At 33.9% G+C, this 139496-nt stretch overlaps 19 protein-coding genes, 1 long non-coding RNA gene and 3 other non-coding genes across 33 annotated transcripts in view; 12 read left to right on the top strand and 11 right to left on the bottom strand.

Annotated features, from left to right (window-relative positions):
- The window catches only part of LOC111498335 (E3 ubiquitin ligase PQT3-like), a 7826-nt gene extending 4800 nt beyond the window's left edge, over nt 1–3026 (top strand). Inside the window, exons 13-15 of one of the 2 annotated variants that reach the window (XM_023149522.1) lie at nt 169–288; nt 911–992; nt 2014–3026. In XM_023149522.1, coding sequence (XP_023005290.1) covers nt 169–288; nt 911–992; nt 2014–2676 — 865 coding nt within the window. In that variant the 3' untranslated portion in view covers nt 2677–3026. Of the gene's footprint in view, nt 1–168; nt 289–910; nt 993–2010 lie in introns of both variants that reach the window. The other variant, XM_023149521.1, reaches the window with a different exon arrangement.
- A 1655-nt stretch (nt 3027–4681) lies between these two features.
- On the top strand, nt 4682–9424 carry LOC111498446 (formyltetrahydrofolate deformylase 2, mitochondrial-like). Its single transcript, XM_023149700.1, has 9 exons — nt 4682–4823; nt 4921–5122; nt 5335–5447; nt 6938–7088; nt 7157–7230; nt 7304–7463; nt 7681–7779; nt 8386–8472; nt 8911–9424. The coding sequence occupies exons 2-9, from the start codon at nt 4973–4975 to the stop codon at nt 9055–9057; spliced, it is 981 nt and encodes a 326-aa protein (XP_023005468.1). The 5' UTR covers nt 4682–4823; nt 4921–4972; the 3' UTR covers nt 9058–9424.
- Nucleotides 9425–13285: 3861 nt separating this feature from the next.
- LOC111498502 (ethylene-responsive transcription factor ERF038-like) lies at nt 13286–14042 on the bottom strand. Its single transcript, XM_023149780.1, has one exon. The coding sequence runs from the start codon at nt 13974–13976 to the stop codon at nt 13350–13352; it is 627 nt and encodes a 208-aa protein (XP_023005548.1). The 5' UTR covers nt 13977–14042; the 3' UTR covers nt 13286–13349.
- A 5654-nt stretch (nt 14043–19696) lies between these two features.
- Nucleotides 19697–23286, bottom strand: LOC111498444 (transcription factor MYBS3-like). Its single transcript, XM_023149696.1, has 3 exons — nt 22839–23286; nt 21119–21327; nt 19697–20543 (listed from the first exon to the last, which is right to left on the bottom strand). The coding sequence occupies exons 1-3, from the start codon at nt 23125–23127 to the stop codon at nt 20037–20039; spliced, it is 1005 nt and encodes a 334-aa protein (XP_023005464.1). The 5' UTR covers nt 23128–23286; the 3' UTR covers nt 19697–20036.
- A 9567-nt stretch (nt 23287–32853) lies between these two features.
- Nucleotides 32854–34288, top strand: LOC111498472 (homeobox-leucine zipper protein HAT4-like). The gene is made up of 4 exons (XM_023149740.1): nt 32854–33035; nt 33122–33381; nt 33491–33570; nt 33738–34288. The coding sequence occupies exons 1-4, from the start codon at nt 32927–32929 to the stop codon at nt 34084–34086; spliced, it is 798 nt and encodes a 265-aa protein (XP_023005508.1). The 5' UTR covers nt 32854–32926; the 3' UTR covers nt 34087–34288.
- Nucleotides 34289–36726: 2438 nt separating this feature from the next.
- Nucleotides 36727–38892, bottom strand: LOC111498378 (uncharacterized protein DDB_G0284459-like). Of its 2 annotated transcripts, none has more exons than XR_002720772.1 (2): nt 37017–38892; nt 36727–36937 (listed from the first exon to the last, which is right to left on the bottom strand). XR_002720772.1 is itself a non-coding variant. In XM_023149595.1 (2 exons), the coding sequence occupies exon 1, from the start codon at nt 38737–38739 to the stop codon at nt 37084–37086; it is 1656 nt and encodes a 551-aa protein (XP_023005363.1). In that variant the 5' UTR covers nt 38740–38892; the 3' UTR covers nt 36727–36937; nt 37067–37083. The 2 variants fall into 2 exon arrangements, 1 of the variants encoding a protein (XP_023005363.1); XM_023149595.1 differs by having other exon boundaries at nt 37067–38892.
- A 3451-nt stretch (nt 38893–42343) lies between these two features.
- On the top strand, nt 42344–46930 carry LOC111498445 (putative dual specificity protein phosphatase DSP8). Its single transcript, XM_023149697.1, has 6 exons — nt 42344–43108; nt 43199–43321; nt 45337–45430; nt 45607–45689; nt 45781–45870; nt 46349–46930. Exons 1-6 carry the CDS (start codon nt 42887–42889, stop codon nt 46736–46738), a joined length of 1002 nt encoding a protein of 333 aa, XP_023005465.1. The 5' UTR covers nt 42344–42886; the 3' UTR covers nt 46739–46930.
- Nucleotides 46931–46962: 32 nt separating this feature from the next.
- Nucleotides 46963–50605, bottom strand: LOC111498430 (palmitoyl-protein thioesterase 1-like). The gene is made up of 12 exons (XM_023149679.1): nt 50165–50605; nt 48988–49072; nt 48742–48793; nt 48617–48637; nt 48491–48544; nt 48363–48413; nt 48223–48285; nt 48049–48114; nt 47918–47956; nt 47664–47786; nt 47463–47555; nt 46963–47265 (listed from the first exon to the last, which is right to left on the bottom strand). The coding sequence occupies exons 1-12, from the start codon at nt 50487–50489 to the stop codon at nt 47122–47124; spliced, it is 1116 nt and encodes a 371-aa protein (XP_023005447.1). The 5' UTR covers nt 50490–50605; the 3' UTR covers nt 46963–47121.
- Nucleotides 50606–51428: 823 nt separating this feature from the next.
- LOC111498479 lies at nt 51429–53544 on the bottom strand. 2 transcript variants are annotated; one of them, XM_023149747.1, is made up of 2 exons: nt 52789–53544; nt 51429–51668 (listed from the first exon to the last, which is right to left on the bottom strand). In XM_023149747.1, the coding sequence occupies exons 1-2, from the start codon at nt 53378–53380 to the stop codon at nt 51508–51510; spliced, it is 753 nt and encodes a 250-aa protein (XP_023005515.1). In that variant the 5' UTR covers nt 53381–53544; the 3' UTR covers nt 51429–51507. The 2 variants fall into 2 exon arrangements, with proteins under 2 accessions (XP_023005515.1, XP_023005514.1); XM_023149746.1 differs by having other exon boundaries at nt 51429–51674; nt 52789–53541.
- Nucleotides 53545–58502: 4958 nt separating this feature from the next.
- On the bottom strand, nt 58503–59720 carry LOC111498436 (ethylene-responsive transcription factor 5-like). Its single transcript, XM_023149686.1, has one exon. It carries the CDS (start codon nt 59617–59619, stop codon nt 58555–58557), a length of 1065 nt encoding a protein of 354 aa, XP_023005454.1. The 5' UTR covers nt 59620–59720; the 3' UTR covers nt 58503–58554.
- Nucleotides 59721–66652: 6932 nt separating this feature from the next.
- On the top strand, nt 66653–67690 carry LOC111498465 (ethylene-responsive transcription factor 2-like). Its single transcript, XM_023149731.1, has one exon. The coding sequence runs from the start codon at nt 66730–66732 to the stop codon at nt 67591–67593; it is 864 nt and encodes a 287-aa protein (XP_023005499.1). The 5' UTR covers nt 66653–66729; the 3' UTR covers nt 67594–67690.
- Nucleotides 67691–72747: 5057 nt separating this feature from the next.
- LOC111498484 (ubiquitin carboxyl-terminal hydrolase 3-like) lies at nt 72748–77012 on the bottom strand. Its single transcript, XM_023149753.1, has 9 exons — nt 76809–77012; nt 75823–75954; nt 75671–75712; nt 74847–74952; nt 74283–74341; nt 73992–74066; nt 73470–73518; nt 73262–73338; nt 72748–73073 (listed from the first exon to the last, which is right to left on the bottom strand). Exons 1-9 carry the CDS (start codon nt 76881–76883, stop codon nt 72975–72977), a joined length of 714 nt encoding a protein of 237 aa, XP_023005521.1. The 5' UTR covers nt 76884–77012; the 3' UTR covers nt 72748–72974.
- Nucleotides 77013–77789: 777 nt separating this feature from the next.
- On the bottom strand, nt 77790–82517 carry LOC111498438 (probable enoyl-CoA hydratase 2, mitochondrial). 2 transcript variants are annotated; one of them, XM_023149689.1, is made up of 8 exons: nt 82202–82517; nt 81032–81201; nt 80835–80909; nt 79668–79758; nt 79509–79560; nt 78957–79102; nt 78799–78875; nt 77790–78133 (listed from the first exon to the last, which is right to left on the bottom strand). In XM_023149689.1, exons 1-8 carry the CDS (start codon nt 82431–82433, stop codon nt 77957–77959), a joined length of 1020 nt encoding a protein of 339 aa, XP_023005457.1. In that variant the 5' UTR covers nt 82434–82517; the 3' UTR covers nt 77790–77956. The 2 variants fall into 2 exon arrangements, with proteins under 2 accessions (XP_023005457.1, XP_023005458.1); XM_023149690.1 differs by having other exon boundaries at nt 78957–79060; nt 82202–82516.
- A 1338-nt stretch (nt 82518–83855) lies between these two features.
- Nucleotides 83856–102993, bottom strand: LOC111498408 (polycomb group protein EMBRYONIC FLOWER 2-like). 4 transcript variants are annotated; one of them, XM_023149641.1, is made up of 15 exons: nt 102776–102993; nt 97475–97655; nt 97089–97144; nt 96137–96201; nt 94237–94289; nt 91460–91513; nt 91322–91381; nt 91035–91081; nt 90802–90950; nt 89823–90090; nt 88421–88469; nt 87498–87581; nt 86967–87046; nt 86711–86800; nt 83856–84168 (listed from the first exon to the last, which is right to left on the bottom strand). In XM_023149641.1, the coding sequence occupies exons 2-15, from the start codon at nt 97595–97597 to the stop codon at nt 84027–84029; spliced, it is 1320 nt and encodes a 439-aa protein (XP_023005409.1). In that variant the 5' UTR covers nt 97598–97655; nt 102776–102993; the 3' UTR covers nt 83856–84026. The 4 variants fall into 4 exon arrangements, with proteins under 4 accessions (XP_023005409.1, XP_023005413.1, XP_023005412.1 ...); XM_023149645.1 differs by having other exon boundaries at nt 90823–90950; nt 102776–102990; XM_023149644.1 differs by lacking the exon at nt 102776–102993 and adding an exon at nt 102626–102754.
- Nucleotides 102994–105627: 2634 nt separating this feature from the next.
- TRNAE-CUC lies at nt 105628–105700 on the top strand. Its single transcript has one exon. It is a non-coding gene; the product is annotated as a tRNA-Glu (tRNA).
- A 61-nt stretch (nt 105701–105761) lies between these two features.
- On the top strand, nt 105762–105834 carry TRNAE-CUC. Its single transcript has one exon. It is a non-coding gene; the product is annotated as a tRNA-Glu (tRNA).
- A 60-nt stretch (nt 105835–105894) lies between these two features.
- TRNAE-CUC lies at nt 105895–105967 on the top strand. The gene has a single exon. It is a non-coding gene; the product is annotated as a tRNA-Glu (tRNA).
- A 1949-nt stretch (nt 105968–107916) lies between these two features.
- LOC111498358 (pentatricopeptide repeat-containing protein At4g16835, mitochondrial) lies at nt 107917–110739 on the top strand. Of its 2 annotated transcripts, none has more exons than XM_023149557.1 (2): nt 107917–110096; nt 110311–110739. In XM_023149557.1, the coding sequence occupies exon 1, from the start codon at nt 108094–108096 to the stop codon at nt 110092–110094; it is 2001 nt and encodes a 666-aa protein (XP_023005325.1). In that variant the 5' UTR covers nt 107917–108093; the 3' UTR covers nt 110095–110096; nt 110311–110739. The 2 variants fall into 2 exon arrangements, with proteins under 2 accessions (XP_023005325.1, XP_023005327.1); XM_023149559.1 differs by lacking the exon at nt 110311–110739 and having other exon boundaries at nt 107917–108700; nt 108779–110276.
- Nucleotides 110715–115248, bottom strand: LOC111498506 (GTP-binding protein YPTM2). The gene is made up of 8 exons (XM_023149786.1): nt 115031–115248; nt 114058–114130; nt 113685–113732; nt 113546–113593; nt 112287–112358; nt 112034–112189; nt 111832–111935; nt 110715–111008 (listed from the first exon to the last, which is right to left on the bottom strand). The coding sequence occupies exons 1-8, from the start codon at nt 115042–115044 to the stop codon at nt 110915–110917; spliced, it is 609 nt and encodes a 202-aa protein (XP_023005554.1). The 5' UTR covers nt 115045–115248; the 3' UTR covers nt 110715–110914.
- A 2703-nt stretch (nt 115249–117951) lies between these two features.
- LOC111498546 lies at nt 117952–120364 on the top strand. Of its 2 annotated transcripts, none has more exons than XM_023149842.1 (2): nt 117952–118362; nt 118622–118939. In XM_023149842.1, exons 1-2 carry the CDS (start codon nt 118095–118097, stop codon nt 118699–118701), a joined length of 348 nt encoding a protein of 115 aa, XP_023005610.1. In that variant the 5' UTR covers nt 117952–118094; the 3' UTR covers nt 118702–118939. The 2 variants fall into 2 exon arrangements, 1 of the variants encoding a protein (XP_023005610.1); XR_002720786.1 differs by lacking the exon at nt 118622–118939 and adding an exon at nt 120174–120364 and having other exon boundaries at nt 118232–118362.
- Nucleotides 118144–120256, bottom strand: LOC111498555. Its single transcript, XR_002720800.1, has 2 exons — nt 120177–120256; nt 118144–118365 (listed from the first exon to the last, which is right to left on the bottom strand). It is a non-coding gene; the product is annotated as an uncharacterized LOC111498555 (long non-coding RNA).
- A 3579-nt stretch (nt 120365–123943) lies between the features above and the next one.
- Nucleotides 123944–126582, top strand: LOC111498498 (50S ribosomal protein L19-1, chloroplastic). The gene is made up of 5 exons (XM_023149770.1): nt 123944–124105; nt 124193–124501; nt 124709–124795; nt 124892–125025; nt 126181–126582. The coding sequence occupies exons 1-5, from the start codon at nt 124082–124084 to the stop codon at nt 126287–126289; spliced, it is 663 nt and encodes a 220-aa protein (XP_023005538.1). The 5' UTR covers nt 123944–124081; the 3' UTR covers nt 126290–126582.
- A 4678-nt stretch (nt 126583–131260) lies between these two features.
- Nucleotides 131261–134779, top strand: LOC111498499 (vesicle-associated protein 2-1-like). Of its 2 annotated transcripts, none has more exons than XM_023149772.1 (7): nt 131261–131748; nt 132712–132782; nt 132894–132975; nt 133131–133246; nt 133339–133452; nt 134268–134336; nt 134438–134572. In XM_023149772.1, the coding sequence occupies exons 1-7, from the start codon at nt 131688–131690 to the stop codon at nt 134570–134572; spliced, it is 648 nt and encodes a 215-aa protein (XP_023005540.1). In that variant the 5' UTR covers nt 131261–131687. The 2 variants fall into 2 exon arrangements, with proteins under 2 accessions (XP_023005540.1, XP_023005539.1); XM_023149771.1 differs by having other exon boundaries at nt 131262–131748; nt 134265–134336; nt 134438–134779.
- Nucleotides 134780–139496: the final 4717 nt, after the last annotated feature.

Here is a 139496-nt window from a genome sequence, read left to right as displayed (position 1 = left end):
TTGCTAATGAAATCTACTTTGTGTTTTTCTGAGCTTGTGACTGATTGTGTATTATCATATTATCCAATCTATTCTATATATTTGTGCTACTTTATTAAATAAATGCTGTTGAAATTTCACATTGTCATATCATTACTGAAGAGATTTTGACTTTGTACACGCATTTAGGGATCTTGCGGACTTTAGCATGGGTATGAATATTGCACCTCCTGCAATGAGCCGTGAGGAATTTGAGGCTCGGAAAGCTAGCATGAGGAGGAAGCATGAAAATGAGAGGCGGGTTGAAAGGTAATATGAAACTTTATAATGGCTCCTGTTCATCTAGCCTTTTATTTTTTTCAAAAGAATTTTAATTTCCTGTTGTTGGTTTCAAATATATTAATAGGTTTAATTACTGAAGTTGTTACGTTCCCTTATCAATGAATCTCTAGTGATGAAATTTATTCGCAGTTGACCGGCACTCTAGAATATGAACTTCTACTTCATTTGAAAATAAGAAACAAAGGAGGTGGTCCGAATGATTTTCACACTGGTGAGATGGGGAACTCTTTGGTAGAGATTTGTCCTAAAAATCCAAACAAAATTGGATAAAAAGAAATCTCTAATTGGCTTGCATTTCTGATGAGAGTGGACAAACAAAAATCTTTGGTTCCAAACAATCGGATAGAAAATTTGATCCCGAGTGAAATCTTCACCTGTTAAAGATCATTGCATAACCCATTTTTGTTTTTTAAAGAAATTTAGTCTGGGTGGGTTGGGGGGAGGGGAATAGACTTCAGCCCTTTGTTCTTAGATTAGCTTTGTCCATACATGTTGTTGTTAATATTAGGCAACATATCGGGTTTATTTTTATTTTTTACTTTTAATATTAATTTATGTACTAAATTTTTTGTGAAACATGTTGTGGCAGGGAGCGGGAGCCTCCGAAAGATCGGGAGTTTGGAAGGGAAGTGAGTAGCAGTGGCGATGCCTCTTCAGTGAAACAAAAATCTGTATGTCATGTTCATAACTCTATAGCACTTCTAGTTCTGTTATGAATTCTTTGTGGCATCAATTTGGTCAGAAAATAGTAAGTTGCCAGAGGAAAAGACAAGTTTGCTGCATGAAATTCTTCCTCCTTTTTACCTGTAAGATAAACAATGGCAAAGAGTTACCACATTGATAAATCCTGCGGCAGAATCTTGATTGGGCATTCTTGTCTTTGGTTTGGATTGGAAAGAACCATAGAACGTTTGAGTCCAAGGAAAAACATATCCGGTCTTTTATTGGTGTAAACTGAATTCTCTTTTTCTTCTGTAGTTTTTCTTTACTTTTGAGCTTTATTGTCACTCTTTTGGTTTGGAGATTTCTTTCTCCCTCTCTTGTAATTTTGTTAATTTTGTTCATCAATGAAACTGTTTCTTATCTATTTTTTTTCTTAAATTTACTTTGGAGCTCTGTTTTGCACCAACTGTTCTATATCGATATTTGATGTACTCTGGGTATGCACACCTTGGACAAGGACTATGGACATAATAAATAACTTAGAGAAAACGAGTTCAATTCATGATGGTTACCTACCCTTAAGATTTTAATATCCTACGAGTTTCCTTGCAATCAAATATAGAGGATTAAGACGGTTGTCCTGATTTGTTGAGACGTGCGCAAGCTTGACTCGAACACATGAATATTTCTTTAAAAAAATAATCCATTTTCCAAACATGTTTGTTGATTTCATCGGTGCTTCTTTATAGTATAGGTGTTTCTGTTAATATTGGTTCTACTATTTTCCTTGAATTTCTTTCAAGTCCTTCCCTCATTTCCCTGATTGGATTATGTCATTGGATCTTTTCTCTGTCTGACAGCATGATTTTCATCTTTCTTAGAATCTGAGATAGCTTGCCTCTTTTTAACATTATTTTATTATCGCATGATTTATTTTAACCATTTTATATTCTTTATTGAGATGACATACACAAATTTGAATCCTCCGTCAAAATAGATTGTCCGACTCTTTCTTATTATGTGCAGAAGTTTGCACCCCAAACGTCAACTGGTGAACACAACCAGAACCGTCGCCAACCTGAGAACTCCCCTGACATTGCAAGGAATGCTGGGCCGCCTTGCTTGCCACCACGCAAAAGAAAATCTGAGCACCATGATCATGATGTTGACAAGGATGACAATTCTGATCCTTATGATCATGGCCACCACCGCCATCATCGTCAACATTCAGAGTCCCGAGCAGCCTCTGAAGCTTCTGCTAAATCTGCAGCCAGTGCAGCTGCTGATCGCAAGCAAAAGATGAGTGTGTTCTCTAGAATTAGCTTCCCAGCTGAGGAAGAGATGGCGAAGAAACGGAAATTGCACTCTTCAAAGGAAGCACCACCAAGTGACACTGGTGCTTCAGCAACACACCACAAGACATCATCCAATGGTTACTACGATGACTACAAGGTGAAAACAGTCACAGCAGGGATGAGCAGTCGTGGGAGGAGTAGTGCCACTTCGCTTGATTGTGAGTCAAGCGACGAAGATAGGCATTTCAAGAGAAAACCATCTAGGTACGAGCCATCACCTCCTCCACCATCGGACTGGGATCAGGAGGAATCTAGACATCCCAGAGGCTCAACAAGAGAGCGGGATCGCGATCGCGATCGCGAGCGGGAGCGGAGTAGCTACAGCAAACACAGGTAGTAGTTTGAGGGAACCACGAAGAATTGCGGCACCCAAGAATGCAGCGGTCGACGCCTACGTAGGGTAAGGTCAGGAAATGCAGTTGGAAAATCCAAATGGGATTGAAGTGAAAGTACAAGCAGCATATGTATGAATGAGATTGCATTGTTTTTGGCATCTAGTGGGGATGCTAACTGTAATAGAGGCTTGTGCGTTGTGCTCGAGCTTCTTCTGTATTTGCTTGTCATAAATATACGAATGAAATTTTCGTTCTCTATTGAGTTCTGAGGAATCTTTATATCACCAGAAATTTGTTTGTCTTCCTTATTTTATAAATAAGTTAGCAAAGGCCTTGTTTAAGGGGCGTTATCAAACTTTCTTTCGAGTAAATGACTCGATTAAAACTCGTTGTGGAATCGGCAACTTTCAAGGTGTTTATCTATGCTCTCCTCGTTCTCTCGGGTTGTTTTTCGACACCTTTTGTGCTTTATTTTTCACGCTTCTTCTCGTTCTTAATTAATGTATATTTTTGCCTTTTGTTCATCTAGCTTGCCCTTCCTATTTCTTGAACATGTTGATTCTTGCTCTCATTGTCTTTTTCATTTTATTCATTTTCCAACCATTTTTTGGTATCATTTACTTTGATGTGCCCTCATTCATCCCATTCTTGCTATGGTATTTAGCTTGTTCATGATATTCATATTGATCTCCATTTGAAAGGACAAATTATGTTGAAAAAATTCGTGTTGGTTTGTGGGGATAGTTTTTACTCTTAAGAAGCAAGAAGTAGGTAACGTGACTATATGACAAAAGAGTGCGCGGTTGATACACGAGGGAAGTTCTGTAAAAGCAACGGGAAGAATTGCTCAGATACCAGTAAGCGAGGCTTATTTAGGTCGTGTTATAAACGCTCTGGCTAAACCTATTGATGAACGAGGTGAAATTTCCTGGTATTATTTCGAGACGTTCCGTATATGAGCCTCTTCAAACAGGACTTATTGCTATTGATTCGAAAGCCTAGATTCATCCCCATGAGGTCGGATGAGTTCTTCTAAAAATAATTCAAACCCTACTTCGGAACACTTAAGTTTAAAGAAGTCAACTTTGCCGAAGATATAATGAATTATTCTAAATATAATATAAAAGTAGCCTCAAAATCTACCAAAGAGGGTACCACAAGCCATTATGAAGAATATTGAAGACTTAAAACCCTTTGACCTAAGGAAACTTAAAATGTTCCCTACGAGGTTTGATCGGTTATCCTAATGATAATCTTAATTCTATTTTGGAGCACTTAAACCTAAACTTAAAGAAGCCCACAACACTGCTCGGATGTGAGACGATTTATTCTAAAGATAATAAAGCCGAAAATTAATCTAAAGGTATAATTTTACAACATTTAAAAAAATTATTGTGAGTAATTGAATATTTTAATCTTTCTATTAAAGAATATATGCCAAAGAATAAAATAAATTCAATTTAAAAATCTTTAGGGAAAAGAGTCCTTATTAATACCTCTCTATCCTTTTGTTTGACTTCCTCACTATATTTATTATATATATAAAAGATTCTAACTTTTTTTTTATTTTATATAATATTTATTTAAATGGATAATATATAATTATGATGTTTTGTTTTTCAATCGAATTAAAAAAAAGTTAATACTATTTTATTTATGTGTCAAAAAAAAAAACATTGTATTTTCTAGAAAACAATAAAATTTTAAAATTATGAAATATTATTAGAATTAGTAGGATGTTTTATTTATTTTTTTAATAGAAATTATATTAAGAAATAAAATTATCATTAAGATTTTTTTTTTTTTGAAATTATGCCAGTTATGTATTTAAAAGTATAATTTTAAAAAATAATATTATATTTGTTAATTTTTTATTTTTTAAACATCTCTAAAAATTTACAATTTTAGTAATTGATGATTTATTTATGGAAGTATATATTTCATGCGATTTGAATATTTTGGGAAAGAATATATGCGAATTAAAGTGATCGTGAAGAATATATGCTCTTTTGCTTCAATTTCTCTGTGGCATTGACGTCGATTTGATTGAGGCTAAGGCCTGGTTCTTTCCGAATTAGAGCAGCTATTGATATCAAAGGGGCTCGGATTTGAATGGAGGGAGATAGCATTACTCGATTTGAGTCCTCTGGTACTGTTCGTTTCTATTTCTGTAGTGGATTTATGGAGTGTGTTCGTGCTTCTTTTCGAATCCCCAAAATTTGATTTCGTTTGTTGTGTTATTGCAGCGTTTTCGTTTGTTGGTTATGAGTTCTGAGCCTTGTGGAGCTCGGAAGAGATATGGCCCTCATTCGGAGAGTTTCGTCGAGCTTTCCTCGAGTTGTTGGGTTTGCTAACAGGTCCTTGTATTCTTTGAATTCTCCTTGTGAGTCGTTGGACTCCCCGACCTCGTCCTCTTTTATTCATGGATTCCATGTCTTCCATTGTCCTGTAAGTTCTGCTCTAGCGGTAATTTTCATTACATTTTTGGTTCGGTTGCTGATTGAATTAGACTGCTTCTACAACTCTATGCTCTGTTCTTATATGCTTTGATATTTCCAAGTTGGGGTATAAAGATAAGGCGCAAATTTCTTGTTGATACTTATATTGTTGTTCGTGGGGGTGTGAAGTCTAAGGTGCAAATTGAATTGGTTTTGTGATAGGATGCTGTGGGAATCGTTGCTAAGTTGTCGGAGTGTATAGCTTCAAGAGGGGGAAACATACTAAATGCTGATGTTTTTGTACCTGAAAACAAGAGCGTCTTCCATTACAGAAGGTAATTTTTGGCTTCTTTTGCTTGTGGTGCTTTCTGAATAAATCATTTTATATGCTGGTACTATGTAGCTGCCATTTTTTTTTGTGTGTTAGTACGGGGTTTATAGATGATATGAAGCTAAAACAAGGAAGAAAGTCAAGCTACAGCTAATAAATAAATCACTCAATTGACACAGAGTATTAATAAAGTACTTCTCAATAGGAAAGACAAGTTTACACCAAGAAATAGTCAGTAGATGCTATAGAGGCCAGCTAATAAATAAATCACTCAATTGACACGTGAGCTCTTATACCATTTGTACCAGCCCAAAACCACCATTAATAGATATTGTTTGCTTTGACCTATTATGTATTGCCATCAGCCTCCCGATTTTTAAAACGCATCTATTAGGGAGAGGTTTCCACACCCTTATAAGGAATGCTTCGTTCCCATCTGATGTGTGATCTCACAATCATACCTGTTGGGGGACCACATCCTCGTTGGCACACCGTCCGGTGTTTGGTCCTGATACCATTTGTAACAGCTCAAGCCCACTACTAGTAGATATTGTCCGCTTTGGGTTATTACTTATTGCCATCAGTCTCACGGTTTTTAAAACGTGTCTGCTAGGGAGAAGTTTCCACACCTTTATAAGGAATGCTTCGTTCCATTCTCCAACCGTATGGGACCTCACATTATAGATCCTATTATTCCTTTGGACTCGAAGATTCCAAAAAATGCAATTTTTGTAACTATACTACTCATGTTGTGGTGATCTCATTAAATGACATCGCAACTTGATTAGGGGTCTTTGAGGAATTAACAAAAAATATGATCCATTGTCGATTAAATAAAAAGGAGGTGTCTGTTAATGCGTTGTCATCGACAAAGTTGCAGACTCATTTCTTGGCCATAGTATACTCAAATTTCAATTTTGTAATCTAACTTACACAATTGCATATAAGGCTTAAGTCAATCTATTCAGACAAGAAGGACGTCCATCTTCATATTTCATTTTCTACTAGATTTTTTCTTATATCTCTATAAGTCATATCCTCCTTTCAGAAAGCATTTCTTATATTCTATCAGGAGTAGTCGATAAATTTCAAGAGTGAAACTTTTTCTTGTGTTCAAGGTGTTACTGAGGATTTGCATTAGTAACTACAATATTACAATCGTACATAATTGTTCCTTTCTGGGATATTATTGAAGACTTGCCTGATTCAATTCATGACTTGCATTTCTAGCTTGAAATGAAGAAGTATTCTGGTTGTACATGCATTGTTCCCTCGTGGGATTATTTTTGCTATGTTGTGCAGCACGGTACACTTGTGTTTGTCTGGAACAAACCAGTACAATTTTTGGTTTGTGGCCAGTCAACCTGGTTGTGATGAATATTAGGTTGAGCCTTATATCTTCGGGGAAGTAGTTTGGATTTCTCTAGTGCACTACGCTGTACTTTTCTTGATATTCAAGCTTGAACTCGTGTCTGACTTTCGCTTTATGTGCAGCCAGTTCCTTTTTGATCCTCGTAAATGGCCAAGGATGCAAATGGATGAAGATTTCCTTAGGATTTCAAAATTATTTAACGCTTGGAAATCAGTTGTCCGGGTGCCAGATCAAGACACCAAATATAAGATTGCGATTCTTGCTTCAAAATATGTATACCTCTCAATTTCATGTCATAAACTTCTTTTGTTGTAAGATTAACATTACTTTTCCCATTACAGGATCATTGTCTGGTTGACCTACTTCATCAATGGCAAGGAGGGAACCTACAAGTGGAAATAACTTGTGTTGTCAGGTAAATTTTCTGAAACTTCTTTTAATTAGTTTTGAAGTGCCCATAAACTTTCTTCTCAATCCACTTGTTTCAGTAATCATGAGAGAGCCCCCAATACCCATGTGATGTGCTTTCTTGAAAGGCATGGTATTGCTTATCATTATTTGCAAACATACAATGACAATAAGAGAGAAGGAGAGATATTGGAATTGGTGAAGAATACTGATTTTTTAGTACTTGCCAGGTACATGCAGGTAAATTAGATCATAATCCTAGTGCATTTTTACCAGCTTAGTTCTTTAGGAAAAAAAAAAACTTGTGGATAATTGTGTTGTTCCAAATCATACATACAAAGACAGATGAACAAAGTAAATGGATGTTGCAATGAAGTCTGATGCAGTTTCTGTGTTTTTAAGTGATTGATTGTGAAATTAAATATCTGATCCTGGTGATTTTCAATTTTCTTTGCAGGTATTATCTGGTGATTTCTTGAGGAGCTATGGGAATGATATAATTAACATCCACCATGGTCTCTTGCCTTCATTCAAAGGCAGTAATCCTTCAAAACAGGTTCGGAACATTATCTGGTTTTCTAGTTACATAATCCATCAACCCACCCCAATTATCTTGTGAGATTCCATGTCGGTTGGAGAGGAGAACGAAACATTCTTTATAAGGTGTGAAAACCTCTCCCTAGCAGACACGTTTTAAAAACCTTGAGGGAAAGTCCAAAGAGGACAATATTTTCTAGTGGTGAACTTAGGCTGTTACAAATAGTTTCAGAGCTAGACACCGGGCGATTTGCTATTGAGGAGGTTGTGCCCCCACATTGGGCGATTACTAGTGAGGCGGTGTGCTAGCAAAGACATTGTGCCCCACATCAATTGAAGAAGGAAGCGAGTGCCAGCGAGGACGCTGGGTCCCGAAGGGGGATGGATTGTGAGATCCCACGTCGGTTGGGAGAGGAGAATGAAACATTCTTTACCAGGTGTGAAAACCTCTCCCTAGTAGACGCATTTTAAAATTCTTGAGAGAATGCCCGAAAGGGAAAGTCCAAACAGGACAATATTTGCTAGCGGTGGGCTTAGACCGTTACATATCTTGTAACCTTTTTTTTTCTTTGACCATAACTGTGCAACTGTGTTGATTATTTAATTTGTTATATTACATTGACAGGCGTTTAATGCTGGCGTAAAGTTAATTGGTGCTACGGCCCATTTTGTGACCGAAGAACTTGATGCTGGACCCATCATTGAGCAGATGGTATCTTTTAGGCTGTTTGATGCAACTAAATTTGCTTGTTCTCTATTGTCTTGGTCTTTATTTGTGAACCATGAGTAGCCCTTTTTTTCTGAGATTATAAACCATGTCATTCTTAACCCTTTTTTTTCTAGTGAACTATGAAGTGCAGAACCGTTAAAATCACTTTTGTTGTATTCAAGATAACTTTGCAATTAATCATTCAAAATCATTTTAATGTTTAATCGTACCTTTTTAAATGCGATTTATGCACCATCAAAATTGACTTTTAATGATAAAATAAATTAAAAAATTACTCTTGAGCTTTGCCTTTTTTTTTTTTTTTTAAAAAAATATCCATGTTTTTTCAAAAGTTGATGGTGATCTAGCTGCTGTACAGCTCTAGAAAGCATGTTAGAATCTTTTCATCATTTTAACTATGTTTCTGTTCAAAATTATCAGGTTGAAAGGGTTTCCCACAGAGATAATTTGCAGAGCTTTGTACAAAAGTCAGAGAACCTAGAAAAGCAATGCCTAACAAACGCAATTAAATCATACTGTGAACTGCGCGTCTTACCATACGAGAAGAACAGGACTGTCGTCTTTTAAGAGAATGATGAAGTATTTTTCAATCAATATACTCTTGTAAGTATACTCTTCATATATTGAATTCAAATTTCAATTTATGGATACCTATACCTCTACCTTGACTTGTTTCAACTGAACTTCCAAGTTACAAAATGAATAAATAGATCTTTTTAACTCTCGTTTTTGCAATTTTAGAAATGTTGAAGTTTGACAGCTAAATATTTCACATTATCTTTGAATGTTTGGTCTGAGAACATTTGAGGATGTCTGAGTTTTGAATTTGGGGAACTGTTAGATTCTAGCCAAGTGTTTCAGGCTGTTAGGACCCTTTTGTATTCTGTTTGGGGCAACTGAACTTATATTAAGACATTTGAAAGGATCTCTCTGCCAAAGGACCATTGTACAAGGATTCATTGAGTTGATCACTTTTTTCCCAAAAATATGGAAAGATGTAAGTTTCTGTTGGCTGTACTCTTGATGAACTCTGTGTTTTATGATCTGGTTAGTCGGTGTATGTTTATCTTTCTTGAACTTTCCCTCTAAAGTTTTTAAAACGTGTCGGCTAGGGAGAGACTTTGTACACCTTTATAAAAAAATGTTTCGTTTTCCCATCCAACCGATATGGGATCTTCCAATATATATAAATGTAATTGCAGGCTTCCTCTTTTAGAAAGGGTTCGACTTACAATTTAGTTAACATGTCTAACGATCTCACAGTGTATATAAAAAGTGTTCTGCTTACAATTTCTTTTTTGCAACCTCCAGAGTTAAGATGTCAAGATTACGTATGTCGCGGTCAACTAGAATTATGTACTTAAGATTTATAAAACTCACATTTCATACCACATATTGACTTTTATAAACTATTAATCTATATAACTCTCCCCACTCTTTAACGATATTACGTACTTGAAAAATATACTCTATTTTTTCGCAGCTCACGCTTGATATCAAATAAAACAAATTTTAGTTTTCGTTTTTCTTATGATGAATCAAAAAGAGGGTACTTGTCAGATCTGAAAAATATCTTCTTAGGGCTATTTTGATAGCATATTTTGCTTCAAAATTAGGAGATGAAAATTCAAATCTTTATATAAAATATACGAGTTTCAAGTAAATCTATTATATATGGTAAAATTCCCTGAAATGAGCGTAACATAATGGGTTTGAACAATGTGGATTGATAGCGATAAATGCGATCTAGCTAACCGTACTATCGTATTTAAAATGACAGCGAAGAATAGCATAAGAAAAATTTGAGCTAAAAGCTATAACATAGGTGGGTCACTGTGCCATTTCCTTCCTTGTCTTCCAAGATTTGAACTCTTTAGTACCAATGGCCACGCTTTTCTTTATACTTTTCTCACTTTGTCTCCTTCACGTACCATAGACACCGACATCTTTTCTCTTCTCACGTTCGCTAATATGCCACGTACTTCTTGTTTGATCAATCTTTTCGCGTTCATCCTGGATATTATTTTGAGGATAACTTCAACAATTATATACTTAAATTTAAAATTGATTTGTGACGGTGAATTTTATATCATACCTTTTAAAAAATTATCAATGTTAATAAAATTATTGACCAAAATCGTTCAGGTTTACTATTATCAGGGTCGCATCTAACACTGTCATCTCCACTAATGTCTTGTGGCTAGACTGTTGGCCACGCCCCTACTTCCCACATGATCTACTCGATTGTTGGGAACTTGGTGTAATCCCGTCAAACCTCCACCTATGTCTTGAGAAACTTGCTAGTGTCGTTTCCGACCAAGTTCTCTTCCATCATTGTAGCTACTCTTAGGGTCCCAATGTAACCTACAAGTGCCAAGGCAACAATAACGCTTAGACCCGTCATCTAGGCCTATTCTTGGTCTTTACCCCGACTCACTCAAGAGCAAACCTCACCACTCTCATAAATTTTCTTTCATATAGGCAAATTAATTACCCATCTTGTTGCAACTTCATGAATTCGTGTGGCTTTCAATACTAGGCTACGCTTCTTTGAATTGAGACCATATCATTATGTCTCCACACTATACCTTCTATGATTGATTGAATCACCGAAAATAAGCAGTAAGATCCAATCCAACTTTTCTTAGTCATCCTGTCATCAAAATTGCTCTAATTCGGGCATGATCTGTTCTTTACTCGGACGTCACAAAATCTATTATAATTATTCGGACAATTAAAAAAAAAAAAAAAACCCTAACCTTCCCCCAATCATTTCATTACAATTAATAATATTTGTGGGTACATTGGATTCCAAGCCTCTCATGTGCTTTATTCATTTTTTGACATAGGACATGACCATTTCTTGCACACCATGCCTTTATAACATGCCCACACCCTATATTCCATGCATTCAAAACACCCAACCTCTCAAACTAATGCTACCCACAAATTTCCCTCTTCTATCACAAACCCATTTTAGATCATAACTTAATATCGCATAAATGCTCGATACCCGAGTAGTTCAAATTCTTTATTATTATTTCGTACCACATGTGCATCGTACAGTTTTAGTCTTTGAAAGTGATCTGATCAGCTAGATTCAATTGTTAGCTCTATAGATTCTATATATAAAATAAATTGCACCGAGATGAAATCTTTCATGATGTTCTTTAAAAAATTCTATTATAAATTTAGCGGTGAACGTTTAACAAAATAAAGTTATTGAAATAAATATAAAAATAGTTGGTAATTGAGAATTATTATTTTGAAGGTTACATGATAGTTTGCTAAGTTTGTCGTTGCAAACAAGTCCAAAATTGCCAGCTCAATAGTTCGAAAACTAAGCACATTTATGTTGGATAGTGAAAGAGATAGTGAGAGAATTTGGTTATTAGATGTTTGAATATGTAATCATCTAAGTCTATCGTTAATAGTTATTGTCTGCTTTGGCTCGTTATGTATTGTCGCCAGGTTCACGGTTTTAAAACGCGTTTGTAGGGAAGAGGTTTCCACATCCTCGTCCCTTTCAAACTGATGTGGGATCTCACAATTCATCTGCTTAAGGGTCTAGCGTCCTCGCTAGCACACTGTCCAGTATTTGGCTCTAATATCATTTGAAACAGTCCAACTTCACTGTTATTAGATATTGTTTGTTTTGGCTCGTTACGTATCGTTGTCAGCCTCATGGTTTTTAAAACGCGACTATTTGCGAGAGGTTTCTATACTATAAGAATGTTTTGTTCTTCTCTCCAATCGATATGGGATCTCACAGAATCTCTCACTCCAAATATTAAAATATTAAAATCAAGTTCATCATATCGAGTTGATTTGTAATGAAAAATATTAAAATGATTGAAATGATAGCATAGATATTGAAAAAAAATAGACAACGTCTCACTACTGTTCTTATGATTGTTGATAATTGTCGTCGGTTATCTGAATCATCACAAAATTTTTATCAGTATCACAAGCCTCATACATTCTTTTCTCTCTAGTTGCGCCAATGTAGCCTCGCCACCCGTAGTCGATGTCGAGCCACCTAATCCCCATGGTCTTTGGTATCGTGGGGTGTTACTATAGCCACCAATTGAGAAATTTGAAGGGTATAAGAATACTTTCAAGTAGCTTTGGTGCTAGAATTGGTTCGATTTCCATCTTTTGATTAGATTTTTCTTTTCGGTTTGGTTTGAGTTGATTTTTTAGAAACTCGAAAAATTTGATTCTATTTGTGGGTTGACGTTTTTTTGGTCGGGTCAACCTAATCAACTCGAAAATAAGATTACAATTCAACTCAAACCTATCGTACTTTTAAAAAGATTATGAATATTTAGCGTCTATACCTATTGTTAATGTTATATTATAAGTTGTAAATGTTTGATATTTAAATTTTAAGAGATTTTAATTATTAATTATAATATATACCGTGGATAAATATAATTTTTTAAAATAATTTAAAAAATAATAATTAAACAATATAATCGGAATAGAAAAATATAGGGTTAAGTCGAGTTATGAACGATGTGACAGACATAAATGTGAAACAAAAATAGAAATGTAGACATTATAACAAACTTAATTACACACAATGCCACTGATGAAGAAAAACAACAAACCTATACAACAGAAAATGACGAATTTCATCAATTTTAATTAATTTATTTATTAATCTCATCCTCAGATTTATTAGAAATTTTCATACGATTGTAAAATACAGTAATAATTTTAAATCACAATCATTGGAAAAAAATAAATAAATCTGAGGATGAAATTAGAAAAGGAAAAAAAGAAGAAAATTTTCCTGATTTGGTATTAGAAATTTAAAAAAAAAAAAAAAAAAAAAAATCTGCAGCCTTCTACAATCAAGGAGGAGTGGCGGAGAAATATTCCGACGGCGACGGCGGGCGGCCGAAAGCAGAGTCGAAGCCGTCAATCGGAAGCATTTGAGAGAAACAGAATGTACCAATTTGGTGATTGGGATGAAGAAACAGATCGGGAAGATCGAAGAACGGATCATCGATTTCTCCGGGAGATTTCGCGGCGGCGGCGACAGAGGAGGGAGAGCGGTTGCGGTCGGATTGAGAGGCGGCGTCATCGTCGTCGTCGTCTTCATCAGTGGAATTAATGGGAAACGTCGCGGCTTTGGCTGCGGCGGCTCGAATGTCCTTAGCGGAGGAGCTAGCGGGACGGGGGAAGCGGTGAGCCAACTCCGGGAAGTTGAGGTAAGCGGAGTGACCTTTGATGGTTCTGGCGGCGACGTCGTGAGCTCTGGCGGCCATTTCGGGAGTGGAAAATGTGCCCAACCAAATTCTGGATTTCTTCTTGGGTTCTCTGATTTCGGATACCCATTTTCCCCATTGCCGCATTCGGACGCCACGATATGTCGGATGTTTGCCGTCGTTTCCGAGCTTCATCTTCTTCGAGTTCTTTTCTTTCATGTCCGACGACGACGACGACTGAAACTGGAATCTTTGAAGAGGATCTTCCATTGGAGTGAGCTCTGTTTTTTTTTTTTTTTTGGAGGTTAGGGACGGAATGTAAAAGGCTAGGGGCCTTAAAATACATCTTTTATAAATTTTATTTATTTATTTATTTATTTATTGTAGCGTCTAAGCCTATTGATTTTAAAATGTGTCTGTTAGGGAGATATTTTTGTTTCACAGTAGATATGATTTTTTTTTTTTAATTTTACACGTTTTTTCGGTAAGTTTTAAAATGCATTTATCATGAAAAGACTTCAATACCCCTAAAAATGTATCGTTCTCCTTCCAAATTAGCGTGTGATCTTGCAATTCATTATATATATATATATATTAATAAACTTTTAAGTTTAAAAATAAAAAGCTAAAAAGAAAAATGGTTATGAAATAAGAATTAAATGGTGATGTGGCAAAAAGTTTTTTTAAAAAAAAATTAATTATTAATTATTAATTTTATTTTATTAACAAATAATTTTTAAAAAGAAAAAAAATATATATATTTTTGGAAGTCAATAAAACCTTTTTCTTCATTTAGTGACCGCATAATTAATTTATTCAGATGCAAGTCATCATAGACTTAATTTCTCAACTCCAACCTTGTTTTTCATTTATTTATTTAAATAATAAATATAATATAATTTTTTTTTTAAAAAAAAATTCAACTCATTATATTAATTATTTTTATTTATTAGTGGACAATATTTATTTATATTTGTTTCGACGTGTCTAAAATAAGCACGGGTAATATAAAAAGTCTCTGAATAATATTTTACAAGAAAAAAACATAATTGATTAATTAATTGTGAGAATATTAAAAATAAAATGGTAATTAATTATTCAAATTAGGTGGTTTAGTTTTGGCTAATAGCTGTGTTTGCTTAAATTATTAATCCCATTTAACAATTAATTACTTTATTAATTTTTTAATTATTTTTTTAAAAAAAAATTATAAATTAGGTTACACATTTTCTTTGGTTATTTTTGGTCCCTCTTGTTGTCTTATTCAAATGACTTTAGCAATAAAAAGGGTTGGTGGGTGAGCATTAAAAATACAAGAAAATTAATTAAAATAAATAAATTGTTGGCAAATTTCTATTGGCCAACTTGAAAATTTTGACTAAAATGCATTATATATTATCTTTTTAAGGGATTATTTATTAATTTTCATTTTTTTTTTTTTAAGGTGGAGGGACAATTGAGAGTGGTTGCCTTGAGATGTATGTCACTTGATGGCTCCTCATGTTTAGGAAATTTTCCACGTGTCGTTTGAGATAGTAAATAAGACAATCTCAAAAATTACCCGACAAAAAAACCAAAGTTTCGATCTACTAGGGAAAGGTTGGAGCGAAGCCACTTTACCGAGTTGGAGAGGTGAAGGAGCTGCGGTATGCCTTTCCACACATTTATAAACAATGTTTGGTTCTTCTTTCCAATCGATGTGAGATCTCAAAATCCACTCCCGAAGGAAAACCTCTTGATTCGATAGAGGAACAAGTGTCGGTGAGAACGTTGGGCTCTAAAGGGAGAGTGAATTGTGAGATCCCACATCGGGATGAGACAACATAGCATTCTTTATGAAGATGTGAAAATCTCTCCCTAGTAGATACGTTTTAAAACCTTAAGAGAAGCTCGAAAGGGAAAGCTCCAAGAGGACAATATCTGATAGCGGTGGGCTTGGGCTGTTACACAAACGTTATTAAAAGCCTGAGACATTTTGTTATAGTAGAGTATGAAGATATGGTAACTAAAAAAATACTTTAGTTTGTAGGGTATCTCTACCATTAATGTTTCATATAATGATTCGAAATCTATGTCGTAGGGGATGCAAGAGAATGTCGAGGCCATTAGATGTCAAATTTAAATTCCGAGTACTGGACATGGGTCGTTATACATGAGACATTCAGAGCAAACATCATAAAAGACACAAAGTATGGGTTCACAAGAACTATCGAAATCAAATGTAAAGAACGAGATTATATCTTGTTAGGTTTATCGAAGAAGGAAGACAATAGCACATGGTAGTTTGAGAAATAAGGTATCCAAGAACTCTATATGGTAGGGTCAAATGTTTGTACACATTACTATACAAAATAATTTAACCCTAATAAAAAAAATTTATATGTCCCGACTTTTGGGTCAATTTTCACTCGATATCATTTGCAACTGTCTTTTTACTCTTCAAACGAGTGTCAATAGGACGTTCAAAAAATTTTCTTTTTCGTTTTGATATCTTACTATATCCACTAGCTCTCGAGCCACTTTTAGGTCATTTTGAAAGTACCATTAACGACTTTTTTCATTTGTCAAATGAGTATTATTTGGACGTTTTAAAAAGTTTCTTTCTAATTTTGATTTCTTGCTATAACGAGAGAAAGAGAGAGAGTTGATATAGCGTTGTTGACAGCTAAATTTTTGTTAATAATATTAGGCTTAAATCATCAACCGTATCGAAGTTCTAGAAATATCATAACTTTCATGACATGTTCGATTTATATATCTTATTGTATTGACTAATTAATATCGTGGATGGTTTGTCATAATCATTAACTGCGACTCTCTCAATATGAAATTTTGCTCTCTATTTTGCTCTCTATTTGTCATAATCATTAACTGCGACTCCCTCAATATGAAATTTTGCTCTCTATTTGTTTTTCCTTTTTCCATGAGCCCACCAATCAAGTTGGTCCTTCTATATTCCATTTATATTTTTAGGACATTTCTTTGAATATAACTTTCTATAAAATGTCTCCTTTGAAACAAAATAATAAAAGTATTCAAATACATTTTAATTTGTTTGGTGTTAAAACGAAATCTCTCCCTAACAAATATGTATTAAAATCGTGAGGCTGATGATGATACGTAATGGGTCAAAGTGGACAATATTTACTAGCAGTGAGCTTGTAGAGCAAAGTGTCAACTAAGCCGTTGGACTCCAAGAGAGTGGATGCATTTATTATAAGAGTGTGGAAACTGTGCTAGCAACGACACTGGCCCCCAAATGAAGTGGATTTTGAGATCTCGTATGGGTTCGGAGAATTCAACTAATTTAGTACTAAACATATGTTTTATAATAAAAAAAACACATGAGAATATATTTAATCGATATAAAATAACCCTGGTAAATTTATTCATATTAGCAAATTTATTCTTTGTAATGGAAAGTTTATAAAAAAAAATTTACAAAATTTAATTTTTTTTTTTATCCTAAGATCCACCACATAGGCCTCAATTATTTTTTTTTTCTTTTTATTATTATTATTATTATTATTCTTAAAGCATAAAGGTTAAAAGGAAAAAATAGATAAAGACAAAATAAATAAATAAATAATAATAATAATATAAGACTCAAAGTATGTGCCAGATGCTACACATTTCGAGAAGAATAAGTAAACTTTAAGGTGAAGTAATATTTCATTCTTAACCATAGTTTATTTACTAATTCTTTAATATCAGTTTAGTCGAGCTTCATCTTCACGATGAATAAATCACTTAAGTTTGGATGTATTAGTGACAGTTACCTTTAAAAAATTTGTCCAAAAAATCTTTGTTTTCGTTCATTTTATCAAATAAAGCAAACCATTTCTATTAAATGATGCACGTTTCATGTGTTTTTATATAATTTCGTGAAGATTGAATATAGTTCTAGACGAGAAAAGACAAAGTCAAGGTGTCCCGAGACGTTTAGAAAATTGTTATGTGGGTAGCTTTTATAAGATGATTACCAAAATCAAGCAATCAAAGACAAATTGCACACAATATTAGGAAACTTAAAGGACTTGTAATGTTATTTTATTTTGGGAAATCTTGAAGAATCTTGGTGGGTTTGTTGGGAATGGCTCAATTTTGTGGATTTAATGACATAAAATAATTTTTTTAAAAATATGGGAATGGCCCAAATCCAATTATAATATACATGAATTAAGATCTCACCTTTGTTTATAATGTTTTTAATTTGAAATTTGACTTATTTGGTTTTTAATTTATGACGTCAATACTCTCTAAAATTTTAATTAGTTTTGAAGAGGTATGAATGAAATACGATAATTGAAAACTTTTTAAATGAACTTTTGATAGAGAATCAATCTAAGAGAGCTCTAAGATTTAGATTATTTTGTTGATCAAATATCTCGAGGTAAAAACACTTGTTTGAGATTTGAATCACTCTACAAATAAGATCGATGTCTAGCTTTAATGATTCTAAACATGTAATCTAAACTATTTAGAATTACAAAGAAATATTTGAATTACCTTGTTGAAGAAATATTTCAGGGCAAGAACTCTTGATTGAGATTTAAATCACTCCAAAAACTAGATTGATCATGTAAAGGTTGAATTATTCTAAACATGTAATCTAAGATAATTTATGACATAATTACCTATGATGTCCATGTAACCTAAAAATAAATAAAAATTACTTAAAACTTAAAATACATTAATGAAACATTATAAATTTGTATCCATTTAAGAATAAATGAAGTGGCATCTTGAAGTACTTTGAAGTCATTTTTGCATAAATGAGATTTGATTCTTCTTATTGTGAAATTGAATGTAACTTGAGTACAAACTTAATAGAACTTACTTTATCTTGTAGTAATTTGAACAACATTCTTCACAACTTCCTTCAACTCCATATTGTATGATTGATGTAACAGCTCAAGCCCAAAGCGAATAATATCTACTAGTGGTGGACTTGGACCGTTACAAATGGTATCAAAGCCAGACACCCGGTGATATACCAGCAAAGAAGTTGAGCCCCAAAAGGAGGTGGACACAAGACAGTATACTAACAAGGATGTTGAGCCTCAAATGGGGTGGGTTGGGGTGCCCACATTGATTAGAGAAGGGAACAAGTGCCAACGAGAGCGTTGGACACCGAAGGGAAGTGGATTGTAAGATCCCACATCAGTTGAAGAGAACGAAACGCCTTTATAACGGTGTAAAAATCTCTCCCTAGCAAAAGCGTTATAAAAACCTTGAGGGGAAGCCCGAAAGGGAAAGCCAAACAATATCTACTGGGGATGACTTAGACTATTACAATTGGGATGTCTTGGTTCATATCAATTTCTCTCTAGAATCTCACTATGATTCGTTGATTAAACTTAAGCATAACTCAAATAGTTAAAACATATACGCTGAACTAAAAGATCAGACATTCGTACGTCATATATTGTTGAAGTTAACAAAAAACAAACGACGGTTAGTTCTCTCAATATTTCTATTCAACCATTTCAATCTTCTCGGTTACTTCGTCAACTAATATATGTTTATCCAATACCCCCTTGCTAACATATGCCATGTGACTTCTTTCGATGTCGATGTCGATGTCGGCCCATCAATACATAACTAGTAAAAGGTAAGAACAAAAAATGGTTGCTCCCTCTACCAAAGGAAACACATTATCTTCAACATATATTCCCTGACAGAAAAGTTGGAGTAATGACAACTTTTGTCCCAATGCTTCAGAAAACAACCATAGGAAATTTCTATATTTGGCCTGAAAACACTACTTTTCTTAGTATAGTTCTAAAGAAAATAACGACAGTGACCTAAGAAACAAACATTCATTCAGCATCTTCCAATTATGAATGGCCTTATACATTCAGCTTAAGAAACAATGCAATCTCCTAACTAACAGGATTACACATGAAGCGTACCTGTTCTTCATCCAATTTTCAACCCAACAACTCCTCTTTTAGATTTAGGAAGAAAAATCATAGACATGTTCAACCAGATGGAATTTGGCTCGAAACTGTTCCTGCATCAATGAAAACGTCACAAAGTATATAAATATGCATCAAGTCCAGAAACTGATGATGAACAACATACAATCTTTAAGAGTCGCAACGGATACTATCTAACAGGAGATGCTAGAGCCTACAAGTTACAACCAAGTTAGTTAACACAGGTGGGACGGGGTGGGGCGGGCGAGGATGGGATGGGAGAAAATGGAGTGACCTAACAGGAAAATATTAATAAATCCAAACCAGACTGCACATTATTTTGTTGTTGATTGACAATAACCTGTAACTATAACCTACAATCTGAGGTTCAGAAATATACTATCATCCATTAAACAGCATGGATTGGACTGCAACCAGAATTCATGTTTTCACTGCCAGAAGCTGCCTTTGCATGGAAAGCAGACCGTCTAGACGCCCCCTCGAGTAGTTTCAGTGAAAGAGATGAAGGGCCAGCATGACCAATTGATTCTCCGAGACTGAGTTTCGACATGCCAATTAGCTCATCAACATTGAGAGGAGTCTTTGAATGCACAGCTGTTGGCTTAAGAACCTCATGTGTCTCCTTATTAGCAGTCTCTGCACTGTATCCTGAGTAAAACGGGACCGAAAACGGAAAGAACGGTGCTACATATGCAGGATATACCACTGGATAACAGCATTGGGGACCGTCTAGCTTTGCAGGAGCTGACTCTCCATCATTTGAGTGGGTCGAATCCATCGATTCACATTCTTCATCAACAGTTGGAGGTGTAGGCAATGGATTATTGCTTTGTGTTTCAGCATGTGAACTGCTGACTGATAGGAACTCCTGATGCGCAATTGAATTCTCAACAGGCTGCAAAGAAGTTGAGGGAAGTGGAAAGAAAGAATCAGTGAAAATAACAAGGCTAATCATGTTACTTAATTGGCATGTATGCATCAAACAGAAATTTCAACATCTCAATGACTACGCTATCATCAAACACATTTCAGAGATCAAGGTAATAAGCCTGTGGATATCAAGGTTCCACAATTGGTACTTCCTGATACTGTATTTGAAGTAGTTGTTCGAATTCTTTATGATGTGCAACTGACACAAGTTCTTGCAAATGGAAAAAGTGGTAGTTTGAAGGTGGGGGCTGTTCTTATTTTACCTTAAGGGTTTGAATAAGCCCTCCGATCGTATTTCTCCCGAGATTAAAGAAAAGATGGGCAATCTGTCTTTTCAGAACTATCATCCCACTAAAAAAAATGTTCTTGTGATAGGGCCCTGGTGATTGATCATTGACATTTCTAATGCTGAAGACTAGATGAACCGTACGACTAGAATGTTTGGACTTTAGTAAAGGGTAATAGCATCCTTGTGATATGAAATAGATAAAAGACAGAAACGTATATGCATTTACAGATGGATTGATGGAGAGTACAAACTTCGTCAGCAACAATGTCGAACAAACTGGAGCGCCTCTTTCTTCTTGATACATTGGTCTGCCTTATGAAATATTTTTGGGCATGACTAGCCACTTGAGTAGGTGTCCTAGATACAACATAATTACGTGCTATCCCACGCCAGTCTCCTTTTCCGAGTTTCTGTAACCCGAGTAAAAACATCCTATGCTCCTCCTCAGTCCATGGAACACCTGTGCATCACCAGACACGCACATAATTCAAATAAAGAATCGACCTATTCTTATTAACTGAATAATGGTATACTGTAGAGAATTCAGTACAATTCAAATATCCTACTCCTGGTTAACTTTTTCCAGAAAATACCAACAATTAATACAATACTGACATATAAGGTTGCTTTGTAGTCCATGCTAAAAGAGTATGAACAAAATTATTTCCAAAATTCAAAAAATAGAGAGACAACCTACACGAATGGTTGTGTCATTTGAAATAACAAAAAAAATGGAAAAGTTCTTTCATCGGGAACCAGCAGATGAGTAAATACATGGGTGAAGTCCACGTAGGTTGGGGAGGAGAACGAAGCAATCTTTATAAGGGTGTAGAAACCTCTCCCTAGCATACGCATTTTAAAAACCTTGAGAGGAAACCCAAAAGGAAAGCCCAAAGAGGAGAATATACTAGCGATGTGTTTGGGCTGTTACAAATATTATTAGAGCCAAACACCGGACGATGTGCCAACGAGGAGGCTGAGCCCCGAAGGGGGATGGACACGAGGCAGTGTACCAACAAGAACGTTGGGCTCCGAAGGGGGTGGATTGGGGGGTCCCACATCAATTGGAGAAGGGAACATCCTCGCTTAGAAGGGGGTGGATTGTGAGATCCCACATTAGTTGGGGAGGAGAACGAAGCATATGTATGGAAACCTCTTCCTAACCGATGCATTATAAAAACCTTGAGGGGAAGCTCGAAAGGAAAAGCCCAAAGAGGACAATATCTACTAGTGGTGGGCACAATTACAACATGTAATTGTCTTTTCCATTTTAAAGGTAAAGTGTTTCCAAAATTCATCTTCTCATAATTTTTCTTTATTTTTCAAAGTCAAGTACATATAACATTGTTCCTTGATTCCTATATTTAGAGTGTATTAACAAGAACATAAGCTGGCCTTGTTCATTAACATGGATATGGAATAATCTCTAAAAAAAATACTATACTTGGTAGTACACATTGAAAACATAGAAACAGGACATGTTTACAAGACAATAGGATATTCTATTTTTCAACGCCACTCAATGTTTCATGAACATGAAACTCCTAGAACAAAGAAAACATCAGAACATGTGTTTTTTCAAAATTGAATCAAAAGCACTGCAGATTTCTGAATTCATTTCCAAATGCAGGCCTATCACATAAGTTCAACAATTTCACAGTAACTATTGTTCTTCCAAAATCATGAAAGGAAAAATTGATTAGGTACCAAACAAATCCTACGGCTTATCCTACCCAAACAGTTCAAAAATTTTGCTCAATCAAGCAAAAAATATTTTTCTTCATTCCACATCCGTACTCGAAATTCTCTACTTAGATTCCTTTCATTTACCTAAAAACATGCCGATCACAAAGGGAAAAAGAATGAACAACAATCAATAACCAAAAAGAATGAGCAAACACCTGGATTGAAAAAACAAAAATCAAACAACAAGAGCAGAAATAATTCAAATTAATGCATAAACTCCCAAACCTTTCTTCCTCTCACGGCAACTCGACGAAGAACCAGGAACGAAATCCTCCGACGCATAGCCGTCTGCCGCAACTCCATGGTCAGGAGTCTCCTCGGGAGAAGCCGGATTGTTCGACCCGCCGTGCAGTGCACCCGACCCGGATCCTGCATAATGGCTCAGATTCCCCATACTAGCACTCTTCCTAATGGAACCATCGGTCAATCGGACTCCGAAAAGCTTCACGCCGCGATTGGGACAAGTCCGAGAGTTGTGCCCATTGTGGCTGCAATGCGAGCACCTCCGCGTCATCGTTCCGCCGCCGCGTTTCAGAAATCGAACTGAAGTAGAATCAGATCAGAGGATCCCAGTTACATGATCCAATAAAAACCAGAAATTAGGGCTAGATTTCTTCGTCGCAGCAAATTTTTTTTTTTTTTTTGTTCTTCTCTCTTAAGCTTTCGCAGGTGGGAGAGAAAAAGAGAAGACCGACTAAATCCAACACTATCCATTTATCAGCCCTGGATAAATGTGAAAATAATCCCCTGCTTCGTGTCTATCTTTCTTGTCTTTATTCTTCCATCTCAGCCATCAATTCTTTTGTCAAACTTGATTCTCGCATTAACCAACGGCTGTGATCATTTCATGAAAAGTTGCACCACCATTCGGATAAGGAGTCTTTGTCGATCAGTATTTATTATTTATTTTGAATTTAAATTTTGATAAATGGTCTTTTTTCTTTAATTATTAAGAAGACGTGCATTTATTGGTTGTAATTAGTTTATTATTATTTTTTTATTTTTTTTCAATGATACAATGAATTAAGGAGGAAAATATATGTTAATTTATAGATGATGTTTATTGAAAATGATATTCTATTTTATTAAGAGAATTTTTATTTATTTTACCTATAATATTATTACACAATTGTTTGAATTTCCGTGGATTTTTTAATTCAAATAAATCTTATTTTAAAAAATAAAAATATTTATTTATTTATTTATTTATTTATTTTCAAACATTTAATTATCCTTTTATCATTTAATTTCTTTGAAAAAAACTATTTTAAGATTTATTAAATTATAAATAAAATAAATTGAATAAATATAGGTATATATAATTTTAATGTAATAAAAAATTTAAAATTTAAAATTAACCATAAATTTGGCTGGATTCTATTCCTCTAATCTAGTTTCAGAAGAACTCACGAACAAACTCGATCTATAAAATTTTTATTTATTCGAATCCAACCTAATCCAAACAAGTTAATAACGCAACTCCAAACGTACAAATTAGATTTAGTTAATCAATTTTTTTGAACACCCGTCAATTAATGATTTTGTTCATACTCTCAATAGATATGAAATGCATTTTATTAATGAAGATAGTCATTTATATATCCATGACTATTTTTTTTTTTAATCAATGAGTGATTTTGGTCGTACTCTCGATAAAATATAAAACAATTTAAAAAATCCATGGCATTATTTTAAAAAGCATGAAATACGATGAATATCTTAATTTTGACCTCATGACACATTTAACAAAAATAAATGTTTCGAAAAGATTGAGTATTAAATTATGTAGTAACTGACTTCATTGTTCGGATTATGATATATAAACATAAATCGAGAGGTGTCTACAGAGTATATTAGGATCATAGTCTCAAACCCCTTAGATGTTGTAATATATAAATAATAATATTTATAAAAAAAAAAACCTAAAAATTCATTGTTATAATATTTATAGAATATATCTTAGATATTATTTCCTATTTAATTAGTTTATATTTTCTTATTTGTAGATATTAGTGGCTAGCTTGTATCCTATTTAAACTTTATGAATATCAATGAAAATACATACCTTCGATTCCAATTCTATTTCTATTTCTCATTATTAACATGGTATCAGAGCATCAATCTTAATATTCTTAAATATCAAAATTTTCCTCTTGAGTTAGGGTTTGGTATTTTTAATACTCCCCTAGCTTAATCAGTCCTTACCGCCGTAGTTCATCAATTAACTCAATCAGTCTTTACAGTCGCAGGTCATCAACTAACTCAATTAGTGAATCCTTTACGGTCGTCGATCATCCATCGTGATAAGTTTCACTGTGATAAGTCCAATCGAGTATCATAACAACCACAACTTTCTACTTTCAACAGCTTTCAAACCATTGTCATTACTTTTGAATCTCAATCATTCTTAACATTTAACCTCAATTTAACAAATTTTAAGCTTATTAGTTAAAATAAAGTATAAGGGGTTAAATAAAATAATAGCTCGGAAGAAAGTCACGAAAATGTAACTATAATATAGAAAAAAAAAAACTAATTTATTATAATTTGTAATGTAATCTTCGTCCGTGCTCTCGTGTATTTAAAAGGGAGAAATCTCTCCTCAATAACTCTCCAGTTACATGGGGATTCCCTACCCTATCTCGGATGGGTATCATGGTGCTCGGTCCCACAGAGTAAATGGATATCTCTACATAAACTAATAACTTACGTGAACATGACTGTCATGCGCCTTAAAATTTAGTTTTTTTTTTTTCTTTGACTCACTCTCATGGTGTCATGTTGATCCCTTCAATGTATACGTAACCCTTTAGACATGTATACGTAACACTTTTTTGAGCTACGGTCAATCTAATTTAATATCATTTAAGTTATAGGTTACATTGGAAACACCTTCATTTATAAAAAAAAACAAATAATAATTATAATCATCGATAAAAAAAAAGTTTTCAAAGTTATCGTATTTAAGATTTAATTAAAAATGTATCATACAAATTCAAAATAAAATTAATTATTTTAATTATAAAATATGAAGGTAAATATCGATAATGTATATTCCAATCTTATTGGGTGGCATAGGAAAGAAGTTGACTTTTAAACCATTTTGTAATTAATTGAATAAAATAATAGACCACGTCAAAAGCAGATTTGGATAGAGACAACTCGATGATGAAACGTAGACGGTCGGATTTGGTCAACGTTTGAATGGTCAAAAAGGTCTAAATTTGGGCGGCTAAAATCTGAGATCTTGGTGGATCGTGCCACGTGGGGAACTCTCATTGGACATTTGTTCGAGCAGGGGCAGTAACGTCTTACACATTAATCACACATTTCCCCTTTTTTTACGTTAAATTATACCAATTCAATATTAAGTTTAAATTAGGATTTTAAAATTTTCTATTTTTATTCTTGATATTTTTCCATTAAAATAAAGTATAAAAATTAATGTAATAGCTAAAATGTAGAAATTACAATGCAAACATATATAATTTATAATAGTTACTATTTATTTTATTTTAAAAGATACATTTAAAATAATTAAAATAATTAAAAGATACATTTAAAAAGATAAATGATGCAAACCCTCAACACTTATTTATTTATTTATTTATATAATTTAAAAGAAAAAATTCTCACACCTTATATTTTATTAAAATGAATAAAGAAATTATGTTTGTTACTCGGTAGTATTGTTTTTCAAATGGATCTTGACTAATCTTTGTAGAGACGGAAGTCTTGGTCTTTTCAACCATCTTGATCCTTGTTAGATTGGTCATTTTACCCTTGGCCAAGTCCATGGGTTCGACCTGTTGGGGCCCAAAGACCTCAATCTTAGCAATATCTCTGGTGGTAAGCTTTTGACCCAACTGATAATTTCACTTATATAATTATACCAAATCTCTAATCTATCACTAATCAATATATCTTGTTTAGAGTCGAGATTATACTCTTCCATGTCAATTGGATATTGACTAATTCACACTAAGTTAGCTTAATATGTTATTCGGCTCAATTGATGACATGGGTCAATCTCAAACTTCGGCTCAAATCATACAAGGTCAATCTCAAACTTCTATCAACCCACCTTGACTAACCTTGACTAACTTATTTGGGTTGATTTTTGCATCCTCACTTGACCCACGTAGATTAATATGTTCTTCGGCTCAATTGATGACATGAGTCGATCTTCTTATGCTAGCTTGACCCACATGCGCCAACTTCTATACCACTAGGCCTACCCATGTGAGTTGGCCTCCTTAGCCTTGGTCGACTTACCTTTAGTTTCTTTGGCCTCGAAATATATTTTTAAAGGTTAGCCCTTGTCTCAGGGGTGAGACTCCTTTTTTGAGGCGTTGGGCTCTTCCTCCTAGGGGTCGAGCTCATCCCCCCTTTTAGGGGTTAAACGCCTCATCTTTGAGATATCAAAATTCTTCTTTCAATGGTTGGACTCTTTCTCTTGAAATGATGTAACCAAGACCAAAGAATATATATTGTCATACTAAACGTCCAATTACAAGATCAAAAGCCAAGAAGCTACAACGTTGTAGACAGATAGACAGATAGCATTCGTCAAAGTACTCTAGAAAAACCATCGATCAGAGGAGGCAACATAGAAATAAGAAGGCAAAACAACAAGGAAGTACCTCGAGTTATTCCAAATTTAAAATATTTTTACGGACAAAAGTTCTTCTGATGTGCATAGTGTTACAATTAGGAAAAAGAAAAAAAAAAAAAACTATCTTTATTGGAAAACATGCAAATTTCAATGACTCACTGAAACTCACACAATTTTCAACGCCCCACGCTCTATTTCAGTCGACTCATCTCATTCACATTGATGTTTGGAGTATTTCTCCTCAACTAATTTGGGATTTGGTTACCAATCATTGGAAGCTTACTCCATTGATAATTTGTAGATCGTTGTTCGCCTATGGCTACTGTTTCAAGTATCCATCCATCATGAAAATATTTAGCTCAACCTAAGAGTACTAGAGACATTGAAATATTTTATTGTCGAATATCTAATATATTATAACATAACATCTTATTTTATATCATATTTAAATATTATAAGACATGTATATTAAACTAATTTGAATCTCATTCTAATTTCAAATAAATATTTTTATTTAAGGTAGGTTAATTATTTTATATAATAAATATTTATTTCTTTTATGTACAGTATTAAATATTAATTAATATTTTAAATTATATATTCTTTTTCCATTTATATTTAATATATCCTTCAAATTAAATCTATTTTCTTCTTTTTATTTAATATATTAAATATTAATATAAACCCATCATATTTTCTTTCAACTAAATAATTAAATTCTTTAATTAATCAATTTTCATTCCGTAACTCAAGGTTTCTAATATAGAGATAGAGTGTAACTCTTATGCGCTATATGATATGTTGTGTCAATTGATATTTGGGTCAAAAGTCATTTTACCCCTATAATTACATCTTACATCTTAAGTACCATTAATTCCGTAATGAATAATTTGTTTAATAATTCAATCATAAATTAAGTCCCTCTTGGACCAATGAGAAGGTGAGACCTCATTGTTAAGTCTTGAAATCAGCCTTTGAGAAACTACGCATCTATTTATCTTATATGGAAATGAGTGAATTTCATCTCATAAACTCATTTTACAACTTCTTATTTGGTCTAAGTCCTCAAAATGGTAGGTATATTGAATCAACTACAAAAGTCATTCTCATCCATATGAATCAAAAAACAAGCTACTCACTCCAGATTAAGATCAATTCGCATATAATTTTATCTTGTAGAAGATAATCTTCTTCCTCACAAACAAACATCGAAACCTAGGTGTACCTCAACACTGCAGCAAACCTAGGCGTTCGGTAGTCCAAACCCCGACTCCTTTTGACGTACGACGCGCCCATGCAGCAGGTGGGTGTAAACTGTTTCACTCCCTAAATCCATAATGATGCCTGAAAAAATGGTTCTCGAACATTATATTTCAAAACCTTCAAACATCTTATCTACTAAGGTAGGTAGCATGGATTGATTGACATTTTGGGGCACCCTGATATTGGGCCTTCGATGGGCCGACCATTGGAGGCCCAAAGCCGCAGCTATTAGGTTGTTTGAAACAAAAATTCATTCACACGGACAGTTGGAGAACACGTGCGGTTTGAGACAAATAAATCTAAGAGAGAGAATAATGCATGTGGAGTCCATTAGAATAGAATCTTCAATATTCATATAATAATGCAAGTAGACCGAGTTTATGAATATCTTATCATACACCATGATTTGGAAATGGTACGATTATATTTATTCACCTTATAATATATATTTCGACTGGTATTTTTCTCTATATTATTGTAATTTTTTTTAAATTATTTTAAATTAAAATGCCCACCAACCAAACATGCCCTCAGACAAAATCCTCGAAAATCATACTTTAGTAATTGGATGTCCGAAAATGCCCTTCCGTTATCATATTGTTAATGATTATTTTAATGGCTTAGCATGGGCTCGTACGTCTTTTTCTTTTTTTTTTTAAATTTTATTTTCATGTTTTTCGATTAACGAAACGATTCGTTTTTGGCGGGGTGAATCTCAGAATCACATGGTGACCAGCTCAGCCGGTCACATGGTTTCTGATACGTGGGGCCCACGGATGCTTCTTGGCAATGGGGGAGTTGCACGTGTGGTGGGAGAAATGGGCGGCGGAGGGGGGAAGGGTATGATCGGGAAAGACATTGTTTATTTTATTATTTTATTTTTATTTATGTTGGCAGTTTGACCGTTGACCGATCTGGGTTAAGACATTGTTACTTCGACCGTACGCGAACGTGCGGGTTAGTTACCATACACGTGTGCGTGCTGTCCATTTGATCCCACGTAGGACCCACGTGACTACTTGAGGGATAACGAAGAGAGAGAGAGAGAAAAAAAGAGTTTTTTATTTTTTATCTTTTCTTTAAATTACCTATAAATCAAACATTTGGGGAAAGTGTTGTCTGTGGGGCCACCACCTCATCCATCAATGATTGGACAAACTAGAAAAGTAAGGAAAGGGCAGTTTGGGAATTTGGAGATAAAATTCGGTAACCAACCAACCGCTGTGACGGGTTCGTTGGTTTCGTGGTCACTTAATTCACGTGCGGGTCACGTGCCACCCTATGTGCTTTATCCTTTCCAATTAGTCCTTTTTTTCCTTCACGTGATTTTTTTGGATGTTTCTTATAATTTCTTTTCTCCTTTTTATTTTTTTCTTTTTAATCCACAAGTTGATGGATTACAATAGGGGTAGGGGCAAAATGGGGTTTTCATGAGGAAATGACGGAACCAGGAGCAAGAGTGGGGGGTGGGGGCGAGTTCACGTGCAAATCACATGGGAGGTGAGAAGCCTCGTACGGGCTGTGAAGAAGCGTGGGGGACGCAAGGAGGGGGAGTGGGTCCCACGTGTGGGGTAATTTGTCGGGTAGTGGTGAAAATAAATTTTAAATTAAATTTAAAAAAAAAATAAATGAGAAGAGATGAAGGGGACACGTGGGACAGCTAACACGCACTAGTGGGGACACATTAATCATAATCCAACATCTTGTCTGGTTTTATTTATTATTATATCATTAATTCTCTCCAATTATTATCTGATTCAAACACTTGAGAATTGCTTGTATCATTGCATCCTGAGAAAATATTTGCTCTTCTCTTCTCTCACTCTCTGCTTTGGAGCGTTTGCTTCACGCGCTATTGCTCCAAACTTTATGAGGTGTTGAAAATAACAATTATTTAGAAATTATTATTTTTAACTATTTTAAAAATAATTTTCAAAATATATATTGAATTTGAGTTTCTAATCAGAATTTAAATATTTGACTATCACAATCCGACTAACTTAATCTAAAAATTGTACGGTTGTGTTCGTTATTTAAAAAAGTTATTTGGATAGAAAAATTTACTACGAGAACAATTAAATTTTGTATTAAAAAAATGTACCAAGTCAACCCAACTCATGGATACCTCTACTAAACAATTGGGTTCGGTTCAAAATCAATCTAATAAAGTATTTTGTAGTCATGTGTTCAATTATTGTTAAATAGAATTCATAGCTAAGTGTATAGTGTCTACCTAAAGACTTCCACTTATAATATTATAATATTAATGGCAAAATTTTCAAACAAAAAAAAAAAAAAGAAAAAAGAAAAAAGAAAAGAAAAAGACATGTGAATATGGACTAATGTCTTTTTAACACTAATTTTGTCGAAAGAAAAAGTACCAACGATAGGTGGCTTAAAATAAATTTTGGTTTATATATTTTAGATTTATTCTATTTTACTAGGGCACGTGAGATATACGCGCTCAGAAGGGGAAGAAATGGGAGGGGGTGAGATTTTGATAATATACATAATAACGGGTAGGAGGGGGGTTATTGTAGTTCAAATGATTGAGGAGAAGGGGCGTGTCGGGACACGTAGTGACAGCGTGAGATGGCATCACCACTTCTCATTTCTCGCGCGTGGGACCCACGTCACCCTCCAGATATTAGCAAAAATAAATAAATAAATAAATAAATAATAGTTGTCCGTGGTGTGAGAGCACGTGTCACATGTTGCTACCCCACGTGACTTTCCTTAATATCACGCTTTCCTTAAACCCCCTCCCCACGTGAACACCACCGCCCTTTGTCTCCATTTTCTCTCTCTCTATCCTCTCGACATTCTCTCCCATCTTTACCCCTTTTATCTCCATTTCTCTATGAAACTAAATTAATAAAAATATTCTACTTTTTTTTAATAAATATATTCTTAAAATTTTAAAATTTTCAAAAATATTCAAAAGTGGAGTTAAAAAAAACTTTAAAACTTATTTAAAAGTCCAAAAAACACATTTTAGTTTTTTTAAATAAAAAATAATTTTATCCTTAATACCTCTTTTAAAAAATTATTCATAAGCTTTTCAAATCTATATTAAAGTTTTATATTTTTTTTTAAAATCAGCCACAAAATATAAAATTTAAGAATATTTTTATTAACTTAATCCATTATTTAAGTTCTTAATATTAAATATAATGATTTTACAATTTTAATTTTTGATCCCTTAATTATTATTATCTCTTTTCTAGGATATAGAATATATATATATATATATATATATTAATAATTCACATAATTTATTATTATTCTTTAAATACTGAAAAAGTAATTAGATTCATGGGGTTTCGAAATAGATCCGTATTTGTTTCTAATTCTTCAGAAACACGGTTTTATTAAATGCTGATTTAAACAATACCCACCCAAAATAATAATAATAATAACAATAAAATTAAAAAATATATAGAAAATTAAGATTTTTTTCCCACGCTTACAATAATTTATTATTTTATAATAATAATAATAATAATAATAATAATAATATATTTGTTTATTTTAAAAAGGTAAGTTTAGAAGAAAAAAAAAGGAAAAAAAACAGTGTAATGTGGGGCCCACAGGGGAGGAGACTGAATGAACGAAATGAAAAGGTGAAGTGTCTGATTCGCTGTCTTTCTTTCTTTTTTTCTTTTTTTCCTTTCCTCCAATTATGATTGGGTCCCACTCCCTTCCCTTCATCACGTCCGTTGGTTTCATCTCTTTCTTTTTTCAACGATTCAGATTTAACCTCTTCCCTTCTATTATTTGCTTTCTAACTCATATAATAAAGAAATAAATAATATACATATATTATATAAAATAACTAACGAACTAAAATAGCCCATGGAATGTTTTATTATTATTATTATTATTATTATTATTATTATTATTATTGGAAATGGAAAGTAAAAATGCGAAAATAGTATCAAATATGTTTCATTTTCTATTATTTGAAAATATTCTAAATTAATAATATCAAAAGATAAATGATATTTTAAAATGGGTACATTTAATAACAGTCCAAGTTTATCAGCTATAGGTATGATCTTTTTGTAACTTTCCCTTGCGGGCTTCCCTTCAAGTTAAAGACACTCAGTTAAGAACATGTTTGCACACCATTATCGAAGGTGTGATCTCACATGGTTAATATGATCATAACTCAATTAATTTAAGCGGTATAATTTCATAAAATTAGAAAAGGATACATTTAACCATAGTTAAGTTAAGCAACCATAGTTAATAGTGGAGGGGAAATGATTGGGGATAATTGGAGGGGCTTTCCTCTGACACACACACTAATTATTTTCCCATTTTCTCCTCTTCTTTTTGGGTCTATATAATCCTCTGTTTTCCCCTTCTTATTGGATCACACCTTTCCTTCATTTTCTCTCTAGAAGCTCTAGAAATTTGCAGCGATTGAATCATGATGTCTTCCAAACACGACAACCTTAGTTTGAGCCTTGGATTGAGCTTTGATTCTCATTATTTGCAGCTCAATCTCCGGCCTTCTTGGAATGATCATGCCTCATCAGGTTCGATTTCATTTTCGATTACGAAGTTTTTTAAATCCATCAGAACAGAGGATGAATTTCTGAGTGTTTTTGTTTTTTTGTTGCAGATCGGACATCGGAAAACCGGATGCCACCATCGCCGGTGGATTGCGAGGAGGAGGAGGAGGAGGAGGAGGCGGCGGTGTCGAGTCCTAACAGTACGGTTTCGACTGTGAGTGGTAAGAGGAGTGAACCAGAAACCAACAACGGCGAGGATCTCGACGGCGATGAAGAAGACGCTGAAACTTCTAGAAAAAAACTTCGTCTCACTAAAGATCAGTCCGCCGTCTTGGAAGACAGCTTCAAAGAACACAACACTCTCAATCCTGTAAGTCCAAAACCCGACCCGACCCGTTTTGTTTCGAAAATTTTCTCGGCATCCAAACAGAGTTTTATGAAGAGAAAATTTATGGGGGTATTTTGGTAATTTTACGCAGAAGCAAAAGCTAGCGTTGGCTAAACAATTGGGTCTCCGGCCACGACAAGTCGAAGTCTGGTTCCAAAACAGAAGGGCAAGGTGAGGAAATTTCCTTAATCTCCAAGGGTATTTTAGTCCAAATGATAAATAAAATCTAAAATCTAAAATCCCTCCTATTTTTGACCCCTATATATTTTTTTTTTACCAATTTAAACCCATAAATTTTCAGATATTCATAGTTTGACCCATAATTTTGGTTTGAGCAGGACAAAATTGAAGCAAACGGAAGTTGACTGTGAGTTTCTAAAGAGATGCTGCGAGAATCTAACGGAGGAGAACAGGCGGTTGCAAAAAGAAGTTCAAGAACTGAGAGCACTGAAACTTTCCCCTCAGTTCTACATGCACATGGCCCCACCCACCACCCTCACCATGTGCCCATCATGTGAGCGCGTGGCGGTCCCATCCTCCACGTCGGCTCCACTTAACGTAACCAGAATGGGCCCGGCTCAAGCCCAAGCCCAATCCAAGGCCCTTCACGCGCGGCCTATCCATGTCAACCCGTGGGCCCCCGCCATCCCGGCCCGGCCCTTTAACGCTCTCCACCCTCGCTCGTAAATACTTTCAGTTGGGCCGGATTTGGTGGGCCTCTTTTTTGTAATATTGGGCCTATCTTGTCATATTTAAGGTTCAGTAGTTTTATTTTTTCTTTGTAAGGTTTAGGGAAATTGGAGACAAAAAATAAAAAATAATAAAAAAATAAAAAAAGTGAGTTGTAAAGTGAGAATGAGATGCCTAATTTATTACTATTATTATTATTTAATTGAAACTAATTTTAATTGAATCTGATTCCTGTAATTTTTTTATTTAATAATTATTTGATAGTTATTTTATTATTTATATTATCTATTATTACATAGATAAGGTTGGGTGTATTATGTCGGTAATACTATTAAGACAATCATTAATGCCTAAAATGTTTTATTTGGATGTCCTATTTCAAATCTTGACATAGTTGTAATCAATCACAAAGCCCTTAAACTCAGGTAAGTAATGTCTTGACGTTGCTTTGAACCCGTGTAAGTAGCATCTCAGCATTGTTGAAAACCACCCAATAGTGTCATGCTCAATACTATGGTAAATCTTGCTCAACGTTGTCAATTAGCGTCTTGATGTTTGTAATGGGCACACACATTGTTTTTCGTGTGTAACGTCTCGAATCCACTACCAATATCTTGACCGGGTGGGATTTTCATGACTTTTTGCCGTATTTGAAGAGGTAACCTCTCATTATCGCCATTATTACTATAAATTTATCTCTTTCTTTTAAGGCAAACAAAACTTATGATTTATGTTTAGGTGTTAGTACTTTACTTTATATTTATCCTTAAACTCGGGTAACAATCGAACCATGATAGGTTTTAGCTTTTGTCATGATGAGCGACTAATGGTCATGCATCTAGTCCAAGGGTTGGTTCGAGTTTGTTGAAATTTTTATTAATCCAAGCATTCTTTTATGCCGGGCATGTAATGTGGATTGAATTAATGCACTAATGGTTATTTTTGGCTTGTTTCTTTGCTAAATATTATTTTAGGATTCATGATCAAACTAGGTAGCATAAGAGTTGTCATGACTCGTTAATCGAGGAGCAAAAATATAGATCGAGACGTACGGATCATGCAACGCAAAATAAGCATAAATAGAAAAGAATGGAAGAATCACTAACATTTCGCACTATATAAAATTCATAGTAAAAGATAATGATGCATGCTTGTACATGACCGTATACAAAATAGGGGGAGAGGGTTCGGGACCCATGAAGAGGAAAAACCAAAGTACGACAGTTCCTAGTATGAAAACAAGCTAGATGCCTCGAGCCGACCCCTTTGCCTCAGACAGTAAGCAAGTAAAAGAAGGGGTGAGTATAATAGTATACCTAGTAAGCAAATCTACTTGTAGGGTCTTATCGCAATCTTGTCCTAATGGGTCACCACAGACTTATCCTTTCAACTCTAGGGACAACTCTTGTCACCCGTGATTGGGGAAGCCACTCCCCCTGTGCTGGCCAACTCCTAAGGCTACATGAATTTATTGGTTTGTCATTGATGTAAAGCTCAAGAAAAATTGACTGATTATTTGAAAGAATACAGAAATTTGAGCTCTCTTGGAATTGACTTTTTATAAACACTTGAATTTGTAGCAGATATTGTTGTGCGCCGAAAGCGGAACAAATATACTCACAACACCAAATTTACTCCAGGCATACAATATTGCACACAAAGCTTAATGATTTCAACAGCAGAAAGAATGACATTATATAGCCTTCTGCTAAACCTAAATATAAATTAACAGGCCTAAAAATTATTAGCAAGACCTTGAGAATAGGTCTTGGTCCTAGAGAATAGGGCTTATGACAGTGCTTAACAGATATTAGTGTGTAAAAGCTTGGTTGGTGAGATTGCTTGATTTGAAGAGATTTAATGAAAAAATCTATTGAAAACTTGTGAAATTCAAGATTATTGGAAGGTCGGATCTATTTAGGTCTAAATATGACTGCATGTCTGATGTCACGATCATATTTGTCCAAGACATTTTGTCTTTAGCCGCATGTCGGATGTCTCAATCATGCTTGTCGAAAACGTATTGTCTATGGCTGCACACCCATTTCAAACCTTTTTTTATGTGTGGTTCCACCATGTAATAGACATACTTTAATGGTCCTTAAGCTCAACCCATGGACTTATTTAAAAAGTACTTTTAAACCATAAAGATTGCTTAGAACATTGTTTTGTCTATTTAATATTAAATTTTTAGTTAAATTTATATTTGATATAAAAAAATTAATAAGATAAAAAGATAAAAGATTTTTCTGTACTGTCTTACTAAAAGCCCCACCAAAAGAAAGCATTTTCAAACGCAGCCTTGGTCAAATTTTAGCTGCTTCATTGGATTTTTAATAAGCTCCCAGCTGTCATTCATTTTGTAGCATCTTATTTCGACACTAATTTTGACTCAAAATATTCAAAAATATGAAAAAGAAGAATAATTTACGATGCTATTCAATATATTAGGAATCACTAACTCCACAATGTCATGATATTGTCTACTTTGAGCATAAGCTCTCGTAGTACCAATAAATATGTATTTTGCACGATTTCCTCCCAACAATCCTCAACACGATATAACTTTGTAGTCAAAACATTCTATGTTCATATATATATAATTATATATAGAAAGAAATAGTTAATCAATAGTTAATCAAGTGAAACAACTTAATCCATCTAATTTGATAGATGATAAGCTCTCAAAACACATGACATACAACTAAACTGATTATTAGCCTGGTGTATTTCAGTTGCAGATCAACAAACACTAATGGCAGATGCCTGCTGAATTACAATTACAGCATCTGTCATATATCCAGAGGGGGTGATTTTGGAGAAGAAGAAACACTTTCCAGCATTTGAACTTGGTGATCAAAGAGGAAAATCATGTAAAAACAAAGAAAAGGGGAGAAGAAAAACAAAAAAAGGTGTTAGAAAAATACCCTATAAACGTCAGTTGAAGGATTTGAAGTTCAAATTTTGATGAACTTACTGAACATGTTTCAAACTTCAAGCTTGCCTTGAAGTGTTCCTACCAATTTGTCCACTTGATTTCTTGATCAATTCGATTCTTTGAAGCCTGATTTGCTCTCTGAATTTGGCTATGAACTCATCAGCCTTTTTATCTACATCTGGTCCTCCGTCATTAGCCATATTGCTAGAGCCTGCTTCTTCAGAACTTGATTCATTGAAATCTCTCCTTTTCACATTGAAAGGTTCTCCGTTATCTTCCCGGATAAACTGCCCCACTACATCGTCTTCTTCTTCTTCGTTTTCCATGTCGTCGCCTGCTTCCATGGCTAGTTTTTCAACTAGGTCTGCTTTATCTTCATCGGGATACTCTATGGGGTTTTCTTCAAATTCTTGGGCATGGGCATTCTGTTCCATCTTCCCCTTCAATTGATCAGTTCCTCCAAATTCTCTCCCTCTTCTTGGTGGCTCATTCACAACTTCTCCTGGTCTGATTGTTCTAACAGATTTCCCCATTGATTGACCATCTACATAATTTCTAGGCAGAACTTCAGCACTTGAATTAGCATCCATCATCAGATCGATTTCATCTCCTGTATCACGAATGGATCTTCTAGGTTTGCTAATAAGGCTTCGTCTCAAATCCTTTTGATGAGATACATCACTTTCATGCAGCCAAGAGTTTGGTTTCATTGAGGATATTCTTCGAACAGTTGGTGGGGGCGGAGGAGGAGGCGGAGGTGGAGGAGATGAATAAAAGTTCTTCTTCCTCACCAAATCCTCAGCACTCTTGGCCTGTAATTCAGGTGACACAGTAGGAGAAGGAGATGGTTTCCTAGGAGATGGAGAGGGAGATAGTTTCTGAGTGCTAATGGCACTGGCTCGAGAAGACCTTGAAGTTGGAGGTCTTGACGATCGAGAATCGATCCAACTCGATTCAGATTCCTCCATGGGAGCAGCAGGAGAATACAAAGGAAGGTTATCAGCTTCTTCTTGCACCTCCTTCCACTCCGATCTCGAGCGCCATGGAACTGGGGAAGGAAGAACGATTTTCTCATTCAACTCCTCATTCGAACTCCTCATAGGCATACTCAAAGATCTTCTCGAACTCACTCTCCGCTTAGATCCAGAAATGGTTTTATACTCTTCGTCCACAACAACACGAGATTTCAAGCTACGAACAGGAAGAAGCAGAGGTTTCTCACTCCTAACTCTCTGCTCATTAACAACAGGACGTTCTTCAGCAACAACGACAGATTCATTCCTAAAATACCGATTACTCCATGTTTGAACCTTACTTTCATCAGGTGAAGACACCGATTCATCATTAGCAGACGGAGTTCCAGGCTCATCATCAAAAACAGACGAAACATGAAGCAATCGAGAAACATAAGATTGAACATTATCAAATCTAGAGACACTAATTTCATCCTCTATCTCGTCAGTTCTCCGACTAAAGAGACCGTAAGAAACAGCGATTCCAACGAAAAGAAGGTGCAGAAGCTCCCAGCTTCTGGTGAGTAACGTTTGATTAATGAACTCAGGGGCTTGGGAGGGGACTAGAGGGAGAATCACCAGAAAGAAAATGGCCGTTAAAACTTTGTACAAGATATGACTATGGAACTTACTTGGAGTAGGCTGAGTTTGCCCTGCCGCGAGATTCGAGGGTTTGGCATGAACGTCTGATTCCGCCATTGAAGAAGGATGGAGAAAGAGATTCTTATTCTACTTGGACTTCGATGAACGGAGGGTAATGGAGTTGCAGAAAAGGGATGAAGAAGATGAAGATGATGAAGATGAAGATGATGAAGATGAAGATGATGAAGATGAAGATGATGAAGATGAAGATGATGAAGATGAAGATGAAGACTTAATGGCGAAGAAAAAAGATAGAGATAGAGAGAGAGTTGCAGAGAAGGGGAAAGAGTTTGGAGAAGGAACAAAGAACAATTTGAAGCTTTTGTTTTCGAACCACTTTTTAACGGTTCCTTACCAATTGACCAATATACCCTTCCCTTTATTATTCTATTTTATTTTTGTTAATAATAATAAATAGATAAATTACAAATTTTAATTTATCCGTTACTAAAAAAATTCTAAAATTTAAATGTTATTTCATGGATCTATAAATTTTTTATTTTTTATTCAACATTTATTTAAAATATAAAAAATAAAAATTTAATATTCAATTTTATATATTAAAATTTATAGATCAAATCTAATCTAAAATTTAAAAAATTATTAAATAGTTTATAAATTAAAATTTTAATTCAATTCAAAAGCGAAAAGTCCATTTTAACCTTGCGCTATGGACAAATCTGCCATAGAAAAACATGGGCTTTTAAGTAATGAACCATAGTTTTTAAGAAAAATAAAAATAAAAGAAATTCATAGGGATAATGAAATAATAATTGGAAAAAAGGAGGTTATAATCGGAAAGTAAAGATAGGGGTAGAAATGGCAATAGAGGAAAAGGGAGGGGGCAAATGGGCTGCACAGAAATTATCAGGATTCTTCTTTTGGACTGCCTACGCTAGCTTTTTAGTGGAAGCTCAATATTTAAAATTAAAAAATTATTCTAAATTTTAATTTTAATTTTAATTTTTTTTTAAAAGAAAATTAAAATTACAACTTTAGGATCTTGTCTGTCTGTCTACTCAGCCTTCTCTTAAAGACCACGCAGACTCTTCTTCCTGACTTCATTTTTAGGTTAATCTAACCATTTTCCATGCGGTTCTCGATCGGTTCCATATATTCGACTAATTTGATTTAAAATAGTTCAGGGACTACATTGAAATTAACGTTGGAAAGTTCTGGTTTGGTTAGGGTAGCTCGGTTCATCAGTTATTTGAAATAACCGGTTACAAATACGATTATTATACTCAAATCAATTTAAATCAAATATATATGAGTGAAATTGAGTCGATTCAATTAGGGTGGATTGGTTTATAAGTTATTTGATTTTGGAGATTGGTTTAAATTCGTTCGTTTTATATTGAAGTAGTTAGAACCTAACCGTTTGATCGCATGTCTTTTGGATTAAATTGAACCACACATATATGAAAGATAAAAAGAATGAACATGCTTAGATTCTATTATGGTATATTAGTTTGTGAGTTTCTTAGCTCTGAAGTTATGTTGTAACAGTCCAAGTCCACTCCTAACAGATACTTTTCCTTTTGAGATCCTCTCAAGGTTTTTAAAATGTGTCTGCTAGGGAGTGGTAATGTTTCTTTTCTCTCTTTAATCAATGTGAGATCTCACAGACCCTCTTTGGGGCACTGCATCATTGTTGGCACATCGTCTGGTGTCTAGCTTCAATACCATTTGTAACAATCCAAGCCCACCGCACACACCCCTCTTCAGTGCCCTGCATCCTCCACCGCTCGGTGTTGACTCTAATACCATTTGTAATAGCTCAAGTCAACCGCTAAGCAAATATTATCTTATTTGAGCTTTTCTTTTTCGGATTTTCCCTTATAAAGAATGTTTTATTCCCTCCTGTTCAACTTTAACTAATCTCTCTAGACAATCATTTGACTTTACTACATTCAGTTGACATGGGTGACACCGTAGACTGAACTCACTTCCTCTAATTTTCTCAAGATCGTGATGACTGCCAGTTCAACTCAACATCATTAAGTCGTAAGTTCTTCAACTCAATTGAACAAATCAAGCGAGACAGCTAGCACACGAGCACTTTTTCTCATCTACTTGAGTAGCTCGGGATCAAAAATATTGTAGATAAAGTTAAGGTTTATATTCTTTTTGTTTAGCACAATATTGAATTGAAACATAGGCCAATGAGGAAAAGAATTCCTCCTCTCAATGGACAAAGAATCAAAGAAGAATATATTCTATAAGTTCCATTGGATTTGAGTTTGATAGCCATTGGTGATAAGGGAGAACTCTTTCATCTCTTAATATGCAAATCTATGCCTTTTGTTTTCGAATTTATTCAATCAATTGAAAATGACATTTAATTATTATTCTCATTTCTTCCCATATTTTATTCTTATGGCATGCCTTTCGTACGTATTACGTCATAGATAAAATTCGATGACTCAAAAATCTGATCAATTCAATCTAACTCGTACGATTCAAATAAATAAAAATTTTATGAATTTGATGGTCATAACATACTAGATTGAGTTGAATCGAACCATCGTGAATTTGTTCTCACTTTTTTAAAATATTTTTTTACAATATAATTTATATATATATATATATATATATATATATATATATATATATATATATATAATTATTTTTATTATTTGAAAGGTGATTTTTTAAAAATATATTCTAATTAAAATTTTAATTTTAATTACATTTTAAAAAATACATAAATATATATTTTATAAACTAACATTTTACTTTTATTAAAATAAAAATTTAAATAAATAACTCGAACAACATGAATCAACTCGGAGCCGAGTTGGGTTCGATTTAACACTCCAATAATTGAAATTAATTTAAAAAATGTGTACAAATATGGGCTGGGGATTCAGTATTTCAATGTGGACTAGACATTAACCCAAAACACTAACATGGGCTCTTGGGCTTTGACATTGGGCCAACTAATGTGGCCCAATGTTAGAAGCATGGTAGTTATAGACTATAATTAAGATAAAATTGGTAACTAAAAATTGTAAATAAAATAAAAAGTATTAGGGTGTTTTTTTTAATGTAAAAATGTATTAGGGTTAATTAAATATTAAGTTAATGAATAATTGTTGAGTATCGTAATCAAGGGTTACGTGAATTACATACTGACTATAAATACTTAATTTATTTGTTTTTTTATTGAAATACATATTTAAGAATATTTCGTCGTAATCGTAAATTTAATTATTTTAAAAAATATGAATTTTCTCGTTATAAATATTTATTATAAACATTTTTAAATCATATCATCACTTAATTTTTCGTTAATTGATATGATTGTTTAATTGAAATATTTAAAGCAATACAATTATTAATTTAGAGTTTTAATTAATACTATAAAATTTTAAAAAATAAATAAATAATTAAAAATAGTTTTGAGGATAATAATATCATATTTAATTCTAAACACAAATTATCAAAGAAATCCATCCAAACTGATTGCCTTCATTCCATTGGTTCGTACGGTATTCATTATTAATATTGCCATTCAAGCGGGAGAAATTTTAAACTGACGCACTGTGAGTTTTATTTTCATGAATGCAAAACGACCAGCATACACGTGGCTGTAAACCAATGCGCTGCAACACAATATTTCTGACCGTCACGTTACTTTAACATTACATTATGAACCAATTCGTCGATTCTTCTATGAGCATTTGCCAGATTTCCTCTCTGTCTCTCTCTCTCTCTCTCATTAATCGGTTTCAGAGAATGTTTAGCAAATGGTTGGAGTAGAATCCAATCCATGGTAACTTTTCAATCCCTAGCCAAAATCTAGGGTTCTGTTGTCGAAATATTCCGTCGTTTTCCCCCCAATTTCGTTCTTCCCCAAATCGATTGTCATTCGTGTTGATCAGTTGCAGTTTCCATCTCCGCCGATCCTGTTCTTGATTTCTGGCTTCCAGAAGGGTGGCGACTTCTGTGAGAATTTCGTTTTTCGCATTTCTCCTTCGTGATCTTTCTGGAGTTTGGTTTAGGAATGAATGTTAGGTTTTCGCGATGGGGGATTTTGGTCGCTGGTGTATAATCAAATCATGCGTGTTGGTTGAGAATTGTTCTATTTAGGGCAAACGGGTGGGGATTGTTGGTTTGTTTATGTGTTGGAGATTATTGGTGTTCTTTGACAAGTCGGTTTATTGTAATTGATTTTTTGGGGGTTTTTTAATTTGAGGATATGCATATTGAGGAATTGAAGGAAGGGGAGTTGCAGAGTGGGGAAGAGGGAAATTCAGGTGCTATTGTAAGTTATTTGGAGGACCAGAGCGTTATTAGATCTGATGTTAAAAGGATCGTTGTTGGAGTTGGGGCTCGTGTTCTTTTCTACCCGACTTTGCTTTACAATGTTTTCAGAAATAAGCTTCAGACGGAGTTTCGTTGGTGGGACAGGGTCGATGAGGTATATATATTTTTGATCTTGTCAATTTCTTCCCAAACCAGATGATAAATGAATGCATGATTGTCCGAGAGCATTTTTTTTCTTTTTCAGTTTATATTGTTAGGTGCTGTTCCATTCCCTGCCGATGTTCCCCGTTTGAAGGAGGTTGGCGTTGGAGGAGTGATAACACTAAATGAACCATATGAGACTTTGGTTCCTTCAACTCTATATCGTGTAGGTATCTTTTGAATTTGCTTGTCTTGTGCTAAATGCATTCTGTTATATTCTCTAGAGTCGTGTAAAGTGCAATGTTTTCCGAATCTCGATGCACACTAAATCACAATAGCTCTCTGGTTGCGCTTGTTCTCCGAGGCTTTATATGAGGTACAAAAAAAAGCAATGAAAAAACAAAATAGTATTACAGATGATGAAAAGCTTAAGAAAACAGAGCTTTTATTCCACATTGCAAGGAAAGATGATTAGTTTTGAAGGATATTCTAGGTTTTCTTCCTTTAACGTAAAGCATGGAGCATGGGCTGAGACCCAAGGCACTTGTCTCAGTGGGATTTCTAAAAACACTGGTAAAGAGTGAAGTTAGGGAGGAAATTACCTTCCATGAATTTCAAAAGGTGCTGCTAGAAGCTAATTTGGTGTCCTGTTTGTTTGGATGTAGTCTATACTTGCAATAATTTGGTGCCACTACCCACTCAGATAAGAAGGCTACTTCTTACCGTCAAGATTCCCTATCTCTAATTCTATCTTCCAGTTTCCTCACTGGGATAGATTGTCTTCCTATTAACTCAATGCATCCGACCCCCATCTTCCATACCATTCTAATTCCTAACGTGTCTCATACATCTGTTTTTGATGAATGTCTCAAAACTCTTTCCAGGGACCTCTTAATGTCAATTGGACTTTGAAAAGGGAGAGAAAGTAAAGTGAGATATTACTCAACACCAAATAAGTCAGGGGAAGTGTTCCCCCCTTCAAAAGAGGTTTTCCTCTCATAGGAGAATCTCTTTTGGACCTTAACCATAGGGTCTTGAAAGAGGATGCTGTAGGATTGTGTCCTAAGGGTACATTGAGATACAAACAAGGTAAGTAGGCATCAACAGACCGATCTTGGTTGGTAATTGCAATTTTCACCAACCATTGTGCACTTTTCCTTGTTCACTTTCAAACTAGATAACAAGCAAATGTTAGGGTTAAACCTAATTTAAAAGGGTCTCCTTTCCAAACATTGGAAGATAATGTCATATTTCACATTATCCTTCCTAATCTTGAAACCCTCAATTACACCTTTCTTCATACTCCTTGAAGTTGAACTACAAAGAATATCAACCACAAGAATAAAAAAGAATGGAAAAAGGATCTACTCGCGTAATACCCATAACAGGAACCCTCTTGTACTACAATTAGCTAAAACTGGAAAGTTAGTGAGTACAAGAGTTTCCAGTCTATGTTCTTCATTTGTGACCGAAACCTTTCCTCCAAAGAAAAAATTTCAAGAAATCCAAATCCACGTGGTTGTACACTTTCAAAATTTGTCTACTGACAACAAAAGCTCCTCGAAAGGGTAAGATTGAGTCCAGTAACGCTTTTTTCTTCCAACGTGAAGGGTTACTTCAAAGCATCCTTCTTTCCGGACTGGCCATCCTTTGTAAATAAACCTAATCTCTATAGGCAAGTTCACTCTAGACTTGGGGCTTATTCTCATCCAAACTATCCAAAAATGTCACTTTATTTATATCTCCTGTTTTTAATTGCATCAATCTCCAAATACTCTCCTATTTCAATCTTTCAAACTTTGAGCATGTTTAACCTCATTCGTATATCTCTGTAAGCAAGTATTTTCCTCAGCATCTCTGTTATAAACCCACGTTTGCTTCATCAATCTAAAATCCTCCCACCTCTCTTCCACATTGGCAGACCAACAAGATATCGGAAGGACTTGCAAAAAGGCTTTGAGAGACTTCCAATGCTAAATCCATACTACCTGTAGGATTGCTGTTATCATTTTGATATGTGCTCTTCGTAGTGAATTATGGTCTTCTGTACATTTCTTTCCATGTTTGAATTTGGTCTGCAATGGACAATCCAAGTTTAAGTATTATCTGAGATGAGGTTGTTTCAGCTGATATTTAGTGACCTGATATTATTTCTTAGCTTGATTATTGTAGCTATTTTTCCTTAGCCTTCCTGTGCCTTAAGTTGATTTGAGAACGAGTTTTGCTCTTTTACTGTTGCAGGATTATGACATTGATCATCTGACCATTCCAACTAGAGACTATTGCTTTGCACCTTTATTGAGTGACATTTGCATTGCTACTAATTTCATCCACAGTACGTATCTTATACTAAATTCATTCTGCTTCCATCCTCAGGATGCTCATTTTTATTTTATAGTTTGGGAAAAGGTAGTTGTCCATGTTTATTAAATGAGAATGTGAACCTTCAAGTTTATGGTATCAATCAAACTGTTCATGGGTGAATAATTTCATTTTATGCTGTTATCAAAGAAAATGCATCGCACGGACAGACTACATATGTTCATTGTAAAGCTGGACGAGGGCGTAGCACAACCGTTGTTATCTGCTATTTGGTAAGTTTTTGAATGCTAATAAAAGAACCTTAATTCTTAAGTTTTAAAATCAAGAGCCTTCGGTTTTCTGAGGCTTTGTGGTGTTGTACAGGTGCAATACAAGCAAATGACGCCAGATGAAGCTTACAAACACGTGAAGTCAATCAGGCCAAGGGTGCTTCTAGCATCATCACAGTGGCAGGTATTGCTTCAATCCTGTCTGCCTGATTTTAAATTCTAAATGGTTCTTTCCTTTCTGGGAGATGTGGACTCGGACTTGTTTTTTTGTGTCCATGTACAGTCTTTCATTATTCTCAATGACAGCTCAGTTTCTCATGAAAAAGAATTCTAAATGGTACAGCCTTCGTATGAAGGAATAACCTTCCACTTTTTGAGCTCATCTCATTGTTTCTGTGGTTTGGTTTCAAGTATATTGAGTTATCTGCTATTTATTTATTCACCTTTCTACATCGTCACTTGTTAACTTCGGGGGTTGGGGGTGTTAATATTTTAAGCTGATATTGTCAGTTTGGGCCAAATTTTGACCTGAATGGTGCTGCATTACAGCTTCTGGCTGCATGCCATATTTCATACCCCACTTTTGCATCCTTTCATCCCAGTTTGGACTTGATGACTATTCTTTTAGTACATGCATGTTAATCGCGGGTTTTCAATTGCAGGCTGTCCTGGAATTCTACCACATGGTTGTTCAGAAGGATGTTTCCTTCTGTCACATAGATGATCTAGGAAAGAAAGTATCTGGATCATCACATGATCTTATCACATTTGATGATAGTTCTGTAGTTGTTGTAAAAGGATCTGATCTCGAAGGATATGACCCAAGTATCAGCCAAAGTGAAATGGGTGATATCTGGGCAGATTTAAGTGTGGTCTGCAGAGTTCGTGTTGCTGGTCAGGCAGCCCTCACAAGATTCTCCTGTTTGTGGCTCAGCTATCGAGAAAAACACCATAGCAAGAAAATTTCAGGAGATGATCTAGGTGTTGGGAAGGGCTGTTCACTCAGTGCTGCTCATTTGGAAGGGTTCAGTGTGGACATCCATGTCTATTAAACCAATTCAGAGGTCACAAGTTTTCTGTACTTAGCTCTTATATATGCTAAAATATAGTGAAATATGTATCGGGCAGATTTGAAATTGTTAATATCATGTACCTATAAGTGAGATTATCATGTCCAATACGTATTCATCCTGAACATGTTAATGCAATTCTTATGTTTCATGAATTCGACTTTTTTCATTGAATTCTGACTCAGTCTCTTGGAATACATAGGATATATACTTCCATTTTTTCCATATATATTTGTAAAAATAGGCTTACATGGTAAATTAGGATTCAGAGAGCTTGGTTTTGTGAATTATCTTATTCTTTTCTTTACTCTTAATTTAATCAATACTGGTGGTCATTGACTTTCCCACATCCATCTGACTGATTCTTATCCTTGCAAGTAGGGTACCACATACTTTCTCATGTCACTGTTGGAAATTTTAACATGATCTCCAGCAACGCTTATGTACTTCACTCTCCCTGCTTTATCCAAGGTTTTCAATCCAATCCAGTCTTCAATGTAAAGTTTTGTCTGCAGAAATCAGCAGAAGTGATTACATTGCATATACATTCATAGATTGTCATAAGCACTATAGATGTTAGATGTTTTCGATGCCATTAGTTCAGTTTATCGTGGGTCGATAATAGTTTTTTTCCCATATTCTATAGGTTTACAAAAACCAGATGTAGTATATAGTCAAACGGTTGCCATGTGAGTTAGCTTGATACCTGTTGTGGAGGTATAGTTGAATTAAAAGCCCCATCTTTGTAGTAACCAAACCAAGAGGTTTCTCTGGGGACCAAAACCGTGTCGTGCTCAAACTGGACAAACAAATACTGATTAAATAAGAGTAGGCGATATCGATTTGCTGATTTCTCAAAGAACTGCAAGATGTCAATTGTCATGAATGTAAAGCCTTTCAAACCTACCATAATTAGCACCAAGTTTTGTAGGCTACTGAATCGTTGCTTATAGGTTGAGTTTCTCGCTTGTGGGAGTTCATTGTTGAGCTTAGGAAGAAACTTGCACTTCTCCAAATATTTTGGGATAGCCTGGACGGAAAATCTAATGTGTCATTGTTGTAGTGAGAAACAATATCCAAATGGAAACAAGAACATCAAAGTGTAGTGGCAAAAAGCAAAATTTCAGCATCAAATATGAAGCTTTAGAAACTAGTGCTCACGTTTGGTAATTTGAGAAAACCACTGGGGGCTAGATGATCCTGTGACAACCAACAGAGAGGGAAAAACATGTTTAGAGCTGATGGATTGAAGCAAAAAAGAGGTAAAAAAAGAAGCTATAGGTGAGTTGTACTTGAACATAATCACTGTAGATCTCCGACTTGATTAGTTCGTCTGCAAAGCGACAGAAAATAGCAGACTGCAGAAACCAAAAATCATTGAAAATGGCTATTATTAACATAGCTTAGATGTGATTGTATCCAAATTTCTCAAAACAAAAATCCAGAAACTGAAGAAGAAAACTTACACCACAGAGAGGAACAGAAGCAATGCCAGCATGAGGGCCTGCTAAAGATATGAAGTTCTTGACCTTTAGACATAGACATGAACAGTGAGGAGATATTTGAGGCAATAACAGAGTTAGAAAAGATCTTAATAGGTTCTCACTGGTGGTCCTCCATCACAAAACTCAACAACTCCTCGGCCTATCAAGTTACCCTGTTCAGCCAAACACAAGTTCATAATAGTCTCTTGCAAAAACTTCTAGTTTGGATCCAAGTTTAATGATTGATTACCTGGGACAGACCAACTATATTGTAACCTTTTTTCAGTTCCTCCATTTTCTTCACCTGCATTGGAAATTCAAACAGTAAGATACTTCGGAGATTAGGTGACTAACGTAGCCATGAGGATTTTTGCACCTTCTCACAAACAATTCCAGCCTGAAAGCATGAGAAAACTTGGTTAGAATGAGTACCTCTAATTCTTATTACTTTGCAATATTCAATATGGAAAAGAGAAAAAAAAAAAATGAAAAAGGTCTTGCCTGTTTCTCAAGGGGCATAAACCAAGAATCCAACACTCCATTCCCGACTTCACTGGTAAAATTAGCAATTGAGAAAAAAACCCATTATTCTTCCTCAAAAAAGAAACTTTAATTACTGAAATTTGCAGCAAAATCAATAGAAAAACGAGCTCTGGATTGCATATTTAAAAAAATCTGAAGAGTTGCATTAAAAGATAAAAGAAAGCCAGCAGGAAAAATGGAAAGATGGATACTGTTTAAACATACAGGCAATATCCTTCAACACCAGAATAGTTACTCAGTAGTTCAGTGAAGTTTTTAAGCCCTTGACTTGAGCACTGATTTCCTATGCCTGCCACGACCACAAAACAGAACTCCATCACAAACAAAAGCCATAGAGCCCTTCAAGTATGGTATGAAATATAAGAACTACATGCTATTAATCTCTGGTATGCAGGCACAGTGGAGCTAATTATAGTGTTTTTATTAGCCCCACAAGCCTTTTGCAGTGATTGGAGCCTCGCTTTTTTGAAGCAAGGGGTAGGATTTGCGTCTTAGTATGCTTTTTAAAACACTGGTATGATATTATCCACTTTAAATTTAAGTTAACTTAGGCATTTGAATTGTAAATCTGAAAATAAAACTATGTTATCCTTGAATATTCTTACACTAACAATTAATATGGACAAATATTGTCTTCTTCGGGCTTTTCCTTTTGGGCTTCCTCTCAAAGTTTTAAAATGCATCTGCCAGAGAGTAGTTTCCCCACCCTTATAAAAAATGCTTCATTCTCCTCCCCAACCGATGTGAGATCTCACCGACTATATTTGCATCTTCAATGAATTTTAAACAATTGGCGATGATCTGAGGGTGGTCGAGCTAGGTTGAGCACCTAGCACTTGACAATGGCCATGCCTAGAGCATTCAAGATGACAATCTCTCACAATGTGCCTTCTTGTTACCTTATCTCTCACAATGTGCATTTTAGTGTGATCGGAGGTGAAGTGACAATGCTAGACGTAGCGACAAAGGGCGTTTGGCAGACACCAGACCACTATCTATCTTCATTGGTTTGGTAACACTTACCCTTTTTCCTCATTACAATGAGCATGTTTCTTATGCAAACATTGATATCATTTGTTGAGTTCTGGGAACAAACTCATATCCATAGAAGCTCCCCTCATAGAGAAGACAATCCATCTTAACTAAACCAACCATACCCCACAGAGTTTCAAAGTTACTTCAAGCACACGAAAGTTCAAAAACAAATACAAATGCCACAAATCAAAGTAAACCCAACAAAGAAACGAGCTCAAAATCCCATTGATTCACCACGATCAACCCAGAAAACAAGAACAATTCAAAAACCCCATCAGAGAGTACCCCATCAGAGAGTAAATCGAAAAACAGAGGCAAATAAGAACAGAGCCAGATTAGATGTTACCATGGAGAACAACGAAGGGCAGTGAAAGAGAAACCGGAATCGCAGCGAAAACCAGAATGAAGGAGAAAAAGGGCATTAAAGAGGGAGAATCCATGGGGATTGTTGGGGAAGAACTTGAGATAACATGGAGAAATTTATAGAAATGGGTGAGAGCTTGAGAATCCAGCAATGGCGTGTGAGATTCATCCTTGTCTTCTCCCCAAGATTTTTGAGAGCGGTTTTCACACAATATCGTCTGAAAACAAGACTTGGGAATTGGAAATTTGATCGCATTTAGTGAGTTATGGTTGATGGTTAAAAAGGCGTGGTGGTGCGTTGTGGGCATTTATTGGGTGGCCATTGGCTAATATGGCCCAGTTCCAAATTCTCAAACAAAGCAATGATCTGCTTGACATTAAAGATGTTCATTACAAGGCTCTTAATTAATTATGCTTAACTAAGTTTTTACTTTTTAGTTTTTAATACGAGGGTAAAGATTCGAATTTCCCGACTCAGATTTATGGGGTTCTAAGCACAAGGTGAGTTTACTTGTTGATGCCAATTAGGTGATTTGTGGACTATTGTTGTTCTCCATGGTACTTTAAGACTAGTAAGTTTTATGTTACGTGAATTGAAACTTGCTTGATCTGTTTCCTTCTTCGATTCTTCCTTCCCCCTCTTAGTTTCTTTTCCTCCACGAACCACCACGAACTCTTGGGACAATCTGACCATGTAAAGATTGTGAAGCTTTCGTTAGCGTTTTCGAGAAGAAATCGATGATTACCGTGAAAATTCTCCTCCTTAAGTGACATGGCCTTCAATCATTCCCAAGTATCGAATTTCCCATGGCAACAGTGTCTTGGTCTTCTCCCTTAGGTTCTCTTCTTCTCTAGCTCGCCTCTCCTTGCTTTTAAACTACTTTAGACGTCCAAATCTGTCGAAATCTTAAATGGATCGGGGTTTCCTCTATAAGTTCTCATACCCCTTTGTTCATCCTTTTCACTGTGGAGGCCGCTAGCTACCATGTACGACTAGGGTCTCCATACCCTCCTACTTCATATGTATATACACGTCATCACTTCCCATCTTTATTTATTTCAACATGTACGGGTTATTACATGAACTTTTGAAAGTAGTATTAATACGGTTACCATTTATTAAAAAAAAAAAAGTTAAAAAGTTTATTATGGTCAACATATAGAAAAAAATTGTTTATCACTCATTAACCATCTAATTTTAAGGATATTAATGGGAAAATCTAAAAAAATTTATGTCACATCGTTCGAATAAAATTAAACAAAATTAGTATTTATCCAATTTAAACATAGTTCAACTTATCAAAATGTATATTTTCGATCAAAAATTCAAACAGAAACCTCATCTGATCTAGGCTTTATTGCTTCATACGAATGCTCGAACACCTTTTTCTGAGCTTCTTCCTTCAAAAATTTTTGTTTTTTTGAGTGACAAATCTTTATGATCACCATTAATGATATTACCACCATAGCTACAAGTAAGCTAACGCCAAGTACTGCACAAAAATAAAAAAAAAAATACAAATTAAAATAAACTTAATTTCCTTTTTCATAATATTATAATTATTTTAAAAGTAGGTTATATAAACTTAGGATAAAGCTAAGTTTATTTAAAATTGAAGCAAAACATTCTTTGGAGATATAAATTATTATTATTATTTTAATTTGGTGAGTCAATAGGAATATGAACATTTAAATGATGGACTAAAAATATTTATTTATTTATTTATTTTTATATAATTCTTCTAGAAAATGAAGTTTAAAGGTTAAAATCAATGAACCTTTGACCCAATTAATAATATTGCATTAAAAAATAAGGACTTCGAATATTCAAACACAGTTTTTATTTATTTATAACATTTTAATTAATAAATAAATAAATAAATAAATAAAGCAATTAGCAAAGCTCCACAGGGATATGATTGCAAGTGACATCATCAAGGGACTGTTTTAATAGTTTACTTTACAAAAAGGGGTATTTCTCTAAAAAAAAATATTTGTAGGGGTCATTTGAAATTATTCTCTGGGGACTATTTGGTCAATTTATTTTAGTAAATATTTAGGACCTCACAATAATTTATAAATTAATTAGAAATTATTCTTATATTCATTAACAGAAAAAAAAAAAAAAAAAAAAAAAAAGACAGAATAAATTAAGGGAAAAATAATTTCTTTTAAATAAAAAGCTTAAACTTTTGTATTATTTTAAAATTTTTCTTAATTTTAAAATATCTATTTTAATTTAACTCTTTTATTTTTCTATTATTATTTAATATATATATAATCTTATAATTAGAAGGTTAGTAATTTATCCGAACTTAATAATTATTTTTTTAATTTTTTTAAAAAATAGATATAAAATATGAATCTACATGAAAACTCAAATAAAATAATTTCAAAAATTTAAAGGACTAGAATGCAAATAACCAAAGTTTAATTTTTTTTTAAAAGGGTATTAAGAAAAAGAACCCCAAATACAAGCAATTAATGAAAAAAAAAATCAAAAGTTAATTGAATTAAATATAAAGAAAAGAGAAAAAAAAAAAAAAATTCTTTTCCTTTTTGTTCTTTTTAGTTAGTGACCAAAAGAAGGAAAGAATGGAATGTTACCTTCATAATTAGGTGCTTTATAAAGACACCCTCTTTGGGACTCTGTTCTTCCTTCATCATCATTAGGTCCCCAAGTTAATGAGAGTCCAAAAGAGCCATCATCAAGATAAGGGCTATACTCAAATGGGATCTTCACTTTCTTCACTTCCTTGCAAAACCTTGGTGTTTCTTCCATTTCCCTCACAACATACACGTAGTAATCTCGAGGTCGGCTCAAGCACGGTATCGGAGGTGACGGGGTCAACAATTTCGACGTGCAATTGAGGTATTTGTAATCTCGAACGACGTAAAAGTATCGAAATGGGGTTAGGGAGAGGTTTAGTTTGAGAAACGCGCCGTGAACGCAACCATTGAGGTCTATAAGATCGAGTCGCTTTTTGTCGTAGGAAATGGATTTGATTGATAGAGAATCGTAGGATTTGAAGTGGATTCTTGTTGTGTTTGATGAACATGAAAGGTTGAAGGTGAAAGGAAGATGGATTGGTGGGCTGCCATGGCTGCAATGAGTTGTTGTTGTTGGTGTTGTTTGAGCTTTAATGGAGATGGGAGAGAGGAGGAAGAAGATGAAGAAGAAGAGTGCTGAGATTTCCATGGTGGAGAGGTAAAGAGAAAGGGAGAGTCTTTGGGAGCTTATATAGAGTGATGGGGATTGCTCTTTTTTGTTCTTTTGTCACATTGACTTGAATTAACGGTTAAGTTTATGTAAATTTTCATCGGTTAAATTATCTGTTTAGTCCTTACTTTTTTTTTTTTTGTAAAAGTTCACGTCTACCGTTAGTAAATATTGTCCTTTTTTAGCTTTTTCTTTCCGGTCTCTCAAATTTTTTAATACAAGTATACTAGTGAGAAGTTTTCACACCCTTATAAATAGTGTTTTGTTCCTCTCTACAACCGATTTAGGATCTCACAATCTACCTCCCTTCAGAGCTTCAGTGTCCTCACTAACGTTTGTTCTTCTCTCTAATCGATGTGGGGTCTCACGGTTCTGATAATAAGTGTCTTGTCATTTACAGTTCTACGAAATAAAATATGTAATTTAATTTAATTTAATTTAATAAAAATGAAGAAGTTTAGTGTATATTTAATATATGAGTTAGCTCGATTATTTTATTTATCTTCTAAGTCAAATTAGATGGCTGCTTAAAGCAATTAGACAATACGTTATTAATGTTTTATAATATTTTTTTTTAGGTTATTAAGAAGTTTTCTCGAGTCAAGTTTATTTAATTTAGATTAAAAAATTAAGCTTATATTTATAAGATGTTTAAAATTGATGACTCGAAAAATTCGATCAACTCAATTCAATTTATACGGTTTCGATTGGATTGGATTGAATTTGAATAAATGAAGACTTTATAGATTCGGTTAGTTCATGGATTTACTTAAGACTAGATTAGGTTAACTCGTCCGAATTTATTATTAATTTTAATATATATATATATATATATATATTTAATTTTTAGGAAGACTTGACCAAAGTCTTTAGTAGTTGGGAAGTGTATAATTAATGGGTGAAATTTGGTGTGGAACCTTTGAAGTTGAAAGGGACAAGAAGACACGACAGAGCTAAATGCATCTAACCACCATTGTTGGTCAATACTAAAACACAATAAAATAATAATCAAATTTATGACTTTCTTTATTATTATTATTTATTTAAATTATCGTTGGGATGAAATGTATCGACGTGGCAATATATCGACATTGCAATGGGTTCACGACAATGAGATTTGCAAAGGGTTTCTATAACAGCTTAATCCCATGACTAGTAGATATTGTCTTTTTTAGGCTTTCACTTATGGGTTTCCCCTCAAGGTTTTAAAAAACGTCATCTAAGGAGATGTTTTCACACTCTTATAAGAAATGCTTCGTTCTCCTCTTCAACCGATGTGGGATCGCATAATCCACCCTAGTGGAGGCCCAACATCCTCGCTGACACACTGTTCGATATCTAGCTTTGATTCCATTTGCAACAGCCCAAGTTCATCGATAGATATTGTCCTCTCTAGTCTGGATGAGTACTAGTTCTGTCGCATAACTCAAAAAGACATGTTTTAAAAACCTTAAGGGAAACACAAAAGAGAAAACTTAAAGAAGACAATATCCGTTGGTTGTAGACTTGGGTTGTTACAGTTTCTAGATAAGACATAAGGTGGGTATTGTTCTAATTAAGTTATGTTGCGTTTCAAATTTAGAGTCGAGATCTACGAAGTTCGACTTAATCAAACTCAAATCGACAACATTTTTTTGTTGAGTATTTTTCGTAAAATTAAGAAGATAATGCTCTATTTAGTCTTTTGGATTCAATTTAGAGACAGAATTGAATGTATAATATTTATTCCAATGAACCTTCGGGATTAAATGAAACCTATCAAACTTCCTTCTCTCGTTGATTCCTTGTAGGGTTAGAGCGAAAGAGGATCGAAACCGAGTTGAATCGAAATTGCACGAACCTTAGGAGCATTGGGTGAAACGTTTCAATGTGGGGACGATCGTAGGTTTAGGCATCGACCCGAGTTGTGTTTATCTTCAACATTACCATTTTCTTACGCTATAATGTTCAATACCCTTAGTCCTCCTTTCCAAGTCTTTGCGCAGCCGGACTTCCATTGTTCATTGACTTCGTTCACACATGAAATTGAGTCAACCTTTGTTTGTTTTCAATTTCCAAACTTCCAAAAAAAATAAAATAAAATAAAATAATTGAATGATTTTGTAGCATTATTAACTCGGGTCTACACGCCCGATTAAGCTCGTGTACCGAAACAAATAAAATTTAAATTGATTATGGTTTAGCGTTTTTTTTCTTGAAATTTTCTTATCTCGGATCGGAGATGCTAACGGGGCGGGAATCGAAGCATATTTGGTACAAAGCGAGGACGGGCGAAAATGAGGACAGAGACTCATTTAGCTAACGCATAAAAATCTCTTCCCACTATCTACCCATTTCCATGGGAATCAAGGTTTCATGGGTTAGACATCTCTAATTCTTAAGACGAACACATCAAATTGACAGTAAAAAACGATGTTGTGAGCATGCCTGGAACAATGGAGGAGAAACGACATTCGATATTGATGACAGAGTTCGATGAAGTTGGCTGCTATGCATCGTTGTTTTGATGGTTCAAAAAGAGCATTATTTGCCAATGCACCGGAAAAAATTTCTTAGAGTCATTGATAGTAGAGTATAAAGGAAGGAATCCATTGGTAGGAGATATTTTTTGTGGGATCCCACTCTAGTTGGAAAGAGGAATGTGTTTTAAAACCATGAGATTGACTATGATACATAATAGGTCAAAGCGGACAATATCACTAGTGGTAGGCTTTTGTGGTTACAAATGATATAAAAGTTAGATACTTAGTGGTGTACCAGAGGACGTTGGGTTCCCAAAGGAGGTGGATTGTGAGATATCACATTAGTTTGAGATGGGAACGAAACATTTCTTACAAGGGTGTGAAAACTTCTTCCTAGTAGACACCATGAGGCTAACGGCGATACGTAACAGGTCAAAGCAGACAATGATAATGATAATTGGGTAATGTAAGAATATCATCACTAAAATAATCATATTAATTATAATTTATAAGAAAAAAATTTAAAATTTAAAGGTTATAGTTTAGCCTCCTCAACATAGACTTGGAATATTCCCTTAAAATATTTTAAATTCTAATTAATTTTAATTTACTTATGATTTAAGAAACGTGTAGCCTAGTTCAACAATAATTAATACTTATTTAAAGTATTTAATAAATTATTTGGACAATAATTGATCTTAAAAAATTAATAATCAATTTATTATTTTTATTATTTTTGGTCGTTTTATTTTCAATTATTTACCATTTGAATTAATGTAATATATATTTTATTTTAGTTAGTAATACGGTCGGTTGAGAAAGCCTTTACATTGATCCATCAAGCTTATTGGGTTGATTTTGAGATAGCCCAAAACTTAATTTAGTTATTAATCCACAATAACGTGCTTATTGTATTTTCTTTTAGTGTAAATGGGTTGGGTCTTGTCGGATCGGGTTGAGGAAATTATTTTGACCAATCCAAAACGTCAGGTTCATTGGATCGGTAATCCAACTCGCTCAAAAGTAATTCAAACCCAACTTAACCCTCTATTTTTGGGTTTGGTTTGGGTTGTTTAGAAGGAGAGCTTCGATGTTGAAGTATGTGAGGCTAAAGCTGAGCAACTAGGTAGCGACAAACTTGAATCTGATAGCTGAAGTTGAACTGAAACAAGAACCCGAGAACTGAATATCGACTCTGAGGGCGAGACTGAGGCGAGATGAGATCGAAGCTAATAGGTAGTTGAACCCTCTACTTTGTGCTCTCAGACTCGAGGTGATGGTGGCTTAACCCTCTACTCTCAAACCCGAGGTGATGCTCTCAAACTCTCTGCTACTCACTCCACGAAACAAAAGTCGAAAGGTGATGGAAAATGAAAAGGGAAAAGAAATGGAAACTAGAAAGTTGCTGAATAATTCTCGAGTCCTTGGGAGACTTCAGCAAAATATATATTTTTTTTAATTAATAACGGGACGTTACAAGCAATGGCTAAATGAGGAGCGTTGGGCTTGGGTCACTCTTGCTTTTTTTTTTCTTTCTTTCTATATATAATCGGTTGACCCGGTCCCTTGCCTACTGAACTCATACCCAACTTGAATTAGATCTAGTTTAAAAAAACTCAATACAACCCAAAATCATATTCAACCCAACCAAACCCTTATAGTTCGGGTTTGGTTTTTGGGTTATCTGGGTTGAGTGTACACCCCTATTTTCTTTAGGCTTTTATTTTGGAATAACCTATCAAGCCCATTTATATCTACGAACTTGTTGCCCAACCCATCACGAGACGTACCTTAGATTTATGGGTTGCCAAGATGGGTTAATCAAACCCTTCTACATTTCAATCAACCCTCCATACATTTTTTTTTTTGGAAAATATTAAAAATAACTAGTACGTGACTCCGTTATTAATGTCAAAAATGCAAGCACATCCAATCATGACGACTATGATAAACCTATAATAGAGGAGTGGGTTCCACTTCTTTACTTTTTTCTGAAGCACTTAACAAAATTCTCCCCGTCGACTTAAAGTCTAGAATTTATCACAATTTAGGATTCCATAACCTTACGGGTTTTTAAATTGGTCCAAAGGGCACGTGGGGTATTTGGGAAAAAAAACTGTGCTTTGTGTGCTTGGTCAAATGGGTTTGACGCTTCATTTTGCCCACAATTATGGGCTTGTGTTTGCCTTGTGCCTCAATTCAACCTTTCAAATTTTGTCTAAATTACATTTTTGCCCCTTATCCACTCCCCTTCCCAAAAACCCATTATTCTCTAATATTTTATTCTTTTCACATGCTTTCTTCCTTTATGTCAAATTTCATTATCACATGTGAAATCTTCCTACTTCTTTTGTATTTTGTGATAATTTTATTTTGGGGAAATTTTTAGAAGTAAATGAAAGCCGACCTAAATAAGATTATTTTAAATATAGGATAAGAGAATTTTTTTTTAATAAATAAGCTATTAAAAAAATATATGTTCTGTGAATTTAAATAATCCATTGTTTCAACATTAAATTTTATTCTATAAGATTTTTATCGTTATTATGAAATTAAATTAATTAATCTGTGTTATTTTTATTTTGTGAAAATTGAAGGATTTTTTGGAATTTGAATTTGAATTTTCTTGGAAAAAAACATTACCAATAAACAAATATTTCTCATTGGTTTAAAGAAAAGAAAGGGGCAATTTTATGCAACTACAAGCTGTGAAAAACCAAACGCGGGATGTGGAGATAACGGCGACAACGGCGGAATATTGAAAACTCCTTTCGTTTCACCGTCCCAACCCATCGACCAAATTGACGGCGTTAACGGCATATCTTTCAGGTAACCGACATCCGCGGCGGGGACGTAGGCCGGGTTCACCTCCTCCACCCTCTCTTTCTTCAACGCTACCGCTTCAACCACCTCTCCCACTTCCTCCTCCCTCTGCCGCTTTCCAGCGGCGATCGGTTCCGAGTAAGAGTTCGTCGCTTCCAACGGAAAGTTTAAAATCGCTTTCGATCCTCGAAGCTTGAAGGCAGCGCGATCGTACGCTCTCGCCGCTTCAATTGCTGTCTCAAAAGTTCCAAGCCAAACTCTAGATCCACGACGATTCGGATCCCTAATCTCCGCCGCGAATTTTCCCCAAGGCCTCTGTCGAACGCCTCTGTAGTGAACTTTCCTCTCCGCCTCAAGATCTTTACTCCTCTGTATCACGACCGGATTCTTCTTCTCCGCCGTGTCGAAATTAATCCATTGCGTCGTCTTATTCGGAAGCGAGATTTTCAAATTCGCTCGTTTCCGATTCGAATTCGCTGCCTGGCTCATCAAATCAGTCTTCGATTCAACTTCAAACGAACTATTGCTATACAGAGAAATCGAACTCGAACTCGATCTAGAACTCGAATCATTGAAAACAAACGGTTTCGTCTCGAATTCAATAGATTCAGCCGAATTCATTGTGGTTAGGTCGATCACGTTAGGTTTCATCTCGAATCCGAAGAAATCGTCGTTTGACGACATCGACGACTCGCACCGTATAAAATCAGAGAAGAATTCAAAATTTTCATCCGAATTGAAATAATCAGAGATTGTAAGAGGACAGTTCGAGGTAGAAGAAGAAGAAGAAGCACCGGAACTCATCGACCGATCGAACGACGAGACGCAAAGATTATCAAAGGCCAAATTCCTCGGCAACGGAGAGAGTTCGCCGAGAAGATGAAGCTTGATATTCTGCAACGCAGCAGCTTGCTCCAGATTCACAGTTTCCATAGATCACAAAATCAAAATGGAGAGCAAAGATGAAGAAGAAGAAGAGATTTGAAAATTTTGCGAAGATTTAGGGTTTTGAGAGATCTGATAGTGGAAGAAGGGAGTGGAAGGCTATTTATACTCTTGTCGAGCCTCTTGTTAGTCTCGGCTTCGATGACACGCTGTGGAAGCTTCGTTCTTCCATCCTTTAATCTTGTCCGTTGGATTGAGTCAAAGAAATGAGAAAAGGGCAAAATGGTCTTTTCGCTTGCAGCGGAGTCGGTTTCCTTCTTCCTTCCATCTCTCTGCTTCTTTTATGGGAAAAATAAATTTTTCGTTATTTTTAGTTTTTTTTTTATAAATAAAATAATATTGTAAAATATAATTTGGATAAGGTAATGACTGTGATTTGTTGTTTGCTTTGTTCTTATCCTCTATTTTTGGATATTAATTAATTTTAAATAAATTATAGATGGATGGATTTTTTTTCAATTTTATGAAAGTAACAATATACTATACTTTTTATTGCAATAATAAAAAATTAATTTGATGTCAATATCTACTTCTTAACACGTCATTAAATAATATATTATTTTATTTAACAGAGTCCACTCTATATTTTTAAATTTTATTAATATGAAAAACAATAAATAAAAGGTAATAGAAAAAAATATTAAAACTCCAATAATTTTGGAATTTTTCCTAAACAAAACACTTAAAAATTATTCTAACTTTTTTTTTTATAGAAAATATTGCATCACAAACTAATAGTGTAAAAAAATTATCTAAATATTAAATTAATATTAATCTACACTTTTTTTACTCTTTAACAAGATAATTAAATGTAATTAGGATTAAACAAACATTAGATTAATCTTCAATATTAGTAATGAAATCAAGTATTACATCCAATGTGATCAGAATCATATGTCACCGTTACATCAGTAATGAAATGAAATAAAATAAAGTATTTGAATATTTAAATATTAAGAAGTCGCAATTATAATAAAGCTATTAAAAAGATTATTATAATTTTACCCTATGTCCATATCATAACAAATTCTACATTTGTCACATGTGACATTGGATGAAATAAGGACTAACATATAAATATATTCTTTTCATATTTTAAATTGAAATATTCAAATTTAAAAATGGAGAAAAAGTCCAAAAAATCATAGTGCTATGTCAAACAATAATGTGGATGCAAATTTAATAAAGTGGGATTTGATGTCTAAAAGGGGAATTATTTATTATTTATTATTTGACTTTTATACCAAATTCTTTAATAAATATTATTTTTAAAAATATTAATGGCTTTCATTAAAAAATAAAATAAAATAAAAACTAACCATAAAATTATTTTTTAGATTTTTTTAGTTTAAAAGGTATTATTAAAAATTTAGAGACTTAATATTATTTTTATTAATTTAATCTTTAAATTGTTTTCGGATGATTTTTATTTTTATTTTTTGTTATTTAAAAGAATTTTAAATTTAGAGAGATTTTGTTTTACAAGTTTCAACTCCATCAAATAAAAATTTCAATGATTTTTGGTTGACCTATTAAGAGAATCAAATAATATTCGGTTTATTATTAAATGCATACGTTCATTATTTTAAAAGATGAAGTGAAATCATAAAAATTAATTAAAAAAAATGATAACCCCATAAAATAAAAAAAGATTTGTTTGGAATATAATTTATTATTGTGTTTAAGCAATAAGTATGTGTAAATTTATAATATATATGATTTTGTGAAAGCAACTCTTAATAAAAGTCAAATAAAATGTAATGAACAAATCAAATCTAAAAAAGCTCCTTAAAAAAAAATTAATTAATTAATTAATAAAAGCCATAAAATGAAATATAGTGTTTTTGAAAAGTAGTGTACGCCAAATTGGTGCACCCATCTTGGGTTGATTGGACAAAGTTGATAGCTTTTGGATGTGGGTGAACTTTAATGCATGCTCGTCAACAAGTCAACCCTTTTGCCTATTTCAACTATTTCCCTCTTTTTCAATATTCGACTTTTTTTTTTCTTTTTCCCGTAAATGAGAGCGACTCTAAGAATAGAATAGCTAAGAAAAGTTTAAAAGAACTAAAATCGAGAATATTTGCTAAAATCACCTCACGTATATAGTGTGACAGTTCTCTGTTTATAATGAAATAAATTACAATGATATAGAAATAGTAATAAATGGAAAGATAAGGATGGGTAATGGAAGACAAATATCTAGTTACTTGCCTTCAATAAAAGATCAAATATGATATATATGGTAAACTATAATTCAGTACTAAATATTCTTAACCAACTCCCCGGAAGCTGAGCGTCGGATTTGAAAAATTCAAAGAGAGGTCGAGAAACACTTTTTCGTAAAGATGTCAACAACCTGGTTCAGAGGAGGTGTAGAGAAACACTTTCTTGGCCATTGAAAATTGTAGAAGGATCTTCGTTCAGTGGCAATGCTGCCTTGGTTTTAGCGAGAATATGTCTAACCCATGAAGAGGGATCGTCGCTAGCGGCGATACTGCCTTGGCTCTTGTGAAAATATGTCTAACCCAAGAAGTAGAAGGGGGAACCTAGAGAAATGGACAAAGACAATGTTGAAGCCGGAAGAGTCGCCATAGTGGGTGAAGGATCCAATTTCGGCGAGAAGGGCGGTGGCGACTTGGTTGGTGAAGAGGCCAGTGTGGCGCCCAGATTCCAAAGACAAATCTTTGTAGAATGTCAATAGGTTTCTCGAGATTCTGGATATTTTCGATGGGAACGCTCATGAGGATTCTTATGTTAGGGTTTCTATAAAGGATGAAGGGAAGATTGGGAAGAAAATAAAAGAGACTATGTTTGCTAAGGAAAAACCGTTTGTGTTGGAAAAGGTGAGATTGTATGTACAGAGTATAGCGAAGGGTGATTTGAAGGTCAAAAGGGTGGAGACGAAGAGTAATCAATCGACTCCGCCTGCGGCAGCCATGAAGACTGCCCCTGCGATGTCAAAACCAGCAATGGTGGTGGAGAAGAATCAGAGCCATTGAAAAAAAAAAAAAAAAATCAGAGGCTAAACCAAAATAACTCTGATACCATGAGAATATTTGCTAAAATCACCTAAGTAAATGGTGTGAAAGTTATTTATTTATAATCAAATAAATTGCAATAATATGAAAATAGTAATAAATAAAAACAAAAATAAAAGGAAAGATACATGTGTGTAATGGAAGAAGATATTTGCCTATAATAAAAGATCAAATATAATATATATGGTAAAGTATAATTTAGAACTATCCATACCAACAAGTTACAACGTCCTTTTCGATAGCTCAACCATAAAAATTTCAAAATTAATAGTGATTTATTTGGACTAGACTTATGTTTGTTTGTGAGGATAACTTTCACCTTTTGAAACGAGAAATAAGTAACGTGGCCATGTCGTAGGGATACAAGATAATGTCGGGACCATCGTTCCTAAATTCGAATTTTGAATTAGGGCTGCATCGTTACATTTTTTAAGCTCATTTTAGCTTTGAATTTTAAGCACATTTTTTAAGCTCCTTGGTAGACAAGATCTCCAAGGACAAAGTCTCTAAGCAACAATGTCCATCAATAATTAAATTTATTTATTATGGCTTCTAGAAGTTTAGACAACGAAATGTATGGATAAGGCTTCTAGAATGTTTTAGGTTCACTTAACTTCGTTCTTGTCTTCTTTCTATAAAATTAATAAGCTTTGTCTGGAAGTAGTTATCAATTTTTTAAGATTAATCTCGTAATTAATTTAATCAAGTCCCAATTAATGAGAGAGAAAGGGTATTTGGGCCTTCATTCCTTTTAAAGGCCCATTTAGAAATCTCGCTCCATTCAAGATGGGTCCACATAGGCCCGAGGCATGAATGAAATACTACATACACATACATCTCATAAGAAATTCATGTCATGAAAAGTAGCGAGGTATTATGTGCATCATGACCCATGTACTACGATTTAAAATGTGCGACCTTAGGTACATTGAACGTCATGGACATGAACGACATGTTCACTACAATATGATATGCACACCTTTCTTTTCATTAGTTTTTCACATTGTGAGCGTGTGCTAACTCGTAGTCTGGTCTAAATGGTACATATTCGGGTCCAGCAAGTGAGTTCGTGTGTGTATGCGTGAACTATATGTAGAGAAATACTATGAATTCAACTCTATCCCGAAAAAAAAAAAAAACAACGTAAGAAATAGTCATGAAAAGTAGATCCGAACATAAACCATATTGAAGTAAACGTCTATTGCAAATCTCTCGAGAATCCCACATATCTAACATTTTTATAAAAAACAAAGTCGAGCATCTCTCCGTTGGCAACTTTTAGATACCTATTATCACATGCCATTCATTTTTATCCTTTATTTTAACTTCCACTATTGCTTTCTTTATGTCAAACTATATAAATATAAATATAAATTTTATATTTAAAAAGTTTCAATAATACATTTCTAACTTTTTTTTTTTTTTTTTTAGATATAAATAATTATTATTTTATTTTAAAATATTTTTATGGAATAACATTGAATTAGCAANTAGGAATTAATAAAAACATAAATAAAATAAAAAAAATTAAATTTAAAGACACAATGATTAAAACTTTATAAAAGTCGAGTGTGCTGCTAAATTTATAATTCAACTCTTATTTTAATAATAATAATAATAATAATACAAAACTTATATCCCTAATATAATTTGAAGTCGGCCAAATTATATAAAATTATTTAACCCACTTTATGTTATTTATTTAAATGGAATAAAAATTTGACATCCACTTAATAATATTCAAAACCATCATCATTATATATTTTTTTCTTTTAAATTTTTTATTGGAAAAAGAATATGATAAAAAGGACAAAGTGGGCACCATGCTCCATTTTAATTTATCATTATTATTATTAAAATAAAAATTAGTTAATATATAATATTTTAAAAAATGGTGTGTAACAGAATAACGTCATTTTAAAAATAAAATAAATTATTGCCCATAGCCCCATCAAATTATAAAATTATTAAAAATAATTAAAAGGAAGGTGAGTTGCAACCTCCTAATAAAGCAGGTGCAAATAATATATATTTTTATTAATATTTTGAAGAAAATGTTTAAAAAAAAAATTAAAAAAAATTTAAATTCTTGGATTGGACTCAAAGATTTCGGTGCGGATCACGTGCGCAAGGCAAGTCGGGCAAGTAAGCCACCAATAAGAAGATGGGAAAACGGAATTTTCAACGGTCAAACTTCAGGGTCACGGCTGACCGGTTTTGTCTTCGGTCAGCTTCTTTTACTTTTTTGTTTATTTATTATTTCTTCATCCATTTAGTCGACGTCATTTAAATTGGATAAATATTTTATCATTTTCGTAAAATATTTGTTTTAATATTATTTTTACTCTTTTTTTCATTAAATTTAATTTTAATTTACATATTTTTAATATATATTAAAATAAGAACAAAAACTAAAATGGAGCAAGTTAGAAAATACAAAAACTTGATATTTTAATATTTTAATTTTATTTTTTTTTATTTTTAGGAGAAATTCAAACCTTAAAATTAGGATGAAAATCAACAATTTTTTTTTAAATGTTGTTTCCATAATATTATGGGCTTGGTCGTTTAAATTCTCACGCAATTATTTGAAGAGTAATATTATAAAATTTTAAAAAAATATATTAAGATATTATTTTGAATTTCTATTTTAAGTTTTAGTTTATTTTATATATTTTTAATATATCTTCCAAATTAGTTCTTATTTTTTTAAAAAGATTTATAATTAGTTTATTGTTAAAATTTTCCAAAAAATATTTAATCTCTATTAATTCCCTTTATAAATCTTGATAAAAGTCCAAAATATCGAAATTAATATAGTATTTTAATTAATTTTTTTTAAAATGTAAAATTTGAATATTTTAGAAGGAATTTGTAAATACTAGTAAATTAATTTCCTTTGTAACCGTTATAATTTGTAAATACTCGATATTTGAATTTTATGAAATTATAGGCATTAATATAATATTTATAGTGGATAAATATAATTTTTAAAATAATTAAAAAATAAAAAACAATTGGACACCCCCACTGAAATGAAAGGTTAGGTAGTTGAGTCTTACGTGATTCCAGTACTCTTAAATTAACCAAAAACTAATTTTTATTTTAAATATTATTAATTGTGACTAATTTAAAAATTTATTGAGAAGAGATAAATATGTATGGATTAGAATAATAAAAAAGAATTAAGTTATAAACAAATTTAGCAATAATTCCCACTGAAAATTAAAAAATTAAAAAAAAATAATAAATAATAATATAATATGTGGGGAAAAATGTGTTCACGGAACATTATTGAAGACTTATCCAAACAAGACAAATGAGTTTTAAAGAGAGAGAATCAAATTGTCAAGTTGTCTTAAAGCAATGTATCCATAAAGTTTCCATTCTAAAATTAATTATTAATCTTATTTTCCTAAAATTAAAATCCACATTCACTATCATTTTTCTAATCATTTTATTTCATTTTTAAATTATTAATAAAATATAGATTCTTCTATAAGGAATAGAGACAGAGAATATAATTCTCATTTTTGTCACGGCTTAGTTAATGGAGAGAAATAAATAATTAAATAGACATTTTGAAGGATTAAAAAAAAGAAATAATGTAATCCATTTTTCCTAAAAAGAAAAAGAAAAAAAAAAGCGGCGATTTTATGGAATTAAACGGCGATGTAAAAGGGAAGTGGAAAACAGAGGTGACGCACATGCCGACAAACAACAAATGGCGTGTGAATCAGGGGTGGCGTCATCCTGATCCAAATCCCAATTTTCACACGTGATTAAATTCCTTCACACAACTTGCACATTTTTTCTGCACCTTCTCAGAAACCCCTTCCCCTCTTAAAACCACATCCGCTATTTATTTATTTATTTATTTATATATTTTTAAAAATAATATTTTATTTTTTAATGTTTAAAAAATAGTCCACATAGTTGAAGTTCATGAATCTCCTTTGCTTATTTATAGCTTTCCTATCCCCAAATCTTCAGTTTCATTCAGATTTACATCTCTCTCTATCTAAAAAAAAATTTGATTTTTGGTTCAAATTTAGAAATGATGTACGGACAGAGTAATAGCTCTGAATCGGATTTTGTTCTTCTCGAATCCATACGCCGCCATTTGTTGGTAGATTCTGACTCTCTCCGATGTGGGAATTTCGCCGTCGCTGGAGCCACCGCCCCTGTTTTCTGCCGGACCTCCAGTTTCGGAAGCTTGTACCCTTGTTTGACTGAAAAATGGGGTGCTCTGCCTCTCAGAGAGGATGATTCCGAGGACATGGTTCTCGCCGGAGTCCTCCACGACGCTGTTCAGTTCGGCTGGGTTCCCTCGCTTGGATCTTCCTTGCCGGAGACTTTCAATTTTGGTTTCTCCGATGTCAAGCCTGAGCCTGAGATTCTCCCGCCAGTGAACATCTTGCCGGAAGTTATCGAGACGAAGGTGGCGGTGGCAGTGGCAGATCCGTTGCCGGCGGTTGTTCCTGGGAAGGGGAAGCATTACCGGGGAGTCAGGCAGCGGCCGTGGGGGAAGTTTGCGGCGGAGATTCGTGATCCGGCGAAAAATGGGGCTCGGGTTTGGCTTGGGACATTTGAGACAGCGGAGGATGCAGCGTTGGCTTATGACCGAGCCGCTTATCGGATGCGCGGCTCTAAAGCTCTTCTTAATTTCCCGCTTCGAGTTAATTCTGGTGAACCCGACCCGGTTCGAGTGACGTCGAAGCGGTCGTCGTCCCGGTCGTCACCGGAGCCCACTTCTTCGTGTACGTCGGTGGAGAGTGGGTCCCCTAAGAGGCGGAAGAAGACAGACGGCACGACAATGCCAACGGCTCAAGCTGCGCCGGAGTCGATACAATTAGGGGAGGGGACCAATGCAATACAAGTGGAAACTGACGTGGCAAAGTACACATGTGGCGAGCAATGATTGGATGAGTAATGATAATAGTGAGAAAGGAGCATTATTGTAATTATATTTTTTGAGACCATATTTTAGGTATATGATTGGTAGATTTTCTTTGGGATTTTTCAAAAATATTAAATTTCCCAAAAAAAAAAAAAAAAAAAAAAAAAAAAAAAAAAAAAAAAAAATCTAACAAATGGCAGTACCAGCGGCAGTAGCAGCAAAGGAGGTTGAGGGGAAGGAAAGGGAGAGGAAGGGGAAGGGTAGAGACTAGAGAGGAGAGTCTTTTTAAAAAACATATATTCAACAAATTAATGGTATTCAAAGAGATACCAATAAGACCACATTTTGCATCAATAAATTTGAAAGTTTCTTTGCATAAACAAAGAGGTATGTTTTTAAATCGTTTCCAACCTCCATTGCTTCCAACCATCTCAATCCTACCATGCTTTATAGTACNAAAAAAAAAAAAAAAAAAAAAAAAAAAAAAAAAAAAAAAAAAAAAAAAAAAAAAAAAAAAAAAAAAAAAAAAAACAGGTGTATAATGGGTGGTTGGATTTGCTAAAGCAAATTTCTTCATTGTTTTTTTTTTTTTTAAAAAAAAATCCCTTTGAATTAAAATTTTCTATTATTTTCTCTCTCCTAACCAAATATTAAATTATTTAATTTGGAACTTAATTTAACCCATTAAAATTAATTCATCGATTTAAATAATATAAATTTATTTCTTAATAATTAAAATAAATAATTTAAAATTGAGAAATCAAACTAAAATGGGATGGCATTCTTTTAAGGGCAAGCATTTATTTTAAGTAAATAATAATAATAATTATTAATGTTTTGTTTGTTTTTTTTTAAATTATTATTTTTTTTTAAAAAGGATAATAGTGTGAAAGGAGAATATATAAAACGTGTTAAATAAAAACTCTTTTAACAAATAACACTCGATAAAGTCAAGTCTCCCACCACATTTAGTTGACTTTCAAAACATTGACTGTTGACTTTTTTTTTTTTTTTTTTTTTTTTTTCATTTGCACTGGTTTTGTTTAAACCGCTCACAATTAAATTAAATATTGTGTTTCAATCCCTTTACTTCACATAAAATATCATTTTAATTTTTTAAATCTCAATTATTAATATTCTCATAATCATTTAACCAAATTTCAAATTTTTTTAATGTCTAATATTTTAGGTTCAATTAGTTTCCATTTCTTTCTTTTATACTTAAATACATAATGTATCAATTAAGCTTGACTTTCATATGCTTAGACTATTTTCTACTATGTTTGACTATTTGGGAGACGTTTTCAACACTTTTTGAGGCGTTTAAGGTTAGTATAACTATTGTTCAGCTAATTTAAATTTAGATTCTTTTATACAAAACAAGTGAGCCAATTTTCATAAGTAGAATTCTAAGTTATGACCGTGGGACTGTTTAGGTAGAATTAGATTTCAAGGAGTAGTTTTAGGCTGACAATAAAGGAGCATAGTAACTTCGACTTAGGCCAATCAAGTAAGTGATTCTACTATTGGGTTCATTGGACGAATTTTATCATATATGATGACACATGTTTCGTGGCCCCTACATGTATCATAATTATGTTTAGTTATGCTATGTTGTGTTATGCCATGTTTATAAACTATGTTATAATATGATTATTTTATGTTGTAGGATCATGTTTACAATGTAGATAATCTATGATACATAAACCTCCCTACACCATATAAACTATGTTAAGAACGAAAGATTTGACGGAAATTATGTATGCATGATTCATAGATCCGTTATGTTGTTACTGAATGGAGTTTTGACTTGTATCATAAACTCTTGCCATGAGTTTAAGCTATGAGAACTTCATGCATTTTTGTGTGTCATATGCATCAGACTATTTCTCTATTATGATTGGTACGAACGTGTATGATAAGGAATCAACCCAAATGATATGGAATCACTATAATGGTAGTAAGATTCAAATTACCTTACTGACCGAATATCTCAAGGCAAGAACACTTGTTTGAGATTTAAATCACTGCACAAGCAAGATCGATCATGTCAAGCTTGAATGATTCTATCTACATGCAACCTAAACTACGTAGAATTGCAAAGAAACTTAGCCATTAGCTAAAGGAAAGCATAAATGCTCATTTTACTACATTTTTCAAGTCTCATTTACGAAGATAAGACTTTATATAACCTTAAAATGAAAATCTTGACCTTTCATCAGACATTTCAAGAGTGTGTAACTTTCACATTTTATGACCTTAATTAGCTACTATGTTATTTTACGACTATAATTAGCCACTATGTAAATGTAACATTAAAGTAAATAACTTTTTTTAAAATACATTAACTTTAAATTATCATCCATCGTAAACTTGTAGTCTTCTGAGAATAAATGAAGCCCCACTTGAAGTATCTTGAAACTTTTGTTACATAAATGAAACTTGATTCTTCTGAATATGACATTAATATTGCATGATTGAGATACCTTAGTTCATATCAGTGTACCTTACGACATTTATGTTTACCATAATGTTATGCATGCCCTTTTGCTACATGGTGTCCTGTAGCGTGAGCATGCACTAGCTCGATGAGCCAGACCCAGAGTACGTATATGAGCTCACTTGGTGGGTCTATGTGCACGTGAGAGGACCGTGAGTAGGAAAGTACTACACATTCAACCTTGTCCGAACTTGAAAGCAGCCTAAGATTATGACATGAAGTTTTGATGAGGATAGGTCCCTCTATATTTATTTATTTATTTGCATTTTTGGACTCAAACAATCAGGTTACTTATTGACTATTTCTTAAAATACTCAATTTATGTGCAATTCTTATTTTTTAGATAAAGAACATCGCGATAAAGACTGAACCAGAGTTGGGGTAGCCTCGTTTATGTCATTTTGGTAGCCCTTAAGTTAGATTAGACCTTGTTTTATTTATTTAAACTCCCGTCATTCATAGTTTGTCTTCTTATTTCATGACAATGTAATTTTAAAGAATATATCATGCTGGCCACCCTATTCTTAAATAGGAAAATATGGTTACGACAGTAATAAAAAAATTATGCTGATTCGGGTTGGGTATACTATATTTAATTTATAACGGAACCCTGCCCTTAACCCATTAACAAAAAAGAAAAAAATAAAAAGATAAGGCTATTCCATTTCGACAAAAGACCCACACCCAAGTTCCATAGCTTTGGGTCCGCTATCCTGATCATGATTTTTCTACCCCCAGAGGGAAAAGTCCTTCCCTTTTTGGCCGGTTGTGGGCGAGGAGGGATTCGAACCCTGACACCATGGTTCGTAGCCGCGTGCTCTAATCCTCTAAGCTACAGGCTCCACCCCGTTTCTACTGGATCTGTTCCCGAGGTATCTTAAGAAAGGAACCTTTCCTCTCCCCAGCCATTTGTCATTTCGAGTTAAGAAGATGTGAAAACGCCTCTATTAGTCACATCTATTAACCACGTCACATCTATTAGTAAATTTGTAAATTCGTAAAATTTTTAAAAATATTAAACACGGTCATATCTATTAATCACAAACTTAAAAATTTAGAAATAAAGTGAGAAAATATACACAAATTTAAATACTAAAAAACGTATAAAATATTTTTAAAAATTAAGTGATAAAACAGACACAACACAAACAAAGTACGAGGTAGATTGTCTACCTACCATGTTGTCCATAAATATTTTCTCATATTATTCGTATTAGATATATTACTTTATTATCTAATGGTCAAATTTATTTATTTTAATTGGAAATAGAATAATACTAAAGTGGTACCAACCATTTTTCTTTATTTTAGTTGAAAATTTAGAAAAAAGTGAAATTAGTTGTCATTCAAAAGTTGAATCTATTTCCGCTAATTTCTATAAAAATAAATAAGTTTGCCATTTTGCACGTGAAACTTATTGCCCTAAAAAAAAAAAAACTAAAACTTTGAAATTTTGCCACTCAAAATAATAATAATAATAATAACTTTTATAAAATGAAAATATTATTGGTCCTTCCTACATTGACTAATAATATAAATATATTCTTTATTCTATTTGTTCGCTAAACTTTTAAAAAATTTATTTTAATTTTTAGACTTTTTCGAAGGGGCAAATTTTGACTTTTATTTTGTTGAGATTTTTTAAAGGTCAAAACAATCAAAATATTATTTTATTAACTTTGAAATACAAAAAAAACATATTTTATCCAATAAGACCTTAAACTTTCCTGTAAATTTTGAAATAGGTAAAATTGATCCATATTCTAATTAAACATAAAATAAAAGATTTAAAAATTTATTGGACATAAAATCGAACAATTATTAGTAACTAAACATTTGCATACTAAATAGCTACAAACCTCCCAAATTTACGTAATTTAATTTATAAAAAATACAAACAATTCTAAAATGAGTTATAAATTTGTACCCTTTCAAAGCTATGTTGAATCATCAAAATCGAAAAGCAGAAGAAAAAGGGTCAATGTATATATCAGCTGAGCCCCCACCTGGGTGTGTATAGATATATATATATATATATATATAAATGCTTCTAGAAGGATTTGAGTTTCGAGGTAATTTCCGACCACCATTTAGGTTCAAAAGTAAAAGGTTCATTGCACGTGAAGGAATTGTGGGGTCTCCGGGGGACCACATGGTTTGAATTCTTATCTTCCACTTTTGATACATATGCAAAAAGAACGACTTTTCGCCATTTTGAACTATTGATTCAAAAAAAAGTGTATTAATTTGGAGAAACTAGTAAAGAGAGTCAATCGTAACATTATAGAACTTAAGTTAGTATTCTTGTCGTGAAGGTTAGTTGAATAGAAATGTACTCTAATATGCACCCGGCTAAAGCTAAATAATTGACGAACAAGAATGGATGATCTAGTTAAGCTAGGTACTATGTCCTATTTACAGGCCATAAGATGGTATAATGATATTATCTATAGAGGGTGCTAGTAAGCATGAATCCTAAGTCGTATATTGACTACTTTCCATCTTGCTTTAAGATGTGTAAAGTGATTTTTCAAACATGATTTTTAAACATAGTTATACTGTGAACATATCTTAAACAGTCATCTACGTCTGTTTTGGCAGGATTTGTATTCCCATTTTCACCTTTTTTTATGATTCAATTTGTCACTTATACAATCAATATGAACATATGCATGTTTGTATAAGCAATGAACACAACTTTTCTATTGTCAAATAGCAAATTCTAAAACCACAAAAGAAAGTTCAATGCAAGTAGTGAACACCTGTTTGTCTCAGGCAAAACAGATTCACATACATATTCATGTGGCTACTTGTAAATGATTCCTAACAGAAATGGCGAAAACTAGGCCTAGGAGTTGGTCATTGATGTAAGTAAGACTAAATAAGATCGAACCTGTTCGCCTCATGATGCGTCCCCAACTTTCTTCGAAATGGCAATGACGTTGAAGCTCAGGGAGTTGGGATTTTTTGAGATCATGCCCTTTATGACTTCAGCTGCATCCTGTATTTTTATCAATCATTTCATCAAAATGCAGAGAAGAGAAGTGTAATATTCAGTTAATTGGGCCAACATATTCAAGATGGAAGGTCGACAAACATACAAAGTGATTCAAAAAGAATATTTTGCTTTCACACTTGATTCTTCTAATGGCTAAAAGACCTGGATGGTTGTTCAGAACAAGTATTTACCTCTAATAGACTGCTAGGGGATGATACACCATGTGATATTGGTCCCGACTTTCTCCCGTCGAGCTCATAAAGTTTCCCTGCATAAAGCAACAATTAAGATATTGTAGATTATATCATTTCTTAAAAATATAATCACCCAAATTCAGAAAGAACTTTTTCTTCCTTGGGGAAGGAGGGGAGAGAGAGAGAGAGAGAGAGACGTTCATACCATCCACAGATGTGAAGCAGATAAAGTGAGTATTGACGTTTTCTGGAGGCTGCCAGTAATAAATGGAAGAAAAGATGAGCAAAAAAAAAAAAAAATACAACACTACTTGAAAAATATAAAAGACTAGAAGTCAAGAATGTATCCACTTTCACTGATTATCTACAATTTTAATTGTTAAATTCTCGGTTTCGTTGGAAAGGTAAATAGGTAATCATGACGTTTGTAGGAAATTCATCTCCACTTGTAAATAGGTACATACCCATAAAATGCAGAAACATTATTTCTTTCTGTAGTCACAAAAAAAGCAGGTCTTTTTACCACTGGAAGTAAATTGAAATTCCTAATGCAGAGGATAGCTATCAAAGCTTTATCTGGAAAAGGAAAATTAAGAGACGAACCTTCATTTCTACATGCTGTAGGCAGCCTCAAGAAGGTATATCTATCTATTCTTAGTATGCTCAAAGAAAACAAGAAAACTTCTTATTCTCCACCATAATTCAGTTAATTTTAAAAGAGTCTTACAGCCGTTTCTCCAGCAGTAGCTGCTACTGAATGTGCAACTTCCATTTCTCTGTCTTTCTCGAGAAATACTGCACGCTACCAAAGTGAACAGCATAGGACTATTAGATGCAAAATGGAAAAGTATTCTTGGGTAAACACCAACTGGGCAAAGAATGGGCAGAGAATTATTATATTTTCTTCCTCCACTTTCAAGGTATATCTGCCCTTTGCTCTATTGAATTTTTTTTGGTAGTGGGTGGGAAGGGAGGAGGGGAGTGAGAAGAGGAAGCAGATATAGTAAAAAGAACGAACCTCCATTGGATCCATGCTTCTGGTAGACTTGAAGAACCTATCCAAGAATGATCCCTCGGCTTGAAACGTAAAGAGAGCACAGGAGTTAAAAAAAAAAAAAAAAATGTGAGAACTAAAATAATATGATATCAAAATCAAAGTAATCACTGTGGAATCCCGGAACAAGCAGGCGAGTAGAGACGCTAATAAAACTTCAACCAAATTATAGAAAAATGAGAAAGGCCAGTCACAGGACTGAAGTTGGATACTTAAACCTCGGTAAACCTGGACTAGGTAACCAAATCAGACATATGAATGAGCATGACAAATGACTCTTAGTTTCACTTTCATATTTAATTTGTGCTCTGCTTAACTTCGAATATAAATAGCTTTCTTCTCATCTTAGTCAACAATGCTTTACTCTACAAGTGCACATACGACAAAAGAACAAGATAAAGGCCTCTGAGAAAAAGGGAGAGGATAAGAATGTTACCCAATCTGATCTGGGTAACTGTGTTAATAATATTCACTACAATTAAGAAACATATTTCACCACATTAAACTGGATAGTATCACAGTACTTACAAAGCTTGATCTCTGAAGCAACGTTCCCTATGGCATGAAGAAGTCCAATAGTTCCACAGGCATTGCCAACCGTTTGTTTCATGAAGTATACTCGATCACTATGACCCTAGAGTCGCGACAGAAAGGAAATAAAACCTTGTTAAATGAGGATTACAGATGAGAAACCTTTTAACATAAAAAAGAAAAAAAAAAGGACTAAACTACAAAAATACCCCTGAACTTATTTTTTAAAAATGTGGTAAAATTACCCTTGTCATTTCATAAATGTTTCAAAACTACTCTTGAAGTACAAATCTACTAGAATGTTGAATGAAAAGTCGACATGCAGTAACTGTGACGCTTGAGATTAAGTTGAAAAGAAGGGTTTTCTGCTGTGTAGACTTTTTGCCCAACAATCTAATGAATATTCTACTTCAAGGGTCAAGAATAATGTTATTACTTTTGAAAAAATAGTTGTATTTTTTAAACAAACGGCAAAGCTCAAGAGTTTTTTTATATTAAGCCTAAGAAAACTTTAACATGCACCAAAAGTAGACTCTCCGCTAAAATCTGCAACCAGTCAGACTACCATAATTTATGTGAATATGAATTGTGAGAAACATTTTTCTGTTTCTAGCATCTATCACTCACTCTTAAAAAAGCAATCTCCACAATTTTCTGATGGAAAATGTAAAACATATTATGATAGACAGAAAACCTTAAACACAAACAAACACCAGAAACATCCTAATGTACCGAGATAGAGGTGAAAAAGTAGTCTAAAAGGTCCAGTATAGTGGTAATTTTGAATACACTTGCAAACTTGTCACTGCACTCGTACTTACCTTCTTTGCATCTTTGTCCTGTTGCAGTCTCTCTTCTTCACTCTGAAAATATTAAAACATTTATCCAATGGAGAGATCATCTTCTTAGTTACATGCCAATGGAATTCTTCCAAGCCATAAACGTCATTAAAACTAAACTTTTGCAAGCAAACCTTTTGGGTTATGGGATAAAGGAACAGAACCGCCAGTACAGGCTTAGGCACCATGCTCAAGAGTGCTTCATCCAAGCCATAAACATCGTTGCACTCTGCTTCATCTTCGGGAAGTCCAAGACCCCAAAGAAACTATGCAATTACGAAACAGAAGTTTGTCAAAAATTAGATGTAAAATGGAAGTTTTTGCAACTCGAATAAACATTCAAATGCAAAATTGAAACTTTAGGGATCAAATTAAGTTCAGACCTAGTCGACACAAATCTAGAAGTTCAATGATTAAACTCATACTTCAACCTTATTATTATTATTTCTGATGAGAGGGTAGCAAAAGAAAATTTGAAGGAAAGGAAAAGAAAATGATCACTTCAAAGGTTGCTATCAAGCAAATAACATGGGCAAACCATCCTTACGGATATGAAGTACGAAAGTGACCTAAGCTAAAATATTTAATTGGCTAACAGGGTATGTAGTATGCATTAAAACATCCCTGAGACCTATTGAATCAAGTACATAATCCCGGTTAGTCAAATAAGCTTTTTGAACTGAACGAAGAAGTTCCGATTAGTCAGAAATCATAAACTCATATCCAAAATAACGAATCAAATTGACAAAAAGATATTCTCCACATTTTCTTCCGAATTTTTTTCATACTTCAACAAAATGCTCCTCGCTCACACAGAGCAGAAATTCGCTACCTCCAGAAAGAAAACAGTAAACTCATTTAAAAAAAAAAAAAAAAAAATCGGTCAGTAAGCTTTTACGTAGTTCTACAACTAAGAAAAATAAATCAACAAACAGACACAAAAACCATATAGATATACAACAAGAAAACGTACAGACACAGCAAGGAAACATTCCCATCCGAAGAAAACTTCACAATCAAGATAGAAAACCACACTCTTCCTCAATTCTGACCCTCCGTATTCTCTTTCCACTAATCAGAGCTCGAATCTAGAAGTGAAGTTAGAACAAAACGATCATACCTGGTTCATAACATCAGGGTTAGCTTCAAGAGGAAGCCATCGCTTAGCCGAAGGACTTTCGTCTATGGTAGCCATTGTCGTCTTCGGAGCTTCTAGTACACAAGAATTACAGAAATGGAATGCTAAAAGCTTCTTCAATCCTCGTTTAGGGCTTCAGATCGAAATCAATCCGACACAACACAACGTTTGGCTGGTTCGATGTATATATACGTTCTGGAGTAAATGTTATTCGTTTAATGGGCCTTGAATCAAGTCCACTAATAAACACAGGGAATAAGGCCCAGGCCCAAATTGCCTATTGTAAGCCCATGAGCCCAAGATTGGTCTCAAAATTTCAAGTGTGAACTACTTATATCCCCACGGTGTAACTTTATTAATATAATTAATTATTTAATTAAAAATAAATCAATAATAATTTATTTAAATATTTATTTAATTCATTTTTACTTGTTTTCTAAAATCATTTACTTAATTAGCTAACAATATCTTAAATACAATTAATTAGTTAATTAGAATCAATTAACTTGCACTAACAAAAAATTTATTTTCAATAATTATAACTAATTATTTGTTGATTATTTATAATTAATTAATTATTAATTTTGATTAGTTTATTCTTGGTTCAAATTAAAACTATAGTTTTATAATTTAATGATTCATAATTAATTAATAGTTTTAATGATAAGGAAATATAATTAATTAAAATTATTTTAGTAATAAAATGGTCGAAAGTAATACAAACATAAATTTTATTTATCTTTATAAAAGAATTAAAAATCTTAATATGAGACATCTTATTTTCAAACATTTTAAACAAAACTTTCAACCAAACGATCTCAATTTCACCGTTATTAAACTCATACCAAATCAAAATCGACTCTCATGTGAAAATATTTGCATTCAAATCATGTAAATCTAATAGTTTACATGTTCCTTCAATTACAGGTGACAACATCAAATTGTAATGCTTCAAGCTTTGGCAAGGTTATTGTTAACTTAATTTATTTATTGATGTAGAAATGATATATACCAACCAAGCTTGTTTCCAATGAGGCATTACATTTATGCAAAGCTTGCATTTCTTCTTGTGTTCTAAGAAGTAAAATGAAGATGAGAGGCAACCACATTGTATTGAGGAAACAACAGTTCTATTCTCCTCTATACCTTGGCTTTCGCTTCTCAGCGAAGGCGGCCAATCCTTCCAATCGGTCTACCGTGTTCAACAGTTCTTTGTAACACTCCTCTTCTACTTCCATAGCTGATTCCAGACCGACCTCGAGCCCCTTGTCGATCGCTTGCTTCGCCATCTTTATTGCTAGTGGACCCTGTTAGAACAATGCTCAACAATGAATTGGGTGTTTGGCACTAGGCATACTCAGACAAAGTTTAGGTTAAAAAGATTATATTGTGCCATATTTGAAATTTAGAGAAATGGTTCATTTCGACATCTGAGTTACAGAAACTCACTGATAAATTCATTTATGGGATGTCGAACACCGATGTCAATGCTAGAAACCTGAAAACGTTGGGGGGAAGTCTGAGGCCTAGGAACGAAATGACTGTATTTAGATGGTAGGTATGCGTTTCAGGTGCCCAAATACGAAATAGGTGTTGAATTTGTGGGTTTAGGAATCTTTTTATAGTATGGATGAAACATAAGGTGCTCAATGTGATTCATTTAATCCCTACAACGTCTAAACTAAAGATAAAATCCAACTTTTCTGAGATCTCACATCGATTGAAGAAAAAAACGAAACATTTTTTATAAAGGTATGGAAACATTTTCCTAACAGAAGCGTTTTAAAAACCTTGAGGGGAAGCTCGAAAAGGAAAGCCCATCAAATAGGACAATCTCTGCTAGCGGTAGGCTTGGGCCGCTACAACATTCATAATTTCCATCAAATGTTAATTAGAAGACTAAATTAGGGAAGTAACACATAAATTGTCAGCATGATAGTAACAAAGATAATAATATAGATGTTCTACCTACCTTCTGATTTATCTCCTGGGCAATTTCCAGTGCCTTTACGTAAGCTCCACCAGCAGGGACGCAGTAATTGACAAGACCTAAAGCATGAACTTTTATGTTTTTTCTCCTTAACAAAACAATGAAATGATGCTAAAAAATAAAGATATTAGCGATCTTACCTATAGATATAGCATCTCTGCCACTGACCTTACGGCCAGTAAATATAAGTTCCTTTGCAATTGATTTCCCAACCAGCCTAGGAAGCCTTGCAGTCCCACCTGCCCTGCAAAAAACACGTTCAGAACGTGTAATCTCTTCGTACATACTCGAGAACATTCATGTTAATACCACATATTAATATGAACACTTTAATATTATAATTGAGAAGAGAATGAGGATGTGAGATCCCACATCGGTTGGGAGGAGAACGAAGTATTCTTTATAAGGGTGTGAAAACTTCTCCCTAGCAGACGCATTTTAAAAACTTTGAAGGAAGCCCGAAAGGGAAAGCCCAAAGATGACCATATCTGCTAGCGGTGTACAGAGGAGGAGGGGTTCTACAAATATTATTGAGAAGGATATCATTCAGCTTCCACCATCAACACTTTAATATTTATACTAAGTTATAGAGCCATCAAACTTTAATTTTCATGTAAGCTTCTTTCTACTATTCTCAAGTGAGCTACCAAACTTCATCTGTGACCATATACACGGAAGGATTTACTACATACCCAGGAATGATAGCAAGTCCGGTTTCTGGCAAACTGAGTTTGGCATCTTCCCCTGGATTATGGTTTAACAATTTGAGTTACAATAACTAGACCATCCAATATAGCAAGAGTTGCGGTAATAATTTAATTAACTACAAAATAATCGAATAAACTAATTACCACATATCCGAAGATCACATGCCAGCGCCATTTCAAGTCCGCCACCCAGTGCTGCGCCTTCAATTACTGAAATGGTAGGAATACGAAGTGCCTGTATAAAATAAATTTAGATCATGTCAGCTGACAAAAGAACCTGGAAAACAAACGTAAACATATTTCAAAGAAGGTGAAAGTTGAAACAAGATTTGATCGAGAAAGATAAGTATTGCATTCTTAACATTGACAAATTATTAAGTTAATCACGTTAAAAAAAATAGAGCTCCTTAAACATGTGAGCATATTGTAGACTTTGCCTATAACAGCTCAAGCCCACTGTTAGCCGATATATTTCGTTTTGGCCCGTTACGTATCACTGTCAGTTTCACGGTTTTAAAACGCATCTACTAGGAAGAAGTTTCCACACCCTCATGAGGAATGCTTCGTTCCCCTCTCCAACCGATGTGGATCCCACAATCCACCCCTTTTGAGAGTCAACTTCCTAGCTAGCACACCGCCCGGTGTCTGACTCTGGTACCATTTGTAACATCCCAAGCCCACTGCTAGTAGATATTGTCCGCTTTAGACCCATTACATATCGTTGTCAGCCTCACAATTCTAAAACGCATCTACTATGAAGAGGGTCTAGCCCTACTTCAACCAGTGCATTGCACTGTCCAGTGACTAGCTCTAATAGTATTTGTAATAGCCTGAGGCCACACTAGCAGACATTGTCCGCTTTAGCCCGTTACGTATCGTTGTTAGATTCACGGTTTTAAAACGCGTCTACTAAGAAAATGCTTCCACACCCTTATAAGGTATGCTTCGTTCCCATCTCCAAACGATGTGGGATCTCACATCACATTGCCATCCATTGACAATTAAATAAAACTCTAAAAAATGCCATTTGAAGTATTTAGGAAAAAAAAAATCAAGTATAATGCCTATATTTATTTGTGGAATCATTATGAATCATATCTCTAAGCCACGGAAGAATCTAATAACATATCCTAAGTGATGAGTAAGGATACTAGCATCAGCCACAAAAGTTCAATGGTCTGAATATTTGATAATAACTTATGTGCATCTAACTGATGCATTATATACTTGACAAGACATCTTTGTTCAAATATTATACGAATCAATCATAGAATTTCAAAGCAAGTAGGTAGGTATATAATAATAATCTACCTCTAAAAATGAGAATGCAGACCGCAGTGAGGTGACAAAGGATTGCACTTCTGATGCTGTCATATTCTTACGCTCCTGCACTTAAAAGAATGCATTGAAGGGGGAAGAATTTAAAGACCATGTCATACTGAGAGAGCCAAGTTGTTGAAGATTGTACCAAATTGCTCCATATAAACCAGCTGGAAAAACAAGAATACCTTCAAATCGGCACCTGCACAGAAAACCTTTGGGACAGAGCTGCGGATCATCATAACATTGACAGATGGATCACAATCAACAGATTCAAAGGCGTGACACAATCCCCTCAGCATTTCCTTGCTAATGGCATTTTTCGCCTCAGGCCGGTCTAAATGAACCTCGACAATTCCTGTCATCGATAAACCCAAGTGGATTTCCGTTCAAATGTAACGCAAGCAACCCCAAAAAAAATTCAAGAAACATAAAAGGAAATGATCATAGATAGCATTATTGATGAAGAAAAAAGGAACCAATGAAAGTTTAAGCCACCCTAGTAAAAGCATAAAGAACATTTTAAAGGACTCAAGAACCAAAACAAAAGAAGAAGAAGAAAAGAAAGTTCCATAATGTTGTGAAATACCACTTGATCAACACCCTCTTTTCTGGAAAAAGTTCTGAGAATTTGTATAGTTTATGCATGAAGAGTGCGTAACCATTTATAAAAAATTATTGGGGTGAGTTTGGCATACTATATAATTTAATATTCTCTTGGAACAACTTCGATAAAAACAGTTTTCCTTAAAATCTTTGGGTGTTTGATTACCTTTCAGAATAATGATTTCAATCACAAGTCTATTCGGTTGTGCTACATCTAAAAATGATTCTTCAAATACCAATTCGCTGCACTACATCTAAAAATGATTCTACAACGACAATTAACATAAAATTTAAAGTGATCTTCGATAAATCACTTATTGATTTAACAACTTTAGGGTGTTTCTTACAAAAAAGAAATGATTTAAAATCAATTTGATTAGTTAAAAGATAATTGTTGCCGTACAATCTAAACTCCTAAAGAACATTTTTGGCCTCAAAATCGTATAATAAGTTAATGCAAACACCCTCTAACGAGTTATGTTGTAGACAATCAAATCATCAAGAAAGTACCCATCGAAACAAGGATAAGGAATCATTTAATCACGAGCATAATCATCCCCTTAAAGTAAGCAACGAGTACACAATTGCTCCTCTCCTCTCAAACCAAAATGCAAGGGAATATCACTTAATCACCAAACCATAAACTAGCAAAATCGCGACAGTCACAACAAAAGCCTAAAACATCAGCAATCGAAATAACTTAAGCACATAAAATTGAAGAAAGGTTTTCATAACCTCAGCTCAGAAACTACCAGAATCGGAGTCGGAAAGTCGGTGAAGCCGGACCGGTTCAGAAGAAACTGACTCCAAAATAAGAGTTCTGCAATGAGAATACTGCCATGGATGTGAGAACGATTTGAAGCCATCGGACAAGTTGGAGGTTGGAAATGGATGAGCGAGATGTTTGGCCGGAATCGGAAGATTCTGCAGTGAATGACGGCTGAGGTTGATGAGCTTCCTGCTCAGAACTCTGAATGCTCCCATTCGTTGGACGGCGAAGAAGAGAGAGAAGATGGGAAAATGAGACGGAACGGATTGGATCAAAACATTTTGAATTTTAGTTTTGGAATATTAAATCATTTTGAGATATCATTTTTTTAAAAATTTAGATTAAGATGATATGATAAAAGAGACTTTATCTTCTTCTTCTTCTTCTTCTTCTTTTCTTTTTTTAATAAAAAAGAATGTATTTATCTTTTTTTTTTTTTTTTTAGAATTAAATGCATAACTAATAATTTTTAATACATTTAAGTATAAATTTAGTTAATTATTTGGGATTTCAAAAACTCATAATTCTTTAATATTTTATTTCATTTTATGGAAATAACAACTTTAATTAACTCTCTTAAGAAAAATGAAATTTTTTTAAATACTTGTGTTAGGTTAATTTTAACGAAATTTTTATAATATATTTTATTTTATTTTATTTTTACAAATAATTTTATGTTTTAATTATAAATTTAGTCCCTTGGTCAAAATATGCGGAATTTCTTACTTTTTGTTACTTTTTGAGGAGGATTATGGATGGAATATAATGAAATAGAACCACTTTGAGGTTGTCTATAAAATGAGTCATGGAATGGAGCCACTACAAAGTTCCGAGAGTCATGAAGGAAACCTCGAACTCATATTAGTTATAGGTTGAAAACGGGAATTGAATTCTTTGAAACTTAATTTACTGTTGATCCTCAATAGCTCGGTGATAGAGCATTGTTAACTAAATGGTCGTAGGTTCAAATCCTCTAAACTTTTAATTTGTGCTAAATTTATAAAATAATTTTATCTAAAACATTACATTTTTGTCCAATAAACTTATAAATTAAAAAATATATATATCAATACTAATTTTAAAGTTTATAGATTATTAAACGGGGAGTGAAATCAATAGGTACTTTTTAAAATTCAACTCTCAGATGCTTCTCAAAGTTTAAAGGTACATTTGACACGATTCTAAAAGTATGGATTAAATTTGTAATTTAACCCCATTTATATATTTACTTCTTGATTTCATATTATTTTATCTGATGTAATATAGTTTAAATTAATAAGAAAAAAAGAAAAAAAAAAAACCTTTCAACTTTCCCTCTTGTTAAAAATAAATAAATTATTTAAAAAATTGCAATATTATCATTAACTTAAATATTTTAAAATTCGTGAAAAATCTGCTATAATGTTGGACAAAAAATCAATCTTAATGACCTAAAATGACGGTGACTAAAATACTTTGTCTGGATTAAGTCTAAAACAACATCTAAACATGTCGACTTTTCATTCGACATTAATTGAAACATATTTTTAAAATTAGAAGCAAAGTTGGAGTATATTTTTTATATTTCATCCTATAATATATGCAATATCTTTCAATTAAGAAAGAAAAGTACAAGAGAATAAGAGTTATATATAAAGTAGAGGAAGTGGCAAAAATTTAGAAAAAGAACATGGGGAGGCTCTTTCTTCATTCAATTGAGGTTTGTGAAGAAGGGAACCTATATGAATAATGAATGTAAAAGGAAGTAACTCCAACCTATAAATGATTAGCTAATGAAGCAGATCAAGAATGTTAACTGAAGTAGCCTGTTAATCAATCTCTCTTCTCCCATTCTCCGTTGCATCAAAACTCTCATCTTTGAATCCTTCAAGAGTTAAATTACAGTTGTTCATGGTAGAAGGATCAAGAAGACCATGATTCCAGAGTTTGATCATGAAAAACCTCCAACACCTGCCAAATTTAGTGAGGTCAAGCATATAAATTGTTGAGTCCAAGTGATTCAGGAGGATAATTTTTTTAGCCAAAGAGTGCCGAATTTGAAAACTCGAATCCAAATCGGTTCGTTCCGCGACTCCTCTAATCATGAGTGGGATGAACTGATACTCATACAAAGGAAGTATTTCTAGTGCATTTTCAAATTATTCAAATTAAAGAGGAAAGAACCCATAAGCTATATGTCCATATCAGAAGATACATGGAGAAAAAAGTTTAGTCTTGAACTTAAACTTCCAAATGGCTGCAAAATCAATAAACTGATAATAGGACCTGTGGTTCCATGTTTTTCATTTGGTAAACACAATTTTCAAGCTTTAAACTGACATTAAGGCCCATAAATTCTCTGATTAAACTTGCTTTCAAATTCCAGCCGGAAAAATATTAAGGGATCAAAAGTTTCCAAAATTACTCTTTGAATCAATTACCGTCCATCCCAGCACAACTCAATAAATAAGACACCAATTACCATTTTAAAGGTCGATGGTTCAATCCCCACCCCCACAATTGTTGACCACATCCGAATCCAAATAATAAAAACACAAATGTTAATAAAGAGCAGCGTCAAAGATTAATTGGAAAGCTTATTTATCTCACTTACATAGAACCTAACATGTAATCTTTCATTTTCCTTTCTTAATGAAAGCATTGTTCCTCGTTAGGGAAAAAGAAAAAATATTGCTTTGCAGAAAGCTTTGTAAATTAGTCTATGAACTTATCAAAGCTTTGTAAATTAGTTATGAACTTATCAAAGCTTTGTAAATTAGTTATGAACTTATCTACCAGACCCATATCACTATAGTGTATTTGTATGCATAGGAGAAGTTGCAAAATTCTTGTCTTTCAAGGGGTCTGACTCTTTACTCAAAGGCTACAACTTTCCACTCCCACCATAATTTATAGAAGAAAATAAGCACGTTGTCTATAAGATACTAAGATACCTAAAATTGACATAAAAGAGATTTCGACTTGAAGAAAACAACAATCTACTCCTGTTCTGATTGGCTTCGCTTTAAAATGGATGGAAAATGAACCACTGGATATTGTACCTTTGTTTCGGGAAGTTGATCATCTAACGAAGTTTGAATTATATGCATACATATACACACTATACACCAAAGATAGTGCATCGGCCAACAAAACAACTAATAATGAGCAAACATTATTATTAGGCTCTCTTTCGCCTTGTTAGAGCCAATAACACAACTAATAATGAAGGAACATTATTATTGTTGCAAGTATACATTAGATGACTCTTTTTCTTATAAATTTTTAGAGAATTACATATGATAAGGGAGAAATGATAACTAGATCTTAATCTAATCTAATCTAAATAATCTAAATATCATTACATCTCAATAAAAATCCCTAGATACTAGATAACTAAATTTAAATAGTAATCCATAAATACTACATAGGCAACTAAATCTAAGTAAATATAAATTAGGGAGGTCAACTACTTCTAAATAGGAATTACACAAATATCCTTCAACACCCCCTCAAGGTAAGTAATAGATATCGTTCATTTTCAGGTTGGACTGGATAGGTTTATGTGCAATACTGATTGCACGACTTGGATAACACAACTTCATCGGTAGCTATGAAGGCTCTAAATAAATTTGCAAATGGTAGCTATGAAGGCTCCGAATAAATTTGTCAACGGTATTTATGAAGGTTCCAAATAAATTTGTCAACGGTAGCTATGAAGGCTTCGAATAAAATTTTCAATTATAGTTATGAAGGCTCTGAATAAATTATCGATAGCTATGAAGTTCTTTGTTAGCACATTCGTTAGTTGAAACCATGAAAGTATACCATCCCCTTGGAGAACTTCCCACAAGCGTTGTTTGCCTCTCTTGTGCTCACTCCTTTTGGAGCACTTCAATGGGCATTTCACACCTCTTTCATGCCCACTCCTCTTCGAGAACCGATTAATTTAAAAAACCTCCATCGCTTACCATAGAAGATAGAAGGATATTTGTGTGTAATTCCATTAAATAAGAGAAATAGTTGACCTCCCTAATTTACCCATAATTTACCTAGTTGGATTTATTTCAATTAGTTACCTAGATATTTATTTATATTTAGACATTATTATTTAAATTTAGTTATTTAGTATCTTTAGATATACAGTTAACCTAGTATTTAGATTATCTCTAGACTTGCAACATTACTTGACAGTTTGGCAATCTTTGGGTTTGTTAGGTTTTATATCACTTTCTGGCCTTTAGTTGTTGAGATCGGTTTTGTAGTTACCCTTTAGGTGTCATTTTGCTAGACTAAAACCCATTTATGTATTAGTTTTTCTCCTTTCGTATGGGGTTGTTTTTTATACCTTGTATTTTTTTTTTTTTTTTTCATTTTACTCGATGAAAGTTTAGCACCTTATCCAAAAATAAAGAAACTAATAATCAATAACATCACAACCTATATCAAAATGCAGTGCCGCCGGAATCTAAACCAGCCACGGAAATATGCTAAAATTGTGCGAGAACATTACCAAAAGAGAGCCGGAGATGAGACAAGTTCTTTGCCGTGAAGTTTTGAGAATGCTTCACATGCCCAAGGAACGTGACCATCAGCTAGCACCCTGGTACACAGAAAATAATGTGATTTTTTATAATAGGGATTGTAAGACCGCCAGGCAAGTATTATTTAGGGTGCAGCTCAGTTCGGTGCAATGTTAAATTAGAATTAAACATTATAGAGAAAGAAGGTAATGAAAAATAAGAAAATTAAGGTTGGCAAGGAACAACCTTTGCTTTCGAACAAAGGAGTTCCATAGATGCATAAGCCGTTTTTCATCTTTGGTCACATCCACGAAATCATCGAGCATCTGAAAATTAACAGCTCGAGTTAGTATTTTAAGTTTGCACAAATTCCAAAAAAGTGAATTTAACCAGTCCAAACAGAGTAGCACATAGGATTGTAATCACGTACCGAACCAAAATATTCAATATTGCTAGTTCGAAAAATCAATTCGGTATGACTAGGATACGTTCATGAAACGATATGATTTAGGGTATGCATATGGAAACAATATGATTTAGGGTATGCATATGGAAACGATATGACTACGAAGTGTTTACAATATGATATATGTTACAGTACGAAATGTGTGATAAATGGACATATTTATGATATGATATATTGTGATACGATAAATTAGGTATAGGAAACGATATGGTCACGATCGATCGATGAAAAATTCGTATGAAAAAAAATTCCTTCTAAAAGATTCCCAGCAGGAACAAGTCAAATATTTAGTAGTTCAAAGAAAACCATACCCTTCGGTCTTCAAAATCTGCAATGTCATCATCCACTTCATCCTCACTATCTTTGTCGGATAATACTTTATCTAGTGCCATAGGCTTCCAATATCAAAACAAAAGATAGAGATGAGCAAGCAACAGATTTCAGTCCAGGCAAAAAGGCTGACAATAGCATGGTAGCGTGCTGGGTAAGATGGAAGCAAACTAGATTTAGATGTAGCTAAAATATTCTAGCTACACTTCAAATTTTTAATTAACAGAACAGCAACCTGGAAAGTTCATGTACTGAGCCTATAACTACTTGTCCAAAACTATTTAGAACAAATTAATCCCACGTTGATAATATGCCTAATATAAACATCTTATATTTGTTTTGACTACTAAATGTTAAAAAATTATACAACCGTAGGACTGAAAACAAAGAAATAAAAATACTAATGATCCAAACTCGGCAATGAGCAGGCACTTTTCACCTTTTACTAACAAGTTGATTGGACTATTCTTCTAAGAGTAAGTTCACTTTCATTTCTTACAGATCTCTGTAACTTGATCATTAATTTAAACGGTAATAGTCCAAGCCCACAGCTAGAAGATACTGTCCTCTTTGAACTTTCCCTTTCGGGCTTTTCCTCAAGGTTTTTTAAAACGCGTTTGCTAGGGAGAGGTGTCCACACACTTAGGGTGTTTCATTCTCCTCCCCACAAACGTGGGATATCACATAAACGGTAAAAGTGCATATTTAAATTTCCAGCCCAGGCCACCGCCACTTCTGCTCAACACAGTACAAAAGCACAGGACCAACCCCCATCTCACCCCACATAAAATGTAATAATTCATTCTTAATTAAGTAAACTTTAATCATTGAAAGACATCAATGTTGTCGGTCATGAACTGGTTGTGACAAAAGAAAAAAGTAACATGTAAATCAAGATTCATACCTGAACCCGGTGAGAGTGGTAAAACTGCCGTTTCTGCAAAAGCATGCGGCTGAAATAACATAATAAATTGGCTACCCTTATTAACTGGCAGACTCAAAGATGATAAAAATAGAGAGCTAGAATTCAAGGATGAACTTGAAGTTTGGATTTCGTTGATTGCAAAGCTAGGAAGAGCAAACATGGATATGATATGAAAATGTCAATGCTCCATTTTCTAAATATAAAGGCATACACAACAAAGACACATGCAATAACAAAAATATTTTGAGAATTACTTTTACATACATCACATATTTCAATGTTTTCGAATATAATGAATTATATGAGGTAAAGATTTAAAGGTATAGACTTGTATTATCATCTATTCAATTTATGGAAATTTAAATATTTAAAGCCTCGATATAGATGTTTCAATTTTTTATTTAAAATGATACTAAACAAATTTTCTCATTTTCTCTACAGAACGTGTTTTCAACATGTCCTTGGAGTCACCAATATGTCTCGTGAGTCCTAAGCATGTCATTTGTGTGTTTACTATTCAAAAAAGTGATAAAAGAAATCAAACACTCCAACTAAAGCATTCTAAACAAATCCAAAACGAGTAAGTTATCTGAAGTCACTCTACTGGAAATAGTGAATGTGTAAAGACGTCAAAAGCCAAACGACAGGAAATTTATTTGTAATAATCATGACTCTTGCTAAACCAAAGAATTAAGTCATGGTCCCATCCAAAATCTTTTCGATTTTTAAACACTGTACAGAAAATCTAATTAATACTTTTTAAAGCACAAGGTGAGCCAAGTAAGGCAATAATAGTTCTTGACATAATCTAAGCTAAATTATAATAATTCTTGATATAATCTACAAGCTAAATTGTAACAATCCAACTAAAATGGAATAGATAAATATTTGCCTCTAATAATATCAAAGTTCTCAGATATAAACTCCTGCATCAAAACTAGACTTTTTTTTTTTAATAAGAATCATTATAATTATTTTTCTTTAGTAATATTAAAAAGAATATTCACAATCCCATCACAGAAAGGTATAAATTAGAGACCCCGAAGTTTTATTTCTTGTCAAAGAAAATACAGGAAGCCTAAGTGAAGTCACCATCCAAAATCAATTACATGGTTAAAACTCAATACATTTTTTGAAATACGTTATATGACGTGGGGTGGGGTCTTATAACCTCTCGAGGGCAATATAGATGCCTTAGCCCATTGAGCTATGCTCATGTTGACAACTTCCAACTGGTTCTAATATACAAGTAACCAGTTAAACAAAAACAAAAAACACAACTCAAACTAAAAAGGTAACCAACCAGAACAGAACTAAGCTACTACTTGTGAATGAAGCTTTGATATCTGAAGAAAAAAGCCAGAAAAGATGGTAAACATACTTTTTTGGGTCTCGTTCTACCGTTAACTTCCTTGCTTTGGCTGGATGTAAATGATCACTTCCAGATAGTACTTTATAACATTCAGGACCCGTAGAAGATTGACTGATAACCATTGAGACACCTGGAATATTTGAGCTGGATGCAACATGTTCAATGCACTCCATAGAGGAAGGACATTCAAGACCAATATTTTCTCCTTGTTGTGCATTCTGCAAATAAGCCTCAATGGGGAATGAATGGCTGCCCTCTTTTTCACAGGATACACCATCTAAATACAAACTTAATTTCAGTTAAAGTGCCAAGCAAATTGTTGCGATCGTGTGGTTCAAATTCCATAAAATGTAAAGGGAAAGAAGAGAAAATCCATCTACGAAGAAATAAGATAATGAATAGCTTACTACAATTGATATGGCATAAGCTTTTCAAAATTATGATATATAGCATGGAATCAATGAATTTATGCAATTAATTAATATTCATTTTAATTGGATGGACACTGAACAGTGAAATCCTCAACCCCCTAGTCAAATTTAAGATTTAATCAAACTCCCATTGTAGAATAATATCTGCTGTTAAAACTGACCATGAACTTTTTGTGTAATTTATAATTACATAAAAGAAACATGATGGAGTATCCTTCGTATTCTTTCTTTTCTTTTCTTTTCTTTTTTTTTAACATGATACGAAACATACTTGCCATCCCTTTTTAACTAAACGAGGGGGAAAATTGTTTAAGAATTTTAGAACCACATTTCATGAGGCTTCTATTTCTCCAGCCAAATATTCCTAGATATAAAACACCATGTAACCTCAGGTAAGCACAAATGATCAGCCAAGTTTACGTCCGGATAACATATTGCATAACAGTAAATTGCCACTTCTGTTAGTAGGACATAAGAAAGAATTATATCATTCCCTTTTCCTCTATCTTAAAGGAAATAACTTTAAAGGACTGAAAAAGGAAAAATAAAATTCTTACATTGGATCGGAAAAAAATTACCAGCGTTATGCTCAATAAATCCCTTAGGCATGCCTTCTGTGGAAGGTCTAGCTGAGTCCATCTCCAAGAACTGCACATATTTCCCACTCTGAACAGAGTTCTTCAACTTACGGCTTCGTGGTCTTGTGCTGTATTAGAGTGCCAAATATTTCAATAGAATAAGGAAAGGCACTAAAAAGATGAATTCATACGATGATGTTTAAAAAACATACCACAAGAAGAAAGTTTGAAGTTGTGGGTCCACCCCATCTGCTACAGTCTGCAAAGAAAACATACTACCAGCCTTCAAGAGGAGGGTTTGGCACGATAATCCAATGAAATTGCTAATTAACTAGCATAAAATGCCATGGCATGAGCTAAAAGATGGAGTGAAGAGACAAAACGAGCAAAAGATGAGAGGAAAGAAAGAACATGAGGTAGTTGCCTTGTTATGATAGCAATAAGAAAAGCAAAGTTGCCAAAGAGATTTGTCCACAAAATAAGAATTCCAAACTCTTACCTCAGGTCTAAAGACATCAATTTTCACAGAGACATTCACTGCCTGATATTCTTCAGTCACCTACACGTTAAATGTTTCTTCACAAACCGCATAATGGCTCGATAAGCAGCAAACATCTAGACATTGGAGATTACCAACCCAGTATTCGAAGTTGAACATATCATGGGAAGAGCCTAAGTGGTACCGCAAACCCTAAAAGATAAGCACAAAGGATCAATCAAGTATGCCACCAAACAGGCAACTAAATCTTCAAATTATATGATTTATCTCTATGATATGACCCAGCTAAAATTATGCTATACAAATACATATTATCAACACAAACAAGTACAACAAAGGAAATATAAAAAAATGATAATAATTTGATTCTAAAACTCAGCAACAAACTTGATGAAAAATGTCAAAATGAGCAGTACGAATATAGAATATCTACATTTGTACTACACAATGCCTGGTGGTAAAGCATTAATTTCTGTAAATTTTCAGTTAATCAGCTCATTCAGTTAGGTCAGTTAGGTCAGTTAGCAGTTATCGTAAGAACTAAATTATTGGAGAGTTATTAATTAACCACAGTAGTTAGACACACGAGTACCTAAAACTATGTATGTATAAAGGTAGCTGCTCCTTTTAAATTGAAATGTGACCGAAGGTAATCTATAAAAACGCCCATTAGGACAACAATGTCTAGATATTTTCCACAAATAAATGTAATTTTGAGGATTCGGATTGTACGCAATGGAGTAGAAGTTTCAAGTTTCAGTTCAGATATATCTTTAATAACGTGTGGTATGTTTCTAGCTTGTAACAGATCTTGAGTCTCCTGATGTAGGAAATGATACTTAACACGCCCTTTTGGGACAAGGGAAGGGCTATTATAGCATGCTGCTTTCTGATTATTTGGTGAATGTTTGAACTGAGTGAAATAAAAGAAATTTTAGATGAGAGTTTAAATTCTCAAATAGAACTTTTAAAAATTTAAATGGGTAGTTGAAGGGCCAAAGTAACTGTCCTATAATGCGTAAATCACTGTTTTGAATAAATTCAAAATCAATTTACCAACATGGTAAGAAAATAAAAAAAATAATCTCTATCTTTATCTTGAAAATTATTCTACAAGTAGAAACTATTGAAAGAATGATCTTAATTATATCTATGTAAATCCTAGCCTTAATTTTATCTATATTGTTACCTATATCTAGAGATTTTGTATTGTTCCCTAACATCTAAGTATCTAAGTTTCTTTATTATAAAAGGCACATTTACCCCCTACAAATTAGGAAGAAACTTGAGTAAGAAAATTTACACATGTAACATGGTATCAAAATCATTCTATTCCAGGAGGTGTGATTAATCGAGGTAGCCTTCATAGCTACCAATCTTCCACCTTGACCAAATTTATTTGGAACCTTTGTAGTTACCAATCTTCCACCTTGAGTAAATTTATTCGGAGCCTTCATAGCTACCGATCTTCTACCTTGACTAAATTTATTCAAAGTCTTCATAACTACCGATCTTTCACCTTGACAAAACTTATTTGAAGCCTTCACAGCACATCTTCTACCTTGACCAAATTTATTCAAAGCCTTCATAGCTACCTTTGAAGCCGTGCCTTGACATTTAAGTCGTATGATCACTATTGCACATAATCCTATCTATTCTATTCCGTAGCTTGACAGAGAGTGTTGAAGGAATGACTATAATTATATCTATGTAAATCATAACCTTAATTGTATCTACATTGTTACCTAATATCTAAGGTTTCTGTATTGTTACCTTATATCTAGGTCATTATATTGTTACCTAACATATAGGTATTTAGCTAGCCTTTCTTTATCATAAAAGACACATGTACCTCCTTGAAAATTAAGAAGAAACATGAAGAATTTTCCTTATTAAACCCACTTAAAGATTCAAACATGCTACCATTGGGTAGATGTTACTCAAAGACCGAAGGCCTTCGCCAATAGCGTCACCCCTTCAGGGCTATCTTTATCTATATCTTATTATATTAAAAGGTGAGGTAGTTGAGAATCATTTTTAGACCTATTGTCCTCTATAAACTTTTGAATTCCAAACGCATCCCATATAATGGCAGTTGGCCAATACCTTATTAGTTTTATTAAATTTTTAAAAAACTATTTATGTTAATACAATTAAAATGAATCATGTAAATTTTATATGTTGGTGAAATCTAGACCAAATTTTTAAATGAAAAAATTAGTTTTAAAAACTTATGTGGCTAAATTTTTTTTAAAAAAATTAACTTTTAAAACAAAACATTTGTAATCAAAGGAAGCTTTAGAATTTAAAAACATGGGTTAAAAATACGGCACCTGCACGTAAAAAGTTTCTAGAATGGTTAAAATATCACCTCAATCACTCCTGGGTTATGGTAACTCAAGAAACCAACATAATTGAGGAACATGAACTACCCCTCCCGATTTAGGATATTCTGAGGGATAGGGATACCAAGATATCTAAAGCCCATAAGAATAAGATACCGAAAACCCATATTCTTGAACCCTCCCATCTCATGCCGAATGCCCGTATGCAGATGGCATCATTCTTGATACATATATTCCACTACTCCATGGAAAATAAGCGTGCTCAAATGCCAACTCTCAGAGATATCAAGGAATTTATATTATTAAGCTTTCCACCTAAATTTTCGAAACAAGATTGATCCAGGCCATCAACCCAATAAATTCCCTTAGCATTATGATTGAAAGAAGACAATCGTAATAGCATATAAATAAAAGGAAAAAATTAGATAAAGGCATATTTGCTATGAAAATGATTTCTTTAGAAACTTCCATATGAATTTCAACCCAATAACTTTTAAAAAACAAAAAATGGTCAAGAAACAAAAACCTTAACTTCACATTTAAGGAATATCATAGAGTCTGAATCCCTACCTTAAAGCTTGCGCATAGCATCAAACAAAATGGGCATGAGAAGTCTTCAGTCACTACATGATTAGAGAATTGGGATCAAAACTATACGTTCAAAGAACAAGATAGAGGTCTTTACAAAAAAAAAATGTGTTAGACAGACTTGTAAGTAGATATTAGTGGTTCAAGGTCAAAAACATTGCAATCATCTTGGAATGACAATTAAAATATCATAATGAGTAACATAACATATATCCAATCACGAAACATCCTCACATATGCCCATGGAGAAGAGGAATTTGGGAAAATAGGAGTGACTGAAAAAAATGAAAAGAATAAATACCTCTTCCATCTCTTAATCAAAATATGGGAGTTACATAGATATCAGTACAGCAAATGATTTACAAGACATACTTATACATTTTTGTTAGATTATCTTATATTTAAAAGGAAACTACAAGTCTTTACAGATAAATATACATATATATATATACACATACTTCTCCAAGAAGTAATGGAACTTATTGTCTATAGATATTATTAGCTATAATTATTCTTAGTTACAACAGTCAGCATCAATGTGGATGGAACGACCTATAAAACTATAACTAACTACTACTTATTGTATAGCTCAATTGTAGATATCTAATAAATCAATACAACGCACGTAGTAAGCTCTAATTATACAGGTCCTTTTAGTTACAACAGCCGCATCAAGTTAATGGTAGGATGTATAGTTAACTATTCCTTCTTTCTTCCTTTTCTCTTTATTTTTTTTTTATTTTATTTTTTATTTTTGGTTCAAAGCTATTACTTATTTTACAACTCAATTGAAGAAATATAATAATTAATGCTACACACGTAGGCAAAAGGGGAAATTTCAATATAAATGTCCATTTTGGAATAAAAACCTTGATTTTTACAGTAAGCACATATTCTCATGCATGCATGTAAATTACATTAAGCATCACCTTTAAAATTAGTAAAAAATTGTGGAGCTGGCAACTTGCTTTTCTTTGCATACTACTCTGTCCTGACTTAGTATTTCTAATTTCATAAGAAATGGGGAGATGTACATTCCACAAAAGAATCAAAGAATAGTCTAAGGAAAAAGGGTAGAGATAACCCTCCCCATAAAACTAACAAAGGAGAACCTTCCAATGATTAATAATCATCAGAAGGCTGTAGTCATAGAACAAGGATATATTTGAAAATCATGTTTAAAATGGTGTTCTGCTTCAAAAATTAAATAGTTTTTTAATTTTTTTTTTTTAAAAAAAAAACTCACTTAATAGAACAATTTTAAAAAATGGTTTTCTGGAAAGGAAAAACAAATAACAAAGATTATTTGTTTTAATAAGAAACAAGCATCTTCCAAGTTGAAAAGTTTAGGGGGTCAGGATACTCTCCAATGGGTTTGTATGTAAGAAAAAGAGTAACTACAGAAATATTTAGACTTCACAAAACAATACTTTATTGTCTCCATGTATTTTATTTTTCATCTTTTGTTGAATGTACCATTCATATACAATTTTTTTTAAAATTCTTTTTTTAAGTATAATTTGGTTTGTGCATTATACTTCATATTTTTAAATTAATGAGGATAAAATAAATAAAGTAAAAAAAATATCTATCCAAAGTTTAAATTTAAACATAAAAATAATAAAAAATGGTTTTAAAAAATTACACATAAAAAACACAATTAATAGCAATATAATTGATTATATGCTTGCATAGAACATACAATCAACAGATTTATGGCGACTATTTCAGCACATAAAACCATAAATGAATAAAAAGTTGTCTTTCTAAAGGCATGGCATGTCAATAGGGTTTAAACCTATTGCAAGAAATTAGCTCTATCAAAGGCATTTAAAAGATGAAAACATTCAATATATCACTATAAAGAAAGGCAGGGAGAGACCTTCAGTTTTTCGTACTATGTTGTTGTAGTCCCTATAGTTGAAAATTACAACTCCAGTGCTCACCCTGTACATAAGGCCAAAAATATCCATCACGCACCCATTGGATTTAAATGAAAACCACATTGAAATATAATACCAGAAATGATAAGGGCACAAAAGAACAATTTCATTCTCATGTAATTTAGTTGGCAAATAAATCTGCAGCTGTCATTTGTGAGCCTAATGCAAAACATGAGCCAATGGCGTTATTGTGAAACCACTTTGATGTTTCATGAACATGTTGTTCTTACCAACTGATGAAACATAAGAGACCATTCGAGTATACTTTTTATTAAAAATGTTTAATAGATTAACTACTTAAAACTATTTTCTATTGTTTAAATTCTAAAAACTATTTGGAAAAGTATCTTTGTTCTTATGAGTTTATCTATTTAATCTCTATATTATTGTACAATTATACATATTTAAGTCAGATATGCTTCAAAAAAAAAAACAAAAGAAAATGATCATATATGAAACAACCAGTTGAACAGAAACACAAAAACAGAAAAATGCTACTTTCATATAGAAAAGCGCTTTAAGAAAATTACCGGCAAAATAAGTTTTATTCATCATTTTTTTTTTTTTTTTCTGGAATAGAAAATTTTTTCTTAACATGACTACCAAACGGATAGTCATTTCATATATTTCCTCCAGAGTCAATAACATATCTCCTCCTGAGTAAATAACATAATGAAATATAAAATATGACAAAGTTCATATTTAATATCCTATACATCAGTAATATAGGCGGGCTCAAACTAAAATAAACATCTTTGTCATCAAATTTAGAGGTCTCCTATAGCTAAAGAATAATGGCTAAAAAGTATTGAATCCAGACTAAACTTAAAATGATGACAGCCATCTGCCAGAGGTTGCTCCTTTTATTTAATATGAAAATGAATAACTAACCTCTTTTTTCGCCTAGCTTGTAGTTTGTAATGCAAACAACGTCGAAGAAAAGAAGGCTGCAACAGAGGAATTAATTTCATCAGAACTTATAAAATTGAGTTAATGTTACAAATGAGTACGTAAAATTATGTTTTGGAAAAAAATGAACTTTGGAGTACATTGCGAACTAAAGGGCCTCATGATTTAAAGCATGTGAATATTTTACTTACAAAAGCATTCAATTCATTATATTTCTTTAAAAAAAAAAAAAAAAAAAAAACATTTTCAATTCATTGCAAATAACTAAAGAAATTTTTGTCCATTAAAAAGCATCAAGGAAGCTGATCCGCAAGAAAATAGAGTATGGAGTAATAAGCGATTTGACACAAGGAGAGGCATCACATTACATTGTTAAGGGAACGAAGATGAAGAATGTTATATAGTTCAACTGGTTTGCAATATATTAGGAGACTATCTTCAGCTGTAGTTGCCTCTTCTAAGGAATGAACGTGGAAGTTATCATGGCACATCTTGAACTTTGCAAGAGATTTGTTAAGAATGATGAAAAAATCTACCAGATCTCTATTACTGTTACAACCGCAACAAACAAGTGTTAGAACAGCATATAAACTGAAGTTTCTAAACAGAATTAAATATTGAAATATCAAATCAATACTGATCTCACAGCGGCTGTATCATTATATATATATATACATACATATAACAAATTTCAACCCAAGAATGAAATATTACGATGCCTACAAAAGTAAAAAATAACAACAGAAACCTTCCCGATTAGAACACCTTGAAGAAGACCCTAATCATTAAACTCTTTATGGGTAGCATTCCAAGAAGAAGAAACAAAAACACAGTTTGTCCCAAATAACATCCAAAACTTTTTCCTCAGCTACACAAACTCTTCTATTTCTTTCTTACCACGCCCATTAAACAACTCCTTTTATGCATCAATTTCATTGATAAGATGAATGTACAAAAGGGTTACAATTGGTTACAATGGAAGAAATGCAATAATAACAAGTATATATATAATAAAAAAAATAGGAGGGCTAGACCAACTTAAAGAAAGATAGTCCCAAATTTTCTTTAAAGGTCTTTCATCATCCTAAAAATTCTATGATTTAATGCCAGCCAAAAGCACAGAGGTTGGCTAGAAAGGTGTTACACTAAAGGATTCTATCCATCTTTTTAAACAGGCAGCCAAGTAAGAAGAGAGGCGGCTTACTTGGTAAGCTAAGAAAAGCTCCATCACAGTCAAAAAAATAAAAGAACGTCCACCACAAAAGGGGATAGGAGAACGTAAAAACAAGTGAAGTTACTAAACATCTTTGTTAGCCCTTTTGCAGAAACATACCACCTATGGGGGATCGCTTTCTTCTGGATTTCCTCTGAAGAATTAACACCACCAAGGAAAAGGGTTTACCGAAGACTTTACACTTTGTGGGATTTCATCCTTCCAAACCACCCAAGAAGATACACAATATGGCTATAAGAGTACCACCAAGCTTGGTAGCAAGAGATTTCATCAACTACTGGCTTGAATCACCCAAATCAAATTCATAAAAAGCAATTTAAAGCTTTTAAACAATCATATTTAATTATTTTTCACTTAAAGTAGTTACGTTATGTATATATAATAGATGGATATTTTTCCCTAGAGAGAATGCCAATCCATAAGCAAGTATTCCCTGTCCCTAACCCTATTCCTCAAATCAAGGTGTGTAACAAAGACATGGATTGAAGTCTTTTTTGCAAAGTTTAGGATGGAAATTGATATCCAAATACTTGTAGCCACTTATACTTGTAGCCACTTATTAGAATGATGATTACAGTGCAGCTACTGTACACATAGCTTTAGATAGGAGTTTGTTAACATCTTTCACAGAAGGACATCATGGCCTAGTGAGGATGGGGAATGGTAGAACCTCTAACCCCACTGGGATTGGGAATGTCAATCTGAAGACAGAGTGAATGTGGACACAGTTAAGATGAATCTTATCTTATATTAGCAAGTTAGCTAATGAAGGTTGTAGGTGTGAGTTTGGTAGACGCTAGTGTAAGCACAGTTTAGGTTCCTAAGGAATGGCAGATGGCGACAAAAAATCTACATCGTACAAACGTATATGGAATGCTGTCGGAGATTCAAAGAGACGGTGGATGCTTGTTAAAGCTGCAAATGGTAGTGGTAGAGGTATAGTTGAGCCAACAACAAAGATGTAACAGCTCAAGTCCACCGCTAGCAAATATTGTCCGTTTTGGCCTGTTATGTATCATTGTTAGCCTCACGGTTTTAAAATGTGTCTACTAGGGAGAGGTTTCCACACCCTTATAAGGAATGCTTCGCTCCCCTCTCCAACCAATGTGGGATCTCACAATCCACCCCCCCTTGGGGGCCCACCGTCCTTGCTAGCACATTGCACGGTGACTAGCTCTGATACCATTTGTAGCAACACAAGCCCACTGCTAGCAAATATTGTCCGCTTTGGTCCGTTACGTATCACTGTCAGCCTCACGGTTTTAAAATGTGACTACTAGGAAGAGGTTTTCTCACGCTTATAAGGAATGTTTCGTTCTCTTCTTTCACCGATGTGGGATCTCATAAAAGACAACTAATTTCGATCAATCAAATCAAGATCCATCAATTCAAAAGCAATTTAGAAGTTTGAGAGAGAAAGTTGATGATTTTCATGAACCTCAATTGTGAGACGCTCAAATGAATTGATGAAGACGTCTAGGTGAGTGGGGTCATCAAAGTGGAAGGTCAAAGCAGTTGCAAAAGTCAATGGTCAGGTCTTTAGCATGCAATAGGCTTGAATAAAGGAGACAACATTCACGGTGTGTATTTTCTTCAAGAATAGTTGTTCGGATAGGAAAAAGATGTTAGGTATTACAACTTAGATAAAGTGGGAGGACGTGTCTGTCTCTTACATTTGGAAGACAAATCCACATAGCTCGCCCATACCTCGAGGTGAACAATGACCCTCTTATGTCCTTACTTCTATATTATTCAAAGTATTTACCTTTACGTCTATATTATTCAAAGTATTTACCTTTACTTCTATATTATTTCAACTATTTAGACTTCCAATGGTGTATATATGTCCCTATAAAATCTTGAATAAAAAGAAAAAAGAAATTATTAGAAGATCAATCATTCTAAAATCAAAACTAGGTTCTAAATTTTGTGCCATATTAAACAAACCTTGAATTTCTTGGCCAAATGTTTCTTCCTAATAACATTTAAAATGTAAAGAAAGAGGGCAACCGCAATTAGAGTGGAAAATAAGTAATTATCAAAGAAGAATTGCTTCTGTGATCGACCAAAATCTTTGGTCAATCACGTGAAATTGATGCTTATTGCTAACTAGGTTCACAAGGATCTCTCAATCTTCCAATTCTCTATCAAGAAAGGGTAACTAAAATAAAAGGTGCCAATTGTGAGCTTGTTGACCCCACACGCTCTTAGTTTTAGCCTGTTTTGCAAAGATTGAGCAAAAAGTCTATGGAAGTAGTCCTTTAAACTTCATAATCTATTCCATTCATCTATCCAGAGGAACTATTTGGTTCCACCTCCGGTCATGGCCAAAAAACAGATTTTTTTCTCAACTAAGTCTTTCTTCTGAATTATATGCTACCGAATATTCCTCCTCAATTTTTTCTAAACCAGGATGCAAAGTCCAAAATTTTTGTATCTTGAAAGAAAAAGTTCTCCGATCTGAAGATCCAATTTGCATACAAATTTTGAGAATAATCAAGATTTATTCTTGCATTCTTCTCCATTTAATGTCCAAAAGTGTTCCATCCTAGATGAAAAAGATCCCCCCAAGTTTAAGATCCAATTTCTAAAAAAAATGGGAATGGTCAAGAACTATTCTCGCCTTCTGCACCCATTTGGCATCCAGAAATCTAGCTACCTTCTTCCAGGATACTATGTGTCAGTAAGTGGTTGCGCCAAATTCTCTTAAGTTTAACCGCATAAATATCGACAATAGGACTTTTGTGTAACTACAAATCTTCAATCAAATTATAAAATAGTTGCATGCTTCTTGTTTATCTTCCACATTTGATTTTTAATCAGACTATACAGTTTCATTACAATTACCAATTCAACACCACCTCCTATTGACTATTGCCGTATCTGCTTCTCACAATTCTCCCATATCTCAATGGTTAAACAGACTATAGATGTTGATTAATCCATGTATCCAGCTCATCTCTCAATTGTAACTTTAATGAGAGAGAGAATGTGCACTTACCTCTGGCACTTTAATCTTCCCTTCATCCCACAATATTGTATGCCTAGACTCGCCTTCTGACCAACCAAAACCTCACACTAATTTCACAATTGATCTATATACCTTCATTTATTGTGAGGTCCCACATCAGTTGGGAAGGAGAACAAAGAATTTTTTATAAGAGTATGGAAACCTCTCCCTAGCAGACGCATTTTAAAAACCTTGAAGGGAAGGCCGAAGGGAGAGTGAACATGAGGTAGTGTGTCAACAAGGACGTTGGGCCCCAAAGGGGGTGGACTGGGGGTCCCACATCGATTGGAGAAGGGAACGAGTGTCAGTGAGGACACTGAGCCTTGAAGGGGGGTGGATTGTGAGATCCTACATCGGTTGGGGAGGAGAACAAAGCATTCTTTACAAGAGTGTGAAAACCTCTCCCTAGCAAACGTATTTCAAACACCTTGAGGGGAAGCCCGAAAAGGAAAACCCAAAGAGGACAATATCTGCTAGCGGTGGGTTTGGGCTGTTACATTTACCCATCGCAATGCAACATCCGGCCAAAAATTCTATGTCGTTTCTTTTTCACCAATATTTCCTGCTAGCCTTTGTCCATTGACTTCTCAACCATGAACCTTCATACCACAAGAGGATCCTTCATAAATATTCTCACAGCTTTTCTCACGATATATGATAGAAAAATAGATTCTTCAACTCCCTTGCTCCAAGACTCCTTTTGCATAGATGGTGGAATTCTACTTCAATCGAGGATAAGATAATCAATTTCCAGGGCTTTCACGAGGTATTCATCTCCTAAACTACAAAAATAAATAAAACCCAAAAGTTGCTTCCCTTCAATGATATTCCTCCAATAAGTTAATTCATAGGCACTGGTTAATTTAGATCAGGCCTATCGGTCAGCGTTTCAAAAGAATCCAGATCAATACAATGCGTAGAAGATCAGTACTAACAACGTTGACCCAGTTGATCCGCAACTTCTAAACAAGAAATCAGCGTCTGTGCCAAGCTTATAAAGAGGGATCAAAATAAAAAACAACCCTAAGCCAATGAATGAACCATTTACTGAGCCCCGCAACAAGGAGAAGGACGATCTTAAAGATAACTCCGAAAGTTCTTAATCCTGATTTTAGTAGAAACGTTTACGTTTACACGAAACACATACCAAAACAAGTAATTATTCAAAAATAGCAAATGTCAACCAGATTTCATCACTTCTACACCGATTGAGACTAGATTATGCCGAACTTCAACATCTCCAATCAAGAGAACGAGACGGAAACTAACACCCACCAAATAAAACTTGTACTCAGAATTCCATAGCAAAACACAAAAGATGAATAAACTTCTATCCCAGTGAGGTTGGAGAGGAACAAATTATGAATAACGACAGGAGAACCAAACAGAGAAAACGATAAAAGAAGGCTAGCCTATTAACCTTACCAGAAACAATGGAACCGGCGGGCAAACTAGTTGGAAATTCCGGGAAAAAAAAGCATGGGTTTCAGAATTGCAGAGTCGTTGAAAAGTAGAAGAAATTGGTTGTTATGTCGAAACCAGAAGGGGAGATTGGAAACGATTCTCCCTCCAAAATTTATGTTCTTCCGGTAGCTGATCGACGACGCGTCGCCAAATAGGAACTTTCAAAATCACAGCAGATAAAACAAAATAAGAATGGTTAAAATTATACAAACTAATTTTTAACTTTATATATGAAATTATAATTAATAATATATTTATTTTACTAATTCACACACTAACTTTAAAACCTTCATTAAATTTATTAATTTCAAAAAAATCAACTTAATTAAATTTGATCAATGTATATAATAGCCATTCAATAACTTTATCCCAATTTTTTAATTCAACTGAGTTTTATCTTAATTTAATAAATTTCATACATATGTTTTGTAACTTATTAAATACCCATGATAATATTTTTTATTATATGATTAAAATTACTAAATTTTTTAGAGTTAATAATTATTAATACATTTATCTATATGGATGAAATTAAAGTATTAAATGTTAATATAACATGAAAATTGATTTTTTTTTTTTTCAAAATGATTATGATTTAGGAAGAGAAATGAAATTACTCTTTGTATAAAGTTGGATTCTCAAATTGGTCCACCATTATCGTTGAATGGACAAAAGTTTAAGAATAAAAGTGATATCATAATATATTTATTTCATATATATTAAAAGATTATTAGATATTTTTTCAATGTCACGTGATTATATCATTATTGACTTAGAGTATACATGTAACGTCTCATGTCAAAAATTTGAATCAAGACTTAAAATTTAGATTCGGTATTTGATGATCACGATACGTACCTACTCCTCACTTCTTAAGAATGAAAACTATTCCGACAGACTAACATGAGTATTTCTAGTATGTTTTGTCTTCACTCATATACATCTTATAAAAATTCATAGGAATTGGTTAAGTAAAACACTTCTACTTTCTAGTATGTTTTGTCTTCACTCATATGCATCTTATAAAAATTCATAGGAATTGGTTAAGTAAAACACTTCTACTATGAAGTTTTTATGACTGAGCCACCGCCAAATAATGAATGTGTATCGTGTTAGTCATCATATCTTCAGGATCACTCTCATATAAATTTGGCTGATTTTTTTTTTTTCCCTATTTGAGTTGGATTAATTTGTTTGAAAGCGTAAAGTTTGTATTAGTTTGTAGGTTAACATTTTTTTTTGTTGGGTTAACCGTACCAACCTAAAGTAGAATTACAATTCAATTATATATCCTACTTTTAAGACAGACTATTACCAAGATAATATTAAATATTTGTAATTCATGTTAGTAATGTGTTGTGATTTATAAGAAAATAGTTATTAAGGTAAGAAATATGGTGGATAAACAATATTTTTTTAAATAATTAAAAAAAACAATTCGATTATTTTTTTATTTTTTTATTTTTTATTTTTTATTTTTTTTTTACTTTTAATGTTATCTTATCCGTTTCATTCTTTTCACTCTCTTTTTTTTTTCTCTTTTTTCTCCCTCCATTTTCTTTTTTGCTTTTTTCACTAAAACTCTTAATTATTATTTTCTTCTCTTACTTTTAATAGGGTTTCATTTATTTTTATTAAAAAGAAATAAGATATTTCAGGTTTACCATTAATTTTCAAAGATATTTAAGGGGGTTTTATTTGTATGTTTTTTCTTGCCAACACTTGGGAAACGACCACCGTCGTTGTCAATCGACCATCGGAGGAAAAGAGAATACAAATGTTGGTGAAAACCAGCAACGAAAAAGGAGATGATTCGACCAATTTGCTCAAGATTTGACCCAAATATGCCCAAGACACGGTCCATCAAACCATCGTCGTATAGTTACGACGACATTAAGTTTAATGTAGGTTTTTAGTGTTATTGTACATATATGATGACAATAATAGACTTTGCACGATTGTTATTTAACAAAAACATATGCTATTGATTATAGATCATAAAATTTTTTGTGTTGTGCATAATTATCAAGGTTACATAGTAAGCATAAAAAGAAGTTAATCTAAGATCGAGTTATAAAGTCATCTGTCTCTAAATGATATATGGTTCAAATTTAAATTTATAATGTATAGCGAGATAAGATTTTCAATAATATTGAAAGTGTGACCTGAGTAAAAAAAAGGAAACATAAACATAGTAATTCGAATGAAAGTGATGTTGAGGATATAAAATTATAATTAAGAAAAAAATAAAAATATTATAATTACTATTTATGCCAATAAGATTTTTTTTTTTTTTTTTTTACTCAATCATAAGAATTACGAAACTTTGAGTAATTTTATGTTGGTGAACTTTTAAGAATTTTCTCGATAAGTATGTGATTATGGACAAAACATGTTAAAATGACTCATGTTAGTTTGTGAAAATAGTTTTAATCGTGACACAGTGAATGTTGGAGGCATCTAGTGTCGAATTCTAATTTCATATTGTGGTTCACGCATGAGCCATTATGAACCTAATAATCTGAATGTAATAACATTATTATTATTATTATATTTTTTTATTTTTTATTTTTTTTCTTCCATACACAATATTTTTGAATTATTAGAAACAATTAATATGCAATCCAAACATAATATGTAAAAGAAAAGAAAATATACTACACTGTCCTATCTCAAAAATTCGTTGTAGTCTAGTTAGTTAGGATATTCGGCTCTCACCCGAAAGACCCGTGTACAAATCCCGGCAACGGAATTGTTTTTTTTAAAAAAGTATTATATTTCTACTAAATTTTGTTTCACTGGGTTTTCAACAATCCGTTGTAGTCTAGTTGGTCAGGATATTCGGCTCTCACCCGAAAGACCCGGGTTCAAGTCCCGGCAACGGAATTGTTTTTTATTAAAACAAATTATATTTCTAATATATTTTGTTTCACTTGGTTATCAACAATCCGTTGTAGTCTAGTTGGTCAGGATATTCGGCTCTCACCCGAAAGACCCGGGTTCAAATCCCGGCAACGGAATTGTTTTTTTTTTAAAAGTATTATATTTCTAGTATATTTTGTTTCACTTGGTATCAATAATCCGTTGTAGTCTAGTTGGTCAGGATATTCGGCTCTCACCCGAAAGACCCGGGTTCAAGTCCCGGCAACGGAATTGTTTTTTTTTAAATAAATTATATTCTACTCTGTTTTGTTTCACTTTGTTTTCAACAATCCGTTGTAGTCTAGTTGGTTGGGATATTCGGACTTCACTTGAAAGACCTACGATCAAATCCTTGCATCGTAAATTTTTTTTATTTTTTATTTTTAATTTATTGTTTAATTGGTTTGATTATTTGGCTCTACCGAAGTTTTTGTAACTTTTTTTTCCATTATATTTTAAAAATTAATTATAAATAATTTATTTCACTCCTTCAACATAAAAAAAAAAAAAAAAAAAAATTTGAGGTCCAATTAAAAGGTCGAGAGCGAAAAAACTACAACGAGTTTTAATCACTTATATTCAAACTACGTGAGATCGTGAAAGGAAGTTGTGAAGATGTTAGAGTCTTAACATACCTATTATGCAAAGATGAGCTTCAAAATTAAAATGCATCAGTTAAAAACCTCATAATTGAATTTATGGTACTTAACTACTCGACTATCACATTTATTTTATTACATTATTTTTTATTATAATTTTATAGGTTATCATATTCCATCATTAACTTACCATTTTAATATGGAGGTTACACGACAGGCAACATAGTAAACATAAAAAAAAGTTAATAGAGTAGAACTCGGAGCTGATAACTCATCCACCTCTAGATAATATATGAGTTAAATTAAAATCCACAATATATATAACAAGATAATATTTTCAATAATATTGAAATTGTGATGCTAAAATAAAAGAGTGTACATGATCGAATCAAAAGAGGGTGATTCTGACCATACAAAATTATGATCAATAAAAGCTTAAAAGAATTAATAGTTACTACTTATAACTAACCTGACATGTCGCAAAAGATGCCGATGAATGTTAGAACCATGTGGTGTCAAATCTAGATTAAATATAAAATGAATAAATAATTATAAGCAAAAGTTTTTCGTGTAATAATAATAATATTATTATTATTTGATAGTTATATATTATTAAAATAATTATTAATATGCAATCCTAACATACCTCCCAATAATTATTAAACTTCAAACGTTATATTAGATGGTAATCAAGTAAATAATTAATTATATTTATTTATAAGCACTATTTCTTATCTAAGAATTCGTTGTAGTATAGTTCATTAGGATATTCAACTCTCACCTGAAAGGCCTGGGTTCAAATCCCGGCCATGGAAGTGTTTTGGTTTTTTTTTTTAATTTTTTATTTAACAAATCTCATTTTTTAGATATTTTGTTTCATTTGAATTTCACAAAACGGTTGTATTTTAGTTGGTTTATACTTTTTTACCTTTTTTTTTTTATTATTTTTTTGTAACAAAAGCTTATTTCTTCTTTTAAAATTTTATTTAGTCTAATTTATATAAAATAATCCTAAATTATCAGCAATATTCATATTGTTTTATATATTTAAATTAATTTATAAATGATTTAATGTAACTTTTCAATTTCTTTATTTACGAAAAAAAACAATATTTTTATTAAAATTGATGAAAATTTACAACCATATATAAGATTAAATTATTGATATCATTTATTTATTTTAAAATATATGATTAAAATCATCTGCATAATTAATTTTTTACACATCCTAACACCTATTACATCAATTTTCATGTTATAAATAAAACTTTCCAAATTAAAAAAAAAAAATTAAATACAGGTGATAAACCTAGATCTAATTTTATTCTAAACTTTCAAATATTTAATTTTAATTCAATAATTTTAATAAAATTTAAAATTCATCTGAATATTTATTTAATTATATAGAGTTGTATTGAAAATTTAAAAATAATGTTAAACATTATATTATATTAGATTTTTATTTATAAAATATTATTAATTACAATTTATACTGAAAATAGTAATTATCAATTAAAAGTTTAATATTTCTTAATATATATATATATAAAGATAGAAAAAAAAAATTGTAATTTAGTGGAAATGAAAAATTGAAATAGGAGGGGAGAGTAGACATCTCTACTCTTTGCTTGTCTTAGTCTCTCTCTAACGGGTTCTGCTATACATTTGAATCCTCAGCTTCTGCCGTGATCCGCCATTAAAGCCCGAAACTGAGCTCTGGAAATGGTAATATTCACTTTTCCATCTCAACCATGACAAATGATCATCAATCTTAGAAACTCAAGGGCATACGCCCAATTTTCCCCATCTCTATTCCGCCGTTTTTTCCCAACCGAATCCCATATCCAGAACCTTCATGTCAATTCGAATGAAGAATCGTCTCCCATTTCTTGTTCCAACCACTCACCGCGAAGAACCCATTTGGTTTCCCCCAATAACATGACCCCAAAAGTTCATGTTCAACCCACTTCTGACGTTGTTTCGTTGAATAAATCAATCACCAACTTTGTTAGGGCTGGGGATTTAGAATCTGCCCACAAAGTGTTCGACAAAATGCCTGTTAGAACCACGGTTACATGGAATTCAATTCTGTCGGGATATACGAAAGTCGCTGGGAAAATGAAGGAAGCCCGTGAAGTGTTTGATAAAATTCCTGAACCAGATTCTGTATCTTATAACATCATGTTGGCTTGTTATTTGAGAAACTGTGGTGTTGAGGCTGCTTTGGCCTTCTTTAACACGATGCCTGTCAAGGATATTGCCTCTTGGAATACATTGATATCTGGGTTTGCCCGGAATGGGCAAATGAAAGATGCGTTTGACTTGTTTTCGGTAATGCCGGAGAAAAATGGTGTCTCGTGGAGTGCCATGATTTCTGGATATGTGGAATATGGAGATTTGGAGGCAGCTGAGGAGTTGTATAAGAATGCGTTTATCAAGAGCGTGGTTGTGGAGACTGCAATGCTTACAGGGTATATGAAGTTTGGGAAGGTGGAGTTAGCTGAAAGGATATTTCGAAGGATGGCTGTGAGGAATTTGGTCACATGGAACTCTATGATAGCAGGTTATGTTGAGAACTGTCGCTCCAATGATGGTTTGAAGCTCTTCAAGGCAATGATCGAATCTCGGGCGAGGCCGAATTCTTCAAGTATGAGCAGTGTTCTTCTTTGCTGTAGCAACTTGTCTGCTTTGCCAATGGGAAGGCAAGTACATAATATGGTGAGTAAATCTCCACTATCCAAAGATATAACTGCTTGTACTTCATTGATTAGCATGTACTGCAAGTGTGGAGATCTGGATAGTGCCTGGAAGTTGTTTGTAGAGATGCCGCTAAAGGATGTGATTACATGGAATGCCATGATTTCTGGTTATGCTCAACACGGTGCAGGTCGAAAAGCTCTTCATTTGTTCGACGAGATGAGAAACGGAGCAATGAAACCAGATTGGATCACGTTCGTTGCTGTTCTATTGGCTTGTAACCACGCTGGATTTGTTGATCTCGGGGTTCAATGTTTCAAGTCTATGAAGGAGTTTGGAATTGAAGCAAAACCAGACCACTACACATGTGTAATTGACCTTCTCGGTCGAGCTGGTAAGCTCGACGAAGCTGTAAGTATGATCAATGAGATGCCATTCAAGCCTCATGCTGCAATCTTTGGAACTCTCTTGGGTGCCTGTAGAATCCACAAAAACCTGGATATGGCAGAATTTGCAGCCAAGAATTTGTTAGAACTTGACCCCAAGAGTGCCACTGGATATGTACAGCTTGCTAATATCTACGCATCGACGAACAAATGGGATCGAGTGGCTAAAGTGAGGAAGATGATGAAAGAACACAATGTAGTTAAAATACCGGGTTACAGTTGGATCGAGATCAAGAGTGTAACTCATGAATTCAGATCAGGTGACAGAATTCATCCAGAATTGAAATCAATACACAACAAACTAAATGAGTTAGATGGGAAAATGAAGGTGGCTGGGTATGTTCCAGACCTTGAATTTGTACTGCATGATGTAGAAGAAGAACACAAAGAGAAGCTACTACTATGGCACAGTGAAAAACTGGCAATTGCTTTCGGATTGATAAAAACAGCGCCCGGGACTCCGATTCGAGTTTTTAAAAACTTGAGAGTATGTGGGGATTGTCACAGAGCAATAAAGTTCATATCGGAGATTGAGAAAAGGGAGATTATTGTGAGAGACACTACAAGGTTTCATCATTTTAGAAATGGTATCTGCTCTTGTGGTGATTACTGGTAACCTATTTCTTTCTTTCTTGTTTCTTGTTTCTGAAAATGAGCAAGATTTTTGGTTGTCTTTTGGGCAGCACTCATAGATTTCAATGACAAATATTCACATGTTTTTTCAAATTAGTTGAATGGATTGAAGGTGGTTCTTCTGCAAAGATTCTTTGGGATTGATTTTCCAGTGGAAATCTTTCATTTACACTTTCATTGAAGAAACTAACGATTTCATCATTTCTTTTTGTCCTTTTATTTTCTCCGTTCTTCAATATCTCATTTATTAGAATTGTAACATGACTCTCATTCCACTCTCATTTATTTTTGGATCATAATCTTTCCCGAGGATAGTAAGTAAAAATTCAACTAGTTAATGCATTAACCACCTCTCTAGTCGTATTTGAACTAAAAACTATCCACCTAATTTGACCATGGAATTAATACTAATAGTTTAGCCCATCTGCACCGCAAAATGTTGCGTCAAAATTAGCTAGTGTTTGGATCCTGATGAATTCCACCAAAAGGCATTAAGGAATGGGAAAGATAAGAGGGAAAATAGTGCCATTCACCAATAATGTTTTTCTAATTTGTACAGATGGTTTCTTTCTTTTTTTTTTTTTTTCTTTTTTTTTTGGGGGGTTGGGTTATGATAATCAAATACATTGAAAAGAATGGGAATTTTAAACAAAGTGCTGATCAAGAAAGTAAATGGTGGAGAGAAGAAAACAAAACAAAGCTTTAGAAGAAAAGCTAATCCAAAGAGTTTTACATGCGCGTCGTGACCGACCAGACCATACGGTTACAGTGCTAATCATAGAGAGAGATCTCCTCCTTTTTCTTTAAGATGAGCAGCAACCAGACTTTTGGTTCACAGGCTGTCCTCGAATTTGCACAGTTGGCGGCCGCGCATTGTTCATTGGTTGAGTCGCCATCCTGCAAGAATAATTGTGCTTCGCAGGTCAGAACATACAAGTCTTCCTGGTAATTTACTTCAAGAGCAAGTTCATAGAAAGGATTGTGCAAGTGGCCAGTTAATAATATCCTAGGAAATTGATCCGATACATGTGTCCAAATAAACATTCAATATAGGTTCGAGATACATTTGTAGTTATTTCGAACCTCCAATGGCATACTGGATTAGTCTACTTCAATAATTTCTCCCAATTAACACACTCACCTAATTCCTTTTCTTTGGACAAAGCTTCATTACCTAATAACATATGATGTCAAGAAACTTATGGGACACCTAAGTATGAACTCATGATGTCAAACAGGCCATATTTCTAATGAGTTTGGGATTGAAAAGCTTAGGAATACTAGGAGTTGGATTGCATATCTCTAATCCCCATTGGATAAATATTTGATTTTTGAAAACTGTGCTTGTTTTCTTCCAATTTCTCTACAGTATGTTTTCATCTCCTCTAGTTTTCATCTTTCACAAGGAAAGATTTGAGTTTCGAGCCAAATTCCAAGACCAAAAATAGGATTTTGGAAACTTACTTTTTTAGTTTATTTCAAAACTAGGCTTGATTTTTTAAAACATATGTAAAAAGTACATAAATAAACATGAAACACATAGGCTTAAGTAGTATTTATAGGGTTAATTTTCAAAAACCAAATGGTTATTGAATGGAGACGTTAATCTATGTTCGGTTAGTAGTTTATGATTTGGAAAAAGATGCAGGCTTTTAGCTGTAGATAATATAAATCCATCCCCTGAACTACACGTATATATTGATTATTTGGGCAAACTCACCTATTCTTGATTTCAGCAGCCATGGCCATGAAAGCCTGTTCAACGTTCGTGGCACTTTTAGCACTTGTTTCCATAAAGGGAATCCCAATTTCATCCGCAAATGCCTAGAATAAGAAACCATAAAGTCCCATTTCGCTAAGTTTTTCCAGGGCTAAAAGGTAAATACTCAATTAATAAAGAACTATTCTACAAAGTATAATACCTTCGCTGTCTCATGGGACACAACTTTGTTTGCCGTAAGGTCAGACTTATTGCCCACAAGAAGCTTGTTCACGTTTTCGCTAGCATAACGATCAATTTCATTTAACCATTGCTTGACATTATTGAAACTGTCTTGGTCTGTGACATCATAGACAACCTGCCAAGAGTTCACAAGAGTCAGAATAATTTAACATGCACAACTAACCCCACGAACAAGATAGATACAGGGGTTATAGAGAGTACGTGGCTCTTACAATAATGCCGTGAGCACCACGGTAGTAGCTACTGGTTATTGTTCTAAAACGCTCTTGGCCAGCAGTATCCCACTACACATTGTAAGAAAAAGTTTGTATAGTTCTCTTTACAGCAATATAATAACAGCTATGCATAATTTGGAGGACGGAATTCATTGGGCAGTAAAATTAAGAATAGGTTTTTCTCAAGACCAAAAAAAGTATGGCTCAACAAGTGTTATGATAGAAAAATATATGAATAACATTCTGAGGGTTTGAGTTTGTGGTTTTAGTCGTGACAACAATATTCCGTGTGGATTTAATCGTCAGTATCATCGTGTTATGTTTGCTCTCTTCATGTATTGATAGGAAAATAGAGACGAGGAAAATTATATAAATTAAATAAAACAATGATATCCTTTCAGGGCAAAGGAAATGCTCAAGGTTGACCTTGATGATTATATGTGTAACATTATCATACTCAATCTTAGAAATGTTGTATAGACTTGTTCTTTCTTAGGGTACGTGCTATTAGAAGCGAGACAGAATTTTCAGTACAACTAATCTTTTGCCATACTGGAGCAGATACAAATTCACGGTGAGGATGATGGAAATGGAAAATTTTAATACATGAAGAAAAGAAGACAAGAATGGACTGTGCTGAATGGAGAAGCTTCACGTAATTTCAGTGGCGTTCAAGAAAATGGTAATTTTGCATTTAAAAGTTATAACTGTCACTCTATTAATCTGTTCCAGTATTTGAGTTGTTATACAAGTCCATATCTCGGGAACAACTCGAGACTAATTTATTTATTATTAGAAGAAAAAGGTTGTAAAAAATTCCAACTAAAATCAGTCCAAACAATGGGTAGGACCAAACAGTTCAAATAAGTTTAATTTAATTAAAAAAGAACGGAAACCAACAGGTTGCATCCACACAAGCTTTCCGAGTCCCAGACCACCGTATCTCAAAAGTAACTAATTGGTTACTTCCATATAAATTATGAAAGAGTAAAATGGTGTTAACGTGCAACTAAAAGCACATGAGAAGGGATATGAAAATAAAAGAAAACTACACATGCGACCTTCATAATTACTTCAAAGGAAATTTTATTTTGTTAGATATAAAGTCAACGCTGCATATCAGCCACCTTTACTGGAAGGCATGTGATTAAAACCTCTAACCCTTTACTGAAATGTTTATTTGCTAGTCAACGCCAAATTATAGTAAAAGAAAATGGTACCTACGTAAGAAGACAACTAGGAGAGATTAAACTTACTATTTGGAGCTTAATAGTCTTCCCATCGAGTTCCACTGTGCGGATTTTCTAAAACAATGGAAACACAACAGGTATTAGAACAATGAATTTCTTCAAAGAACCCAATGGTAAATACCAGGAGTGGAAAATCACTACTTACGAAGTCAACCCCGATGGTGCTAATGTAGCTATCCAAATATGAATCATCCTGTTTGGCAAGAAAATATCAAAAAGTTAAAAATACATTTCAACCCTACAATATATCCATTAATACAAGTACAGCACATTAGATACCAATAAACAGCAGCGCCTAATAACATATAAATGCCGTTTTGTAACATCATCCACACACAGAAAACTGAATACAGAACACTACAGCAAACATAAGATGGTAATTCTTAGTTCAACTATAAGTCTGCAACAATAAAGAGTTGACATAAAAACCACCCAACATGTTATTGAGGTTGGACTTGGAACGGTGAATCAATATGAGGTATTGAAACTAAATGTTCGTAGAATCGCTGGGCACTTACTGCAAACCTCAGAAGAAGACAAGATTTTCCAACACCAGAGTCACCAATAAGCAAGAGCTTAAACAAATAATCACTGCAAGAAGCCAACAAGAATTGCTCAGAGCTTAAGAAAAAAATCGAAAGCAATTGTAAATAATGTTATTCAGATATTATATGGCATTATTATAAATCATAAGAGATACATCTCAAGCGAATATATTGGTTGAAAAGTTGAAACAAGAAAGATGACGGTGATGAACTGAATCACTTCGTGTATGCTACAAGCAATCATCTTCTACAATCTATCCTTGTCTATGGAAACACAGCCAAGCAGATCAACACGTTACAGTTTCTTCTATTTTCAAACAAATTATTCACTGGTTTCCCATCGTTGTGGACCAAATGATGCCAAAGAGCGTAAATCCAAAAACTTAATTCAGTACTAAAAACAAAGTGACCGCTGGTTATAGGAAGTAACAGAGATATAAAACACAAAGAAACTTTGACTTGAATCGATTTCAGTAAAATTTACAAAACAAGAGACTTAAGTAAGAAATTCCATAAATTATGGAATTACCTTCGAAGATATTAAAAAAAAAAAAAATTAAATTCATTCGACGATGAGGTATAGCCTTAATGTAAGGATCGAGAACGCGTTGTTTATTTTCAAACGTTGTCACAGAAACATCCGCTATCTAGCACCCGTAACCGAAGTTGATTGAATCGTATGGATCTGATTCGTAATAGAAAGGATCTACACCAATAAATCAACCAAGAGCACGACGAATCATCGATACTCAGCCTTACCAGACTATAGACAATAAAATTAAGAAGGGGAAACTAGGTAAGACGCAGAAAACTCACAACCTCTCTACCACGTACCAGATCTAGGCTAATGATTTTAAAAAAAAAACGCACAAGTTCCGAAAACTAAATCGAAATCGAAGAATTTTCAAAAGATCAACATCACCAGAGGAAACGAATTCGAGCTTACTATTCAGGAGTCATGGCGATGAGCAGCGGAGATCAATGGAATCAGAGAGAATTCACCACCGTACTGGAGAGGCGTGATTTTCCCGGCGAGTTGCAATCGGAATGCGGAGAAATTCACCGGAGAAAACGGATTTGTTGAATAAAAGTGAAAGAAGAACAAGGAGAATGATTTGGATTTGCGTTTCTGAAGAACCTAGAAATCTGCAGCACAATAAATTTGAAAATAGAAGTTCCGTAATGACGTAGCATAAGCCTTTTGGATGTTGCCACGTGTTGGATATTAATTTACGATATTGTCCAAGTCAAAATATTTAATGATAAGAAAGCTAAGTCGAGTAAGGTTTATATTAATTCAAAGTCCTATAACATAGTGCTTTTAATTTAAGTAATTTAAGAGTTATTAAGTAATTTAAGAGTTATTTATTAGAGAGTACATTTAACTCACACTCATTTATTCACGATAACAACCTAGATCCACCATTATCCACCTCCTTCGGAGCCCAACGTCTTTATTGACACACCGCCTCGTGTCTACCCCTTTTGGGGAACAGCGAGAAGGCTGGCACATCGTCCGGTGTGTGGCTCTGATACCATTTAAAACGACCCAATCCACTGCTAACATATATTGTTTTCTTTGAGCTTTCTCTTTCGAATTTTCTCTCAAGACTTTAAAATGCGTCTCTTAGGAAAGGTTTTCACACCCTTACAAAAGTTACCAAAGGTGTTTTGTTCTTCTCCCCAACCAATGTAGGAATATCACATCCACAATTTTATTTTAACTAAAGAAAAAAATTAGTTCATAAAATATTTATTTATTTATTTTTAGACTTTAATTAAAATTTATAATTCAATTTCCGAAAAAAAAATTATTATAAGTGATTAAAAAAATAAAAATAAAATAATAAATAGGAAATTAAATAAAAATAAAATAAAAAATATGTATGTCTTAAAAATAACAATAAATTCAAATTTGAGGAAAATTCAATTTCAAATGAAATTGGTCATTGAATTGTGGAAGGTTGAAAAAGAGATGAGGGTAAATTCGTCAATGAAATAGAAATGGTCGTGGGCCCACATTATTGTCATTTTGTATGTGCAAACTTGGAAGAGTCAAATAGGTACGGAAACCCACGTGCGTGTTTACTGTCGTCAACAATTCACACGCGTAAATAATATTTTACACTTTCTTTCATAATTATTTTATTTCTACTTTTGTTTTTTTTTTTTCACCATTTTGTGGGCTTTTAAGACAAGAAAATTCAAAATTTACCTTTTTTTAAAAAAAAAATTCATCCAGTTATATCTCATAATTCCGTAATTAATTTTCCTTTAAAAAAATTAGTAAAAAAGGTATTTTCATATTAAATTAAAGAATTAAAACCTAAGATATTATTAATTTTGAGGGACTGGGCCGAACTCGAAAGAGCCACCTGTTTGCAGCAACAACACCATCCACTTGGACAAGCATGATGGATTTCTTTGTTTTGTTATCTACTTGGATACGCTTTGGACAAATATAACTGTGACATCCTCCCTCATTTAATTGGTTAACGTCCGTCCCATTTCTTCAAATTCTGCAATCTGAGGTGCAGCCGACTTTAGGTCTTCTACGTTGATTTCTACTCTGGGAGTTCTTTCCACTTAACTAAGAATTCTTGTACGTTCCGTCTTGGGTTGTCGGTGTGACATGTTTCATCGGCCAAGATTTCTTCTACCACTTTCTTGCTCGTGTCTTTCATTGTAACATGAGGTCGTGTCACTTCGTTATGTTGATGATCGCCATTGTCTTGGTGGCATGGTTTCAAGTTACTTATATGGATGAAAAGATGAATCTTCATCCATGTTGGTAGTTGAAGACGGTATGAGGTTCTCCCAAGTTTTTCGATGACTGGCCCTTCATACTTCCACACTAGTCTTTGATTCCTATTCCCTCGTAATCGAAATTACTCTAATCTTAGCTTGATTAGAACTTGGTCATCAGTTTGAAATTCTAATGGTTTGCGTTTCAGGTCTGCCAACTTCTTCATTCGTCACGAAACTTTCTCTAAGTATGCACGTGCCACTTTGGAGGTTTGCTTCAACTCCTTGGTGAAGTTATAAGCTTGTGGGTTTTTCCCGACATAGGAGTGGTCAATGACATGGAACAAGAGTGATTGTCTACCACATTCTATCTCGAAGGGGGCCTTCCTTGTCGAGTATTGATGAAATGACATAAGAACTCCTCAAGCATGCTATTAAACTTTTTAATTTGTTCATCCGTCTAAGAATGATAGCTTCAAGAGATGTTTAAGCTCGACTCAACAGCTTAAATAGTTCACTAGCTTAAGATATTTTAAGTGAAATTAAAAGTAAAAATATCGAGTTTAAAGTGTGAGAGAGAGGAGAAATGGGAAATTCAACATTTTTATTTAATAATAACTCAAATAATTAATCAAAACACGTGTGCTTGAAAATTTAATAATTTTATCCGTTTTTAAACTTTATTTATTATAAGTAAAAAAGTTTGATTTCTAAATTAGGTTAAAATCACTTTTTGTCATCTTTAAAATTATGCATTTTTAATTTAATTCATTTGTTCTAAGCTTTTCAATTAAAATAATATTTATTAAATAATTAATCTAATATAAATCTATATTTTTAAATTGGATTATTTAAATTTTTATTTTTAATAAAATAAAAGTTTAATTCGTTAAATAATTATTTATTTAATTTCAGATATTTAATTAAATTTAAACATCAATTTCAATATATATCTTGTTAAAATTTATTTTAATGAGTGGTTAGAAAATAAATAAAAAAAATTATGAAATTATATAAAAATAAGTAAATAAATATATAAATATAATTGTATGGTAAAAAAAAAATATATATATATATAAAAATATAAATTTTAAAATTAATAAAATTTAACGACCTGTTTAATTGAAGTTTAAACGCAAAGCATATTCTCGTGGCCTGCGACTCGGGATTCGGTCATCGGTTCGCATTCTCTCTCGTAGCTCAAACCTTTGAGGTTTCTGTCTTCCCTTCGCCTTGATTTTTCCGGCAATTGGAAAACGAAGAGGATGAAGAGATCCGTGAGCGCTTCCAGAGTCTCCGATAAGGTGTTGTTGAGTTCGCCGTCGTCGTTGTCGTCGTTGCAATCCGCAGTCTTTAGATCTTCGAGTGTGAGTTCCGGCTTGGACTCAGAGCTTTACCTACCGACGTATAATCCGTTCTCTCACGCGGCCGAAAAAGAACGTCGCCGTCTTAAGCTTGCCAAGATCTTCATCCACTTCATTCCCGTCGTCGTCGTCTTCTGCGCCGTCGTTCTCTGGTTCTTCTCCGATCCAGGTACTGAAATTACTAGAGTGAAAGATGCTCGTAGATCGAGATCGACTATTTGATATTAAAGACGGCGAGGAATTAAGAAATATAATATTTCCCCCAAAGTTATTGCTGCCCGTCCTGTAATATATCGTTAGGGATAGCAATGGATTATCGATTAACACGAGCAATCAGAGTGCTTAAAATCAATGGCCTTATTGTCGTCCTTGTCTCCGTTTATGCGGCTTGTTGTTTTTGATATTGGAAATGATTGGTTGTTGAACAGAAGGAAGGGGGATTGATGGGGAAGTTGCTGTGATGGCTTATGGAAAACCGCCGAAGGACTTTAGAATAAGGATTTATTAGCATAAATTAAAGATTTCTCACCGTCCTAGCGTAGTACTTATGAAGTTTGGAGTTGGAATCAATTGAGCATGTTGTCTCTATGTAGCTAATAAATTTTCGAATGATAGTGTGTGTATATAAACTTTGAATGCATTGCTCTCTAATATCATGTCATTAACTTGGTATCTCTTAAATGTTCGGATATTGTATGATGCAAGTAAAAGGATACATGAATTGAGTATTCCCTGGTTAACAGTTACTATTCTTCTGTTGTTCAAGTAGAATTTCATTGTATAATTTAAAGCTAAATGATAAGGGTAATGTGATTATCGGGACTGTAAACTGTTTAGCTTTTGCCATTTATTTGTTGGGGTTTCTGAGCTTGCTCAATGCAGTCAATGATCCGCTTGTTGAGTTTATTCAAATATTCATAATGTTTTACTCCATCAAGATGGTAGATGCGTGCATGTTCTGTTTGTGTAGATTCTATATATTCTAATACTTGTGACCTTAGTGATAGTATAATTAAGAAGCCTTGTACTGGTCTCACTTTTCGTTATCAAATTAGTGAATGTAAAAATCTAAACCTCCTGTGTTCATCTAGGAACCGCAGTTTGAGTCTTAGCTAATTAAAAATGCTTAAGGGTCTTAGAACTCGAGTAGACAGGCACTACTTTAGATAGCATCATATTCGGTAGGAACAACAGTTCGAGACTTAGCTAATTAAAGATGTCTGAAGGGTATTAAAACTCGAGTAGACAGGCACTACTTTAGATAGCATCATATTGGGTAGGAACAACTGTTCAAGACTTAGCTAATTAAAAATGCTTAAAGGGTATTAGAACTCGAGTAGACAGACACTACTTTAGTAGCATCATATTGGGTATGGAGTCTGCTTATCTATAGCTTATTCAATTGTTATACCTACTAAAACTATATATGGAAAATGGTCCTATATAGTAAATGACTCTTTATAGGAAAAAAAAATGGGATATATATAGTAGAGGGTTATATTCATGTCAATTTTCCTACTTGCATTTTCTCCTCTTGTTCTTTGCATTCATTGGAGTCATAAACCTTTAACCAATATTTCTCCTTACATTTTCTTTGTCCTGTTTATCTAGATCGAGTGTGTGCGTTGTCGTATGATAGTAACCCATCATTCTATTTTAGAATTGTTTTCCTCCTTAGCTAGCATGCCAGCAAGTAAAGTCACCCTTTTATGACATGTTCTTAGGATTTAGATAAGTCTTTATGTGGCATAGTAAGAACTAAGAGGACACTCGAAGAGCACATTCGTTTTCTTCTCTGACTTGAGTGGTGGTTCTATTACAAGGAAAATAAGTGGGAATGCCATAGTAAGTTTACATGGATATGTTCATGAACCGTTGAAAAACCATGAATTTAGGTGTTCAATATGAAGCATCAAAGTCATTAGCAGTGTTTGTTACTTTCAGGATTGTTTATGTTCTATGAATCTATCTTCTGTGTAGGACAACAAATATAGACAGAGCTGTTTCTTCAGAGATCTTACTGGAATGGTCAGATACTTGAAGCAAAGCATGTGATCTTGATGAATGGTATACTGAACAAGAGGACAATAAAGCCTATGCTCAATAAGTATGCAGGCGTAAGATGTCACTTTAAAATAGTCTCCATTAGTGACCTTTCTTTTAAGTGATAGGCTACTGTAAAGACTCTACTCTCGATGCATTCTCCTTTTCCTTCTGGAACTGCTGGCTGACCCATTTATTCATTGTCGTTCTCTTCTTTGTTCTTTCCCGAACAGTAACCAAGGTCAAGCGTCTTCTTCCTTCTTTCTTTCTTTCACTATACTATGTTTATGGTCTCGTTGCTGGGCTCCTCTCGCTCCCGGTCTCATTGCTGGACTCCTCAACCCTAGGTATAAAATCCGATAATACAAGGAACTACGCGTTCTATGAAACGAGAAGCAAGAAAGAGAAAAAGCTATTAAAGATGCATTTTGGTTCTCCCTTTATTTCTTTTATCGTCTTGACAAAAAGTCTTTGCCACATCAATGAGAGAGAAATTCCCCCTATCGCGACTGATTCACCTACCGCCATAGCTAATCTCACTGTTCCCAAACTAGCTGTCCCCAACCTAGCAAGAAAAAGACTGTTCGAGTGCTTAAAAATGCTAATTGTGCTATTGTGTTCCATTACAAGTCTTTCGACACTCTCTCTCTAATGCTTTCTTCTGTGTGTGGTAGGTATGATTTTTTGCTATGATTACTTATGTTAAAATGAACATCTCATTGTCGATTTGTTATCCTCGTGTGACTAACCATTAAAACCGTAGTATACTCGATACTTGTACAGCTATGAAACTGATGTTAGTATGTGTTGAATGAGAGAGAGAGGAGTGATTTCAACAAGTGTATATTCTTGACCTCTGTTCTTTGATCAAGGAAATTGGTTGTGGTTGCATTGTGGATGTAGAATCTCACTTGAACTCTCATGTCTTCTTCCTTGGATCCTTGATCTTTCTTTTACTGGACTAGATTGGATTGTTTGTTCTTAAAACTGGGTGTCTTCCATCTCCAGGGCAACCCAGGTATTAAATTCAATCTTCTGATAGATTTCAAGCTTTTTGTGTAGTTTAGGTGGATTAATTACCCCCACATAAAGGCATTCACGGGTAGGTTGTCGTGCAGCAGTTGTAGTTGTAGATAAGCCCTTTCTATTCATTTTACTGTTCTTTATCCCACATATATATATACACACGTATATACACACACACACACACACTTATATATATATATGCACACATATATATATACATTCATATACACACACACACATATATATATATGCTCCAATTAATTACCATTTTGACATTTATATTTTCTTACTCCTTTTGAAATGAGAATAGGTTAGGTAGTTTGAGAGTAATTTTAGAATGGTCGTACTTAAAAATAATTTTTATTTAATAGAAATTATTTTTATTTATTTAATAGAAATTGAGTTTAAAAGTATAAAGTACTATATGATATATGTATGATTTCTATTTCAAAAATTGCTATATGATATTATAGGTAAGTATCAAGGGAATGGATGTATATTATTTTTGTTATAGAAAATAGGAGTGTTCGAAATACTCGACCTGAAAAATTCAATCAACCTATCTAATTTGTACCGTTTGAGTTAGGTTCAAATACATGTAAATTTTATGGGTTGAGTTGGTAGAAAATAGGAGTGTTCTAAAATGAAGTTATCCAATCCAATTTGAAGGGACGGACAAATGCCTCTATTAGAAAGACCTCTAATAGAAAGAGAGAACCTAAAGTAAATAGTAGAAGTTGGTGTTTGCTTGGTAATTAAATGCCCCATGTTATGCCCCATGTTATATCATTTTCTCACCAAATTGCTCCATTAGGCGATCAATCAGAATCATGTAAATAATAATGAATTTAGCAAAAATGAGTTTTACTCGTGATAATCACAGATCTATGATATAATAAAATAAGGTAATTGTCTTATGAACATAGTCAAAATGACACAAACCAACTCGATCACTCGTAAATAAATAATGAGTTTCTTCTTGAAAGAGATTTGAGCGGAAAAAATTCCTCTGACCTAAGGGAATTTGGGTTCCAATATTACTTACCCACAACAAAGGCACCACCCATTCCCTCATTACTCCCTTCTCCATCTACCCTCTTAACACTTCCAACCAACCCTCTTTTCATTTATTCATTTTATCAAGAATAATTTTATCAAGAATAAAGAGGGTTTGAGTGATCGAAACATTTATACTTTTGTAAAGTTGAACTTTCCATATCTATCTTTGTATTGGATGAAAATGTCGATACATGACTACTTGAACCATTTCTTCGAGTTGGATTTGACACATCTTTTTATTAAATACAAAAAAACCCAAATGGGTAACAAATAAATTGTTACATATCCTACAAATCACTCATGGTGCTAATGAAAGTAAAGAAAAGAAAAAAGAATGCATAAATGGGTAAGGACGACGGCCATGCCACCCAACACCGCCGCAAGGCCCGCCTTGAGCCGCTGTGGTGTATGGAAAATCCCGCGCTTGGGCTTGGAAGTGATGGTGGGCTGTCGGGCATTGGGACTGAGACTGAGCTCATATCCATGCACGGCGGAGAAGCCGCCATCGGGGGAGATGAGTTGATTGGTGGAGGTGAGGCAGCCGGTGGGGACATGGCGGGTGATGCAACCGGAGGTGGGGTTGATGGACGCGGCGGGGCGGCAGCGGAAGAGGAGCAGGGGAGGGACCTTGAGCAATGGCGGAGGAGGAAAGGGCAAAAAAAGAGAGGGCGAGCACGAGCATGGCACGTGCGGTCGCCATTGCTCCAAGAAAGAAGAGAAAGAGAGATTGAAGCGAGGAAGAAGGTGGGAGAAGATGATTACATATAAAGGGCAAGAAGAGAGACGCTTTGAGGGTAAATGTTACTTACGAGTGCATTGAATTTTCCATGCTACCATTCTTGTACACTTCCACGTATACACATTTACTTTTTTTTACCCTTTTTTTATTAGTTCAGGTCGATAGAGTCAAGACATAGTCAATCGCTTATTTCACCCGTGTTCAATTGGGGTTTTGAGATTGTTCACATTTTCTGGCACTATAAATCTACTAGACGACGACGACGACGTAACTAATCTCTAGGGTGAACCAACTTTCCTATTCCTCAAACTTTAACTATCTTTCTTTGCCACATAAATAAATCATCGTTATCTAGATTTGTAGGTACTACCTCATCTTAATCATATTATAGAACAATATGACATCATCCATCTGAACATCCTTGAGTAAGGTTAATTGGCGACCCTTCCACAAAAACCATAAAGCTAAATAGTTTAGAGGAGCGACCTTATGTGTCGACCAACTACTAAGTTTACTTGTGTGGTCTCTCATTCCCTCTCAAGATAGATTTACAGAGCCGCAACCTTGTTAAGGAGAGACCAATGACACATTTTCAGGCACAAAAGAGGCACCTGACGAGCTATCCTATTTGATCGATCTAGATTAAATTTAACGTATAGATTCTTGATTACCTATTACTCGGTAGGGATACTACTAGGTCCAACCTAAACCACTAAATAGTGTTAATAAAGTACTAGAGAAAATAGGAAGCAATTTGGCTATTGTAGATATCGGTCACAACTATTATAGCAGGGTCAAAAACATTTTAAGATGGACAACCCGGTCTGACCCGACCCAGTACCGACCCGCATCATTTCAACCCAAGAGATGGTGATGGTGGTATCACAGTGGATAAGGGATCAGCTTCAAATTCTTCTTGGATGAAGAACACACCAGAACACACACTTACTGCCATGATTCTCTCCCTTCATCTCTAATTCTGTTTCATTTCTCCGCTTCAGAAGTTCCAACTCCTTCATCAATGGCCTCCAAGATTCTCCCTCAGGTACACTTCCTCCTTTCGCCTTTTCCTTTCTCTCAATACTCCCCTTCTCTACTTCATTTTCCTTCTCAATTTTCTTCTTGTTTCTAGGCCGTGTTTTCCATTCCGAGAACCCCCAACCAATGCGCGCCGAGGAAATTAGGGTTTCGTTCCGCAATTTATGGTAACCGGCTTTCGTTTTCTACTCTTTCCTCGAGTTCAATCGGCTGCCATTTTCACCATGCCGTTGCGGGGCCGGTGAAACGGACTTTTGTTGTGAGAGCTGAGGTAAATTCTGAAGCGGAAGCGGCGGAAGAAGCTCCCGAGGCTGAAGTAGAAGGAGTAGTGGAATCTGATGCTCAGCCTGAGGAGGTGAAACCGCCGAGAAAACCTCGAGTTAAGCTTGGGGATGTAATGGGGGTAATTGTTCTATCCATTCTTGCAACTGGAAGTGTAGTTTTGTTACTGGTTCTCTTGAATTCTGTGCTTTTTAGAAGTCATTACAGTTCAGTTTAGTATAAGATTTCAGCTATCAATGGTGAAATTTTAGATTGCAGGTGACAGTCGAACATGTGATGGGATAGTTTGAATTTGGTTTTAGTTTTGTTCATTGTTTCTCTTCTGTAGATACTTAATAAGCGGGCAGTTGAGGCATCAGAGAAGGAAAGGCCCATTCCAGACGTTAGAACTGGTGATATTGTGGAAATTAAACTGGTAAATCTCATTGTTAATCTTTATAATTTAAACTCTTGTGAAGATGCAAGGTTTATCTTAACTTTCTTTTGAATAAAAATGTTATTTCCACCACAGGAAGTTCCAGAAAATAGGCGTAGGCTTTCTGTTTATAGAGGAATTGTGATATCAAAACAAAATGCTGGCATCCACACAACGATTAGAATTCGAAGAATTATTGCTGGTGTAGGTGTGGAGATTGTATTTCCCCTGTAAGTATTGAGTTCATTTTGATTTCTTTCTACAATCTAAGATTTAAAATTTTGCTTCATTTCATTCTCACTTGCTGATATAGTCATTATGCACTACACAAAATTTTGCTTCTCTCTCTTTCTATTCTCATTTCTTTTAAATAGTTGTGTTGGAACTATCTGGATTTGAAGTTTTTGTAACCGTCCAAGTCTACCGCTAGCAGATATTGTCCTCTTTAGACTTTTCCTTTCAAACTTCTCCTCAAGGTTTTTAAAACACAGTTTGCTAGAGAGAGAGATTTCCACACCCTTATAAAAAATGTTTTGTTCTCCTCCCAACCAATGTAGGATCTCACAATCCACCCCCTTTCAGGGCCCAACGTCCTCGTTGGCACTCGTTTCTCTCTCCAATCAATGTGGAACCCCCCGATCCACCCCCTTTGGGGCCCTGCGTCCTCCCTGGCACACTGCCAGGTGTCCACCTCCATTCGGGGCTTAACCTCCTCGCTAGCAAATATTGTTCTTTTTGGGCTTTCCCTTCTGGGTTTCCCCCAAGGCCAAGGTTTTTCAAACGCGTCTACTGGGGAGAAGTTTCCACACCCTTATAAAGAATGCTTCGTTCTCCTCCCCAACCGATGTGGGATCTCATAGTTTCGGTCCCGTATTTCTAAAACTTGACTTATTCCCAGAATCTTTTGTTCTTTTTCAACATAAAGTTGAGTGTGCGTGCTGGTTTAGTAATCAAGCAAGACTAGCTTTGGTTTGAATGACTTGAGGAAACTCAAACCTTGTTACATATGTTGCTCTCAAATTCCTGTTTCCATAATAGTAAAGTCCCCCACCAAACAAACTAAAAATAGGAAGAAGAAGAAGAAGAATCACCACATTCATCAAAGTTAGATGAAATCAGAACACCTGCCAAAGATTTGACAGCTCCCTCTTGGCTTGCTTAAAAGCGGGTTGTGATTGTTCACGTGTTATTGAAACTTATGAAATGATAAACATCCAAAATTATATCCCGAGCCACTCAAAACTTGTGCTTGAAGCTCTCGTTGGTCGCTATGCAAATAATATGACAGTTGGATGCCTGATTGATGCATTATAACCTGCTTGATTACTTGTGTGTGATTGGATCCGCAAGTATGGATTTGAGCTCATGATGAACTTCTTCTGCAGGTACTCACCAAACATCAAAGAACTTAAAGTGGTAAGCCACAGGAAGGTGAGGAGGGCAAGGTTATATTATTTGAGAGACAAACTACCAAGACTCTCTACTTTCAAGTGAAACACCCCAATGGCATTTCCTTACACTTATCCCTTCCCTGTTTTTCATTGAACGTGGATGTGTTATATGTTGTTATAATTCATTTTTGTGTATTGACGCTATTCCCCTCCTGCATTAACATTTAGTAGTCTAATGATATATGAGCAGCAGGGGTGTAATGAAAGATATTGTCTTGGATTCGCTAGCTCGCACCATGTTCCCAAGCTTCTATGCCATGCTGATGCCATTATCTTGGCTTCTTCTCAGTTGTTATTTCTCCTCTTTAACTCTAAATTTATGAAGATTCTGTGGGGCATCTCGAGTTCTTTCTGCTTTGTCACAAATTAGCAATGGCCCTACGCTATAATCTTTGAAGACGGGAAGGTTTGGGCTTTGCATCCTTATGATGTCTTCTAGTCCCTCCTTTTTAGTTACTTTCTATGCTCGTAGTATATACTATCTGCATCTGTTGATGAATTATAGCAAGTCAGGTTTTTATTTATTTATTTTTTTGCTTGTTGCTTTGGCTTCGAGGAGAATTGGGGCGATTGACATGATCTAGATGTCATTTGACGCCATCAAAAGTCAGTTCTTGTTTATCTTTGTTCTTCGCATTGTTTTTAGATGGCCTTAAATTTGTGGAAGATCACTTGGGTAGTTTTATTTAAATTTTTGTTTTTAATAAAAGTAAGTATTAGTTTGTAACACACCAAAATTTTCTGTTGCTACCATATACGTACCATAAACATTGAATGCTCAAGACTTTATTAAAATTTCATAAAGCATAACATTTATCTTAAAACACAGCTATGGACTTACTTGTTCCGAAAACATTTTCAAAACGACACCACAAAAGACTAAATAAAATGAATAAGAGTTTAAGTTAAAAACAACCTAGTCTAGCGTAAGTCTAAGAAAATAAATACCACTACCCTATGCATGTGCCATGGTCTCGAGTTGCGATGTCGTCGTTAGCCGTATAAGAATAGAATGTCTTGCGTTAACCTGAAAAATGTAGTACCACATGACTTGAGTATTTTTGTCTTGCGTTAACCTGAAAAATGTAGTACCAGACTTGAGTATTTAAAAAAATATTCAGTAAGACCCCACTATTGGGGTTAAATGCAACAATCACATGCAATGAAATAATGGGACCTATCTTCCGTTTTGTTTCGTTTTCCTTACGGTGTTGTCCTAATGGGTAATCGTGGACGTGTACCATATATTCTACACACAACCCATACGTGCGAGTATGGGCTCACCAGCTAGTTCACACACCGCCAGACCATTTTCCTTATCCGGTGGGCATACTCTAGGAGCCCCTTATGTCGGGACCCGTTAAAATTAGTAACCCTCATGACAGCGCTATGCAAAGCATAACGATCGTTGTCCTGCCATTGGATGTACGCATCCGTACCTTCGTGATGGGATAGGGGTATCCCCTAGATGCATGAACACACATAGTGTATGAGGTCCCCCTACTTCTACGTTTTCATTATCCTTAAATACAACTCTGCTAGCATTAAGTACATATTATATCATTTTTCATATCGTTTCAGATATCGTTCATCATTCATATCATATCGTTTCTCATTCTTCCGTTCTCAAATCATACATAATTCTAACGGGGTTATATTTCATGTCATTTATCGTAATTTCATGTCATTCATGTCATGCTGTATACACACAATTTAAGAGACCTAACATAACGTTCTATGCTTTTAACCTAACATTTCATCATATACACATCATACCATGACATATTGCATCACAATGTATCATATCATAAACAAGTAATAACATAAACACTTCATAGTCATATCATTCTCTAACTTATCATAACCTTAACGTTCTTATACCTATCACAGACATATCATTACGTGAATGTACCTTAGTCATATCATCACAAGAACTTAACCTAACGCTATCGTTCTATCAATCTATCACAAACCTATCCTTTTCTACCTGTAACCTAACCGTATTCTTCCATCAATCTCTCTTATCCATATCACTCCGATATGTAACCTAATCTTAACGTTTCGTGAACGTATTTTACTCCTATCGTTACATTTCGTTTTGTGCATCCTTCTTGTATCCTATCTCAAACATATCATTGAACACATTATACAGTAACTATTATCATACAATTCACATATTATAACATATACATAACATATAGGAAACATATCGATCCATAGACAATTCACACATATCAATATATATGACACGTGCAGAACCATAGGATACGTGTCAACATCAAAATATATTTTTAAAAATTAACCATAAATTTAAGTTGGTTTTATTCTACTAAATTTTCTTACGATTTACTTTGGTAATGTTGATAGCCATATTAGAGATTTAGAGGATCTCTCGAAAAGTAATTAGTGTCATTTTAGCAAACTCTTCCTCGTCTTTCTTTGGCTGAGTGGAATGTATTTCCACTGTGCTTGTTTTTTCCAACTAAGAAGCATGTTTGGGCAAACTCACATCGGCCTTAATGCCCAAGTGGTTTGACCAATAGTGGACCAAGAAATATTGAACGGTGATGTAAACTAGGGTGTTCAAGAAATACAAATAACTTTTAGATTTTTTTAGACGTGGCAGAGCATCTAGAATGACTAGTGAATTACCACTATATTGTACCACAATTGTTACAAAGTACTATTAATCTTCTAATTAACAATTTATTTATGATCTAAGTATAAACTAAGTCTCTCTAAATTCATTAAGAGGGTGAGGATCATTGCTCAATTCTCAAAATCAGCGCTAAAGATAACTGCTCTTTTACTTTTACTATATGGTAAAAAGTGAATTCTATCTCGTAAAATTATGTTTCTTGTTTTTTATTCGGTTAAGTTTCCATAATGGTAGACATATTAAATCAGCTACAAAGGTTATTCTCATAAACATTGAGAGACAGGAGTTTATAACTCACTTAGGATTATGTTCGAGTCGCATATGATCATCTTATGAAATAATTAATTACGAGCCTTTATTTAACTAATTTTTAAACAAAGTTTTATTTAACCTAACATATTCTACCTAATTTGAATTAGATTATGAACTTATTTGAGCTAAAGTTTAAATAAATGAAATGTTTATAAATTGAGTTGGTTGATGTGCTCTCCTAAAGCGCACTATGCTCCCCTTCAACAAATGAGAGTTTTCGGTAGAACCGGTGAACCACGCGAGCAGGCAGGCTAGATGCGTGGGACAGAGGGCTCGTAGTACCTGCTAGCGCAGCTATGCAGTGGAAGGGAAGGAGCCTAAATTGCCCCCTTTTTTCTTTGATAAAAAACAGTACAAAGAGATTAGACTCTCGGATGAGATTAAGCAGCCACCGACCGTTCCGACGCGCCCCTGACCTATCTTGATTAAGACCAAACAAACAAAACCTATAAAAAATGGAGCCTAGTTTAAGCGGTCAAACAAATAAATGAGAGAATGGAAAAGGATGAATATCCACTCGTAGGGATATATATAGACCAATTTATGGTAAATTTTAAAACATAACTTTTGGCTTTCTATACAATTATATATACATATACTGATTTTATTTTTATTTAATTTCATAATAATTTTTTTTGATTATTTGTTCTAAATTAGACCGTAAACATTATTAAATGTTTGAATTGCAGGTAAAAAAATAGAGAACTTTCAAGGTGTAGGCCAACGTTGAACGCTGAAACTTTGCAAAGACTCGACAAAAACTAGGCCCACTTGTTGCCATGCCACCAAATTCTCCATTTTCTCGTATCTCTTTTTCCTTATTAAAATAAATAAATAGATATTTTAAGAATTAATCGTTAAAAGCAAAAATTTAACTAAACAACCGATCAACCCAACCTAAAAAAATTAGGTATAAATTGAGTTAAATTTATTATTTAATAAAAAAAAATTTTAAATTGAAAAATTTAATAATAAAAGTAATTGGAAACATTCTCTATTTTAATTTTACCATAAAAAAATAAATAATTAAAAATATTATTATATATCGACGACTTTTGGAAATAATCTTCTTAAATGTCAAGTCATCATTACTTTTAATACTTTTATAATAATAAAATTTTGGTTTTGAAAAGAAACTATATAATTATTAAAAGAAATTATGGAAAAAGTTTCATAAATAATAAAATATTATTTTTAAAATTATAGAGAATAAATTCTAATAAATTTAATATTGATTTATTTGTATATATTTTATGATAATATAAAAAAGACATAAAAAAAAAAAAAAAAAGATCCCTTCGGAGAGGGAAACCAGCAAATTTTGCTTCCTTTGATAGCTACATTAATCATTAAAGTAAATGGGTTTAGATCTTTGAGTCATTATGACCCCATATGCCTCACTTCTATAATTATAAATATAAAATAAATTAAATTATCTGATGGTCTTTGGGAACGGATCACATAAGTACGAGCTAGTTGATTTAGGATCTTTATGCGTTGGTTAGGGTCTATAGCTAAAATTGAGCTGTCTATAACTAAAATAACTTGGTCTATCTCAAACTCCGTATCGTCAAATTCAATCAATAAGTGTAGGTCAACCTCACTGCGGCTTCATTGGGTGTGTGCCAACATGAATGATTTGAAAACGACAACTTTAGTTAGATGAAGAAGATATGCTTAAAATTAATAAGCGGTGGTGTCATCGAGATAGATGAAAATTAGGTTACGAGAGAGAGTTATTAAGGATGGAAATCGAGCTGCATGGTCTCTTCATAGAGGTAGCTATCTAGATGGAATAAATATTAATTCTTAAAGAAAAAAAAAAGAGAATAAAGTGAATTAAAAACTAAATTCAAATATTTAGAACTAAAAATATAATTTATCAATATTTAAAAAAAAGAAAAAAAAGGAAATAAAGATGACACGTCAACATTCATATTGAATGAGGTGGCACGTCAGTGGGCCATTTTACAGTCTGGTAGACGAAAACCCCCTTCCTTCCCATTGTCTCTTGACACGTGTCACCTCTCTCTCTCTCTCTCTCTAGTTTCAGTGAAGTTCTTCGATAGCCATCGCAGAGGTTGCCCAATAATCTTTCGCTAAACCTCCTTTTTCGCTCTCTATTTTGGCCATCTTCCAACTCGATCCTTCTTCCGTGGCTTAATTTTCGAAACTTCCTCTGTGTTTTTTTTCGATTCAATTTGGACCGAGCAATCCGTACCCTTTCTTCTCCATTCATTTCACCACAACTTTTCTCGCTCTATCTTATTCATATCGCAAAATCTCCCTCATCCTTCTATTTCCTTCTCTCTGTTTTCGGGCACACCCATTCCGGGGTTCTTGGATTTCTGGATTTTTGGATTTTGTTTTTGTTTGTGGGTGTTCTTTAATGATTGGCCGGTGGAGTGGAACTCGGTAACTGGGTTGAACTCTGTTTTTCGTTTTGTTTTTGATCTCGGTTTGTGCCGTCATGAGTGCTGGAGGTGGAAATCGCTTAATCTCCGTTCAACCGGATGAGTTGAAGTTTCAGAGTACGTAATTTTGTTTCGATGTTTCCGATTTTTCGTTTTAGTTTCTTATATCTTCTTGTTCTTATGTATGTTCTTGAATCTTCAGTGGTTGTTCGTTTAATTTTTGTGTTTTTGCCTGGAATTGATTGATTTTGCTCATTCTTGTCATGGTAGGAGGAAAACGTTGTTATATGAGGATTAGGGTATGGATTTATGTGGGGAAATTCTGTGTGTGTGAGCGTTTTTCAGGTCCTTACTCTTATTATGTATAATCATCAATGATTTCATTCCAAGGAAACTTTTCTGGAATCTGCCAAAATACTCAATAATCATGTAGCATTTTCAATTTCCTTGTATTGAGTGTTGAGTTTTGTAGCATGATATAGGGGACAAAGCCTCCTAGCTTCAAGCCATTTTCATGGAGGTGGAGGCGTTTTCTAAGAGAGGCATATGCCTCTTGTGAATGAAAAGAAGGGCTAAGCCCTGATCTAAAATTTGTGAGACGACCGGTTACGATAGATTGTTTGGTGGCATCATCATATTTGTGATGAACTTTTTGGAGCTGGTTGAATGGATCTTAAAGAAGACTGGATACAGTTTTCATGGTCCAATGTTTTGTGTTTGATCATTGACTGAATGCTTTCTTTGTTGTTAAGGATGTTGTTATAGTGTTTGGTTATAAATAGATGAAGTTTGAAAGAAGAAGGCTAGGCAATTGTTTAGCGGTTTAGGCTCAAGTGTATCACAAAAGGGCAGGTTCCAAGTAACTCGAATACTCGGGGAGTTATCGTGTAGTTCTATTATCTTTTGAAATATCGCTCTACGATATCCAATGTGTTATGACACCAACGTATCGTATCGAAGAAGCGATAAAGGATATTCATTCAGTGTGTTTTGTTTGTTCATGAGTGTATTCATATGACTAGTTTCCTGGTTAACATTTTTTGTGTTTTGAACTTATGAACGTCGGGCCAATATCATCAGTTGAGTTGGAAAAGCAGAGCTTTTGTGATCTTAAAGTTGCAAACAACACAGAACATCATGTTGCCTTTAAGGTAATAGTTTGATTGTTATAATGGACCTCGACTATTGATTACCGAACGAATTTTGCATATTTTGTATTTGGTTAACTTTAAATGTATATTTCTCTATCACTCGTGCTATAGGTCAAAACGACCTCGCCCAAGAAGTACTTTGTGCGTCCCAACACGGGTGTTGTACAGCCTTGGGATTCTTGCATCATAAGAGGTCTTAATTGTTATAACCATTTTATTCTTATCAATTGCAATGATTAAGGAGTTTTCTGCTAACCTTCCCATTATTTGGCCTTGAGTTTTCTCTTGATTTGTCGAGCTTTATCTTTATCTGTTAAAATAACGTCGAAGTTGCTCGTGGATCGACAGTGACTCTCCAAGCCCAGCGAGAGTATCCTGCAGATATGCATTGCAAAGATAAGTTTCTCTTACAAAGTACAATCGTCCCTCCAAATACTGATGTCGATGAGCTTCCGTCTGATGCTGTAAGAATTTTGACTCGGGCATTCGTTGGTTTGAATGAACATAGCATTTCATTATAATAAGCTCCATTTAAGTGTTATGATCTTATTTTCAGTTCAATAAGGAGAGTGGAAGGACAATCGAGGAATGCAAGCTTAAGGTTATCTATATGTTTCCTAATTCAGCTATGGGGAACCCAGAAGATGAAAAGAATTCTCAAAACTCCACTGTGAGTGCTCAAATTCTCCTTTTTGTCCCTTTCATATATAAATAATGCTTGTTTTGAAATGCCCTTTGTCCATAGTTGTCTGCATATTCATAAGCTGTTTGCCCTGCTGATTATTTGTAGACAATTTTAAAATAGTATAAATAGAATGGCCTAAGCCCACAAATAGCTGATATTGTTCTCTTTGGGTTTTCTCTTTTAGGCTTCCTCTCAAAGTTTTTAAAACGCTTTTGCTAGGGAGAGGTTTTCACACCCTTATAAAGGGTGTTTTGTTCTCTTCTCCAACTGATGTGGGATCTCACAATCCACCCCCCTTTAGGACTTAGCGAGGACACTGACACTCGTTTCTTTCTCCAATCCATGTGGGACTCCCACTAAATCCATCCCCTTTTGGGCCTAGCATCTTTGCTAGCACATCGCCTCATGTCCACTCCCTTTGGGGCTCAGCCTCCTCGCTGGCACATTGACTGGTGTCTGGCTTTGATACCATTTGTAACGGCCCAAGCTCACCGCTAGCATATATTGTTCTCTTTGAGCTTTCCGTTTTGGACTTCCTGTCAAAGTTTTTAAAACACGTTTGCTAAGGAGAGATTTCCACACCTTTATAAACCACCATAGGTTGGGTAGTGGTCGATAAGGGTCGAGGAAATGAATTCTAACCATGGTGATCACCTATTTGGTTATTCATATGCAATGAGTTATTCTGATAACGTAGATGTGTGAGATGATTGTCTCGTGAGAATAGACACTGATATTGAAGAAAATTAAAACGAGTAAAGATTGTTGTCTCATTTACCATCTTGTGCCAAAATCAGCAGGCTGTACAACGTCTGAAGGATGAAAGAGACATTGCTATAAGGCAAACTCATCAATTACAACAAGAACTGGTGAGTTAAAGAACACCACCAACTTTGATTGAAGTTAGCATTGAGGTCTTAGTTAGTAGGTGATAGAATAATGTATATTGATACGAAATACTGTGGAATAGGGGATGCTGAAAAGACGAAAATATCGAAAGGGGGATCCTGGGTTCTCGTTTACGTTCGCGATCTTCGTGGGGATCATCGGGATCATGGCAGGTTTCCTGTTGAATCTCACATTATCTTCACCAGGTACAGAATGAGTTTTGGGGCGGGCATGTGTTTCAGATGCTGAGCAGACAATTTTTGTGGTCAATTTCATTGTATAATTTCTCTACTTCCCAAGTTTTGTATATTAGCAAACGCTGCAAATTTGTGGTCTTCATATCATACCTTCATTTTTCAAACAAATTGTTCATTTTTGTGCCAATTGAATATGAATGAATGCGGATTAAGTTTTAGTTCTTTTATATTACTCATTTTCTTTTTTTGAGATGTTTTTGGATGTAATTTGCCTTTCGGACTTTTCGTCAAGGCTTTAAAGGTTTCCACACCTTTATAAAGGGTGTTTTGTTCTCTGACTCTCACAATTTATCCCTCTTTGGGGCCTAACGTTCTTACTAGCACACCACTTCGTGTCTACCCTTTCGGGGAACAACCTCCTCGCTGGCACACCGCCTGGGGTCTTGCTTTAATACCATTTGTAACCTCTTAAGCTCACTGCTAATAAATATGAGCTTTCCCTCAAGACTTTAGAACCTAGAGAAAGGTTTACACACGTTTATAAATGGTGTTTCGTTGTCCCGTGTGACACACAATTAATTTAGTTGATTAAGAAACCAAATTATTTATTGAACAAACACATCTAATATAACATGTTATTTTATATACACCACGACTAGTATGATATCTTTGTCTATTTATTTTCTTTTTTTAAATTGTATTCTATACAGAATGATTCAGACCTCTCTTTTATTCTAATGTTTTTCATTTACTTCATTCAATTGTTATCTTAATAAGATAAACATATTTAAATTAAATTATACCAAAACAATAATGATAATTATATAAGAATAATTCATATACAAAAACATGTAATCAACATAACAGTTTCATTATTGATATTATAAGGTTTGAAAAATATATTTAGAAGTTGTAACGTGGTATTCATATTAAGATTTTGAATTCAGATTTTACATTTGACGGTTTGACATTCTCTTACATCCTCTATGACACAGCTTTTAAGAGTAAAAACTATCATTCACAAAATATACAAAGGAATTGCATAGTATGAAATAACGTAAAAACGGATTCATTAAAAAATCCCACTCGATATTCAACTTGTTTCTTTTTGATTTGGTGAAATTTCATCCAAATGTAGTAATTTTTTTTATTAAATTATGATCCATTTAAAGAGCAAAAAGAATCGACTAATTATTCTATGATTCATAAATTTTGACTCGATTTCTATATGGGATAAAGAGTGGTTGGTGAAAAATCGAAAACGGTAAAAGTCGAATTTTTATAAAGAAAGGAATCATAGTTTAAAAAACAAGTACTTTTTAGTGAGCATAAAAGATGTTAAAATAATATGCGATGGTTGGTGGAAATACCTTTTACGGTCGAAAACAATTTAAAACAATGAGATAATGTAGTCATATTGTGGAGATGCAGGAGAATGTCGGGACTATCATAACCCGAGTTCAAATTCCAAATCTTAGTTCAAACCGTGAACTCGAGGCTTTTCTCGGACAACAATCTTTAATAAAATTTGGAAGATGAGTGGGTGAGGTAAGATGCAATGCACATAGAATAGAAATGGCAAAAAAGCAAATATTTTGAAAGAAGAGAAAATCACATTCCATTGAGTTATTAGGTTATAATTTTTAGGGTTTTGTGGCCAACCAATCACTCCTCCTATTGCTCATGCTTAGCCCACTTCATTCTCAAAAAGTGTAAATTTGAGTTATTTTTATATAATATCTAAAAATTAATTTTAAAAAACGAATCAAATCCGTAAAAGATATAGCAATTTTTTGTTCGTGCAGTGATGTTGTGTGTAGGCAATACTATTCAGTCTCAATTTTTGTCATGATTAGAAAAGTCGTTGGAGAGTACTCTAAATTTTTTTGATAGAACGACTCTAATGGCACGGAAACGTCTATCAGCACATTTAACCCCCTCTTGTTTGTGCCTCTTACTTTTCTTCTTTTATGTTCTCCCAATTAGCTCAATTGTTATGATACAATAGTATAATAGTAATAGGTGGGCCTCCTCAATATAATATTATAATCACTTATTTGACTATTTCCTAATTTTTAAGTCTAGAAATGCAAGAAAATGTTGAGAAAATAAATAAATAAATAAATAATCCTTTTCCGTTTGGGTTAGTTAAATTTTTGAAAAAATTGAAAATTTGGTTCGATATTTTTGGTAAAAATAGGGTTAAAATCCAACGTAACCCTACCTTACTTTTAAAAAGATTAAGAATATTTAACGTTTATAGCTAAAGTTAGAGATGTTGGGTAACTTGTAAATATTTGATATTTGAATTTTAGGATGTTCTAGTTATTTTAAATTATTAAAATAAAAAAAAACCTGACAATCCAATTCAACCCAACCCAACGTAAAAATAGAAGGTTGGGTTGGATTGAATTGAGTTGTAAACTCTATTCAAGTTGTTCGTGTTACCTGCTCAACCAACCCATAATTTCAAATAGGTCAAAAAGATTTTCCCAACTTGACTTAACCTAACTCGTGTACATCCTTACTCGGTATAAACTATTTATCTGTTTGGAGTTACGATTTGACTTTGGTACGTTAGATGTCAGTTTTCTTTGTGCTCTTTCTCTCTCTTTTGACAATCACTTAAAGAGTGGTGGCTCCTCGTGGTTGAAGTAACATTTCCACTTACCTCTTGACTTATTGTCCCTTTCCTACTCACTTCTCATCTCCTTTTCTCTTTCTTTTCTCAAAAGGTACATTTTTTTTTTTGGAAAATTTATTATGCAAGAACGATGATCGCGGATTAAAATTCACAAGAAAAAATGAAGTATACACTATTATTACTCAAGTAGTAAATTATCGATTCCACGGGAAACCTATCTTTTTCGTTAATTTTATTGTTGGAAAATAAATGAGTTTTTGGGTAATATTTAAATAGATGTGGATGATTTTAACTACTTAAACAAAACTAAAACAGAGTGACACTGTTGTCGAAAAATAGAAAATGATGAGAAAATCAACCATAATGAGGAAGGTTCGGTTAAGTTTTGTGGTAGATTTTAGTTCATTTTAATAGATTTCCAAGCCTACCTGCGAGGGTCATGAATGATGATTATTTCCATAATCGTTATAATTTCTATTAACAAGACCAGAATTATTCATAACCCTTCTATTACCCTTCCAAGTCTCATCGCTATGGAACTAGAGTATTAAAGAGGATTTTATTGCTCTCTCTTCTCCCGAATAAAAGAACAACTATGTATGTAAAGTAGCTAATTAAACACACACGTAAATCATTAACAACAACTCTTTAATAAATTAAAATCATACCGTCAACATACTTAAACAATATAAAACTCTCCCGCCTCCCCTATAAAGTTTAGCTCTCCATACGAACTGAATTAAACAGAGAAATCTGCATCTTCATCATGTAAAATTGATGGAATAAGAAAATAGAGAGTTAACCCAGTTGGTTGCCGTTCGTCAATGGAAGTTCCCTCCTCTTGAGCTCTCAAGTCCACCTCTTTGCCCTAATCAATCCTTGTTGGTTTCCTTTTTCTTCTGTTGTCAACAACGGCTGGATTAGAGTTTTCTTCTTCTTCTCTAGTTTCACAGTAGTTCAGTGCAGTAGAGGTTGCTACTGTGTAATTCGATTTTTCTCCCAAAGTGTGGCTCCCCTCCTCTTGGTTTCTTTTTCCTTTTATATTGAGCATGGGTTCCCCTTTACGGCTGAAAAAGAATAAGTTGTCCACCTAGATGTTCCTCATTGGGTAATCAATGACCCACTTGGACTTGGACTGCTGATGTGGATTTAAAATTTCCATGTCATTCCCCATTTATTTACAGATTCGCTACTCACTCATGCTTTAGCATACATGTCTGAAATTTTACCACATAACTCAATTAAGTGTACAATTTAGATCGATTTATGCCAAATCATATTTTTTTTTATGTTGGACCGTAATAAATGATTTCATGCTCACTAGGTAGAATAAATAGAGTAAATAATGAGAAAATGGTGAATAAGAGTGCATCTTAAATACAAAAAAACTTGATATGACTCTACTTTTAAAGAGTTATCAAACATACATGTAAATACATACATACGATACATGAAACGTTGTAACGGGTCAGTGATTTATTTTTGGTATGCTACTAATAGAGGTTATAGTTCTTGACGTCAATTCATCCCATTCTCAAAGAGCTTTTTCGAGAACAAATTTAAGTGAAGGATGAATTAGAAAAAACAATCTTTAGTTTGTGGTTCTAAACATTATATTAAATATTTTAGATTTAATTTCTTTAATCAAAATTTAAAGATTTAATACTCTATTTATTTTAGATTAGGTTCCATTTTGGTGTTACTACGTATATTTCTTCGTGCGTCTTCTCTATTTTGTTCTTCATATTCTTTATCTAGATCGAGTGTGTAAGTTCTGCGATCCTAACAACTAGTATTAGAGTTAAAGAGAGTCACCACGATCTGTGAATATGAAAAGTTTAAAAATTAGGATCGAGAAGCTTGATAAATTCGATATTGATTTCTAGAATATGCAGATTGAAAATTATATGTACTAGAAAGATCTTCACAAGCTCTTGTTCAAGGTAAAACCAGATTTCATGACTACGAAGTAGTGGAAGCTCAAGAATTGGTACACTTTAGAGTTGATCCAGTTGACGACATAATACTCGAAACAAGGATTTTTAACCTTTTAATGCGAAGGAATTTCAAGATAATAATAAAATATTTGAAAAATGGCAAATAACTCAAATACGCTTTAACTTCAACAAATTTACGAAAATGTCATGAATTAGAAAATCAAATCCAGAAAATCCACCGTATCTTAGTTTTCAATCTTTGGATTTTCACCAAATTTGATTATGTTCTAGAGGAGACAAACCTCATCATATCTAACAACTAGAATTTAAATTGGAGAACAATTGTTCAATGATCGAAGAAGA

Source organism: Cucurbita maxima, unplaced genomic scaffold (genome assembly GCF_002738345.1).
Source record: "Cucurbita maxima cultivar Rimu unplaced genomic scaffold, Cmax_1.0 Cma_Scf00025, whole genome shotgun sequence".
Taxonomy (NCBI): domain Eukaryota; kingdom Viridiplantae; phylum Streptophyta; class Magnoliopsida; order Cucurbitales; family Cucurbitaceae; genus Cucurbita; species Cucurbita maxima.
This window is presented reverse-complemented; position numbering and strand designations above follow the sequence as displayed.

Excerpts from the sequence above, each read along its gene's own strand:
- LOC111498502 (XM_023149780.1), bottom strand. The coding sequence starts at position 13,976 with ATGGAAGATCCTCTTCAAAGATTCCAGTTTCAGTCGTCGTCGTCGTCG.
- LOC111498408 (XM_023149641.1), bottom strand. The coding sequence starts at position 97,597 with ATGTGCCATGATAACTTCCACGTTCATTCCTTAGAAGAGGCAACTACA. Across the intron at positions 96,202-97,088 it reads CAAGCTAGGCGAAAAAAGAG|GGTGAGCACTGGAGTTGTAA; the intron begins GTTAGTTATTCA and ends CCTTATGTACAG. Across the intron at positions 86,801-86,966 it reads TCCTTTGTTCGAAAGCAAAG|GGTGCTAGCTGATGGTCACG; the intron begins GTTGTTCCTTGC and ends TCTGTGTACCAG.
- LOC111498484 (XM_023149753.1), bottom strand. The coding sequence starts at position 76,883 with ATGGCTACCATAGACGAAAGTCCTTCGGCTAAGCGATGGCTTCCTCTT. Across the intron at positions 74,953-75,670 it reads AGGACAAAGATGCAAAGAAG|GGTCATAGTGATCGAGTATA; the intron begins GTAAGTACGAGT and ends TCGCGACTCTAG. Across the intron at positions 73,519-73,991 it reads CTACTGCTGGAGAAACGGCT|CCTCCAGAAAACGTCAATAC; the intron begins GTAAGACTCTTT and ends TATTACTGGCAG.
- LOC111498445 (XM_023149697.1), top strand. The coding sequence starts at position 42,887 with ATGCATATTGAGGAATTGAAGGAAGGGGAGTTGCAGAGTGGGGAAGAG. Across the intron at positions 45,431-45,606 it reads TGCTACTAATTTCATCCACA|AAAATGCATCGCACGGACAG; the intron begins GTACGTATCTTA and ends CTGTTATCAAAG. Across the intron at positions 45,871-46,348 it reads TAGCATCATCACAGTGGCAG|GCTGTCCTGGAATTCTACCA; the intron begins GTATTGCTTCAA and ends TTTCAATTGCAG.
- LOC111498506 (XM_023149786.1), bottom strand. Across the intron at positions 113,733-114,057 it reads GTCTTCTTCTGAGGTTTGCA|GATGATTCATATTTGGATAG; the intron begins GTAAGTGCCCAG and ends CTTGCCAAACAG. Across the intron at positions 112,190-112,286 it reads GTGGTGCTCACGGCATTATT|GTTGTCTATGATGTCACAGA; the intron begins GTAAGAGCCACG and ends AACTCTTGGCAG.
- LOC111498430 (XM_023149679.1), bottom strand. The coding sequence starts at position 50,489 with ATGCCCACAACGCACCACCACGCCTTTTTAACCATCAACCATAACTCA. Across the intron at positions 47,957-48,048 it reads TCTACAGTGATTATGTTCAA|GATCATCTAGCCCCCAGTGG; the intron begins GTACAACTCACC and ends TGGTTGTCACAG. Across the intron at positions 47,556-47,663 it reads AAAACTTGGTGCTAATTATG|TTTGAGCACGACACGGTTTT; the intron begins GTAGGTTTGAAA and ends TTGTTTGTCCAG.
- LOC111498546 (XM_023149842.1), top strand. The coding sequence starts at position 118,095 with ATGAAGAGATCCGTGAGCGCTTCCAGAGTCTCCGATAAGGTGTTGTTG. Across the intron at positions 118,363-118,621 it reads CTGGTTCTTCTCCGATCCAG|AAGGAAGGGGGATTGATGGG; the intron begins GTACTGAAATTA and ends GTTGTTGAACAG.
- LOC111498472 (XM_023149740.1), top strand. The coding sequence starts at position 32,927 with ATGATGTCTTCCAAACACGACAACCTTAGTTTGAGCCTTGGATTGAGC. Across the intron at positions 33,036-33,121 it reads GAATGATCATGCCTCATCAG|ATCGGACATCGGAAAACCGG; the intron begins GTTCGATTTCAT and ends TTTTTGTTGCAG. Across the intron at positions 33,382-33,490 it reads AACACAACACTCTCAATCCT|AAGCAAAAGCTAGCGTTGGC; the intron begins GTAAGTCCAAAA and ends AATTTTACGCAG.
- LOC111498378 (XM_023149595.1), bottom strand. The coding sequence starts at position 38,739 with ATGGCGGAATCAGACGTTCATGCCAAACCCTCGAATCTCGCGGCAGGG.
- LOC111498446 (XM_023149700.1), top strand. The coding sequence starts at position 4,973 with ATGGCCCTCATTCGGAGAGTTTCGTCGAGCTTTCCTCGAGTTGTTGGG. Across the intron at positions 7,089-7,156 it reads CGATTCTTGCTTCAAAATAT|GATCATTGTCTGGTTGACCT; the intron begins GTATACCTCTCA and ends TTCCCATTACAG. Across the intron at positions 7,231-7,303 it reads GAAATAACTTGTGTTGTCAG|TAATCATGAGAGAGCCCCCA; the intron begins GTAAATTTTCTG and ends CACTTGTTTCAG.
- LOC111498499 (XM_023149771.1), top strand. The coding sequence starts at position 131,688 with ATGAGTGCTGGAGGTGGAAATCGCTTAATCTCCGTTCAACCGGATGAG. Across the intron at positions 131,749-132,711 it reads GGATGAGTTGAAGTTTCAGA|TTGAGTTGGAAAAGCAGAGC; the intron begins GTACGTAATTTT and ends CAATATCATCAG. Across the intron at positions 133,247-133,338 it reads ATGAGCTTCCGTCTGATGCT|TTCAATAAGGAGAGTGGAAG; the intron begins GTAAGAATTTTG and ends TCTTATTTTCAG.
- LOC111498465 (XM_023149731.1), top strand. The coding sequence starts at position 66,730 with ATGATGTACGGACAGAGTAATAGCTCTGAATCGGATTTTGTTCTTCTC.
- LOC111498498 (XM_023149770.1), top strand. The coding sequence starts at position 124,082 with ATGGCCTCCAAGATTCTCCCTCAG. Across the intron at positions 124,106-124,192 it reads CCTCCAAGATTCTCCCTCAG|GCCGTGTTTTCCATTCCGAG; the intron begins GTACACTTCCTC and ends TCTTGTTTCTAG. Across the intron at positions 124,502-124,708 it reads AGCTTGGGGATGTAATGGGG|ATACTTAATAAGCGGGCAGT; the intron begins GTAATTGTTCTA and ends TCTCTTCTGTAG.
- LOC111498444 (XM_023149696.1), bottom strand. The coding sequence starts at position 23,127 with ATGACGCGGAGGTGCTCGCATTGCAGCCACAATGGGCACAACTCTCGG. Across the intron at positions 21,328-22,838 it reads TTGCCGTGAGAGGAAGAAAG|GTGTTCCATGGACTGAGGAG; the intron begins GTTTGGGAGTTT and ends GGTGATGCACAG. Across the intron at positions 20,544-21,118 it reads TCGACATTGTTGCTGACGAA|CCTGTTGAGAATTCAATTGC; the intron begins GTTTGTACTCTC and ends ACTTCTTTGCAG.
- LOC111498436 (XM_023149686.1), bottom strand. The coding sequence starts at position 59,619 with ATGGAAACTGTGAATCTGGAGCAAGCTGCTGCGTTGCAGAATATCAAG.
- LOC111498438 (XM_023149689.1), bottom strand. The coding sequence starts at position 82,433 with ATGGGAGCATTCAGAGTTCTGAGCAGGAAGCTCATCAACCTCAGCCGT. Across the intron at positions 81,202-82,201 it reads ACTTTCCGACTCCGATTCTG|GAATTGTCGAGGTTCATTTA; the intron begins GTAGTTTCTGAG and ends TATCGATGACAG. Across the intron at positions 80,910-81,031 it reads GTGCAGGTGCCGATTTGAAG|GAGCGTAAGAATATGACAGC; the intron begins GTATTCTTGTTT and ends TTTTAAGTGCAG.
- LOC111498479 (XM_023149746.1), bottom strand. The coding sequence starts at position 53,380 with ATGGAAATCTCAGCACTCTTCTTCTTCATCTTCTTCCTCCTCTCTCCC. Across the intron at positions 51,675-52,788 it reads TAAAGCACCTAATTATGAAG|TACTTGGCGTTAGCTTACTT; the intron begins GTAACATTCCAT and ends ATTTTTGTGCAG.
- LOC111498358 (XM_023149557.1), top strand. The coding sequence starts at position 108,094 with ATGATCATCAATCTTAGAAACTCAAGGGCATACGCCCAATTTTCCCCA.